Source organism: Xyrauchen texanus, chromosome 4 (assembly GCF_025860055.1).
Source record: "Xyrauchen texanus isolate HMW12.3.18 chromosome 4, RBS_HiC_50CHRs, whole genome shotgun sequence".
Classification (NCBI taxonomy): domain Eukaryota; kingdom Metazoa; phylum Chordata; class Actinopteri; order Cypriniformes; family Catostomidae; genus Xyrauchen; species Xyrauchen texanus.
The window spans coordinates 12,680,662-12,784,915 of NC_068279.1; the positions used below are offsets into that span (position 1 = coordinate 12,680,662).

General features: G+C 40.0%; 1 protein-coding gene and 1 pseudogene across 3 annotated transcripts; one reads left to right on the forward strand and one right to left on the reverse strand.

The window, feature by feature from the left end:
* The first annotated feature begins 845 nt into the window (after positions 1-845).
* On the forward strand, positions 846-1,813 carry LOC127637255 (chemerin-like receptor 1; annotated as a pseudogene).
* A 12,490-nt stretch (positions 1,814-14,303) lies between these two features.
* Positions 14,304-91,802, reverse strand: wscd2 (WSC domain containing 2). 3 transcript variants are annotated; one of them, XM_052119735.1, is made up of 11 exons: positions 91,545-91,802; positions 55,902-55,938; positions 55,664-55,779; positions 50,606-51,469; positions 41,844-41,958; positions 38,665-38,849; positions 32,257-32,378; positions 30,758-30,932; positions 19,620-19,784; positions 19,323-19,523; positions 14,304-16,847 (listed from the first exon to the last, which is right to left on the reverse strand). In XM_052119735.1, the coding sequence occupies exons 4-11, from the start codon at positions 51,006-51,008 to the stop codon at positions 16,495-16,497; spliced, it is 1,719 nt and encodes a 572-aa protein (XP_051975695.1). In that variant the 5' UTR covers positions 51,009-51,469; positions 55,664-55,779; positions 55,902-55,938; positions 91,545-91,802; the 3' UTR covers positions 14,304-16,494. The 3 variants fall into 3 exon arrangements, with proteins under 3 accessions (XP_051975695.1, XP_051975675.1, XP_051975685.1); XM_052119715.1 differs by having other exon boundaries at positions 91,322-91,802; XM_052119725.1 differs by lacking the exon at positions 55,902-55,938 and having other exon boundaries at positions 91,322-91,802.
* Between the last annotated feature and the right edge of the window lie 12,452 nt (positions 91,803-104,254).

The following is a 104,254-nucleotide window of genomic DNA, read 5'->3' on the forward strand; positions in this document are numbered from 1 at the left end:
CTAATAATAATAATTAAAACAAGTTGTTGCTGGGTCACTTGTAATAGTTACACGAGTTACCCAGAGAGGACACCTGCAGTGTTTTTCTTTCAGTTTTAAAAAATAACTTTAAATAAATCTGAAGAAGAGCATGTTATGGATTAAACTGTCAGTGCCCATTTTAAGTGAACATATAACATCTGCAACGACACCTACATTTGCTCCAAGGTAAATTAAAGCTAATAACTGAATGTTAATTCATTTATTTATTGATTCAAGTCAAAGCAAAAGCGATAGTAAATAAACAGTTAACAGCATCAAAATGAGTGTGTTATGAGACATTATAAACAGCTCTGTTCACTTACGCTAATCTTTTCAAGTGACTGTAATAATCATTTGCCTTGATTCTGATTCACAGTCTTCACATTTTTTAATTAAATTACTGTGCAATTTAACAATTCCTTTTAAAAACCTTCAGATAAATATGCTTTACAATGTCACTTTTCATACCAGCACATGTAAAAATATTATCAATTCTGTTATTATCAAAAACCGCATAGTTCACGGCAATCTCCCATTAATTCCAATGGGGAGTTCTGCAAAGCTTGTCAGCGCGAGCAACCGTTACCAAGGTGGGCGAAAATTGCCTATACTGCCTGTGCCAAGATACCACTATTTTTCCATATAATGACATTTCATAGTGACCACATCTGTAAAGCTCCAGAAATGTAGGCTCTAGATACAAGCTTTGATGGAGGGGAAGATTGTGGTCAAGAATGGCTGCACAAGAACTGTTTCTGTTGGAAAACTGCTTAATCTTCATATTGGATGAATAATCTATTTTACTTTGTTTCAGGGTCTACAAGATGTCTGAAAACGACAGTGACTGGAACAATGCAGACTATGAAGATTTAATAAATACATTTCAAGGCAATCAAAATGAGATGAGGATTATGTATCTGGTTACATATTGCATTGATCCTGGGTCTGTCCCTAAACCTTGCCTTCATTCTCATCAGCTGCCAAAAAGGAGTTTTAAGAATGTTGCCATTTGGATTGTGGCGTTGGCTGGAACACATTTAATCTCCCTCGTTTCTGTTGTGTTTCAACTCCTCTACACTTACCAACACTTTGAATGGCAATATGGCACTGTTAGCTGCAAACTGACATCCTATATCACCTATGGCAGAATGTTCTCCACAGCAACCATATTGAGCCTTTGGAGCATTAGTTCTACTCTTTCAAACACTGCATGCACAAAGAAGTGCAAGAATTGTAACATTCTTCTCATTTCATTCTCTTGGACTTTAAGAGCAGTCTTGGCATGCCCTTCGCTGTTTTCCAGAGAGATTAAAAGCGAAAAGTGTATTGATGACTATGACTTTGATAAATCAAAAACAACTACAGATGGCATTGTAAGGCTGAAAGCTGTTGTTATCATTCGGTTTCTCTTTGGGCTTGCATTCCAGATTTTGTAATATTTCTGTGCACCTGTCTGACATCTCAGTCAGTTTATAATGAAGGTAAATGGTGCAAGAAGCAGGTGATGATCATCAGTGCTGTAAAGATCGCCTACTTCATGTGCTGGGGCCCTCACATTTTCTTAACACTGCTTCAAGCCACTGCAAGCAGTGACCTGGACACAAATATATACACTTATGGACTTCCGGCAGCTACTGCACTGGCTACAATTCACTGCTTTACCAATCCACTGATCTACATTTTGGTAGGGCGCAGCAATAAAATGCTTTGGATGGCTCCACACAACCCATATCACAATGATGAAGCAGCAAACCCCAGAGAATCCTTGAATCTAAAAAAGGGAAGCACATAAACACATTTACATAATCAGGATGACTCTACAAATGTGAAACACTTACAGTAAACACATTGCAAGTGAGTCAGGAGGATGTCTAAAAAATCAACAGCATCTATATTGAACTCATCTACAAATCTAGCAGTGCATTGAAACGGAAAATGGGACTTGAGGATTGCTGTTGATTCTTGGCAGGTTTGGTTTAATTAGATGAGAAAAGATCTACAATAGGTTTTACGTTTGCAAACAGTTTGCAAAGCTTATTCAGATAATTGACCAGGCATTGTATAGTGGCTTTCATTTGCAGTGCTGGGTTACTAAAAACAAAGTAACGTCACTTTGTACAGGCCCTGCCCATGACTGATGATGGATACTGCCGTACACCTGTACACCAGTTAGTAAGTGAACATTATGCAACATGTGTTTGTTTGTGTGTGTTGTTTCATTATAGCGTATAGTGAATGTTGTAACATTATTTGTGTGCGTGTGTGTGTGTGTGTGTGTGTGTGTGTGTGTGTGTGTGTGTGTTGCTCATCCATCGTTGCAAAACCACTGAGAAAAACTCTGCAACAAATAAATAAATGTATCAAATATCCATTCGGAAACTTCCTGGTTCATTCTCAAAGTTGTTACTTCTGAAGGAATTCAAACATATAGGGCTGAATACTACTATTTTTGCTGTCAGTCATATTGCTTATGTCTAGTTATTCAAAGAAGAGATGTCAAAACTCTGCCCTATTCTGTATACAGGGCGGGGAGCACCAGCTCATTTGCATTTAATGACACACAAAAACAGCTCGTTTTTATTCCCACCCAAAAATTGGCATTTTCAACATGGTATAATACATTATCTGTAGGGTATTTTGAGCTGAAAATTCACAGACACATTCTGGGGACACCAAAGATTTAAATTGCATCTTGTGAAAAGGGGCATAATTGGTGCCCTTTAAGAATAATTTTTATTATACACCTTACACTTTTCAGTCCTCCTGCGAAGCCCAGGTAATTCCATGAAGATCAGATTTGATGACAATTGCTCTTTTAGTAGTAATTTCTCATAATTTTTTCCAGAGACACTCAAGTCACAGCTTTACATGTCACATACAGATATTGCAATTATTTGACAGACTCAGTTGTAAAATGTACATCATGATCGATTTTTTTATCAGTCATAGGCCTATTAGTTTACATTTCTCTGATACGTACTGTATATATTTTATGTTTTCTCGATATAGTCAACTTTTCAGTTGAAAATGACAATGCGTGGCAAGTGCGAGTTTGATCGTGAAACATGTGTTCTATTAACAAATACTTACGTAATTGATTTTCCTAGCTGGAGAGCAATCCGGCAATCGTTTTCACGTGCACATAAATACAGAGTGCACGCAAAGAGCAGGCGGCCGTGAGATATGTTATATGTTATATCCTTAGTAAGAAAGAATGAGGGAGATTCTTAAATAAGGAATTCTTTAATGAACAGTATCAGTAGCAAACTAGTACAGCACAGATAGTAGTAGGTCGTGCAACGCTTCACTTCCCCTATTCTCACTATTCACATATCCCGAACCTCTACCACCACCTACTGTCCAGTATGCACAGAAGAACACAACATATTCCCCCATCACTTAAAGCAACCTGTCTACAAAGATATTTAAGAACAAAAGAAACTCCATAACAAAGTTACCAAATTACCAAAGCATTCACTTGGTTATGTAACATAATTACTTAACTCAATCAGGCTAAAGAACAAAAATAAGTTTTATTAAAATTCTAAGAATGTAGCATTCATATTAAAATCAACAACAAGATGACTTAATGAATTACTCATCCTTATATAGTCACGCAATGCAAGGTGACTAAGTAACACAGTCTTCCAGCCAACGAGGAGGTCGTCTCACACGTGTAGACACCCTTTGAAGAGTTTCGGGAACTTGAGGCGCCAGAGGAGGATGAAACTGAAATGACAAGTCCACAGCATCCATGTCAGTAGTCTCCGAAACAGGTGCAACAGAACGAGCTAGGTGGGAAGCATGCCAGTTCTTCCCGTCTGATAACAGGTAAGTACACGCACCCAGTTTACGCACAATTTGGTTGGAAAACCTCGGATGCGCTTTCGGAACATGAGTTGGAATGCGCACACGCACCCAATCTCCCACTTTGAAATCAGGAGTGCGAGCTACACGTCTGGAGTCAGTGTATGCTTTCATTTTCTTTTGTTTCAAAGACACTCGCTGCAGAAGCGCAGGCGCATCCTGACGCGTTGTGAGAGGAAGAAGAACATTAAGACGCGTTCGCATCCTTCTGCCATGAAGCAACTCAAATGGGGATAGTCCTGTGGCAGAATGTGGTGTAGCACGATACACTTGGAGAAATTCCGTGACTGCAGGTTTCCACGGCTTCGTTTCCAGAACAGCAGACTGAATACAGCCTTTCAACACGCGATGAAATCGTTCGACAGCTCCATTCGCGGCAGGGTGGTACAAAGAAGTACGTATGTGTTGAATGTTTCTCTCTTTTAGGAACATAGCAAATTCTGCTGACGTAAATTGCGTTCCATTATCAGACACGAGAGTACATGGATTCCCGTATCTACTAAACACAGATGACAAGAAGGTGGTAACATTGCGAGCAGTGATGGAAGCGGTGAAAGCGACTTCAGGCCACTTACTGTGATAATCAGTCAATGTCAGCGCATAACGACAGTCCCATACAGCGGTTTCAAATGGACCAACCACATCTATAGCTACCTTTTCCCACGGTACAGACGGAAAAGGCACTGGCTGCAGCGGCGCAGCAGAGGTGTTGGCAGTCTTGTCAGAGGAGACACATTTGACAGGTCTGTATATGCTCTTTAACCAGACAATCTATGCCTGGCCACCAGTACTGTTCACGAAGGCGTTGTTTTGTGCGCACAATTCCCTGGTGGCCTTCATGAGCTAACCTCACCAATGTGTGCCTCAGCGCGACAGGTACAACCAGACGTGATCCTCTGAACACATAATCGTGCTGCACACTCAGTTCATCACGTAGTTTGAAGTAAGGACGTAGCATATTATCCACAGAAGTTGAAGAGGAAGGTGAGCAATTTGTGTGCGTAATGCACTCAGTTCAGAGCACGTCGCGGAAGCAGAAGCAAACTCAGCAGGTGACAATGTCCGGGACGCAAAAGCGACAATGCGCTCAGTCTTGTTCTCATGAACTTGAGCAAGAACAGCGCCCAGACCATAGTCAGAGGCATCTGTAGATACCACCGTAGGCAAATCTGGGTCGAACAATGAAAGTGCAGGACTGTCAATGAGCAACTTTTTTACAGCATCAAAGCATTGCTGAGCTTCCTCCGACCAGACGAAATCTGAGCCCTGCCTGATGCACGCACGCAGAGGTTCAACTACAGTGGCAAAGTTAGGAATAAACTTATTGTACCACGATAGTAGCCCGATGAAAGAACGGAGTTGAGGAGCATCTTTTGGAGCTGGTGCATGAAGAATGGCAGAAAGGTGATCCTCATCAGGTTGAATTCCTTGCGCGTTCACCATATGACCCAGAAAGCGCAGACTGGTTTTGTTAAACTGACATTTGGATTGATTCAGCTTCAGTCCAGCATCTTGTAAGCGCTGAATAACGGCTTTAAGCGTGTGATCGTGTTCAGTTTGCGTCTGTCCCCAGAGAATAATATCATCAAGGTAATTGGCAACATTTGGAAGTCCCTGCAAAACTGTTGCCAACATTTTCTGAAAAGCAGAAGGTGCAGAAGCAAGTCCGTACGGTACGCGGCAAAATCTGAAAAGTCCTTTGTGAGTAATGAAGGCGGTCAGATCGCGGCTCTCCTCATGTAAGGGCAACTGAAAATAAGCACTCTCCAAATCAATAGTGGAAAATACAGACGCTCCCCTTAACAAAGACAACAATTCATCAATGTGTGGTAGTGGGTAGCTATCCGTAACTACAGCCTTGTTGGGTTCTCGCAGATCCACGCACATTCGAATTGCACCCGACTTTTTCTGTACTACCACAATCGGGGAGACCCACGGTGAAGCGTCCACTCTCTCGATAATGTCAGACTCGAGAAGGTGCTGAATTACCTCACTGACTGCGGCTCTAACAGACAACGGTAAGCGGCGAAGTTTCTGGAGCACAGGAGCAACAGTTGGAGAAGTCTTTACTTTGTGAACAAAGCCTTTTGCACATCCCAAAGCAGAAGGCGTCAACACAGACAATCGAAGCACAGGAGTTGAAGACTGCTCTGGCAAAATTTAATTGCCTTCAAACCGGAGACGAAACCCATTAATAAGATCCATGCCGAGCAGAGCTGTGCCAGATTCCACCACGAAGAATGACGTAGAGCAGGTGATGTCATCCTTAGAGACAGTGACAGGTAAGCAGCCAAGTACAGGAATCGGAGCACGAGAATATGTCACTAGTTTCAATGAAGGTGGCAGCAAAGTGTCTTCCTTGAAGTGTGTGTCATACACAATTTTCGGCAAGATAGAAACAGATGACCCAGAATCCACGATAAGCTCGATAGGCACAGACGTAGTTGCGGTTGCAATAAGAGTAGTGCACCGAATTTTATCCGTTAATGAGTCATGCATATAAAGAAACTGAACTTCAGGCAAGTCAATTTCACGCACTGAGCAAGCTTGTCCCGAACGACACACCCGCGAATAATGTCCCATCTTTTGACAGTTATTACACTGTGCCGATACAGCAGGACAACTACTATCATTTGCAAGGTGTTTCTGAGATCCACAGCGATAGCATTCACGAGAGGACGAAGCAGGTTCGTCAGTAGTTGACGAAGGCTTTGAAGAACGCTTTGTAGACGGTGGCTTAAAAGGTGGTCTACAACGGAAACGTCCAGCTGCAGGTGAAGGCTTTGCATGTATTACTTGCACAGGAACAGAACGAGTATTTGATAATAATTTGGCTTGTTCACCAGCAGCTTCTGTTTGGGTGGCAATAGTAATGGCTTTTTCCAGAGTCAAATCAGATTCCAAAAGCAGTCTCTCACGAATCCGATGACTGGACACATGGTCCACCAACTGGTCACGCAACATTTCGTCCAGAATAGCTGCAAAGTCACAAGTAACTGCTAAGTCCCGTAAAGCAGCTACGTACTGAATTATAGTTTCCCCTGGTGCCTGAACACGTTTCCTGAAAGCGTGGCGCTCAGCCACTATGTTCCCTCGGGGGGTAAAATGCGCTTCCAAGGCCGCAATCGCATCTTCCATCGAATCACCTTGATTTGGCAAGGAATAGAACAATCTTTGTCCTTCAGTCCCCAGACAATGTAGCAGTAGTGCTCGTTTGCACTCGACCGGCCATGCATCTCCAGATGCACCAACAACCAGCAAATAATTCCGGAACATCCGTAGCCACGTGCCGAAAGGAATAGTTGGTTCTCCAGGACATGGCAAAAATGGCGTGGAAATGTAGAAACAGCTGCCATCGTCAAAAAAAAAAGTACCTCGTCGCCAATTTGTTATATCCTTAGTAAGAAAGAATGAAGGAGATTCTTAAATAAGGAATTATTTAATGAACAGTATCAGTAGCAAACTAGTACAGCACAGATAGTAGCTCGTGCAACGCTTCACTTCTCTTATTCCCCTATTCTCAATATTCACATATCCTGAACCTCTACCGCCACCTACTGTCCAGTATGCACAGAAGAACACAACAATATATAAATAAATAAATAAATAAATAATAAAGTGCACACTCTGCCACAGTCATTCTCAGCCAAAATAATCACATAAGGACAAGTATACACTTAAAAACCAACATACAGTAACAAATATACTGAATGCATGATAGTTCTAACTGTAGAGAACACCTTAATATGAAGACCAAGCCTAATCCCGGACATTTTAAGACACTTTTTCAGGCCAAAAAGAGGGAAAATGGGTGTATGGTCACCCTATGTAACCATTAATCAGCAGTGTAAGGATGTTAGTTAAAAATGGGGGTTTTTTTGTCGCTAAAAAATCTTTAATGTCAAGGGTACGAATGAAAATCCCCACATTTAGTAGCTCTTTTACACATCTGCACTGCTTTGACAATTTAGTATAGAACGCAGGACTCAAGATGGTGCCGAGAATGGCTGCTTCATTGCGAGCCCCGTTACAACACTGCGGTTTATTGTTTGTTTTGTTTACAGTTCTTTGTTTTTTTTGTCTCGGATGTTGTCTGCCTTATTGTTTATGACAGCCAAATGCTTTTGGACATTGGTTCTACAATTTCACATCGAAAACCGGACTTCAAATTCCTTAATGCCGACCCGCTGTTTACAAACACGCCGGCGAAGCCCTTTGTCTGGGCTGCCCGGCTGTGGAAACGCAGAAGGAAAAGAGGAAAAAGAGCCGGCGTTCTCATCAGAGTAAGACGTCGTGCAAATCGACCCCCGCTACCCAGTGTACTACTGGCAAATGTTCTGTCTCTGGACAACAAGCTCTGCGAGCTGAGAGCGCGGATCTCTTTCCAACGAGAGACGAGAGATTGCTGTGTTATCTGCCTAACAGAAACATGGCTGGCTGTGGAGATTCCAGACTCGGCCATCGAAATCACGGGCTTCTCCGTGCACCGAGCGGACAGAGCGAAAGTCTTTCTGCTCTCCTGATCTGGAATATCTCATGCTTCTGTGTCGACCATTCTGGCTACCGAGGGAATTCACAGCGGTCATTATCACAGCTGTGTACATCCCCCCACAAGCCGACACAGACCGGGCACTCAGGGAACTGTATGGGAGTATAAGTGAGCAGGAAACCGCGCACCCTGAGGCTGCGTTCATTGTTACCGGGGACTTTAACAAAGCCAACTTCAAAACAAATCGCTCCAAAATACCACCAACACATAAAGTTCAACACATGAGGGGACCGGGTTTTAGATCATTGTTACTCTCCTTTCCGGGATGACTACAAATCCCTCCCCCGCCCCCCATTTGGCAAATCGGACCATTCTTCCGTTCTGCTTTTCCCCGCTTACAAGCAGAAGCTGAAACGGGAAGCACCCACCCTCAGAACGATCCAGTGTTGGTCGGACCAATCAGACTCTGTGCTACAAGACTGTTTTGATCACACGGACTGGGAGATGTTCCGGTCCGCCTCTGATGACGACATCGAGGTTTACGCTGACAGCATAACGTGTTTCATCAGGAAGTGCGTAGAGGATGTTGTTCCAACCAAAACAATACGGATATACCCCAACCAGAAACCATGGGTTAACGGCGAGGCGAATCAACTGGCTGGTGTTTTTACGGACATTTTCAATCTGTCCCTCTCCCTGTCTGTAGTCCCCACATGCTTCAAAACATCAACCATTGTGCCTGTACCGAAGCAAGCCACAATCACTTGCTTAAATGACTGGCTTCCAGTTGCTCTGACCCCCATCATCAGCAAATGCTTTGAAAGGTTAATCAGAGATTACATCTGCTCTGTTCTGACCCCTCTTTGGACCCATTGCAGTTTGCCTACTGCAACAACCGCTCCACTGATGATGCCATTGCATCTACACTACACACTGCTCTCTCCCATCTGGAAAAAAGGAACACATATGTGAGAATGCTGTTTGTAGACTACAGCTCAGCATTCAACACCATAGTGCCCTCCAAGCTTGATATGAAACTCCGGGCCCTGGGCTTAAACAGCTCGCTGTGCAGCTGGATCCTGGATTTCCTCTCAGGCAGACGTCAGGTGGTTAGAATGGGCAGCAACATCTCCTCATCACTGACCCTCAACACTGGAGCCCCGCAGAGCTGTGTTCTCAGCCCACTCCTGTATTCCCTATACACGCATGACTGTGTGGCAACACATAGCTCCAATGCCATCATTAAGTTTGCTGACGATACGACGGTGGTAGGTCTGATCACTGACAATGATGAAAGAGCCTACAGAGAGGAGGTGCACACTCTGACACGCTGGTGTCAGGAGCACAACCTCTCCCTCAACGTCAGTAAAACCAAGGAGCTTGTGGTGGATTTCAGGAGGAAAGATGGAGAACACAGCCCCATCACCATCAATGGAGCACCGGTGGAGAGAGTCAGCAGTTTCAAGTTCCTCGGTGTCCACATCACTGAAGAACTCACATGGTCCATCCACATTGAGGCCGATGTGAAGAAGGCTCACCAGCGCCTCTTCTTCCTGAGACGGCTGAGGAAGTTTGGAATGAACCACCACATCCTCACACGGTTCTACACCAGTACTGTAGAGAGCATCCTGACTGGCTGCATCACTGCCTGGTACGGCAATAGCACCGCTAACAACTGCAAAGCCCTGCAAAGGGTGGTGCGAACTGCCAGAAACATCATTGGAGGTGAGCTTCCCTCCCTCCAGGACATATACACTAGGCGGTGTGTGACAAAAGCTCGGAGGATCATCAGAGACTCCAGCCAGCCGAGTCATGGGCTGTTCTCACTGCTACCATCAGGCAGGCGGTATCGCAGCATCAGGACCCGCACCAGCCAACTACATGACAGCTTCTTTCCCCAAGCAGTCAGACTGTTGAACACTTGATCTATCACGATCAATAATTAGCACTGCAATTTATTCATCTATAATCTCACACTGGACTGTCAACATATTCTCCTCAATATACTACTTCATATATATATATATTTCAAATACACCTTACTTATTGTATTGTATATTGTGTATTGTATATTGTGTGTATTGTTTACTGTACATTGTATATAATTATTGTGTTGTGTAAGTATGTGTACATTTGATTTGTAAATTGTTTTGTGTAAGTATGTTGTTTACTGTAATTGGTATATGTCTCCTCACTGTCATGACTGCTATGTTGCTCGGAACTGCACACAAGAATTTCACCTACTGTTGCACTTGTGTACATGGTAGTGTGACAATAAAGTGATTTGATTTGATTGATTTGAACACCACAAACACAAGCAAAGTGATACAAACAGTAAATTGTCCCAGTGCAGATTGTGTTTAAAGCTGGTTTAAAACATTTGAAATATAATGTATTACACTACTTTTCAACTAAAAAGTAATTTGAATACAGTAACCATAGCCAAAAAAAACGTCCTGGTTACTTTTGAAACCTCTGTTCGCTGATGGAGGGAATGAGACACTGTGTTGATGTAGTGACACTAGGGGTCGCTCTTGGGAGCCCCAAACACTTCTAAACTTTGAGAAAAGGCCAATGTTAATTGTATAAAGGGATATAAAGGGGCAGTGGTGTCTCAGTGGTTGAGGCTCAGGGTTACTGACCAGAAGGTCCAGCACCACCAAGATGCCACTGTTGGGCCCTTGAGCAAGGCACATAACTCCAGGTTGCTCCGGGGGGATTGTCCCTGTAATAAGTGCACTGTAAGTCGCTTTGGATAAAAGCGTCTGCCAAATGCATAAATGTAAATGTAAATGTAAATATAAAGGGTATAAAAGGAGCTGGCTTGCAACCACTCATTCAGGTTTCAACCACTCATTCAGGTTTCAGACAGATGCCTGCAGGTCCCCTACCCTCTTGATGGACATGAGCACAGGAGGGTGGTCTTCAGAGAAACTGCCTTTAGCTCAACTGACTCCAAGTGCTCAAACGGGGCTCCCTGTAGGACCACAGGTCTAGGAGGATTCAGCCTCCTAGCGCCTCTAAGGAACCTGATGATCAGTTTGTTTTTCCCAAGAGACTTACCGTCAACTGCATCATAGTGCACCACTTTAGCAGCAACATATGGAGGGGGACAGCTGCTCCTCCAGCCTCTCCTGTAGGAAGGAATCCACTGACCCAACTGCGCATCTCTGGGGGTCTTTGCATCGGGAAGAACACCACTTAGCGAACAGATGCCACTTCAAAGCATACAGGTGCCTTGTAGAAGGTGCCCTAGCCTGAGTGATCGTGTCTACCACCGCGGGTGGTAGGCCACTTAGGTCTTCCGCATCCCGTCCAAGTGCCAGACATGGAAATTCCAGAGGTCTGGTCATGGATACCAGATGGTGCCCCATCCCTGAGAGAGGAGATCTCTCCTCAGGGGAATCGTGAGGAGGGTTAATTCCGAGAACCAAATCTGTGTGTGCCTGTAGGGTGCTACTAGGACGACCTGCTCCTTGTCTTCCCTGACCTTGCACAAGGTCTGTGCAAGTAGCCTTTCTGGCGGGAACGCATGCTTACATATGTGCCGAGGGGAACCTCAGTTATTGTGTACCAGAGCGGGCAGTGGGTGGATTCCCATGAAGTGAACAGGTCTACTTACACTTGACCAAATCGACTCCACCTAGGGGTGGAGCCTCCACTCTCCCCTGAGCGTGACCTGTCGAGACAGCGCGTCCGCCACGCTTTTGAGGTTGCCCAGGATGTGAGTAACTCGCAGCGACTTGAGTCTTGAGGGTTGATGTACGCTACTGTAGCCTTGTTGTCCGTCTGGAACAACATGTGCTTGCCCTGTATCAATAGCCGGAGCCTCCGCAGGGCGACCGACACTGCCAGCAACTTGAGGCAGTTGATATGACATTGTAGTCGTGGCCCTGTCCAGGAGCCAGAGGCTGCGTGCCTATTGTAAACTGCGCCCCAGCCACGCTTGGAGGTGTCTGTCTTAACCACGATGCGCCTGGATACCTGCACTAAGGGGACCCCTGCCTACTGAAATAAAAGGTCTGTCCAAGGGCTGAACAAGCATGGTGGTGTGATGGCCACGTGATGTGCTCAGTTTGTTATTCAGCCTTGTTTTGATTTTTTGTTTTTTACACTTCCCTTTTTCAATGCTTTACTTGGCATAGTTAATAGGGTTTTTGTTTATTTTTTATTTAATTTTTTTAACTACTTTTGCTTGCATTCAGACAAGTTTAGACTTGGTTTTTTTCTCCTTGTTTTTCTCTCCAGTCTCCCCATCTCCCAGGCTACTGGACAGTGCTTATTCCCCCGGCACCTCAGACCCATGCCCCCCTCCCCCCCACTACCATCTCCCTATGCTTCAAGAGATCACCAAGTTGGCATTTGTCATCACTCTGCTCAACGGCAAGGCTTGTTAATGGGGAACCACTGTGTGGGCAGCCAAGGCTCCATTCTGTACCTCTTTAGAGCTGTTCAAGAAGGAGATGCTGAAGGTATTCGATTGTTCATTGGCTGGTAAGGAGGCCGCTAGCCAGCTCGCCAGGTTGAGACAGGGGGACGACTCTGTGACAGATTACTGCTTCCGCACTCTTGCTGCCTTGACTGGATGGAATGAGGAAGCTTGCTGGTACCACTTCCAGGAGGGCCTTAACGACGACCTCCAGGATGAAATTGCCATTCATGACTTACTATCCTCATTCGACGGCCTGGTGGATTTGGCCCTCAGAGTGGAGACTCCTCTGTAGATATATCGTCAGAGATGCTCTGCCCGCATTCAGTGGAGAGGAACCATGTCTCCACTGGCGGTAATCAGCCATGGTCCTGAGCCTCAGTCGGAGCCCATGCAGGTGGAGCGGATGCGTCTGGCAACAAAGGAGAGACAACGCTGCATTGCCCAGGGACTCTATCTTTACTGCGGCAAACCAGGACATTTTGCAGCCCAGTGCCCATTAAAAGCCAGGGCTCACCAGTAGTTGGGTAAGTTCTGGTGAGCCTTACCCCTTTGTCTTGTTCCCCCTGCTCCCGCACCCTCCTTCCTGCCACAGTCGTTTGGGGCCCCTAGTCGAGTCATTATAGCCTTGATTTTTGCTTCTTCTTTTTTAAGAAAAGGAGGGAAGATTTGAAATACATTTTTTGGTAATCAACATTTGTATTAAACCAGAAACATTCTTTAAGTAAAAAAGTGTTTGTTCTTCATTACTATACACCTCTGCTAATGTAATTATTGTGTACACACTAGCAACACATGGAAAGGACAGTAACCACTGTCTGATATTAAGATTTAAAGATCATTGTCTCTTTTTAACATACCTGGTGACTAATTAACAAAATTTTGCACACCAAGCAGAATTGCAAAAATAGGTACCATTTTCACAAACATTCCATCCCTTACTGCACATGTACGTACATACTTGTCTACTTGATGTGTGTTTTTTTTACATCTGGAAGACATGTTTTTCATGTTTTTTGCTAATCTGCAATACATCTATAAGACCTACGTAAATTAGTACAGTATGTCTCGGATGTCAATAAGACATTCAGCAGATGTCTTTGAAATGTTTATGATTTAGATTGTTTGTAAATCGGATCTTTTTGAGATGTTTAGCAGATGTTCAGTAGATGGTGATGCTCTCCAGATGAAAAGATCTAAAACAGACATCTCTGAGATGTACGTGACCTAGGGACCTAGATCTGGGAATGTTTCTGTTAAACAAACTGGTCATGACCAAACTCATGCCATTGGTTGAGTCAATGTTGCTACTTCGGCCTGCTGAGACATATGTTCATCAAACAAACAAACAAATGCATTAGGGCATCAGAAAATGTGGGTCTTTACAATTTAATGACCAGGACAACCTCAAGCATCCAGACAAGAACAACATCTTGTCATGTTCACACAACTCTCTCGATGCTTCCAAAAACTTACAATTAAGATAAAAAATCTTGTTTCTACCATTTTATTTCCTTTGCACTGTTGACAATTACTTTCTAATGTTTTATTTGATATACATTTCTTACATTTATTCCATACAAAATACATTCAAAAAGACACTTCAGTTTTGTTCCTTTTTTAAACAGAAAGCATGTGATGCTCAAATTTGAAAGCCTTTTCAAAAATAGAGGTGATAGTCTTCTATCTTTTAAAGTCACGTAGTTCTCGTTTTGAGCATTGCAAAAATAGATATGTGTATTTACATGTATTAAATGTTATTTTTTAGGTCTCAAGCTGACAAGCAGGAAGTTACTGGTTGATGTTTAGAATTTCTGAGAGTCTCTTGCACATGTTTGCACATAAAATTCTTCACAATTAAAACTCTAAAAACAAAAATAACAATTGTGAACAATTTCTAGAGAACAGTTTACAATAGCATCCACACCATGATTCACAGTATATACTGATATTTGGGAGGAATAATATGAGGTCAAGGGAAATGGAAAGTACACATTATTTCAGTTGAGCCCTGTAACTGCTGTCATTATCTAAATTGGGACGCAAATTGTTGGAGAAGGGGTTTTTGCCTACACAGGCTCATGGTGAAATCGTAAGGATTCATATGACTTTTCTAAATTTGGCTAAATCTTATGAAATCGTACGACTTTCACTACAGCCAATGACACCGCTGGACATCATTTCCATCTAATACGTGGCAATTACTTGCTTCTGTCACACTCAACAGGTTCCTATCATGTTTACACACTCTACTGATCGGTTAAGTGTAGATAAGTGTTTGGTATGGGCATAATATTAATATGAATGTCCTTAGCGCCTTGCCCTTAAAACTCACTGCTACTTCCGCATTAGATATCCAGGCATTTGCACGTAATAGTATTGTTAAAATTTATATGAACAAACTGTGAAAAAGCCAACTCGTAAAACATGTATGGATTTTCATGAGACTGGGTTGTATTTTGCTTAATAGATAACTACATGTCAAGGAGAAAGTGGTGGAAATCTAAAATGGTCAGTCATTGTGCTATTTCAAGCAATTTACAAGAAGCCCCCATTCTCTTTATAAACACAGGATTTAAAAAAAATATTATTTCCATTGCAAAATGTTCTAAAACCTCTCTGAAATCCACAACAGATTATGTCCACACTGAATGAAGAACAGACCATGAAGGTCTTTTAAAAATAAATTTTCTGAGCAATGGAAAAAGCTATGGGCTGAAACGTCTTCTTACTGGTCAGTTTTTAGCTCACTGCACATTGCACTTTTTCACTAATCAATAAAAATATATAATTTTGATAGACCTTCTTGGTCTGTTCTTCATTCAGTGTGTGGACAGCTTCACTTGAGGATTTTGGATATTACAACTTTTTTTGCTCTATGCACCTGAGGATATATGAGTGCTATTTAGGCGCAACAATTCTCTCAACCTCACAAAACCTTACTGAAAAATCTAAAAGTAAATCATTTCAATGAAGTGTTCTAAACAGATCCAGCAGAAACAGAAGAACAATAAGGATTTTATATTGGCTGCAAATCACTGAAGGCTTGTACCAGACAATATGTCATGTTTATGAGTTGTCCATGCATTTATCTAATACTAGTGGTATAGGTTTTTGTTGTTCTTAGCTATTTCTTTAATCTGTTTCAAGAAGCACCATAACATCTGAAGGCAATGTCCAAATATTTGTGGGGACAGGAAACTGGGGTGCAGGTTTAAAACAGAAGAAATCACAATATAATCCAAATGTGACTAAAGTGCTTAAGGGATCATTGTCTTTAGATGTGGCCGAAAAGGCCGGTGTGATGTGTGTAGGGGAAACACTTGTTTCCATATACTGTAATGTCTAACTAATATTATAGAATATAAACCTTCATAGACAGCATAAATATTCATTGCCTGGGATTAAAACGTAATTTGTGATACTGAGTTAAAGGGATAGTTCCCCCAAAAATGAAAATGTTGTCATCATTTCCTAATCTTAATGTTGTTCCAGACCCTGTGCAATAATGTTGAAATAACATCCTTAGTCACCATTTACTCTCATTTTCTGTGTGCTATTTCTAACACAAACAAGGGGAACAACAATAAACATACAATTTAACATTCTAAAAAGGGGAAAAAATATTTAAAAAATAAATACTCAAAGCTGAAAGTGTGTGTCTGTTGTGAAAGGTAAAAGATGAGTATCATCTCGGCCTGTACTCCTCAGGTACACCAGGCAGTTTTCTCTTTTTGAGTGCTGCGTCTACAGTCTTAATGAGCCCATCAATGGTGGCACGCATTTCAGGTGTGTAAGGGTCATATTCCAGCTTTCTCAGCCCAGAACGTTTGAAGTTCCCGTCTTTTTGTCCTTCCACACACAGTAGACGTTCCTCTGAGACCTCCAGGCCCAAAAAGATAACCATGCCCTTTAACTGAGAGAAAAGGTCCCGCTTTAACTCCTCAAAGTGCACCACGTGAATTTTATTCCCGTGTTTTAGCCAGTCTTGTGTGTGAGATGCCCACCATGGAGCGTAGTTCTTCACAAACTCTGGCCACTCTGATTGAGAGAGAGAAAGACAGAGTTTAAAATTAAGAAGCAAATTCACTAAACAGTTGCGCCTTTTTTGCGCTTGACATTTCACCGCAAAAGCATGCATCTTATTCAGTAATCTAGTTTAAGCAGGCACAATCAGCACTGAAATTAAACTACGTTTATTTAAATTAAGTCATTGTCATTAATTCCGTGCAAACATTCCTCCTTTCTACGTAAATTAGGCTTATTATAGATTGCACTTTTTACAAAATATGCCTGCCACAATTTACTTTGCGCTATTACTGCCGAATGAAAGCAGGCGGTAACATTTTTTCTTAAAATCGTATTTGTAATAATTCCTAAAACAATGATGAAATGGAAAAAACAGCATTATAACTTTATGGGCGTGTTTGTGCCGTTGCCTAATCTGCATAATTCCATGAATCGTGAACTTAAGCAGCTCATATATTAGATGCAAATAACCAGTGTTTTTACTGGGCGCAATTCATTCTTAGTGAATTTCCCGGAAAGTGTTTCATTTCTTAGCCCCTTACATCACCAAACAGAATTGCAAAAAGTAATCACTGTTTTCCAACAGGTTTCACAAATACTCCTTCCAACAGACAATGGGAGGTCAAACAGACCAAACAAACCCCAAACAACATCCAAAATCATGCCATTGGTTAAGCCAGTGTGACTGTGTCAGGCTGGTCAGGATGCTCAAACAAACAGAGAAATGTGTTCAAAGCACCACAGAGCCACAGTGATTTCACTTTTTGTGGTGAAAATACAATTATTTAGAAACATGATGTCGCATGGTGCCAAACTTTATAAACCTTCTAATCACCCATACATGATATAAGCGCATGACAGAACACATCTGTATGAGACTGCTGAGACAACAATTTATAAATGTAACAAACATTGGCAAACACAACTTGATGGTTTTGAAAAGTCAGGAATTGTGAAAATCTTTGAACCATCACTATTAAAAACTGATTCTGCAAAAAATCTATATTTTAATAACTGAAAGCTCTTGAACTTGAAATTAAAATGTAAGTAGGAAAAGTCAAGCAGACTTTCAGCACCACTTCAGTCATGTCTGTAATGCAAGTTCATTTCCCAATCAAAAGTGGAAGAAAACATGTTTAGACTGAATATTTCTGATGTCTGGACTTTATCTGCAGGTGTCTATGATTATTCATTGAAATGGTTTGATATATACTGGTCATGGGTACCTGATATGCAAGGTTAAATTTTATGTTTTCACTAGAAATGTCACGTCTGTAATGCTGGAATTGTCGTATTAGCTCTGTGATTGGCCAAAATTATCAGTTCCACTTCTGAAAGCCTTTACTTTTCTCTATGGAACCTGGAAGCTTGACCTCTGGCCTACTTCTGTAAGATCTGAATTTCTGCATTTTGAATTTTGAATATTGAATTTCCTCTTCAGCTTTAATTTTATAATTTGAATATTTACAGCTAATTTCAGAATCAGAACACAAAATCTGCTGTTCAAAAATACAAATCTATAACTTATGCCACAAAACAATTCAATTTTCTTAAATATCACATATATAGAATTAAGATTTACGAAATTTAAATAAAAATAAATAAAATTCGTCATGGAAAATTCAATTTTGTTAAATGCCACATGCCTAAAATTCAAATTCAAATCTTTTAGTCATTATTCTAGCTCCATAAACAACAAGGAATGTGTTTTCTTAAATAAAAAGCATTGTGTTTAAAGACAGCAGTCATCATTATCCGATAAACCCAATCAAATATGAAATGAAAACAGAAAGATCATAAAGTTGTTATTTAAAAAACTAAAAACAAGACACCAAAAAGTCAAGAGCATCAAACAAAGAAAAATAAAGCAGGAGAACAAAATGCAACATTGCTTAAAACTGGATATCATTGGGGTAAATACAATTTTGCTCATCTATTTACTATAAACAAAAGTATTTTACAAACTTTTGATCAATGAAATGGGACAGAATTTTCCTTTTTGTAAAGTACGATTACATTAAGGCTCATCTGTAAAAAAACTGGCTTTAAACTATTTTAATTTCTTTGCATTATTCTTCTGTAAATGTTTTACACAAAGTTATGAAAGGAAAATATCTCATTCAAGGAAGTCATGGCTTTTTTATGAGACTGATGAGTATATACTCAAGGCTGTGGTACAGCAGCTGTGATCTGTGTGGGAAAATACAATCTGCTTAACACTAATATTCAGCGTCATGCAGAAAATATAAGTGTTTTCCAAGAAAGAGAAACAGCCTTTAAAATCTCTACAGAAGTATTCATGCAGAGTTGTAACAGAAATGTTTGTTCTAAAACACAAACAACAAATAAAAACGTTTACAAGAATATACGTACAAGATTATGATTCTTTCTTCTGTGCTAAAAAGTGAAAGTGCCACTAGATAAATGAAAAGAAAGCAATTTTATTCTGGGGACCTTTCAAGAAGTGGTCCATCTCTTTTCTCTTACCTTTCCCCCTCCAGTGAGCTTGGGAGGCGAATCCAATATGGCCACCGTATTTTCGGTTAAATTCAGCCATGAGGGCTTTGTAAGGGTTCCGCATCATAAGGATGCTGGCGTCAAAGGTCTCAATCTCCTTCCTGCCACTCTCATGAGTCTTGATACATAAAGTTCTACCACTGCGCCAGTGATCTCTCTCCCCTTTAAAACCTGTATATCCAAAGACAAACATAGAAGAAGAAAGAAATTGAGCAACCAAGACAGGAAAAGATGCCCAGAAAATTATTTAGCAGCAGTTAAGTTCACCTTTGCTATACAGTGAGCCATCAAAGTAGTAGCTCCCAGTGTAGTAGCCAGTGGCCAGTTCAATAAGGTGACGGGCCCAGGTATTCCCAGCACCTGGGAAACTTGCCAGTGCTATTAGCTGCTTGGTGCGAGTGGGTAAAAAGCGCCGGTCCATGCAGCGATTATCTGTAGAGATAAAGAAGGACTTGTTTTACATGGGCACACATTGGCACAAGTCTATATAAGACATAAAAGTGAAAAATCCTCAAAATAGACTCATTGAGAAAAAACTAATATTGAAGAATGCATTCTTTGAAAGAGAGGTGAAATGTCTCTTTGCACAAACAAGACACAAATTTAAAAATATTAGGGTGATCACAGAAGCACACATACTGTATTTGCAAATGCTCAAATGCTTCATCGGCCACTAGCAGTTATTTTTTGTTAATAGTCTTGTGAAACCATCTGTTAAAGGGATAGTTCACCCAAAAATGAAAATTCTCTCATCATTTACTCACCCTCACGCCATCCCAGATGTGTATGACTTTCTTTGTTCTGCAGAACACAACGTTTTTTAGAAGAATAACTTAACTTTGTAGGTCCTTACAATGCAAATTAATGGTGACCAGACATTTGAAACTCCAAAAATCACATAAAGGCAGCACAAAAGTAATCTATAAGACTCCAGTGGTTAAATCCATGTCTTCAAAATATGATAAGTGTGGGTGAGAAACATACCAAAATGTAAGTCCTTTTTTGCTATAAATATCCACTTTCACTTTGTAAATGTGAAGGAATGTGAAAGTGAAAGTGGAGATTTATAGTAAGGACTTAAATACTGATCTATTCCCTATCTGTCACTCACTCTAAGTTGTGTCAATGTAGTGACACTAGGGGTCACTCTTGGGAGCCCCAAACGCCACTGATTTTGAGAAATAGCCAATGGGAATTGGCGAGTGGAATTTGCATGCCTCTCTCCCGGACATATGGGTATAAAAGGAGCTGGCTCGCAATGATTCATTCAGATTTTTTCTTCGGAGCTGAGTGGTGTTGAGCAGCGAGTTCCACTACCGTTCCATTCACCTCACTGTGAAGAAGCATATGCTGTTGAATATACGGTGCATTTCAGCGGCTTTCACCCCCTCTGAGCGATTGATGCAGAGTATGTCCCTGAGCGCTAAAAGAGCGTGCACTGATGGACAGCGTCTTTTTAAAGATATCTTTCCATCTATGTATAATTCCTGGATGCAGTCATTATCTCTCCGCCTCTGATGGCCACGATCACTGCCTCACGTGTCTGAGCTGTAGTCACATTGAGGCAGCGTTCATGGATGGTTCGTTTTCTCACATGGCAATGTTGCGGTCACGGCTTTCCTTCATTCGCGGGAAAGAAGGAAACTGCTCCAGCCACTCCCTGCCCTGCACCTTCTACCTACTGGTTCGAGGCAGAGTCGGTTGGTGCTGTAGACAATTTGGAGACTCCAATAGGTGTGGCTCTGCCAGGTAATCCCCACAGACCTCTAATTCCCCAGCACGCTCGTTTGTCCAAGTCGAGCTGTCCCTAAAGCCAAAATAAAGAAAGGGTTCTACAGCCCTTACTTCATCATGCCAAAGAAAGGTGGTGGGTTGCAGCCAATCTTGAGAGGTCTGAATCGGGCCTTGCACAGACTTCCGTTCAAGATGCTGATGCATAAACGCATTTTAGCGTGCATCCAGTATCAAGATTGTTTCGCGGTTTTAGACCTGAAGGACACATACTTCCACATCTCAGTTTTACCTTGGTACAGGCCCGCTCTGCAGCTGGCCTTCGGGGACCAGGTATATCAGTACAGGGTCCTCCAATTCGGCTTGTTCCTTTCACCCCGCATCTTCACGAAAGTCGTGGAGGCAGCCCTTGCCCCGTTAAGGGAAGTGGGCATTCGCATCCTCGACAATTGGCTGATTCTAGCCCACTCTCTAAATTTGTTGTGTGTGCACAGGGACCTAGTGCTCAAGCACCTCAGCCGGTTGGGGCTTCGGATCATCTGAGAAAAGAGCAAGCTCTCCTCGGTTCAGAGAATCTCTATTCTTGGGATATCATGGAGACTGACAGACTCAGTCTCCATGATAGCGCACCTCATGAGCAAGTGTGCACAGTCGGTGCTGAACTGCCTGTCATCCAGGAGGTCCCACTGAAACAGTTTCAGAGGCTCCTGAGACTCATGACGTCCTCTGTGGCAGCCATGCCACTCGGGTTGATGCATAAGAGACTGCCCCAAAGCTGGCTTCAGATTTGAGTCAAGAGATGGACATGGTGCCGCGGCACACATTGCGTGGTCATCACGGCGATTTGCAGCCACACCCTCAGCCCTTGCATTTTTACGGACAGGGCTTCCCTTATAGCAAGCGTCTTGGCACGTTGTGGTTACAACAGACGCATCCAAGCTAGGCTGGGGTGCCATGTGAAAAGGGCACGCAACCACTGGCTTCTAGACAGGACCACGACTACGTTAGCATACCAACTGCCTGGAGATGCTGGTGGTATTGTAGACCCTGTGGAGGCTTTTGCCATTGATCCAGGGCAAGCACGTGTTACATTTACATTTATGCATTTGGCAGACGCTTTTATCCAAAGCGACTTACAGTGCACTTATTACAGGGACAATCCCCCCGGAGCAACCTGGAGTTAAGTGCCTTGCTCAAGGGCCCAACAGTGGCATCTTGGTGGTGCTGGGTCTTGAACCCCTGACCTTCTGGTCATTAACCCTGAGCCTCAACCACTGAGCCTCAACCACTGAGCCACCACTGTCCCCAGTGTTGGTCTAGACGGACAACATGGCGACGGTGGTGCATATAAACCGCAAACGACTGAGGACGGTGGTGCATATAAACCGCAAACGACTGAGGATGCTGCGGGCCACTCACATCCCAGGCAACCTCAACTGTACATCGAATGTGCTGTCGTGGCAGGTAACACTCAGGGGAGAGTGGAGGCTCCGCCCCTAGGTGGTCCAGCTGATTTGGAGTTGATTCGGCGAAGCTTCCCAGGAATCCTCCCACTGCCCGATCAGGTATTCTCCGACGGGGGCTACCCTCGGCACAAACGTACTGGCACACAGTTGCCCAAGGGGGATGTGCAAATATGCGTCCCACCCCCCCTCCCCCCAGTGACCCGGCTTGCACAGACTTTGTGCAAGACGGGAAACAGCAATGTGAGCTTTCATAAAAAACTTTATGTGTTCCATGGAAAGTCATACAGGTTTGGAACGACATGAGATTGAGTAAATGATAACAGCATTTTAGGTGACATATCCATTTAATGTCTTTGAAAAAGACATTGCATGCATTGCTTGCCATCTTTCTTCTGCCAAGTTTTTTTCTTTTCTCACAGTGAGCACCTTTGTAAGTAGGCACTCTTTTTAATAGCTACAGTATATTTGAATAACACCTTTTACATGCACTTCATATCTGTACATAAACAAGTCCTGCTGTGTTAATAAAGCTACCATGGATTTATTAGCACAGGGTAGTGAAGATCCACGCTGTTTTGACAAAGCAGTTTAGGACAATTAACACTAGTTCATGGGTGCTTAAAAAACAAACCCAAACCCTGAACTGGTACTGTGTGTACAGTGGTTGATCTGGGTTTAAGCAACAGGACAGAGGTAAACACTGTTTTGTCATGCAAAAATCACCCCGATGGCTTGTTTTTCTAACTTTGACGAAGTGAGATTTGTTGGTCTTAGAATCTGCTCTTGAAAATATCTGATTCACTCTTGTCAGATGTTTTGTTGCTTAGGTTTCAACTTTGGTTGAAACAGTACACGATGACCATACAGAATTTGAACCACAGAGCAGATGACAACTGTACCAAAATAACAGGATGAAATTAGATGAGTTTGTACACTGATTAGGGAGTGAATAAATGGATGTGATAATAAGAGAAGATGTGATAAATATTCAAATTTGATTAAAGGCATTTACTCACCTTGATGCCATCCCAGATGTGTATGATTTGGTATATTCAACAGAACACAAATGAAGATCTCAGCTCTGTAGGTCTATAAAATGCAAGGGAATGGGTACCAACATTTTGAAGCTCAAAAAAGAACATAAATGTAGCATAAAAGTAACCCATATGACTATGGTTAAATCCATAATTTCTGAAGCGATATGATACTGGAAGTATCAGTGAATGGTAAATGGTCTGCACTTATATAGTGCCTTTTTTAACCTTAGCGGTTACCAAAGCATTTTAGTGTCCCATTCACACACACACACACACACACACACACACACACACACACACACACACACACACACACACACACACACCAATGACAGCAGAGCTGCCATGCAAGGGAGCAACTTTGGTTTCAAGATGTTGGTACCCCTTAACTGACATAACATAGACCTATAGAGCTTACATATTCTTCTAAAAATCGTTTCTGTTCAGCATAAGAAAGAAAGTCATGCACATCTGGGATGGCACGAGAGTGAGTAACTGATGAGAGATTTTTCATTTTTAGTTAAACTATCCCTTTAAATGAAAAAATAACATATTGTAAGAAAGAACTCAGTTTAAGGCCATCCGTGCTGAAAATACCAGCTTCCCATGCTGGTCGAGGCTGGTTTGGTGCTGATCTAGCTGGTGGACCATGCTTTTTACTAGCTGACTGACCAACATGATCTTTATGATGAAGCTGGTTAAGCTAGTTTAAAATCCTTGTTGGGACACCAGATCACCAACATTCCATGCTGGTGGACCAGCACCTAAAACATAACATATGCTGGTGACCAGCAATGCTGGTCTTTTCAGCAGGGAGGGTGCTTAAAAATATATATTCAGTATATATGAAAAACAGCAATTCCTAAGAAGTAAACATGAATATCCCACAACATTTGACCTATGACCTATTACAAAGCATCTGAACCTTTTCCATATACAGTATAGTATAACTTAATTTGCCCATAGACCACACACACAATGCTGACCACTTATAGTACCTGTATGTTAGTTCCAACTCTGCCATTCCTCCTTTACATAATCCCTTTTGTGTATTTATCTACAGTATATTATATTTAATTTAATTCTATATGTTTTACTATTTTGTATTTTACTGTTTGTTTTATTTTTTAAGATATTTTATAATTTCCTGCATAAACCTTGTGTGTAAAGTTTTCTTAGAAAAATAATTAAATAAACATTAAAAAAAAATTCAATTGCTCCTCCCTTAAAGTGAACAGAGTGTTCTTGCTTGGTTTTGTGTATTAGACTGTATGCTTGCATTTCTGGTGAGGGTGTGGCATGCCAAGCAGGCCAGTTGCAGAAAACAAGTGTCACAATGGTGCATTTTTTAATGCATTTTTTAACCTAAAGCAAACTCTAAAGCATTCACAGTGTTTATGCTGATTTTGAAAGCAAACTTTGAGGAAGTATGGAGGAAGAGTGTATCTAGTAGCAGGGGCTCAACCTCTCAAGACAAACATTAACTGATCTGCAGCCACAAATGCTCACTCACAAATGCACGCACACACATGCACACACCCTCATAAAACCCTGAAGAGAGAAACGTCAAAGCTGCACAGAGTGAGGGATTCTTTTGTGCTTCTATGGTGACCTGAACTGTAAATACTAACAGCTATCTCAAAATATTTTTTTTTACTTAAGCTTAATTTGTTGCTATTCTTGCTAGTTATACTGCAAACGCTGTCATTAATAAAAACAAAGTGGTCCTAATAAAAATTTCATGAAATGCCACATTTTGGAATCATACTGTCATACCCTCTGTTCCCTGATGGAGGGAACGAGATGTTGAGCTGATGTAGTGACACTAGGGGTCGCTACTGGGAGCCCCAAAACACCTTAAAATCTTTGAGAAAAGGGAATCTCCATAAGGGAACAGAAGTTACAACAGTAAACGAGACGTTGCCCATCTGTCACTCCCTCAACGTTTTGTTGATGTAGTGACACTAGGAGTCCCTATAGAAAAAGCCACAACAGCTGAACCAGCTGAACTGCCGATGATGCAGGTGCAAGCAAGCTGCTGCGTGTGTAATAGCAGGTGCATCAGACTGCACGTAACCTCCCCTATGCCCCAAAAGACATCATTTAGTTCCCACATCCCTGGGAGTGGGGCAGCATAACTAGCATGGGAGCAGGCCATGCCAGCCACAGCCTTTTCTCTATATGTTTTCTCTCCACAGAGTATTAGATTCGGCTGGGGCCATATAATGCTATTATACGCATTGTGGAAGATGTTCTTTCCTATTATTTCAGGGGGAAAAGATCCCATGGAGACCACATCCTGCCCAAAAGGGGAGGTCAACATGTGGCAATACGACACATGGGCTCACCAGCCGCACATGGAAAAGGAGCACCTATCCCAGTACAGGGCATATTAGTACCCATAGTGGGTCTGGCTGTGAACTCCTCGGCCAAACTCCTCATGAGCCAAAGGGCTAGGGAGGAAGGACATCCAGGTTCTACGACTTTGTGAACTCCACTTAGGGTAAAAACACGTTTTCGCCTCAGTAGAGTGTGCTCGAACACACAAGGGGGTGGGCACAGCCTGGGTCTGGTAGGTCAATGCAATGGTGTCCACGATCCAGTGAGCAAGCCACTGTTTGGAGACAGTGTTCCCTTTACGCTGTCCACCAAAGCAGACAAAGAGCTGCTCAGAGCATCTAAAGTTCTGCGTGCTTTCCACGAAGATGCACAAAGCATGCACCGGACACAGCAACAATAAGGCTGGGTCTGCCTCCTCCTGGGGCAGCGCTTGCAAGCTCAGCACCTGATCCCTAAAAGGGGTTGTGGGAGCCTTGGCCACATAGCCCGGTCGGGGTCTCAGGACCACGTGAGAGTCTTCTGAACTCCATGCATGTTTCGCTGACAGAGAACGCTTGCAGGTCCCCGACCCTATTGATGGAAGTGAGCGTGGTTAGGAGGCCGGTCTTTAATGAGATGGCCTTTAACTCGTCTGACTCCAGGGGCTCGAACGGGGCTCTCTGAAAGCCCAGCGGGGAAAGAGGTGTGGCCTAGGAGGGTTCAGCCTCCTGGCACCTCTCAGGAACCTGATGATTAGGTCGTGCTTACCAAGGGACTTAGCTTCAACTGCATCCTGGTGCACTGCTATAGCAGCTACGTACACCCTCCAGCTACTGCTGCAAGAAGGAAATCACTGACCTGACTGCGCATCTCTGGGGGTCTTCGCTTTGGGAAGAACACCACTTAGTGAACACGAGCCAATTCAGGGAATACAGCTGCCTCGTAGAAGGAGCCCTGGCCTGAGTGATCGTGTTTACCACTGTGGACGGTAGACCCCTTAAGTCTTCCACGTCCTGTCCAGGGACCAGACGTGGAGGTTGCAGAGGTCTGGGCATGGGTGCCAGATGGTGCCCCGTCCCTGAGAGAGAAGGTCCTTCCTCAGGGGAATTTGCCAGGAAGGTGCTGTCACGAGGGCCGTGAGGTCCAAGAACCAAATCTGGGTGGGCTAATACGGCGCCACAAGGGTGACATGTTGGAAATGTTCCTCATCCTCCCTGACCTTGCACAGGGTCTGTTGGGCCAGCTGTGTGCCGGCGTGTCAGTGCTGAGGGGGGATCCCGTCACTGCATAACAGAGCGGCAGTGGGAGGATTCGCGGGAAGCAAACATGGCTACCTCTGCTTCGCCGAATCGACTCCAAATCAGTTGGACAACCTGGGGGTGGAGACTCCACCCTCCACTGAGAGCTGAGACAGCGCATCCACTGTGGCATTGAGCCTGCCCGGGATGTGAGTGGCCTGCAGCAACCTCAGCCACTGCTGACTCCAGAGGAGGAGATGGCAGGCGAGTTGCTACATGCGAGGAGAACATATGCCGCCTTGCAATTTATATACGCTACTGTCGCTGTGTTGTCGGACCAGACCAACATGTGCTTGCCCCGGATCAAGGGCAATAGCCTCTGCAGGGTGAATAGTACAGCCAGCAACTCTAGGCAGATGATGTGCCAACATAGCCGTGGTCCTGTCCAGGAACCAGCGGCTGCGTGCCCATTGCAAACGGCACTCCAGCCCGACTTGGAGGTGTCTGTGGTGACCACAACTTGTCTGGACACTTGCTGTAGGGGAACTCCTGCCCGTAGAAATGCAAGGTCTCTCCAATGGCTGAATAAGTGATGGCAGAGAGGCATAACAGCCACGCGATGTGTACCACGGTGCCATGCCCATCTCGGGACTTGAGTCTGAAGCCAGTGCTGAAGCGCTCTCATATTTATCAACCCGTGCGGCGTAACTGCTGCCGAGGATACCATATGCCAGGAGCCTCTGAAAGTGTTTCAGTGAACCACTGTCATCCACCTGAAAGAGTTCAGGCAGTTCAGCTCTGACTGCGTGCGCTTGCTTGTCATAAATCATCGACACCGAGTCTAACTCCATGCCGAACAGAGAAAAGAGATGCTGTGAACCAGGGAGAGCGTGCTCTTTTCCCAGTTGACCTGAAGCCCTAGACTGCTGAGGTTCGTGAGCACCAGGTCCCTGTGTGCACACAGCAACTCTCGAAAGTGTGCTAGGTTCAGCCAGTTGTTGAGATAGTTGAGTATGTGGATGCCCACTTCCCATTGGCCTTTTCTCAATGGGGCAAGAGCTGCCTCTACGAACTTCGTGAAGATGCGAGGGGACACCCGGCTGTCGAAAGCAAACAGTAGGAAGGGTCTGTATCAAGGTAAAACCGAGACATGAATGTACGCATTCTTCAGCAACCAATCTTGATGCCAGACGCATGCCAAAATGTGTTTCTGCATCAGCATCTTGAACGGGATTCTATGTAAAGCTCGGTTCAGAACTCGCAGGTTGAAGATTGGCTGCAAACCAACGCCTTTCTTTGGTGTAATGAAGTAAGGGCTGTAGAACCCTTTCCCCACCTCGGCTGGAGGGACAGGCTCTATCGCGTCCTTGCGTAGAAGGGTCGCGAACTCCACCCACAGGGTGGAGGCATTCTCGCCCTGCACCGAGGTGAGGTGGGCGCCTGGAGAATTTAATCGAATAGCCAAGTTGGACGGTCCTGGCCAGCCACCGCGATGGATCTTGGACAGCATCAGCCATGCGTCCAAGATCCGGGCGATGAGCACTAAGGGGACAATTGCGTCTGACGTACCTGGGTTGGGCCTAGTTGATGGGGGGGTTGCTTCGACCCGAGGTGGCTGCGCTGAGGGGGACCTCAAACGTACCCTTGTAGGGCGGGTTAATGACATTTACATTTACATTTATGCATTTGGCAGATGCTTTTATCCAAAGCGACTTACAGTGCATTACAGGGATTGCATGGCATGCATTCCCCCTGGAGCAACCTGGAGTTAAGTGCCTTGCTCAAGGACACCATGGTGGTGGCTGTGGGGCTCGAACCAGTATCCTTCTGATCACCAGATTACCAGTTATGTGCTTAGACCACTACACCACCACCACTCCTAATGACTGAGGAGGAAAGGCCAAAGTCCTCAAAGGTGTCGCCGAATAGGCAGATCTGGGAGATAGGCATGTTGAGAAAGCGAACTTTAACGCCTTGGCCTACTTGCAGGAGGGCCATGGCATGCAGGCCGGAGGCAGCCTGTCCAGCAGCACTGTAGGCTTTGGCCGCCAGAGATGACGTAGTCCTACAGGCCCTGGAGGGGAGTGCCGGATGATCCCACCAGGTGGCGGCGCTTTGGTGCACTTATCAACCTGAGGGACCTCCGTGTACCCTTGGGCTGTTGAGGGTAGAGAGAGCAGACGAACATGGAAGTCGTTTCAGGCAGCAAAAGGTGCCCTCCATGACTTCGTCAGATCATCGTGCACTTCCAGGAAGAAAGGGAGGGGGGGGGGGGGGTCGGGACATGGCCGTGAGCAGTGCCATGAACCCAGAAACCAATTATCTAGCTGCGAGCCCTCAGGGGAGGACAGAGGGTTCCAGTCCAATCCGATACACACGGTGGCCCGGGCAAGCATAGCGGTCAGCTCTGCATCGGTCTTAGACTGGGCAGGCAGACCCGAAGGTGGAGAAGACGGAAAGGCATCTTTAAAAAGACGCGTCTTTAAAATCAAACTTCAATGAGTTGCTCTAATAGAGGAAAGTATACTCTTTTCAGAAATATATAGCACTGTCGAAGCACCCGGGGCGTAATCTGCACTGATCAAACAGAAGGAGAGAAAGCCGCTGTTATGCGCCGTATATCCAACAGCAAACACTTCTTTCAGAGGTGAATGGAACAGCAGTAGTATTCAGCTCAAGAAAAAATCTGAATGAGAGTGGGCATTCCTTCTCCTTCTCCATTTGTCCAGGGGAGTGGCATGCAAATTCCACTTGCCAATTCCCATTGGCCTTTTCTCAAAGATTTGAAGGTGTTTTGTGGCTCCCAAAAGCAACCCCTAGTGTCACTACATCAACACAATGACGAGTGAGTGACAGAAGGGAAACTAACATTTCTATGTTCCTTAAATTCTTTAGCCCCAAAATACTTAAAATAAAGACATTTAATGCCAATTCAAGCTGTGGAGAACGCCTGTTTGGAAATTACGAAGACACAAAGAAGTTGTTATTAGCAATTATAGCAGGTTTTGTTTAGTTGTCCTGTAGCTGGTAGTAGTGCTTTAGTAAACTTCAGGGTCTCCAGTCATGTTGAATAAAAGCTATTTCTCTCCATACGAATGTAAATAATTGACAAAAGTACAGCTTTATGTGCACTAAGAAGTGCTCGGCATTCATAGTTTCCCTAAAAATACCAGGTGCTAAAATAGGATTATTTTTTTAAATAATTTTGATCTATTTCAATCAAAAAATATTTTTTAAAACAATGGAAACTTTAATCACAGATCTTTGAGTTTAATGTACTTATAACTAGTTAACCTTACTAAAATGGATAGGTTCACTCTGGATAAGACCATATAAGGTGAATATAGTGACACAAGTACTTACACTGAGAAAGACATGCAACCAACTTAACTTGAGCCAAATAAGTATTTTAACTTATTATTTTTTAAAGGCAATCGTTTTACATTGTTTTTTTTTGTTTTGTTTTTTTAAGTAAGGTCCACCAATGAGATTGTACAGAGTGGCATGTGACATGCTTGTTTAAAATCAAACCACTATGATGATAAGATTTTGCATGCATTCTGCCTATGGGTCAGCTTAAGTAAAATGTTTTAGTCAAAACAAGCTGACATTACCCTGCACTTGTGTCTGGTACACTACAAAGAAGTCACTGTTCCCACAGCTCTCAAAGTCTTCTCCTGCGCATCTCTGCCGACACATTTCCTCGTCCTCATGCTCGTGTAGGGTAAACAGAGGAGTGGGAAATCCACAGTGACATTTTTCCCCAGCCAACACTGCCAGAGAATATTCCTACATCAAACAGAGGAACAGACTATATAGAGTTTGACAGACTCCCCACGAATGGGGTGCAAAATAAGACCTTTTTAATTTTGGAATTTTAAACACATGACTGGGGAAAGGATGTGCTTAAAGGGATAGTTCACCCAAAAATGGAAGTTCTCTCATCATTTACTCACCCTCATGCAATGCCAGATGTGTAAGAATTTCTTTCTGCAGTAGAAAACAATATTTAAGTCCTTTTTACTCTAAATCTCCACTTCAGCATTCATTTTCAGATGTGAAAGTGAAACTAAACAGGCACCACATGTGACTGTCAGATGTAAAAGTGAAAGTGGAGATTCAGAGTAAAAAAAGGATTTAAATTTGTATCCGTTTCTCACGAGTCATATTTGATCACTTCTGAAGATATGGATTTAACCACTGGAACTTTTTGGATTACTTCTATGTTTCCTTTATGTGATCTTTGGAGCTACAAATCACAATTCACTTGAATTCTATGGACTTACAGTGCTTACATTTTTTTTTTTAAATATTTGTTTGTGTTCTGCTGATTAAGGAAAGTCAAACACATCTGGGATGCTCGGAGAATCATCAGAGACTCCAGCCTCCCTAGCATGGGCTGCTCCCACTGCTACCATCAAGCAGGTGGTATCGCAGCATCAGGACCCGCACCAGCCGACTATATGGCATCTTCTTCCCAAAAATGATCAGACATTTGAACTCTTGACCACTCACGATGCATATATATCAGCACTGCACTTTATTAGTCTCAGACTGGACTCTCACATTTTATACTTCTCTAAATAAAACACTGGCAACTGACTATCAACCGACAGCTGAATGTCAACACAACACTTGCATATTTATTTCCAACTGACAACATAGATGAGTCTTATCTTATTTTGTGTATATTGTATGCTGTATATTGTATATTATTAGGTGTATATTGTATATTGTGTTGTATATACAAGATGTGTAAATTGTGTTATGTGTAAATTAGATGTTTATTGTAATAGTCATGTCTGCTATGTTGCTTGGAACTGCACCCAAGACTTTCACCCACCGTTGCACTTGTGTATATGGTTGAGTGACAATAAAGGGATTTGATTTGATTTGAGATGACATGAGGGTGAGTAAATGATGAGAGAAAATTCATTTTTGGGTGAACTATTACCTACTTTAACCTTAAGAATATCATCAAGTTCAAGAAATCAACTAAACTAAGAAATCAGTTTTATTTTCTATTCATAATTTATTAGGTTTGTACATTTGTAAAATTTTAAGCCACTAGCCCCACTAAAGAGAATTGCAAAAGTATACATTGCATACTCACTTTTTCTGTGCACATGTCTACACACTTTTCCACTGACATGTTTTGAATGACGGCACAAACTGGCAGTGCCAGGGTCACATTCTCCGGCCTCTTGAAACATCCCTTAAAGATGGCACTCCCATCTAAAGAGCAAAAATACATACATACATACATCCTTAAAATGTGACAACAACAAATTTATTGAATTTTTGCTTGTTTAAATGTGAGAGGTTTTTGCCTGTGCAAATATACTACATGAGTGTGTGGGGGGTGTGAGTGGGATTATACAGTACAGGTCAAAAGTTTGGAGACATTAAGATTTTTAAATGTTTTTGAAAGAAGTCTCTTAATCTCACCAAGGCTGTATTTTTTTCATTAAAAAAATACAGTAAAAACAGTAATATTGTGAAACAATACACTTTGAAATAGCTGTTTTCTGTTTTAACATCATTTAAAATGTAATTTTATTTCTGTGTGTCAAAGCAGAATTTTCAACATCATTACTCCAGTCTTCAATGGTTTGTTTTTAATTTCGTTTTGGTTTTTCTTTATTTTACTTGTATTGTTTATTTGATAGATTATACTGTATATTCTTTTTTCTATTTGTAGTCTATATATGCTCTATATTGTATACTATGTGTTGGAATGACTATTCATACATTTTTTTTAATTATGGCATAATTAAAAAAAGAAAAACTCCAGTCTTCAATGTCACATGATCCTTCAGAAATCAGAGTAAAATGTTGATTTTGTGCTCAACTATTATCAATTATTATTGGTGCTCAATTATTAAGAATGGTTCTTATTTTTTATCAATGTTGAAAACCATTTTTGCATGCTTAATATTTTTGTGGAAACCATGATACATTTTTGTGTGGATTCTTTGATGAATAGAAAGATAAAAAGAATAGCATTTATTTGAAATAGATATATTTTTAACAATATAAATGTCTTTACTGTCTCTTTTGATCAATTTAATGCATCCTTGCAGAATAAAAGTATATATATATATATATATATATTACTTACCCAAAACCTTTGAATGGTAGTGTATCATGGTTTCCATGAAGAAGAAAAACAACTGTTTTACATTGAATAATATTTCACAATATTACTGTTTTACTGTATTTTTGATCAAATAAATACAGCCTTGGTGAGCAGAAGAGACTTCTTACAGAAACATTAAAAATGTTTTCAAACTTTTTACTATATATATATATATATATATATATATATATATATATATATATATATGTATGTATGTATGTGGAAACTCGTGACTCAATGAATTAAGAATTAAGCTAAAATGATTTTACTTTTGAAATGTAATTACTGTGTAGTATCAAACATCCACTAACACAAATAATGGATCTTTAAAAGCTTAAACTTAAAAAGACTTAATACTGACAAGCCACTATCTGTCTTTAAACCAAAAATACCACACAGAATAACAGACTTGAGTGCAAACAACATCAAGCCCGACTTCCAGAAAAGCAGATACTACTTCTCCAAACAGGAGTAGGAAAACTTCTCGGGTTACTTAAGTGTTAACCTTGTTCCCTGAAAAAAGCGGAACAAGATGCTGCGCTGGAAAAGCACTTTGGGAACAGCTTTAGGTGTGACCAGCTGTGAATATGTGTGCAACACGTCAATGAAAATTGACCGGAATTTATAGCCTCTGCCTGTGTAATCATTGGATGCACCTGCAGCTGGGCTATAAATAGATGTGTCACAGGCGCGTCGTCTGGTATTTTTTCTGAAGAGCAGTCCTGGGGCATCCCAGTGCGGCAATGAAGTGCAGCATCTCGTGAACACTTAAGTAACCCGAGATGTTCGCTTTTCAAAAAGCTACACTTCTGATGCTGCGCTGGAAAAGCGCTTTGGGAACGAGAATACCCACGCCGCCTCACTGTGGCTGTTCGGACCCCCTACGGTTGTGTAGTGTGCTCACAAGCACGTGAGAGGTCTCAGACATGAGCTTGAGATGTCGACTCAAGGACATAAGAGCCCGGAGTGGCATAAAGATCTAAACTATAAAATCTGATGTATGTGGGCGGAGAGGACCAGCCTGCCGCATCACAAACATGACTCTAAACAGGCTGGCAAAACAGACAGAGCCTGTAGGTCCCCAATTCTCTTTAGAGAGGTAATCGCCACAAGAAACCATCTTGAGAGTCAGAAGTCTGCCAGACGCTGACTCTAGAGGTTCGAAGGGGGTCTCAACCAGACCCTCAAGGGCTATTGCTAAGTCCCATGAAGAGGTCCTGTTCTTAGCAGGAGGCCACAGTCGCATGGCTCCACAAATGAAGCGAGCAAGTAGAGGATGCCTCCCAAAGGGCACCCCGTCCATCAAGGCGTGGCGAGCTGAAATGGTGGCCACATAGACCCTGAGAGTAGCGGGGCATATGCCTGCTGACAGTCTTTCCTGCAGAAAGTCCATAACTGAAACAATCTGGCAGTTAACTGGACTCAGAGAGAAGTAGTTGGGACATTGCGCTGTCTGTTAGGAGGTGAAGAGGTCCACTTCTGCTCTTGTAAAATCTCAACCAGATTTGTTCACTACCTCGGGGAGGAGTTTCCACTCCCCCGTCTGTATTTTCTGTCTGGACAGTAAATCTGCTCCCATTCAGGCATCCAGGGATATAAGCTGCTCTGATAAACAGTAGCTTGCCCTGGGCCCAAAGGAGTATCTGCCATGCTAGTCTGTTGAGCTGGCGTGAACGTAGACCTCCTTGTAGAAGCGCTGTCGAAGCGCCCAGGGGCAAAGCTGCACTGTGTGCAGAGAAGGAGAAAGCCACTGATATGCACCGTAGATCGAACTGCATACGATCCAACAGCATAAAAGAAAATTCTGAATGGACAGACGTATTTTCCCTCCCTTTATACAGAGATGCGCGAGGCTCTCAAGAGAGACCCCTAGTGTTGCTTCTTCGACAAAACGTCGAAGTGAGCAACAGACGGGGAACCGTGATCGGGATATGACCCGGGGCGCATTAGAACCTAATCTACACAAAAGTTCTTTATACTGACGTACTACCCTCAACCAGATTCCTATTTTATAAAAAACATTTACATTTGCTAAAACATATCATAAGATCTTCTAAGAATATCTTAGAGAACAATGACAGAATCAAAGACAAATATCTCTGAAATCAAATACTGTATATCATAATAAAACAAACATTTAACGCAAACCTCTGTGACCCCCCAGGAATGCATAACTGAGGGTGTTACCATGACTGTACCTGGATAGCTATTGTTTTTGCTTGAAATGTTTATCCATATGACATATTTCTGTCTGACGCACCCACACATCCTGTCACATGAAAAAAAAGCTTATTCAAGACAAAGGGATTGATTGTCACAAATCCAATATTGAAAACAATCAAACACAAGGAAAAGGGAGAAGGTTATGCCAAAAAAGATCTGTATTGTGTATGCTGTGCACGTAAGCTTGATAATATTACCAGATGCCAGGTTTACAAAATGTAATGCATGTAAACACAAAAAGAAATGAACGAGAATAGGAAATTGCAAACAAAGCACACAGACATTATCTTTCTACAATCAATGAAAGACAAACAAATCTCCCCCCAAGAGCTTAATGGTGGTGAGCCCTTTCCCCTCCATTCTCCTCTCTGTATGCTTGCTCTGATTAAGAAGCATTTTTGAAATAAACTTGATAACAAATTTCCTGTTTGGTGGTAGTCACATATGTCTTTCCATTTCCATAACAACATCAAAATGTTATGCTTGTGTGTATATCTTAGTGTGAGTCCATATGCATGCATGTAAAAGTGTGTGTGTGTGTGTGTGTGTGTGTGTGTGTGTGTGTGAGCGTGTATTTATCACTTTGTGGGGACCAAATGTCCCCATAAGGATAGTAAAACCGAAATTTTGACCTTGTGGGGACATTTTGTCGGTCCCCATGAGGAAAACAGCTTATAAATCATACTAAATTATGTTTTTTGAAAATGTAAAAATGCAGAATATTTTCTGTGAGGGTTAGGTTTAGGGGTAGGGTTAGGATTAGGGGATAGAATATAAAGTTTGTACAGTATAAAAACCATTATGTCTATGGAAAGTCCCCATAAAACATGGAAACACAACATGTGTGTGTGTGTGTGTGTGTAGAATCCTTTATTTTGGTCACACATTATACACACAGTTTTTTTTGCATATATACAGTGAAATTTATTTGTTTTCACATATCCCAGCTAAGCTGGGGTCAGAGTGCAGGGTCAGCCATGATACGGCGCCCCTGGAGCAGATAGGGTTAAGTGCCTTGCTCAAGGGCCCAACAGTGGCATCTTGTTGGTGCTGGGGCTTGAACCCCCGACCTTCTGGTCAGTAACCCTGAGCCTCAACCGCTGAGCCACCACTGCCCCCTGTGTGTGTGTGTGTGTGTGTGTGTGTGTGTGTGTGTGTGTGTGTGTGTGTGTGTGTGTGTGTGTGTGTGTGTGTGTGTGTGTGTGTGTGTGTGTGTGTGTGTGTGTGTGTGTGTGTGTGTGTGTGTGTGTGTGTGTGTGTGTGTGTGTGTGTGTGTGTGTGTGTGTGTGTGTGTGTGTGTGAGCGTGTATTTATCACTTTGTGGGGACCAAATGTCCCCATAAGGATAGTAAAACCCGAAATTTTTGACCTTGTGGGGACATTTTGTCGGTCCCCATGAGGAAAACAGCTTATAAATCATACTAAATTATGTTTTTTGAAAATGTAAAAATGCAGAAAGTTTTCTGTGAGGGTTAGGTTTAGGGGTAGGGTTAGGTTTAGGGGATAGAATATAAAGTTTGTACAGTATAAAAACCATTATGTCTATGGAAAGTCCCCATAAAACATGGAAACACTACTGTGTGTGTGTGTGTGTGTGTGTGTGTGTGTGTGTGTGTGTGTGTGTGTGTGTGTGTGTGTGTGTGTGTGTGGAAGAAGCATGCATACTTATGTGATCATAGAGTTGCCAAAAAGTGTGTATTTGTACTTTTGTACACTTAAGCCACACTTCAATATCACACTTCACATATCAAATCAAGTGACATCGTCAAAGAAGTGATGCAAAACCTTTTTTCAGAACTAACTTCACTTCACATTCTGTCACTCGCTCGATGTTGTATCGAATGTAGTGACACAAGGGGTCTTTCTTGAGAGCCTCGTGTACCTCTGAACTTTAGAAAAGGCCATTGAGAAATTGGCAGACAGAATTTGCATGTCCCACCCCCGGATATACGGGTATAAAGGGAAGCGGCGTGCATCTGCATGCTATGCAGTCCACGCCCATGGGCGCTTCGACAGCGCTTCTCTATAAAAGAGAGTTTGCCTGTTAATCAGAAGGTCGCTGGTTCGATCCCCACAGCCACCACCATTGTGTCCTTGAGCAAGACACTTAACTCCAGGTTGCTCCGGGGGAATTGTCCCTGTAATAGGGGCTCTGTAAGTCGCTTTAGATAAAAGCGTCTGCTAAATGTATAAATGTAAATGTAAATGTATAAATGCCTCCTAAAAGAGTTTACACAAAAGAGCAATATACAGCAGGTGTTGAACGTCCTTTTCAGGACGTGTCTTTTTAAAGATGTCTTTCCGCCTCTGTGTAGTTCCTGGATGCGGCTGTTTTCTCTCCTCTCCTGATTGTCATAAGCGCTGCCTTGCGTGTCTGTGCTGTGGCACTGAGGCAGCATTTATGAATGGTTTATGTTCTCATTGTGAGAACATAGCCATGGCATCGTTTGCGATCGCGGCTTTCCCTTCTGAGGGAAAGCCACTTCAGCCACCCCCCGTGCCGCGCCTTCTTCCTACGAGATTAAGGCTGGCGCAGCCGGCAATGAAGGCGATTTGGGGAGAGCAACGGGCTTGGTTTCGCCGGGTAAATCCCCACGAAACACCCACCCCCCCCCAGCACGCTCGTTTGCTCGTTCCATCTGGGTCCGATGCAAGACCGGCTCTCTTCAAGGCAGTACGTTTTCTCATTCAGACCCCGCAAGCTGGATAATGATTCTCAATGATTGCGCCGCTGCATCGGAGAGTGTCACAGCGGTGTCTGGTGCTAATGACTTGTCTGGGCTGCCACCTTTGTGTCTGCTCGCCCAGACACAAGGGTCTTTCTTGAGAGCCTCGTGTACCTCTGAACTTGAGAAAAGACCAATGAGAAATTGGCAGACAGAATTTGCATGTCCCGCCCCCAGACATACGGGTATAAAGGGAAGTGGGCGTGCGTCTGTCAGTCAGGTTTTTGCACTGAGGAGCCGAGAATGACAGGTGTCGTTTCTATGGACATTTTGGCTTGCTTGAAAAGTGTACTTGAGCTAATTATCTTTAAAGAACCACTTGGTTTGATATTTTGTTATACAATCCAAAGATATTTAAGTAGCTAAAGTGTTTTAAGGATGCTGTATGTCAGTGTAAGCATCCAGATGCATGTGTGTTTATAAGGGTGCTCACATCGGCGAGCAGACTCCTGACTCAGCTCTAGTCTATATATGGAGAGTCGATTAGGTCCTCCACAGAGGTTCATCTTCTCCCCTTTACACTCCATATTGCAGTCACTCTCTGACACATTGGGTGCCTGGATCTTGTGGCCACAATAGCACTCTGCCCCGAACTCCAGACCAGCATAGAGATACCCCCTGGTGACACACAAATGATTTATTATTAAAAATAATTACAACATAAGGGCTGTGGTCTGCTGGTTAGAACATTTGGTCAGATAACACGACAGAGTTAAATCAGACAGAGAACGTGCAGCCCTGAGATTTGGAGGAGGTGAATTCCAAAGTCTAGGGGCAGCCACACTGAAACACATTGAAGCTAGTCTTTGGACAGCCAAAAAACCAGCATCCGAGGACCTCAGAGAACATACTGGGGAATAAACCTGGAGTATCTCAGCTAGATATTGAGGCATGAGATTAGATTATTTAGAGCTTTTTATGAGAGAATGAGGATCATATACTGTATATGCAGAATGATAGGCAGCCAGAGTAGGTGCAGAAGTATAGGAGTAATGTTTGCAGTGTTATAAGACGGGATGCAGAGTTTTGTACATATTGTAAGTGTTTGAGTGTTTTTGTAGGCAAACCAAAGACAAACCAAAGACTTTCTTTCTTTCTTTTTCTTAACACAAAGCGAGAAATTGTGAAAACATTTTGTGCTCTTTGCTGTCATACAATGGCAGTTTATGGTGACCACCTTCAGAAGGACACAAAATTATAATTCAGATGTCTAATATATTATCACATGAGACTCATGATTGTAATGAAAGTATACAATGAGGTTAGGTGAGAAACAAACCAAAATCTAATGTATTATTTAGTGAAACAGTTGACAGACCATTGCTCTCCTCTGTGCGTTCATCAGACTGCATGACAGCTGCAGTCACGAAGCCCCACTGGCGAAATAGGTTGTTCAAGCAAAAAAATCATTTTGTTTATCTAAAAACATGTTCATCACAGTCATAGAAACAACACAACACAGATGCACAAACACAACACAGATGCACAAAAACCAGAGAACCGAACTTACTAAATATGTCTGATGAGAGTATGTAGTCAGAGAATAGATGCATTTCTATGCCCAGCCTGATTTGTTTGAAACAGAGTACTCAATCAAACTGAGAGAGATAGAGGAAGCGGGAATGTTTCGTCTCCATTCTGAAATGGTGAGTATTTGTGACAGACCTCAGACTGAAGAGATCGATACCTCAGCGAAAACATTCGGTAGGTGTAACATTCTCAGCCAAAATCAAGTAGTTTTTAACCGGCTAGCAAGATGCAGGCTTCAAAAAACTATCATGAGAAGTTTTCAGTGTACGGGCCCAAGGGTGCAATTATGAAAGATAGGCGCTGATGTCTTAATGAAGAGGCAGTCATATGCATATGTATTTGGTCCTCGTGATGTCACAGATTCCACAAATGCCAAACGAGACGTTTCTGCAGCTTGATTTAAATGAATGCTATTTTTCATTTCTGAAACTTACAGTTTGTTTTTATAGTACAATGACCTCTTATATGTCAAAAGATCAAGGAAACTTTGATTCCTCATGTCATAACTCCTTTAAGATTTAATGTAAATCAATGCCTGTAAAACAGTCCAAAGAAAAACACCCTTAAATAAGTCATGACATTTACATTTACATTTATTCGTTTGGCAGACGCTTTTATCCAAAGCGAATTACAAAAGAGACATGACATGCCTTTTTATTATTCTAGGGTTACTATAAGAGGTTCACTTATAATATTAGTAGACTCCACTGACCCCACTTCATCTGTCTTTATACCATGAACCACAATCTAGGACAAAATGATCAAACAATCAACATCCATGTTACAGAATCCATCATTTTAGAATGATCTGGGGCCAGTTATGGCGTCAATTTTGCCAATTTTTTTATAGTAGGGCAGGAAATGGCTATTTTTATTCAGCGCCTGGCATAAGCCAATCCTTGAAAGCTGTCTGGCTTCCACTTCTCCTAATCTCCTCAATAGTTTTTTATGACAGGCCTCTTAAACTTCTGGGTGGATGTAGTGCTGAGAACTGACAGAAGGGCCATTTATGTTTAGACACTCAAATCCTGCCTCTGTCCTCAAATCTGTTTCACTCTCTCCACCCTCTACCTCCCTTTCCCTCTTACTATCACTCTTCCAAGACAGATTAATGTGATTGAGTGCATCTGTGTTAATGCGCTGTGTTAAGACACAATAGAAAACAGGCAGGGTTTAGGAACTGAGGCAAAGAGGAAGGAACCTCTATTTTAGAATGACTATTTTTATCATGGTTTTTTTAACATTTTTAAACATAATTGCTGTTGAATGCACTGTAAAACGTTTTTCCTCATTATATTTTAACAACACCATTGTTTTCATTCATTTGACTTATTTTCAGATTTGTACGTTTCTTATTGATTTTCTTTGCCGTAGGTAAATTTAAAGTGGTCAAAAAAGTGCAAACTTAACACTGTAAGTTGACTTTGATTTTACTTAAAAAGGGATAGTTCACCCAAAAAAATATATAAATAAATATATAATAATAATAAATTACTCACCTTCATGTTGTTCCAAAACCCCAATGGCTTATTTCTTCTTCTTTTTTTTTTTTTTTAAATAAAAGTAAATGGTGACTGAGACTGTCATTCTGTCTAACATCTCTTTTTGTGTTCTATGGAAGAAAGACTAGTCATTCGGATATGGAGAACATTAGGGTGAGTAAATGATGACAGATTTTTTTTTTTATATTAAGGTAAACTATCCCTTTAAAACTGAAATACAGTGTTTTAGTTTAAAATTTTTGTGGGTTGATTTAATTTTTTTAAGAGCACATCTAAAACTCGTAGGAGTGATTGTTTAAGCAAAAATCCTTTAAAAATTTTACATAATATCAGAGAAAACAGCAAATCTATATTTCCAGTCTCAGCTAATTAGGGGTCAAAGCAACTAGTATAACACAGGGAATTAGATTACCATAGCAAATGTTAAATTAGACATGTTTAACCGTTTGGGGGCGTTAACTAAGCATGAGAGCAAACACATGTGTGTAGCTCATTGTGAGCATCTGTGCATGATATCATGAGTTTAAGTGGGTATGTTTGTGTGCGTTCATGCACACTGAGATTAAAAGTTTCAACAGACCTTTCAGCGCAGTTGTCCTGGCAACGGAAGACAGTCATTTTTTTGTAGTCAAAGAAGGACACTCCTCTAAGAGCCCTCTTCTGTGTGTCATCAACATAGCAGCCGATGTACTTTGCTAAATAAAGAGACAAATGCAGAGAGACAATGTCATTTCTAGTGCAGGGAATTTAAAAAGATACAAATATCTCATTTGAATCCTGTTAATAATTAAATCCTAATTAAATCACGAGATTTTTTTTTTTTTTTTTTTAATTAAATCACGAAATGTTTCTAAAATAACCATCAGTGTGACGCACTGGCAAGTTTAGTAATTGTAATTTGTAAACACAGCACCTTCTAATGGCCAAAAAGTGAAATCACAGCTGGATCTGCTTGGCTTTGCACAGACTAAGGGGATTTTGAATATACCTACATATCTTAAACATGCAAATTATCAGATTAATCAAGGTATTACATTTATCATAAAGTATTCTTATGACTGAAAGACTTTTACAGACAAAACCAATAATAAGATCACGTAATTATAAAAAGCTTAACAAGTCCTCTGACAGGCATGTTAACGATTCAAAACAAGATATTCTGAAATGGCAGAGTCTAATATGGACTCTTCCCTCATTTTCAAAAAAAAATGGTGTTTTCAGTAGTACACTAACAATGGAAGTCTATGGGACAAGGCAAAGGATTTAAAGGCTTAAATGTGCAGCTCATATTTTGTTAAACAGCTTTTATTGATACTTCCATAAAAAAAAGTATGTTTTTTGAGATGTAAAGTTGTTTTATGGTGGCTATACTTCTGAAACATTATCCCAGAGCAATGATTTGTCCCATAGACTTTCATTTTAAGTGCATTAATTACACAATTTTGATTGTTTTTGCAAACTAAGGGATAAGTCTAAATTTTAAGTCTAAGTTTAAACTGACACGCTGTTGACACAGCTTTAATTGCAATGAACCTGGAACATCCCTTTAAAAATGTACTTAAGTAAATAGAGCAAGTGCTAAGTGCTAAGTGTCAGGGTTTAGTAACTCATATATCATGACTAACATTACTATAGAGAAAAATATTTGCAATTGCAGTTGAGAGACATAAAATAAGAGATTATAAAACCTACAATCTGCATATTCAAATCTGCAATCTTATTCTGGGTCTTATTCTTAATCTTTATCCTCTAAAACTTTTACTGTCTGATGCACCATCATCTGCTCTATCCATCTTATCTTTTGTGACAAAGACAAGCAAACACACAAACTAAAATAACCAAAATGGCCTGTTGTATAACATCTGTAATCTAATATCTCCCCATTAGGATTTAATGTTTTTTCTAATAGTTTAGACGAACAGGGAAAGGGTGAAGGGTGGGGTTAATGTGTCACATACAATACACACACTAAACAGTATTGTAATTGCAATTGACTAAAAAGCAGTAAGCAGGATCGCAAGCTGTGGTCTGATTGTATTGGCAGGCACAGAGGGCAAGCTTAGTAATCTGCTTTATCTACAAGTCAAGCTCAATTCACTCAACACTATTGCATTCTCTGAAACAGCTAAGTGCTAGGATGAAAATCTAACTCACAGCATGACCAGAGATAATGATGCTCTGCTGTACTTACATGGTGAGGTATCTGTGTAAGCAATTTGTGCTGGATTTATGAAAGATAATGAAGAGGTTCACGTGACAGGTTCACATTTGATAAATTGTATTTAAATATATTAAAATGCAATCAGTGACTAATACTGGAGAGCCTGTTCTAAACTCTCCGTTACTGCTTATAAAACCTGGAACTGTAGTGTGTCAAGCTTTAAATCTGTTTTTAATAATAATAATAATAATAATAAAATGAAAGGATAATTTATGTATTTTCTATTGTACTTCTGTTGTTTCCTTAATTTTTTGTTAATTTAACATTTAATTTATTTGTAAAACACTTTGATCCACCAAAGGTACTTTATAAATTGATATTTTTATATTTATATTATTATTATTAATAATACAAATAATAAGACAAATAATATGATGAAAGCATCATTTAGGCATTTTCCTGTTGTTGTGATTCTACAGTTTTTTCATTAATTGTTTGTTTATTCAACTTTTTATTTAATGTAAAACTCTCTGAGCCACCAGTATGAAATATACTTTAATTGTTATTAGTCATAATAGTAACAACAACAACAACAACAATAACAATAATAACATGAAAGCATCTTTTAGGCATTTGTCCGATGTTGTGCTTCTGTTGATTCATTATTTGATTGTTTGTTTACATTTTAATTGTAATTTAATTGTAAACACTTTGAGCTACCAGGTAGTGCTTTATAAATGAAGATTAGTGTTACCATTGTTGTTAATAATAATAATAATAATAATACAAATAATAGTATTATGAAAGCATCCTTTAATCACACTGACAAAAAAGTATCATGGTAGTACCATTATATTATTATGAAAACCCTATATTAAAGTGCCATATATGATATACATATGTACCATGATATTGCTATCTAATACCACCACAGTCATTTTTGTAAAGGCATGACCAGCGTGAGAATGAGAGTGTCCAGAAGGAGGCAGAGTGGAGACATGCAAATTAATAAATAAAGCTGAAGAAAATATGTTGACCTTTCAAACTTTACCCATGTTTTAAAAAGACACCCTAGTAGATTCACACTCTCTCTGTCTTGATCTCTCTTTTTCAGTGTGCAGGATAGTATGTTTGTGTTTCTGCCAGCATTAGAATTCAGAGTATCACAAGGAGACAGAATAATTATTTATCATTTGTCTGAAAGAGTAGTTCACCCCCAAATGAAGATTTTGTTATAATTTACTCTTATGTTGTTTCAAATAGAACACAAAAGTAGATGTTAGAATGACAGCCTCAGTCATCTTTCGCATTCATTGTATGAAGAAAAAAAGGCAATAAAAGTGAATGGAGACTGAGGCTGTCATTCTGCCTAACACCTCCGTGTGTGTTCCACGGAATATAGTCATACAGGTTTGGAATCACATGAAGGGGAGTAGCCTAAATGATAATTGAATTTTCATTTTTGGGTGAACTATCTCTTCAAGCATGATTTTGATGTATAGTGTACAGGGATAGTACAGGATACAGTGATTTGACTCATCTGTCACAGTCTTTCACAATGTATTCTCTCTCCAAAACACCATAAAAGCTATTTTAACTGAGAGAGAGTGCCAGAGTTTTGCATTTCCACCTCTGGAACTTATTTTCATGCTATCTGGTGTTGTCGACCTTGCAGATATTTTAGATTACAGAGAAGGGTGTATCCGGGCTGAGCTTGTCTTTCTGCCCTTGACTTTCTTGAGATTAAATGCATGCCTTTGCAGAAATAGTGAAGATAAAATCTCCACAATTCTTATTCAGCATTTTCAGAGGATTATAGAGAAAGTCATGGCACATATGATTATCATGAAGTGTTTTGCTAGGGGCACATAGTGTTACTGAGGACCATCTGTTTAAAATCCTTTAACCTCACTATGGATAACTGTAATGACCGAAGACTTACACAATCCACTAATTGGCTAACTGACTAATTGGAGGGCATTATTGATGTGTGCATTCTGTATCCAGTCCATCGTACACAAAGTGTACATTTTCAAGAGCTCATATTTCTATCAAGTTGTTTCCAATTGTGTCTTAAAGTTCACTAAGTAATTTGCTCTTTCATTGCTTTGAAATGCAGTCTCTTAAGTTAAAGAATATACTGTAGTGAAGAATAAAAACTATATAATAAATTCTATTCTAAGTTAAGACTTAAAGAAATATTTAAACCAAATATTAAAATGAAGTCATCATTTACTCACCCTCATGTTGTTCAAAACCCGTATGACTTTCTTTTGTGGAACATTAAAATGAGAAATTTTGAATAATGTTAAATGTTGAATAATCGTTCTTTCTGAAGTGTCTTATCTTGTCTTACATAAAAGTGAGTCATTCAGGTCATAAGAAAAAGCCAAACAGATTTGGAACAATATGAGGGTAAATAAATGATGACAGAACATTTTTGGGTGAACTTTGACTTTAAGAGTGTAAAAGCAGCTGGGGCAAATGCACAGACAATGAATTAGTGATGATATTTTCTGCCCTGGACCAGATTGTTCATTCTACGGTCATTCTATTGAGAATGTCTAATATGACAAAATCCAAACCGTTAATAATTCATAAAATATGTGCATTCGCAAATAGATAACAGCATTAAAATGCAAAAATGATGCATACACATATATTAAATACTGCCATAGTTCAGCTTTATCATCTCTCAAGCCACAAGTCCTTCAGAAAACACTCTCAAACACTTTCCTAAAGCTTAAACCATGTCTGTATGTGATGAGTCGACTGACCACTTATAGGCTGAATCTTTCTTTTCTAATGTTGAAGAGCCAGTCAAGCTTGTTCCAATCATGTCTTTCTATATCATAACCAGTGATTCTTTAAACATACTAAGTTAAGACTCTCTGATCTCCAATGAGTGTCAAAAGTTTCTGTCATGAAAAGGAGAACTGCGATTTGTGGTTTGCGTCATGACTGAAGTGAAATATTAATCATGTCTTTTTTTAACACATAAATCCATCCATCACATGTCCTAGAATGTGTAAGGTATTCAGTTAGGTGAGGAAAACCTACTGTGTATACCCTGCCAAAAAGACCAGACCATTGCAAGTCATCAGTATATTTGTGTTTTGATGCTAGTCCCCAGCATTGGATGTTGGTGTCCTGACATTAACCTGTAAAACTTCCTTATCTTCAGAAAGACATGCATGGCTTACCAACCAGTTTAAGTTTTGCTGTAGATTTGTTTCTTTGTAACACAAAAGGAGATGATAGAAGGGGTGGAAATCATAATGAATTTAGTGATTCTAGTTCATGATTTCTGGTTCCGCTTAATGATTCCAGTTCCTTAAAGGTAACTTTTTGCTTGTCATCTTGGACTTACAGTGACACCTAGTGGTGTGGATGTAGCATAATTCAAAATCAATAGTTTTCAGTTTCAGATGCAATTGTAGAAATTCACTATTCACAGTCAACCATGATTCATTTAATCCAAGAGTCAAAGTGTCCAATAACAAGATGGTTACTGAGATTAAGCAAGTAGTATTCAGCTGGTCATGTGATTATAAAATGGCAGCATGAGGGCGCCCCTGCGCCATGTAGAATAAAATAGCTTTTAGAAGTTTACTGATATGTCTAGAGTCCTCATTAGTGATGTCTATTTTGTGAAGGAATCATTCTTCTGAACCGGTTCTTTTTAGTGAAGCAGTTGAACCAGTTTACCAAATTGGACTGAATCGTTTGAAACAGTTTGTGTCTTGAGTCAACACTGATCCACAAGTTCTCTGTCTTAAACTGTTTCTCGGACGTGCATGACACTCCGACTCTAAATGAGCCAATAACCGGGAGTAATATGATCCTATCTCTTCTTTGCAATGAACCACTCAAACTAGTTCACAAATCAGACTGAATGCTCCACTCATAACAGTTCTTAAGTCAACAGTACACTGAACTGAGAATCGCCTCTTTCGGAGGTGTCCAACATACTGAGAAATGATGAGCTGCTGACATTGAGCATGTGTTTGATTAAGGGGCGAAATGTATGTTTCAGGTGTATTTTGCTGAAAAGCAGAAAGTGTAAGAAATAAAACATATTTATGAAATATGTTTATGACATACGTTTTATAGTAGTATGATGATGATCCAGACGCAACAGTTCTCGAGTCAACAGAGCACTCACTGATCCGGGGACAGCACAGCAGCTCTCGAGTCAACAGTACAATGAGTCACTCATAACAGTTCTCAAGTCAACAGTTCACTGAACTGAGAATAGCCTCTTTCAGACATAATACTGAAAACTGATGATCAGTGAGCTCCTGATGAGCACTCGTGAACTGACGACTTGGACGAGGGGGCGAAACGTTTCAATCGAGAGATGTAAATTAATTTTACTATTGAGGATTGTGCATGCAGATTATATTTGAAGTTATTATGAGCTGGTCTGGATCATGGTTTCTGGAAAGAAGGGTGAGTGGATTAAGACTAGTTTAATCACTTTATATGCTTAAGACATGTAGAACATCCAAGTTTGTATATCAGTGTCAGTATTGGGTGCTTTAGGTGCAAACTTTAATGTAGGATTGTAGAGTGGAGGGGGGCGGGGCCGGCGTGGAATAACGCACGCCCGGTCCCTAATCAGCCTGATGGGGCGCGAGGGATAATAGCAGCCAGTGACGACAGTTCGAGAGAGAGAGAATTACGGGCAGCTGCCCTGTATGTGTTTGTGCGTGTCTTTTTATTTAATTAAATATTATTTATATTGTTAAGCCGGTTCTAGCCTCCTCCTTTCCTTTAAACCCCTTACAAGTATATATTGTAAGATCACTGAATGAAACACTGATGTCAATAATCATACTTATTATTATAACTTAATTAAATCAAATGTAATAATCTGCAATATGCTCTTATATATGACTTTAATATATTTAAGAGTGTATTCTATGACGCCGGCATGTAAGTATTATGTACAGTGACGTAATTATGTGATGACGTAAATGAACTGATGAATCTTTTTTTTTTTTTACAAGTTCATTGAAATGAACCATCCAAAAGACCAGGTTCAAGGAAAAGAATCTCACTACTCCTCGTCTCATGTGAGTGGTCATTATTTTATACATATGTTTAAAAAAAAAAATACTAAAATTACTGAGAGCACCTTTAACTTTTTTATTTACAATTCTTACTTTTGTTAATTTTGAACTGGACATGACAGAATTAATAACTTCCAGGTCAGAGTCATTAATTCAGTAACTGCTCCATCTAAAGTGTTTTTGATTCACTAAATAGAACTGGCTTATTAGAGTCCTTCATTCAGGAACTACATTACACTGGTGGCGTTGTGTGTGTCACGTTGTAGATTCCTTCAGCAATCTGAACACTGGTCGTGCTGTGTATATCATGCCATAGATAAAAAGAATGGCTCAGAAGAGTCATTTGTTCTGAATTTGTTACACTGATACCACTCTATGTTTTGCTCTTTAGATTCAAAAGAACCGGCCCATAATAGTAATTCGTTCAGGATTCGGATTACACTGGTCGCACTGTGTGTTTGACACTATCGATTCAAAACAACCGGCTCATAAGAGTCATTCGATCAGGAATCTGACTACACTGATTGTGTTATGTGTTTCACACTGTAGACTTAAAAAAAATGGCTCATAAGATACATTTGTTCACAAACCACATTACACTGGCTGCACTGTATTTCATGCTGTAGATTCAAAAGAACCAGCTCTTAAAAGTCACTTGTTCAGGAATCGTGCTACACTGGTCATGTTGTGTGGTTTACATATAACAAACAGTTTTAAAAGAACCGGCTCCAAAGAGTTATCCATTCAGAAATCTGACATTACTGGCTGTGAGGTGTGTTTCATGCTTGGATTCAAGAGAACCGGCTCATAAGAGACATTCATTTGGGAATCGGATTACACTGGTTGCGCTGTGTGTTTTAACGGTATAGATTCAAACAATCGGCTATTAAAAGTCACTTGTTCAGAAATTGTGCTACACTGGTCACGCTATGTTTAAACACTGACCCTTAACACTTACTTAGTTTAATAATTATAAACCATGACTTGCACTATACACAAGTAATATTTGCATTATATTTATGATGTTAGCCAAAGGGGAACTGGCCCCCACAGTGAGTCTGGTTTCTCCCAAGGTTATTTTTCTCCATTAACCAACATCTATGGAGTTTTGTGGTCCTTGCCACAGTCACTTTCAGCTTGCTCACTGGGGATATAAATACAAGTAGTATTTATTTACTTATTTTTAAACATAATTCACAATCGTATTTTATCGAATTACACAATGATGACTCTTAAGACATTATAGACATTACAGTTTTATCTTCTGTTAATGCCTGAACTTTTATAAAGCTGCTTTGAAACTATGTGTGTTGTGAAAGGCGCAATATACAAATAAAAATTACTTGACTTGACAATGTCATATACCCATTAGACTCAAAATAACCACTCAAAAGAGTTATCTGTTCAGAAATCTGACCCTAATGGCTCCAAGGTTTGTTTTGTGCTATAGATTCAAAAGAACCGGCATTCAGGAATAGGATTTCACTGGTCGCACTGTGTGTTTCACAGTATATATTCAGTAGCGGGGCAGTACTACTGCTGAATAGCTAAGCAGGAAACACTGCATATTTTAGTACAGTGTTCCTTCATCGGCAGAAAAATATAAGTTCAAGAAATGTTAATGGAATTGAAAGTCATGAAAATATGGTTAAAAATGAAGCCAGTTCATGGTTTCCACCACTAGATGCTAGGCAGAATGTTAGCATTACGACCATTTCATAAGATGCAATGAATGTGAATGGTAACTGAGGCTAACATTCTGCAAATCATCTCCTTTTGTGAAGATATTTGCTACTGTATGTTGTTTCAAAAGCTTACCAGCACTAAACCATCACACAATATAATATAATTACCAGCTTGGACCAGCATAGGTTTTATCATGCATGTCTAAGTTGATACCAAAAGTCTGGCCCAACAGGAACTGTAACAGGTTTGCCCAGTAGTCTTGCTCTACATTTTCACCAAGATACTGTTTTGTTGAGCATTGTAACTATCTAAAATTATGGCTATAACTATTACATCAATTTGGTTAGAAATCAAAAAGCTAAACCTGAGCAGACACTCTTAACAGCAGTTGCCTTGGTGCCATGGTGGATAAGTTCCTACCTCTCCCATCGTCTATATCTTTGGTGGTTCTTCCTTTGGCTCCATGGCTCCAGCTGTTGGTATGATCTCCTCCTCTGCCTGCCCACTCCGGTGCATCCTTTGCCCCATTTTCCTTCATCCACGGTGGTCCAAATCTCCGGGGGGCTCTCCGTGTCTCTTTAAACACTCTTCCTATGAGTCCCAAACCTTCAGAGGTAGAGCTTCCACCACCTGTGCTAACCCCACCTTCAGATATAAGTGGGTCACGGCCACTCCCAGAACTGGCAGTGGTGGAGGTATCACTGGACAAGCCAGAGTGGAGGAAAACAAGGCTGCCAGCGGTGAGGTAGAGGAAGATGAAGGAGAAAAAGCGCACCGGTTTACGCCGGAAATAGCGATGGATCTTTAACAGAGGTCTGGCCATGACGGGCTCTTGAGCCACAAGCACTGGCCTTCGATGTTACACAGAAACATATAAAATGAGAGTCAACAACTTCCCAAAAACGTTCCTTGAACCTTGTCAGATTTCCTATCCTGGAAACAGTAGTTAAACAGTTTGATTTAAAGTTGATAGTGAACACCTTAAAATCGATGTCTTGAAGACACTTTTAGAAGCACTCTACAGGAATGCATCCATGTGTCCAGTATCCATTGTCTTGCTACATCCCCAAAGAGGTAGCATTAGAGGAAAACAGTGCCACTGTAGAGGCCATGTTGTGAAAGACGAGTGGCAGTAAGGACTGAAAGATGATATTGCTGTGGCGACACTTTCACTCCTGTTATCGGACTCGTGCTCTCTCTCTCTCTCGAGGCTTTGTTTCCCACTGAGCTGTCTGTCAATCAAACTCCCGCTGATTCACTCCTGACTCAGCCCCTACTCCCAGCCTAAAGAACACAAAATGATAATGAATAAGTACTAAATACTGGTGACTTTTACTTTTACTGACTAAATAATTATTGGTTCTTTAATATCAGGTCTGCTGAAACATGTCACCATAAATGTGAGTTTCTAAAGAACAGTGTCCAACAAATGTCATTACATCAAACGTTGAATTTATTCAAGGTATTGTTTGCATACATTTCTTTCTATCTAACAGCATTCATTCTCAAGTGAGAAAAACATAGCATTTTCAGCTTCACAGTTAGACATAGTCCAAAAAAATATTTTTTTTTTTAAATTGAAACCATTTTGATGGTTGGAAAACTAATTTGCAGAAATATAATGTCAGAAATAATATGTATACACATATTAATTATTATTTTAATATTATTATAAATACATATTAAACATATTATGTTTGCAGTTGTTGTTGTTGTTGTGATGATTTAGTTAATAATGTGTCAAAAAGCAGAAACGCAATAATTAAAAATGAGTTCTGTGTATGGTTTATTGGACACTTACATCAGAACATAAGAATAATCAGTGTTGTGTGAGGATACAATTCAACTACACAATGCCACAGCTTTACTTATGAATACACAAATCATCAAACAAAATGACACTCTATTGAGTGCTCAGAAAGCAGAAATGTGCCAGCAAGGGCCTCTATGCATTTACATAACAGATACACTGAAAAAGAAAGATACTCTTTACTTTGAAATTATCCAAAAGATTCTAGGTTTGAGGACAGTGTTGGTCTACATCTCTGGATGACACTGCTACTATATATTCTGAAGTAGATTTTGACGTTTGCTGAATAAAAAAAAGTGTTGCTTGCCAATGCAAACCTCCCTGCAAGGGCATTCTGTGTGTTTGCCAGGGTATTGCTATGTGGTTGCTAAGGTGTTCTGAATGGTTTTTATTTGTCTGTTGCGATACGGTTGCTAGAGAGGTTGCTTACTGACCCAAGTCAAAATAGTCCATCCCCAAGTCTCTATGATATTCTGATACCTAGATAAGGCTTGAATCCCCCCTTTCAATAAAAGTCAGTACAAGTGATTCAACATTAGTGATTTTTTTTCTCTTGTTTTATCATCTTCCAGGTGAAAAAGACAACTTAAATTGCTTAGAAAAGTAACATTTCACCTCTCATCAATAAGCCACATGATTTGATCTGCTTAACAAAAAAATTTGAAAAGCCACTACAAGTACTGTATCATTAATAGTAGGCTACTAGTAATATTTACCTTGGCATGCACTATTAAAAATAATAGTCAATGATTTCATGAACTTGCATTACATTTAGATCATTAAAAGTTGTTTAAAAATGTATTTGTTCTTTTGTTAATCTCTTCTTTTCATATAATAAAATTAAACATTATATAAATCACAGGTACACTGTCCCAAACACTGAGAAAAATCATTAATTTGCTTTAAAGAAGAAGGAAACGGCCAAAAATAAATTGGCTTTTTTCAGAGGAAACGAAAATGATACTGTGTCACAATCTTACTCCTAGCATCCGCCGTGGTGTTGAGGTCACCCAGGATGTGAGTGACTCGCAGCGATTTGAGGTGCTACTGACTCCAGTGGAGGACACGGCGGGCGATATGTGACAAGCCATGGGAGTGTAACCCGCTTTGGTGATATATGCGACCGTCGCCGTGTTGTCTGTTTGAACAAACACTGCTTGCCCTGGATCAATGTCCATAACCTCTGCAGGGTGAGCAGAATTGCCAGCAACTCGAGGCAGTTGATGTGCAAACGTAGCCGCGTTTGCACATGAGTCCAGAGTCAGTGCTGAAGTGGTCTCATAAGCATCAACCCGAGTGGTGTGGCCACCGCAGAGGATGCCATATGCCCCAGGAGCCTCTGAAATATTTTCAGTGGAACCGCGGTCTTCTGTCTGAATGCCTCCAGAATGCCATCAAGGCTCCAAACCGAGAAAAGAGATGCTCTGAACCAGGAGGAACTTGTTATTTTCCCATTTCCCAAAGCCCTAGCCGGCTGAGGTGCGTAAGTACCAGGTACCTGTGTGCACATAACAAATCCCGAGAATGAGCTAGGATTAGTCAGTTGTTTAGAATCCGGACGCCCACTTCCCTTAACGGGGCAAGGTAAATGTTCTGCACTAATATAGTGCCTTTTTAACCTTAACAGTATTCAAAGAACTTTACAGTGTGACACATTCACCCATTCACACATACACCAATGGTGGAAGAGCTGCCCACTGGGAGCAACTTGGGGTTCAGAGTCTTGCCCAATGTCACTTCGGCATGTGGAGTCAGGGTTCGAACTACCAACCCTGCGATTTGTGGCTGACCCGCTCTACCAACTGAGCCACAGACACAGCCTCTGTGACCTTCATGAAGATGCGAGAGGACAAGGACAGGCCAAAAGGGAGGACTCTGTACTGGTACGCCTGACCCTCGAATGCCACCACAGGAAGGGTCTGTGTCGAGGTAGAATCAAGACATGGAATACGCGTCCTTCTGGTCTACCACCGCGAACCAATCTTGATGCCGGACGATCGTTAGAATGCGTCTTAACATCAACGTCTTGAATGGGAGTCTGTGTAAGGCCCAGTTCAGAACTCGTAAGTCCAAGATTGGCCGCAACCCACCACTTTTTTTGGTACAATGAAGTAGGGGCTGTAGAACCCGCTCTTCATTTCGGAAGGACAGACTCTATCACACACTTCCGTAGTAGGGTGGTGATTTCCGCACGCAAGGCGTTCTCGTCCTTCACCATGGTGAAGTGGACACCGGCAAACCTGGGCTGGCGACTGACAAACCGAATCGAGTAGCCGAGTCAGACTGTCTGGGTCAGCCATTGCAACGGGTTGGAAAGTGTGAGCCACGATAGATCGGGACAGGGTAGTGAAAGGTGCCTCCCTCGAACTCTTCAGCTCCTCGTGCACTTCCGGGAAGAAAGGCACTGGGGGCGGGCGTGGCTGTGAGCGGCGCCGCGAGCCCAGATACCAATTGTTGAGCCACGAGGGTTCAGGGGAAAGCAGAGAGTTCCACTCTAGCCCGACGCTCACGGCTGCCCGGGAAAGCACGTCCATCATTTCCGCGTCAGCGTGTGCCTGGGTGATCTCACCCGAAGGGGAAATCCCGGCCGAGGCTTTCACGTCTGACTGGACGAGCCTGCTCTCCGATGCTATGTTCGAAAACTCATCACCTTCGTGGGTACCGAACAAGAGGTCGAACTCGCCCTGAGATGAGTCGGCGCACTCATCCAGAAGCCTAACCGGAGCAAACGAGCGTGCTGGGGAATGGGAGGTCCCTGGGGATTTAACCGGAGGAGGTGGTAACATTGTGATCCCCAAATCGCCCCCAGAGCTCAAAGCGCTGGCCTCATACCCGTAGGTAGAAGGACCGAGGGAGGGAGCCACGATCACAACGTTGCCATGGTCATGCCCTCGCAGAGAAGTTGCTGTAATGCACCGTAAGGATCCAACAGAGGTGAATGGAAGCCATGGGAATTCAGCTCGCCTATTTCTCAATGACATAGTGACCGCTCAGCTCCGAAGAGAAAATCAGAATGAGCATTATTCACGCCCCCTCCTTTATACCCATATGTCCGGGGGAGGGGCATGGAAATACCACTCGCTAATTCCCATTGGTCTTTTATCAAAGATCAGAGGCGTCTCAGGCTCCCAAGAGTGACCCCTAATGTCACTACATCAACACAACATCGAGAGAGTGACAGATAGGGAACTTAAGCTTATTTTCTGAGCTAATTAAGCAAATTTCCTCATTGCATGTTTTAATGTTAACTCTTAAAACAAGTAAAAATTATTTGCCAATAGGGTAATAAAAATACAATTATTTTAAGATATAATCTCTTTATTATTTTACACAATTTGCTGCTCAAGTAAATTGATCTTGTTTTAACAATGTTTAGATATTTTTACTGAAAAACAATACCAAAATACTGAATCAATACTGTAATGAATGAGTTGTGAGAGGTAATAGAACATGTTTGAAGTTACATGAGGAGAAACTGACTTTTCCCCCTCTCTCAAAGACTCCAGTGTCCACAGTGGGAAAAAACATTTAGGCAGAGAGTCATAATCAGCCTCCTTCAGAAGTTAACGGAATTTTCCGTAACTAACACCTCGCTACAGAGTTTGCATGAGTGTGCATGTGAGACTATGTGTGTGTTTGGGTAAACAACGACACAGTGTCACCGTTACCTGACCCTCCGGTCTTCCACCTGCCACAGTCAGAGGGGAGTCAGCCTGATGTTATCGTGACAACATTGTGCACCGCCAGCACACAGTGTTCATTCAGTGCAGATATAGCTCAGTTCCTATAGAGAGGGGAGGGACGAGAAAAAAGGAGAGGAAAAAAATTATTAAAATTCACATTGTACACCAGGGTGTTAAAAGGATAGTTCACCCAAAAATGAAAATTCTCTCATGATTTACTCACCTTCCTGGTATCCCAGATATGTGTGACATTCTTTCATCTGCAGAACACAAATTAAGATTTGTTTTAAGAATATTTAATCTCTGTAGGTGCCAAAATTTTGAAGCTCCAAAATCTGCATATAGGGAGTATAAAAGTTATCCATAAGACTCCAGCTGTCACGTTCCCCTGTTGTCTGCCCCTGTGTTCTGTGTCTCACCAGTCTATTGTTTAGAACTACATTTCCCACAATCCACCTGCCGTCATCACTGCCATTTTGTGTCATTGTTCACACCTGTTTATCATTTGTAATCATCCTGTCCTTGTGTATTTATACCCTGGTTTTTTGTTCTGTCTTTGTCAATCGTTGAAATGTTGTTAGCCTGGTGTGTTTCCCCTACCTGTGCTTTTCTAGTTTTATGTTTGTTTCCCTATTGAGGGTTTTTCCTTTGTATTTTGCCTGTTTGTTGATTTAATAAAGTAGCCTGCATTTGGATCCGCTCTCCTCGTCTGCCTTCGCTGCCTTCATTTTGTAACAGAACGATTGACCGCCACATGGATCCAGCGGCTTTACGTGCAAGCTGCAAGCTGCTAAGCCTCCAGCAGGGAAACCGTTCGGTGGAGGACTACACCCGCGATTTCCTCTTGATTGCGGGTGCCACTGACTTCCCTGACTCCGGCCTGGTGGCGTTTTTCCGGGCCAACCTGAGTTGTGCGCTCCGGGAACGGTTGCCACCGACGTACGGTTGGAAGCTCCAGGACTTCGTTGAGGAGACTATGCTGGTCTGCGCTTCACCATACACTGTGGATGTCATCGAGGAGAGCCCTGCCACTCCTCCCACAGTGTTGGTACTCCATTCGCCCGTGGTTCGTCCCTTCATGCCTGCCACGGCCAGCGAGCCAGTACGGCCCACTTCGTCTGCCTGGAGGAGGAGGAGGAGGAGGAGGAGAAGACAGGCTTTCGCCTTCCGGCGCACGCCTGTCACGGTGAGCAAGCCAGAGCCCACGCATTTCACTGTGAGCGAGCCAGAGCCCACGCATGTCACTGTGAGGGAGCCAGAGCCCACCCATGTCACGGTGAGCGAGCCTGTCGTCCCAGAGGTCAGTGAGCCAGTGCCTGTCGTCCCAGAGGTCAGTGAGCCAGTGCCTGTCGTCCCGGGGGTCAGTAAGCCAGTGCCTGTCGTCCCAGAGGTCAGTGAGCCAGTGCCTGTCGTCCCAGAGGTCAGTGAGCCAGTGCCTGTCGTCCCAGAGGTCAGAGTGCTAGTAGCCATGACCTTCCAAGAGCCAGTGCCAGTAGCCGTGACCGTCCAAGAGCCAGTGCCAGTATCAGAGCTTCCTAGAGCTCCGCCTTCCGAGCCTCCCGAGCTTTCCAGAGCTCCGCCTCCCGAGCTTTCCAGAGCTCCGCCTCCCGAGCTTTCCAGAGCTCCGCCTCCCGAGCTTCCTAGAGCTCCGCCTTCCGAGCCTCCCGAGCTTTCCAGAGCTCTGCCTTCCAAGCTTCCTAGAGCTCCGCCTTCCGAGCCTCCCGAGCTTTCCAGAGCTCCGCCTAACGAGCTTTCCAGAGCTCCGCCTAACGAGCTTTCCAGAGCTCCGCCATCCGAGCTTCCTAGAGCTCCGCCTTCCGAGCCTCCCGAGCTTTCCAGAGCTCCGCCTTCCAAGCCTCCCAGAGCTTCACCTCTCGAGCCTCCCAGGGCTCCGCCCCGCAAGCCTCTCGAGCCTCCCAGGGCTCCGCCCCGCAAGCCTCTCGAGCCTCCCAGGGCTCCGCCCCTCCAGCCGCTCGAGCCTCCCAGGGCTCCGCCCCTCCAGCCGCTCGAGCCTCCCAGGGCTCCGCCCCTCCAGCCTCTCGAGCCTCCCAGGGCTCCGCCTCTCAAGCCTCTCGAGCCTTCCAGGGTTCCGCCCCTCCAGCCTCGAGCTTTCCAGAGCTCCGCCTTCCAAGCTTCCCAGAGCTTCACCTCTCGAGCCTCCCAGGGCTCCGCCTCGCAAGCCTCTCGAGCCTCCCAGGGCTCCGCCTCGCAAGCCTCTCGAGCCTCCCAGGGCTCCGCCTCGCAAGCCTCTCGAGCCTCCCAGGGCTCCGCCTCGCAAGCCTCTCGAGCCTCCCAGGGCTCCGCCTCTCAAGCCTCTCGAGCCTTCCAGGGCTCCGCCTCTCAAGCCTCCACCTCTCAAGCCTCTCGAGCCTTAAGGGCCCCGCCTCTCAAGTCTCTCGAGCCTCCTACGACTCCTCCTCCGGAGCCTTCCAGGCCTCCGCCTCTAGAGCCTCCTACGGCACCACCTTCCTTGGCTCCACCTCCCGAGCCTCCTACGGCTCTGCCCCCAGAGACTCCAGAGCCTTCCAGGTCTCCGCTCCTAAAGCCTCCTACGGCGTCGCCTACCTCGGCTCCACCTCCTGAGCCTCTCGAGCCTTCAGGGCCCCGCCTCTCAAGTCTCTCGAGCCTCCTACGACTCCTCCTCCGGAGCCTTCCAGGCCTCTGCCTCTAGAGCCTCCTACGGCACCACCTTCCTTGGCTCCACCTCCCGAGCCTCCTACGGCTCTGCCCCCAGAGACTCCAGAGCCTTCCAGGTCTCCGCTCCTAAAGCCTCCTACGGCGTCGCCTACCTCGGCTCCACCTCCTGAGCCTCCCTCAGCTCCGCCTCAGAGGACCTCCTCGGCTCCGCCTCCCGAGCCTCCTACGGCTCCGCCTCCCGAGCCTCCTACGGCTCCGCCTCCCAAGCCTCCTACGGCTCTGCCTCCAGAGCCTTCCAGGTCTCCGCTCCTAAAGCCTCCTACGCCTCCCGCGGCTCCGCCGGCCTCCCCAGTGGCCACTTCTCCTCCCAGGACCCCTGAACCGGCCCTTGCCTTATGGTCAGCCCCTGGGCCACCTAAACCTGTCCCTGCCCGGTCGATACCTCCCAGGCCTCCTGACCCGGCCCCTGTCCTGTGGCCTCCTCCCAGGGCCCCTGACCTCGTCCCTGTCCTGTGGCCTCCTCCCAGGCCTCCTGACCCGGTCCCCGTCCTGTGGCCTCCTCCCAGGCCTCCTGACCCTGTTCCCGTCCTGTGGCCTCCTCCCAGGCCTCCTGACCTGGTCCCTGTCCTGTGGCCTCCTCCCAGGCCTCCTGACCCGGTCCCTGTCCTGTGGCCTCCTCCCAGGCCTCCTGACCCGGTCCCTGTCCTGTGGCCTCCTCCCAGGCCTCCTGACCCGGTCCCTGTCCTGTGGCCTCCTCCCAGGCCTCCTGACCCGGTCCCTGTCCTGTGGCCTCCTCCCAGGCCTCCTGACCCGGTCCCTGTCCTGTGGCCTCCTCCCAGGCCTCCTGACCCTGTTCCCGTCCTGTGGCCTCCTCCCAGGTCCCCCAAACCTATCCTAGTCCTGTGGCCAGCTCCCAGACCTCCGAACCCTTCCTTGCCCTGTGGCCAGCTCCCAGACCACCTGAACCTGTCCTTGCCCTTCGTGCCCCCTTGGACTTCCTGCCTGCCCATTGTGCCCCCTTGGACTCCCTGTCTGCCCCTCGTTGACCCCGGACTGCCTGTCTGCCCCTCATTGCCCCCTGGACTGCCTGTCTGCCCTTCGTTGCCCCCTTGGTCTGTCTGCCCACCACAAGCTCCCCCCTCTCTTCTTGGATGATTTTTTTTTTTGCCTTTTTTCTGGAAGCCGCTCCTTTGAGGGGGGGCTATGTCACGTTCCCCTGTTGTCTGCCCCTGTGTTCTGTGTCTCACCAGTCTATTGTTTAGAACTACATTTCCCAAAATCCACCTGCCGTCATCACTGCCATTTTGTGTCATTGTTCACACCTGTTTATCATTTGTAATCATCCTGTCCTTGTGTATTTATACCCTGGTTTTTTGTTCTGTCTTTGTCAATCGTTGAAATGTTGTTAGCCTGGTGTGTTTCCCCTACCCGTGCTTTTCTAGTTTTATGTTTGTTTCCCTATTGAGGGTTTTTCCTTTGTGTTTTGCCTGTTTGTTGATTTAATAAAGTAGCCTGCATTTGGATCCGCTCTCCTCGTCTGCCTTCGCTGCCTTCATTTTGTAACACCAGCGGTTAAATTCATTCCAATGCTATATGACAGGTGTGGGAGAGAAATAGATTCATTTTTTGTCATAAATATTCCACCCTGCCCAGTAGTTAAATATTTAACTTTTTCTCACCCACACCTATTATATCACTTCAGAAGATATGGATTTAACCACCAGAGTTGTCTGGACTATTTTATGCTGCCATTATGTGGATTTTGGAGCTTCAAAATTTTGGCACCCATTCACTTGAATTGTATGAACCTTCAGAGCTGAGATGTTCTTCTAAAAAATGTTTTAAGTCATACACATTTGGGATGGCACAAGGGCGAGTAAATGATGAGTCACTTTGAATTTTTGGGTGAACTACTGTATCCCTTTAAGGGTTTCACATAGTAGGCTCTTAAAGGTGCATTCAGTAATTTGGGGCTTATTTAAAAACGTTTACACATTATCAGATGAATTGTGTTTTTGTGAAGAGTGTTCTGAATGGTGTACAATCATATGAGATGAAGACTGAACTCATAATAGTTTTCTATTTGCTAGTTGATTTTACGAACGTTCCATGATTGTCAGACGTCACTGGTGGGCGATGGCATTTCCGGTCTAACGTTACGTTAGCTTCATCGATGCCGCCGGTAACTGTCAGGTAAGACTAGGACCAGATAAACATGGCTTTCTACACCAGATCCCTTCAACATCTGCCAAGGATAACGATAAACGACGTACACCAAATAATTCAAGCGTCATCATCGGCTCCCAAGAGCAAGAGGGAAAAGGATTTCAAGATATACGTCTCTTCATTCATTGACAATTATGAAGGTAAGTTATGCTATGTCTTTAGCTAGCTGTAGCCCTAACGTTAGCGATGATGCTAGGTGACGTTAGGCTAGAAAGTAAACTTTACAAAATACTTATTAAACGATTAATTTTAGTTGTTGGTCACATGTGGTTTATTATATGTTCATTTTACTCCATGGAGGGGGGGTTCATTTCACCCCCTCCATGGAGATTACAGCTCACACATGCATATACGCCAAACCACACTTGCCACTTTGGCCACTGGGGGCAGTGTTTTGAATTTCAATGACCACAGACCGAATTTAGCTAAAGAAAAGTCAGCCCACTGTACTGTTTCTGATTTCAATATGAGATCAGTCTGCAATGAAGGATTTATGGACATTAGGACATTAGGAATGTGCACATTGACTAATTTCACTGACGCTTTAACAGAATAGCCTAAAGGCAGACAGACACAAACACTTTACAATATGTTTCCATTTATTAACATTAGTTAATGTGTTCGGTATCATGAACTAACAATGAACAATACTGCATTTCTCAACAGCATTTATTAATGTTGGTAAATCTTTATTGGTTAATGTAATTAGTTTATGTTAGTTCATATTGCATTAACTATAGTGAACATATACAACTTGTTAAATGTTCAAATTAACATCAACCAAGATTAACAAATACTGTAAAAGTATTGTTCATTGTTATTGTAGTTAACTAAAGTTAACAAATGGAACCTTCTTGTAAAGTGTTACTGAAATATTTACAGGTGTTCCAATGTGAATACATCCAGCAATGGTTAATTTAGTACAGTTAGATTAAACAATGGTTAATACTGTTATCTGCAATCCTTGAAAACAATTAGGAAGAAAAAACATTTTTGTCCAAAAATGGTGGACAAAGAAAGAAATTAGTAATGTTCAAGATATACTTCAATTGCACATGGCTGGCATTATATAATGGCTATTTTTTTTTAGCATTTGAACCAAGTACACATAATAAATATTCAGCAAAAGGGAGAATTATGGGCAAACCATGTCAAGATTAATCTTGACTGCTTCAGCTAAGGGCCATAACCTCAGGTTATGGTCCATAGGCCTTTCCATAAATACACACTTCATTAATGCTAGAGGAGGCAAGCCACTGAGCATCAGCACATAGAGCTGCACAGTGCCATTTTAGAGCTTTCCTGCATTTCCCTCACTGTAAATAAAAAATACCACTGGTCCTGTGGGACCACCCACACTATCATTGTCGCATACAGACTGTAAACACTCATCTGTAACTCTGGTCACAAAATAAGTGTAACACTGCATTGTTTTCCAGATATTTGTTGGCCAGATTGGTGGTGATTCCAAAACCATTCTTACTTTATAAGAGTTTCACTTTAACGTCAAACTTATCATACACGTTAAGACAAGTGAGACAAGAGAGCAGTGTAAATTTCTTCACTTTCTCGATACAAGCACTGGCAACAAATCTAGTCTCAGAAATCCCTTGTTTCCCCTTTTGAGTGATTGAGCAATAGGAGCAATAGAGATCAAGTAAGGGAAAAACATAGATCTTTTCACTGTCAACTCCTCCCAGACGGTTCACAAAATGAGGAGATTTGATTTCAAATGCTAAACTGTCAGAATATGTCTGAAGAAAATAAGCTTGCTTATGTAATGTAAGTAATGTATAGTCCATTCCTTATATAAATGCATACCAAAAAACAAAACAAATATGTACATAAATTTAAAAAGAAAAGGATAATTTGTGAATATACAGTAGCAACAATAATCTGGCCATTTAAGGAAAACAAATTATTCCCATCATAAAGTATGTAAGTAATACTCTCCACATGTGATCGTGGTTTGGCCGCTGCAATGGTCATGTAAAGCATTCAAAAGGCCTTCCACATGTTGCCAAAAGAGATGTTGCTCTCCCATTTGTTATGTAGTCAGTTTAATAGCCTCTTCCAGTGCCTTACTTTTGTTTATTTATTTGAATGTAATCGAAACCTCGACTATTTATTTCAACAAACTTCCATGGCGACATCGTCAGGATTTGTATGACTTTTCTTAATTTGGCTAATCCATATGATGTTGTGCGACTGCACTCATTTGAATTTCTACGAATTTCACTACAGCCAATGAAGTCGCTGGAAATCGGTTCCATCTAATACAGGACAATTACTTTCTTCTGTCCCACATAACAGCTTCCTATCAAGTTTACACACTATACTGATTGGTTAAGTTTAGATAAGGGGTTTTGGGCATAATATTGGGCATAGCATGTCCTTAACGCCTCATGCGTGGAACCCACGCTTACGTCCCTTCGCTAATATACCTTAAAAATCCCATCAGTAAGACTTCATCAAGTACCCCTTCATCCAGACCAAACCAGATATGTATGTATATATATATATATATATATGTATATGTATATGTATAATGATTTGACCAATGGTGTGAGTTTGGGGGCGCGACTATTTGTTTTATTCATTCCTTTAAAAGCAAAAGAATGTGTTAATTTAAAAAATAAAAATAAATAAATAAATAAATTTTATGAAAGCCTTAATATTTTTATTTTAGAGTCTTAATTTCTATTTTATAGGTTTATCAATGTCACATGGAAATCTTTCCCCCAGGAACATTATATTTTATCATAAACTGCACTTAAAATTATTTATCTTGAATGATCAGTTTTCCATGAATATTGGCCACTTTTGCACAAAGTCTAACTCACCATATTGCTTTCATGCTAGCTATTTTAATTAGAGAGATGTTTAATCTCATATCATGTGTATGCTACTGGCTCTATGCCCAACTTCAGTTAATCACTGGTGTGCCTACTCAGTCGATCTGGCTGGCAGATAATAATTTCTCCCTGAGAGTCCGCAGGGATTTCCTCTCCTCCATTTGATCCTACTGCTGGGGTTTGCATGCCACTTAAGGCCATTTTCATGGGTAAAGCAGGTGAGAGAAGTGGTATATCTGATTTGTGAGGACAACTTCTGTGAAATCGTTGCGTCTCTGATTCCAGATACTTACGTAAACATAAAATCTTTCCTCAAAACTGTATAAGGGCACAGCGGAGAATGAAAGGGTCCTAAGGTAGGTAGGTAACTGTCAACTTCAATAAAACAACGCTCAAACTCTGTGTGTCTGTTCTGGTTTCACATGTACCACATTCCATTAGTGTTTTATGATTTGCCTAATACATTATTTCAGTTACTTGGCTGAGCTGCTGTTAAGAGTTCAAATCCTTAAAGGTGACATTTTTATTTCTGAGCCACTAGTAAGAATAATTAAAATGATAACTGTTTCCAAACAGGTTTCCCAAACACTCCCCCTATCTGCTAATGGTCAGACAAAACAGATAGTCAGACCCCAAACTCACACCACTGGTTTGGCCAATCTTGCTGTGTCAGGCTGGTAAGCATGCTTAAACAAACAATGATTTGCACCCAAGTATTTACACCTTTTTGGGGAAATAAATCTACAAAATAAATAAATACACACTCCAGCTTTAAACAGTAAAACTTATTTTGTTGGTTTGAGTTCAGATTTGTGAAAGCAACAATTTTACTACTTTTTCTGTTCCATTATGTAACTAAGTTTCTAAGTGGATTGATTGCATAATGCTACTTTCCTAAGTTTTTTTATTTATATTTTTCCATTGAATTACCAAAGTTGCACTCTGCAAATTCCTGAACTAAAATTATAAGAAACTGATGAAATACACATGATCATCAAAACTAAATAAAATCCATGGCAGGAAATTAGATTTAGCTGATCAGCCCTAAAAATAAGGATCTAGGAAGACATTAGACATACTGCATAGACAGAAATAAATAAATTAAAAAAGATTCCTTCCTCTGGCCCAACATTTAAAATCCTAAGAAAATACCTGCTTTGTGCCGAATTGTTCCTTTGTTCTCCATAGGCGCCATGCATCTATTTCATACAACTGTTTAACATCGGCTAATAGTGTCTGTTGGTTCTATGAACAGAACAATAAAAGCAATGGGTTTTATAGTGAAGCTAAAACCGAGGGATTGGAGAGGAGTACCTCATTGTAATCTTTATAATAATATATAGTCCATTACCCTCAATCCTCATGTTTTTATTCATCTGAGGAAATAGAGGGTGGTATGGAGATAGAAAGAGAGTGTGTGTGAGACAGAGACATTACAGTACAATAATCCCTCAAATATATGGTGAAGAATAGCCCAGATTTTGTGCATGATATTCTATTTGTACTCTTATATGCTTGTCCTCTGTTGCTCTCAGTGGATTTTGAGTGAATTCCTGCATCTTACATTTAAAAACAAATCATGGCAAACTATCAAGGCCTTTAATATTTTTAAAATATTTTATGAGGAATAGGTGGACTCTACAGTGGCTTTTACACATATGAAATCCTAACCATGCTGATTATCAAAAGAGAAGCATTCCTGCTATACTCTTTGTTGCACAATCAATTTAGTCAAAATCTGTCACTGAATCTGTCTTGGACCATGATTTGTCCTGTGACAGACAGGTTGGCTTAACTAACCTCAGATTCAGAGAAAATTCATTTTTTATTTGCTTCATTTGCACATTTGCTTTTATGACACAATTGGTTAGCTTTAGGTTTAAGGTTTAGGTAAGGGAGGTACGTAGGTTTTGTTTATTTTATATCTTTCCAAAACATAGCAGCAACTCGTGAGAGCTGAGAGCTTTGCCATTCTATCATAAAAAAATAAATAAAAAAAACAGACACAAAAACATATTTCAATTGTGAAATGTGCTTGGTAAATTAAGCTAGCTATTGTTGGCGGATAAAAGAAAATAAGTTTAACATCACTCAGTAGCGAGGTGATAGCTTTGCTAGTTTTTAAATCAAGTAGCTTTTCAGTGATTAGCGTGCATTCAGTGTATCTGGTGTTTACAGTTTTTAATCAGAACTAAAGATGTCAGATTCACAAATGAATCACTCCTTTGAGTCGGTTCTTTATAAATTAATTGGTCACATGTGATAGCAAAGGAGTCTCACAGCGCCTTACCCCTCTTCCAAGGTGAACCTGTGCACTTTTACCCCCAGGTGAGTCCACAAAATCATCGACACAACGTCGAGTGAGTGACAGAAGGGAAACGTCTAGGTTACTGTCGTAACCCCCGTTCCCTGATGGAGGGAACGAGATTTTGTGTCCCTCTTGCCACAACACCGTACCAACCACTGTAACAGCCGAACCTTATTCTCGGCCCCTCAGTGCAAAACCTGACTAAACAGATGCACGATTCCCTCCTTTTATACCCGTATGTCCGGGGGAGGGACATGCAAATTCTGTTCGCCAATTCTCACTGGCCTTTTCTCAAAGCTCAGTGGCATCTGATGCTCTCAAGAGAGACCCCTAGTGTCACATCATCCACACAACGTCTCGTTCCCTCCATCAGGGAACGGGGATTACGACAGTAACTAGAAGTTTTCTGTAGCTTTTAATTGTTATCTGTATGGATTTAGTAATATTTTTTGGCCATTCTCTGTTTTAACAACCTATCGACATGGGCTCTTTCTCTGGCTTCCAAAATGTACAGCCATTATTGTTAATTTTTATATTCTTATTTTGTCTGTCTAAACGTAGACCTACTGTGAAATATTATTATATGCTAAATTAAATGTAGAAAACGTTTTGTGTTGGTCTTGTCTTTTACTGATATCTCAGTCGACCAGCTCCCCTCCCCATACGCTCCACACTTGTTTGTTTTTTAATATCAGTTGACACAATATATGTTCATTTAAATTATTTTATCAAAACTACTGATGAAAATGTTTGTTGATACTATTTTGATTTTGTACTCACGAAAATGATGAGACCAAAAAATCATGATAAATTATGTAGATTAAATGATAATGCTATAATTAAAATGTACTGTGGAAGAAAATACGATAAGAAAAATAACGGCAGATATTACTCAAGGCTCGACATTACTGGTTGTCCGGTACAAGTTAATTTTTACAGGGGCAAGTCAAAGAGAATTTGACTTGCCCGAACAGAGCATAGGCATTTGTCAATTATTAAAAATAGTTCATATTCCGCTGTTAAAAAAAGTCTACAGTTCCTGACATTTTGCATGGGATTCTAAGTACTATGTACAGTTGTAATCTAGCAGCCAATCTCATTCGCCCTTCCTCTTCGCCGGCAGGGGCGATGTTATTCTTCGTGGAGAATAAAGATGGCTCGCTTAGACCCTGTATAGATTATTGGGGTGAATTATCATGGTGAAGAATCGCTATCCTTTACTGTTGATGTCCTCAGCCTTCGAACTCTTGCAGGGACCATCTGACTTTACGAAGTTGGATTTATGCAACACTTATCATCTTGTCCAGATTAGGAAGTGGGATGAGTGGAAGATGACTTTTAACATCTTTAGGGGGCACTTTGAATATTTGTTTATGCCTTTCGGATTGGTCAACGGCCCCGCCGTCATCCAGGGGCTCGTGAATGGCTTGCTTAGAGACATGGTTGATTGTTTTGTGTTTGTCTATCTTAATGATATTCTGATCTTCTCCCAGAGTATCCGGGACCATGTGCAGCACGTCAGGCAGGTGCTTCAGCGACTGTTAGAGAATTATTAATAATTAAGTTAGCGTAAATTAAAACAATCAATTAAATAAACCTTAGTAAATGAATACATTTATGCTGGATCAACATAATAAAATTAATTAAATAAACCTTAGTAAATTAATAAAATTACATTAGACCAACATAAAAAAAATTATAAATCTTGGTAAATTAATCAAATTAAGATGGATCAACACAATTACAATGGACTAACATACAAAATAAGTTTGATTAACCACATAAAGTTGCGTTAAACCTACTAAAGTAAATTGATGAACTAAATTAAGTTGGTTTAATAAAACTTAATTAATTCTAAGTAACTTAATTAAATTCATTGTAAATCATTTCTTAAATTAAATTAAGTAAAGGTAATGAATTTGTTTTCTGAGTGTAGTTTAGTTTTTAAGTAGCTTGCCCATCACTGCGTGTGACCTTATGGCCCATGAGTGACATAGTAGGCATCATCAGGCAGAGAAGACTAGACTTCAATGTTTACCTTATGCTTCTTTACAGTTTCTATATTGCTCATCTGAACACTACACCAAGCAATAGCTGGAACTAAAAAAAAATACTTACCTCTGTCCTGCACATTATCTTGATTGGAATAGCATGAGAGTTATTGCTCAGGTTAGAGCCATTGAACTGATTAGATCACGTCAGTATGATTTGGCCTTAAACATTTTATAATGATTGCTTTTTAGGGCTGATATTTTTTTCCATACTGATTACTGGTATTCATATCTAGGCAGTCTATTAGTTGTGCAATGCATTTTGCTCCTTGAACACACATTTTAATTTCAGAGATTGATACAACCTTAATCTATGTGCTAAATATGGACATCAAGAGATGAGCTAAACAAATCAACCCGAGCATTTACAGGCTTCTCCATCTCTGTTTCCACATTGAGTACATCTTGCTACTGCACTGTTTCCTGTGTCACTTTCGGTCAACAGAGTCATTAATTAACTTAGCGGAACAGTATGTTTTTCCACACTAAGTTCAAGCTGTAAAAATGCTTCACTGATCCTCCTGTGAAGAGTGTGACTCTCCCTTCCTGTCTGCAGTTCCCAAAATCCAGTGATTTCTCTTTCTTTACATCCCAATTCTTCATATAGTCATATGAAGTCCTCATACACTATAAAAAAAATTGTGATTGTTAAAGAAATATTATACATTCTCATTTTAGTTCAATAATTTACTCACCTTCATGTCTATCAAAACCTGTTCTTTATTTCATTTATGGAATGCAAAATAAGTTATTTCTAGCAGAATATCCAAACTGTTTTTTTTTCATACAATGAAAGGTGAATGATGACCACAGCTGTCAAGCTAGATTTTCATTGAATAATTACTTTATTGTGCTCCTCACACAAAGCTATTATATGGCTTCAAAAGAGTTGTCATATGGACAACTTTAATGAGCTTTTATGGTGCTTTTTTGTCAATTTTTGGATCTAGACAGCCCCTGGTCACAATCCATTTTCATTGAAGACAGCGGCTCAGATATTAGGGCGGTTAGGGCTGCACAATTAATCCTATTTTAATCGTGATCATGGTTTCTGCCTCTCACTGTTAATTATGGATAACCGTCTGCTATATTAGTGAGCCAGCAAGCAGAAATCACATCCAGGTGAAGTTGAAAATGGTTGTTCATTTACATTATAGGCTGTGTCTACCGATGACAGTAGAGCTGGGTATAGACAACAAAGTGAAGATATGATACGCATCACAATACAAAGATCAATTTATAATATGTATCATGATGCATTTTAATTTTGTAATGCATTTCTCCAGAGCATATGTCAGTAATAAAACAGTTGATTAATGTGAACTATCATTTTGAAACACAATAAGGTTCATAAAGTTAAGAAGAGCTTAATAAATAATTTTGTCACCAAAAAGCAATTACTGTTATTGGTCTTTTCTTCTTTCTGCTCTTAAGTATTTTGTGCTACCCTTCGCTTGCTATAGGTTAAAATATTCTGGTTTAAAAAACAAATCCTGTTTTTAAAGTGTGCAGCCGATATGGAACAGCCTCTAGAAATAAGAAAAAGTCAAACACAACTCACTTCTAAACACTGATCTTGTATTCCAATGACGAGTTGTATAATATAATAATAACATTAAATAACCAGGAAGAGTCACAGATTATAGTCAGTGCAAAATATGCTGTTGTAGCTGGTGTAATTCATTCACTAATTATTGTGACTGTATTTGTATTATTTCCAAATATATAGTCGGAGTTTATGTTTAATATCATTTATGTCTTATTATTAGGAAACGTATTGAACTTCACGAAATTTTGTTCCTGTTATAGTTCATATGTTAAAAGAAAATGATGTTATTGTGGCAAAACTTTATTTCGGGTGTTCGTATGGAGTGGGAGTGTCATCGGTGGGATACCTACAGAGTTTCTTGGGTGCGACATGTCATAGCCTCAGTCTACTTATGTGCGAGGTTGATGAACATGTGCGTGCACTGTAACTTTTCTCTGTGAATCTCTGGTAAGATAATGGTTATTGTCTAAATATATACTGATTGCTCAAATGATTTAAGTATGCAGCATTTGATCGTGTTATTGGTGATATGTGTTCAATTGTAATTCAATTTTTACGGAATTCGTCAGAGTACTAACTATTAGCGTCTTATGCTCAGTATGTTAAAGAGAGAGAAAAGCTGTTGCCCTGTTGATCCACTGATGATCTTTCACATTTGCAGATTAAACAGAAGCACTAGATCTCATCAAGTGGTTGTGTGGTCTTTGTGTGAGAAGGTGTCCGATCCAGACATGCTACACTGTGCTAGACCAAGTGAAAAGTCATATTAAACTGCAATTGCAATTTTAATAATAGATAGTCTAACTCACGCTCACATGTGATAACAATGTCTTTACTGCAGATCTTTGATATTTGTAATGCCTCCGTTGAAAGCAGGGTATGAAGCTAACTTTTTTTGTGCTCCACTCTGATCTGTAGTGTCCACGAATTTCATCTTGTGCTCTGATTATGTGTTAAACACTAAACAGCTCTGTTCAATTCATTTCATGTATGTCCCTAGCATGCGCTGACCGTGTCATATGTAAAGCTCTTTAGATTTACTTCAGTTGCACATTTGCATAATTCCAATTGTTTAGCCATTACAATTTTAAAGACAAATCTGAAGTAACTCCATGGCACCAGACATGTGGACAGAGGAGGAGATGAGAGCATTTCACCATGTATGGAAGGAGAAGCACAAAGCTGTAAAACTAAACACAGAAACAACAACAACACACGTTATAAAATTTTCCGCCAAAATAAAGGCTTGAGACCAAATCGCAACGCTGCTTGCCAAATTATTGTATATTGCAATAATAATTATAAAAAATATTTTAAAGAGGACTCAAGTGTGAACTGCCTACAGAGTAACTCTTATATTGGAAGTAATGTAATGTATCGGGGAAAACATTCCTTAAATTTAGTCAAAAAGAATAATTTAGTCTAACTAGTTTGTAGTTTTAACACCTTGTTCAACAAGAAAGGTGCTGTTTATTGTGCTTTAAATTTTCTTTCTTTCAGAATCGATATCTAATCAGTGGCAATAGAATTGTTTTTTGGGTTTTCTTGGTAGATAATTTTCGCAAATAGCAATAGACGCTATATGCACTAAGTATCAATAGCAACCAAGAGCATCTTCTTTGTACTAAGTGCAAATAGTTTTAGATGCTATCTGCACCCTGTACAGCAGTAGTGTGGATATGGCCTTAAATACTTCGTTTTTTCGTGTTATGGATCGGATCGCATCCGGTTCAAGGTGTGGCCATTAAAATTATACTCTTTACAAGTTCAGTGCAAATGCAATACAAACATGTTCAATGCATGCGCACTATGACTGCATTGTGAAACTCTTTTAGAGAGTTTTGTGTCATGGCTACTATGCATGTTCCAATCAGCAACACAGACAACTGGAGTACAGTATACTTTGGCCGTACGTCTGTCTTGCTGAATGATTACTGAGGTGTAATATCAGCAAGAGCACGAGTAGAAGTCTAGAATCGTCAGTCTCATAAGAGTATCATCTGGACAGCACATTTTGACTCCTAATGCTGTTTCAGGAGAGTACTGTGTCTCACAATGCAGTGAAAAAACTACTGAGCCTTTACAGTGATATAAGAGAAGAGAGAGACAGACAGAGAGAGAGAGAGAGAGAGAGAGAAATTAAGAAACAAATAAATTGTGATTATTGAATCTCCCAATTACAGTTATTGGTGTATAAGCCAAGAGTGCTAATATTTCTGATATTTCATCCAACTTCACTGCATGTTTATTTAATGCTTCTTGTCCATTTTTGCTGACAGCTGTGTAATCCATGGCAACACCCCTGGTTTAGCTTCTTTTGAAACTGTTTTTGCTGGTGGAGCACAACAAATAAACAAAACAACTGGCCATATAGTGCCTAAATTGTGACTCAATATGAATGTTTTTGCTTATAAAATCCACATGAAATCAATATGACACTTGCAATAGTGCTCTTGATTGAGTGACATTGCCTAAACGCATTTAAAAAAGAGGCATGAAACTCACAGAAAGACCACCAAAGTGTGTGTGTGTGTGTTTGTGAAGTGCAAATGTCCTTGTTGGTGAGCTCTGTAAGCAGCTCTGAAGTCTCCATCCCTCCTTTCAGAAACCATTCTGGATATGAATAAATAATGAGTTGTGAGAGCAAGAGAGAAAGAGGGCGTGAACATAACAAGGAGCTGGTGAGTCTTGAGAGAGTGGGAGGAAGAGAGATCGAAGAAGTAGGATAAACTATGAGAAGAATGGAATACACACACATATGGGAGGGGGACTAAGGAGAAAGGATCTGCATGAGAAAGAAATGATTGCAGGTCCCTCTGAGAGACTTGAGGCTTGTTGTTGCTAAGATGCTATATTTAGTTAAAGAGATAGTTCACAAAAAGAAATCTTCTCATCATCAAATTCTCACATCATTTACTCACGCTCATGCCATCTAAGATGTGTATGACTTACTTTCTTCTGCAGAACACAAATATCTCAGCTCTGTCCATTCAATACAAGTGAATGGTGGCCAGAACTTTGAAGGTCCATAAGCAGATCAAGTCAGCATAAACATAATCCATAAAACTCCAGTGGTTTAATTTAAAGATGCAAAACTCAGATGTCTAATTAAATTCACACATCCCATCCATCACCACATCATACCTGAAGCATTTTAAAAGGACAGTTCACCCAAAAATGATAATTCAACCTCATGTTGTTCCAATGACTTACTTTGTTCAGTGGTGGAGGAGATGTTAAGATGAATGTTAGCCTTAGTCACCATTCACATTCATAGACCTTATTCACGCTCACGCCTTCTTTGATTTTTAACGGGAATGACAACGAGGCTGTGAGGGATAGACTTACCGTCTCTTCAATGTGCTGTCCTGCAGTTTAAAGTGTTTTTGGTTCATTCTGCAGACAAAACATTGATAAAATATCTGTCCAAGAACATTCAGTATACAAACAACTCCATACAACATGAGTTTTTAATCAGATGTAATCTAGGAGCTTTATGCAGCTTTATACCGTTCGTGCCAATGAAGAGATGGTAAGCATATCCCTCAAAACCTTGTTGTCATTCCCATTAAAAATCAAAGATTCAAATGAGGATGGATGATCCAAGCTAGATTTCACCTTTTTAATTTTGTAGTATGAAGATCTTATTAAAACTGAATTGGAAACTTTTACCAGGCCTTCATCTTTTATTTAGATAAAATATGAAGATTCATAAAATATAAAATATAAAAACATTAATCTTTTAAAATTATTTTTATGTATGTACAGATTTTACTGTTTTAGCCTTGTCCCAGACTTATTAAACAATGAAAATCCTTATAATATAAAAGATACTTCATGTGTAAAACTATGACAATCCAAACAAATAGTCAAATCAACATGAATCATTTCAGTATCTATTGTGTAAATGTTCATATACGTTAGGTCAGTGTGTTGGATGTAGGAGAAATTGGCATGAGTAAAGGCCTGAGTGTCTTTGACAAGGGCCAAATTGTTACTTTATTTTACATAAAGCGGCCATGTACGTGTGAGGCACCTGGGGAATTGGTGGCATCAGGATGCACTGTGGGAAGACGACAAGCAAGTGGAGGGAGTGTGATGCTCTGTGCAATGTTCTGCTGCGAAACCCTGTGGCTGATCCTAGTGTACCGGAACTCTCGGAAACAACATGCCGATTTCACGTGTGATTGTTTTGGACTTTCACAAAAACTGACATCAATCTCCAGTGATGCATGTACATACATTGTTTGACACTCTCAGTAGACACATTTCCAAAAAACGGTGAGAGTGTGAAAAATGTTTTACAGAGACTTTGTACTTGAATCTGACTGATCTAAGAGATTCATTGACAGGCCTAAGGATCTAAACCAGATAAGAACAGAATTCTCACATACACAGGTGCACTCTTACAACAGAATGAACTGTAAGGTAATACCCAAGTCTGCTTAAAGGAGATTATTTAATTTGATCGCTACCCAGTAGAAGTCTAGTTCTCAAATCAGATCTGTACAACACTAGTAGAGAAAGCCATTTTTACCTATTATATGTTGTGTTTATTAAGCATGTTTATTCAAAGATGGCGAAATTGCAAAATTCCACTGTTGACTTAAAAATCGCAATTGTTCGTTCTTATTACATCACTAAAAACCAGACCTCCCACCTGACATTCAGGAATAGCTGATGACATTCCAAATGTGCCTAACGACATTGTTTAAACTCTCCTCTTTGGTGGGAGCAATGCGCTTGATGATTTGTCCAAAGTAAACACACTCTACAGAGATTAAATGCCTCATAGCAGTGTAAGGTAAGACAGACTCATTAAACTGCAAACACACCACTGCCACCAGAGAGGTTTACATTTTTTGGTAGTCTACAAGGAGTAAATCTAAAGTGCTTTATATACAATGCAGTGTGTGATGAGGAGGAGTGCGTGGCCGGGCCATGATGGAGCATGGCTGGCACTGAATCAGCTTGTTGGGCCTCATGTATTTAGATATAAGACAAAGGCAGGCCTAACACAGTCGTAAATCCTGACTGAGGCCTACATACACAGTCATAAATCTTATTGATAAAAAGAGCACCAAAATCAAACAAAGGGAGTCAAAAACAGACTACAAATCACATGAAGCCTTGCTCACTTTATACCTATGTGTGAAATTCCAAAGGATCTCACACACACACATACCTTCCTTGCATGTGTTACAGGCTTATTTTGGTTATCATATCTAATAATGTCACTGTTTAGTTTGTAGTTGTAAGTTGGACTTTATTGACTGCATTGTATTGAGTATTAATTGATATTACTGCATCAATACATTTTGTTATGTTTCAAAGAGAAGTGTTTTGGTTTGTTTGCATACACCTGTGTCAAAGGCTGGCAGGGGATTTCAGTGCCCAGATTCAAGCCTTCATTGTTTCCTTTTGAATAATGATGTTCTCCGGACGTCAATTTTCGTAAGAGAACAAACTAATATTGAGACAGTTATACTCTCTGGTTATTAGTCCCTGATTCCAGGGCGGTGCCCCGGCAATAATAATCCTTCTTAATATTCTATTGATTTTGATGATTGATAATTATCTTTGATGATTGTTGAATCTGAATGATCAGTAATTTAGTGTTAGTTCTAATCAATGTTCCATTTTTTTTTTTATAATTAATGATCATCTTTAATAATTAATATTCTATTGAATTTGATGTTTATCTTTGATGATTGTTAATTTAAAGGATTAGAAGCTAACATTGATTCTAATCAATGTTCAATTGATTTTAATAATTGATAATTATCTTTGATAATTATTCATTATTGCTAATAACCAAACTCGCTATTGAACGTAGCGCAGTACAAGCTGATCAGCGGGAGAGTGAGATAAGGGGCAGACGGAGATGCCAGCTCCATAGAGAGAGACGTACGCAGACCCTTATCTCGCTCTCCCACTGGTCAGCTGATTCAGCGCAGGCCGTGCTCCATAATGACCCGGCCATGCCCTCCTCCTCATCGATGTGAATAGCACTATAGGAATGCATTGATACCATTCAAAAACTCGTACGGACCAAACAATTGCATTGAAAAAATTTAAACGTGTTAACATGCCTTTATTTGCATAACTTGGGGATGAAACAGACCACGACTGCAGCATGTGTAGCAATGATGTGTGTTTTACATTTACTTTTACTAATGTAGCTGACAATAACACATAAGGACAGTTGACAGTGTTTCAAAACAAAGTAAATCCATACCTAAGCAGAATTTGTTTTAAGTCAGCACAACAGTCTGATATATCTTGCTTATGTGTGCAAATTAAGGGTAGCATTTGTATGTGCAAAAATGCACACAGGGACATTGTGAAAAGTTCGTACCTAAGAAGTAAATGTTTTCACTCAGAGGAAGTTCTTTCAAAATGAATATATAAATAACATAATATATATATACATACTAGTGTTGTCAAAAGTACCGGTATTTTGGTACCAAGTCGATACTAAAATAAAAAAAGATGTAAGGATACCAGTGTTTCTGCAGTACCTGTAATACCGAGCACTGATTCAATCCGGTACCAGCGTGCAGTTTAACTGACACATGACTGTCTTAAAATGCTCATTTTAAACGCATGCTCTTGTTACTCCTTACACTGAAATGCTAACCCTAATTTATCGAATTAAAGTCATGTCCTAGTGTGATTTATTAAAGTCTGCAATCTTAGTGTGGAAGAGCTGGGTACTTCGAATTAATGTATAAATCTGACCACAAAAACATATTGAGAATCATTCACGACATGTTGTGTCAGATGACAGAGCCGAACAATTATCTATCGTGAACCACACGCTGCCCAGACACACGAGACAGCACCTGTGGCCGGCAGGAGCGGAGAGCACTCTACCGCATCCAGGAACTACACAGGGGCGGCAGAGCATCTTACATTTACATTTACATTTATGCATTTGGCAGATGCTTTTATCCAAAGCGACTTACAGTCCACTTATTACAGGGACAATCCCCCTGGAGCAACCTGGAGTTATGTACCTTGCTCAAGGACACAAAGGTGGAGGCTGTGGGGATCGAACCAGTGACCTTCTGAACAGTTCTGATTAACAGTTACGTACTTTAGCCCACTAAGCCACCACCACTCCTTTATAAAGATGCAGAGAAGGGGAAAGCCGCTGATGTGCACCGTAGATCCAACAGCAATCGCTCAGAGATGGGAGGAACAGTGTGTGACTCGCAGCTTGCTGCATACACAACCGGTCGGCTCCGAAGAAAATTTCTGAATGAAATCGATGCATTTACCTCCCTTTATACCCGTATGTCCAGGGGCGGAACATGCAATCTCTGTCTGCCAATTTCTCATTGGCCTTTTCTCATAGATCAGAGATGCAAAAGGCTCTCAAGAGAGACCCCTAGTGTCGCTTCTTCGACACAACGACAAAGTCAGCGACAGACGTAGAACTCTTTTTTTTTTTGTTCCTTCCAAAGATCACATAAATACATAATGACACGAAATAACTAGTATATTGAGTCAAATTGTACTACTTTTAAAATCTGTTTTTAATCGTGATTAACTATGAAAAATTATGAGATTAATCATGATTCAAATTTGTAATCTACTGACAGCCCTAATATAAATATTATTTTCTTCCTTTTTTATTTTATATATTTATTTTCTTAAAGGCAACTTTGTCTCAGCTGTTTGTCATAAAATTGTTGACATACTGTACAGTTAGTGTACAGATATATACAATTATTGTGGATTGCATTGCTAATTTGATGAGATAGGATAAACGTTAAGGTTATCTTAAGATATCTGACTTTTGATAGCAGACTTTGCTATATCTGCAAATCTGACAACAGTTTTGAGACACTGTTGACATCATTTCTGAAACTCTAGAGGAGACACATTTTATATGAGATTACTTTTTTCTCAGAAAAAAAAAAATCAGCAAAAGGCTACTATTTGAATTACATTATTACATATTGCATATTACTGTCTAGTAGATCTCATTTGTGATTTTTCTTTCCTATGGGATTGTTTGTCTTGATTCATGTTTCATAGTGTCCTCATTTAGAATTCATTTACAAAACATAATGCTGATTCATTCATTTCCTTTATTTCAATCTCTTCTACTTCACTACATTGACATGTATTCTATTTCCCTCCATTGCATTCTATTGTTACTCGTAATGCATTCTGAACTATTCGGTTTCATTCCATCATGCACAGTGCCATTCCTAGCCATCAGCTTCCATTCAGTTTCATTCTGTTCTATTCCATTCCATTGGTGAAAGTGGATCTCACATTGCCGCCATTGTGGCCGGTAACTGCATCCAACATCCTGATTGGAGTGGAAGTGGGAGTATAAATTGGCAGAAGTTCAGACTCTAGTGGCCCTGTTTATGGCCACCCTCTCAGGTTCACACCCACCTACAAAGCCTGTCCTTTGAACCAACGGAAGAGTTCACCATCGAACAAGCACAGGTCTGCTGTTCCCAGAGGGTAATTATTGTTTGCTGCAAGCCCAGCAACCAGCTGAATGTTATCTCAAGACCACTTTTAAGTCCTATTATTCTGTCATTCAGGAGCCTCTATCTCATGGTCCTCTGTCTCTCACTAACACAATCAGTTTTCATTATGCCACTTCACATTCAATCTGCCCTTCAGTAAAGAAACTGCAAATGCAGGTGAGATGGCCACCCCACTTCTGTGAAGGTTATCTGTTGAGGAGATAAACAAGGCAAAGTAACTAAGGCTTTGTTCACACTGAACACAATTCCAATCTGATTTTCAAATCCATTCTTTAATACTGACTTCTGTTATTCTGCAAATAATTAAATGTTATTCATTTGCTCACACAGTGTAGTAAATATCCAATGTATATCTACAGTATATCGTTTGCTATAATGATGACATAGGCCTAAACATTAGCATGATGCCAAGAGTCTCTCATACAACAACCGGGTAGCTGTCACAGTGGAAAGAGAGGATGGAGAACTGGAAATTTTGCCTCCGCTCATGTCCACTGCAGCAATGCTAAACTCACAAGGCGCATGAGAGAACACATGAAATAGAGGCATTTTATGCATTAATGCATGCCATATACGTAAACTCGTTCACTCATTCCCTATTCACTACATAATGAAAGTCACATAGTATGCTATGGGATGAAAGAGTAAGCGTAAATGAGTGCATTACAGACACAGCTCAAGCACATTACATATGCATCCTGTTCTGAAAGAGAAAAATCTTCCATTTTAAATTTGTATAGGAATATGTCAGGGATCATACAAGTTAAGCTTAATTGACAGCATTTGTGGAACATTTTTGATTATGACAAAAATAATTTTTGACTCATAATTACTTAAAAAAAAAAAAAAATAAAAGCAAGAATCGAGGTTACAGTGAGGCACTTTTGAATGAGATTTGAATGAGGCCAATTTTTTGAGGGTTTAAAAAGTAACAAACGAAACTACAGAAAAGCAATTACATTGATTCTTCAGTTAAAACTTGTGTATTATTTGTAAAGTTGTTTGAATCATGTTTTTACGGTCGTTTTAAGGTTTTAGGGTTTACTGTGTTACTTTGTCATGCATGAAGTTATAAAATAGGATATAATTTTACAGAAAAAAGGTTGGTACTCTAAAATCATGTTAACACAAATATAGTTTATGCCCTTTGGCTATACTTATGAAACAGTGAGTATTTTAACGTTTACAGGTTTTTTTTAATTTAAAGGAGTGTCAAGTTGAAATGTATTTTTGTGGTAATCAACATTATACTACAAATGATGCTGACTGACCTTTTTTTAGCCCAGAATATTCCTTTGACACATCCACGCTAATACATTTTCATTTAAATATACACTGATATTGCTATGTTTATATTTCTTGTCCACCCTGGAAACCCATTTTTCAGCAAAAACTGAGAAATGAGAATGTATCAATGTGGACATGGCCTAAATCTGGCTGTTCAGACTGAGAAACATTCCAAAAAATCTGAATTTAATCAGATTTCAAACCACATTTGGATGTAGTTTGAATCAGGGTTTACGTGGGTTCTTGTTGATCTTGCTGTTCAGACTACAATAAACTAGGCGGATTTGATGAAATCTGATTTTTGCTTCCTCTCTGAAAAAGGGATAACTAACAGATGAACTGGCTACATAATATAGTGAATCTCTAATAATGCGTCATTGCAAATTCATAAATGCAGATTGATCTTTTCTGCCATTCAAAAGCATTCTTAAAGGTAATTTCAAGGACTCTCTTGGCTAAATGAAGAGAGACTCATGTCAAAGGTCATGAGGCTTTACATGAGTTATGAGTTAGACCTTTAAGAAGAGCCCATTAATTACTTCCAGTTTCTTTTCCATTGAGGCTTTTATCTGAGACAATAACTTGTTTCTTACACAGTAATTTGTGCTGAAAAAAACAAAAATGTTTCCATATCTTTTTATGTTGCCACAAAAAGACAACTCCATTCTCATGTCTCTTTGAACAAGTACTCTATTGCCGTCTTCTTTAGCATTCCTTTGTTGGAAAATGACACTTTCTCCTCCATTTGCTACACTTCACAAGCTAAGGATCAAGGGTGAAATCTCACCTTGTGTTCAAGACCTTGAGTAATGTCCATTAAATTCTTCTGCTATATTATAACTGTCAGCACCCCGCTTTTTTATCTTGGTTATGTTGTGTGATAAAGGCCTATAACTGGCCTGGCCAGTGTCCCATCCAGTGCACTTTGAACTTTTTTGACCACTTAACATACCTTGTTAGTGGTGCTTGCTAAGGCAAGCATCGATCCTGTTTCTTATACTTTACATTTTACACATACTTTTTCAACAATCCAGACCTGAAGTATTACATTTAGGCATGTAACTGTTTGCACTACTGATATGAAAGATATATATGCCTGGGCCATCCTATGGACACTACCCTGCCCTTTCACAGAGCCCTGTTTCACCGCGATGATGCCAGATTCAACCTTTCTTATGAACATTATTCCCCCTTGGACTCTAGGAGGCTTGACGCCACACCCACGGTGTCTGTCTCTTGCACACCATGCCACACAGGGCCATTAATCAAACTGACTTCAGGTTCATCATCCACGAAAATAGTCAGTAATGGCTTAGAGTTGAAAAGTTTACTGATGCGAGACACCGAAGCATCTGGAAGGCAGCTTTCAAACACCCCCTGCTCACACCTTCACAAGAACAAACACACAAAACAAATCTCTCCAGACTGTAAACTGTAGTTAATTACAGGGGCACAAGGAAGTGAGTCAATCACTGGGGATTTAAAATATCTGAGTTTTTATTTCAAAATTTCAGATTTGAGACATAAGTGAATTGTACCGATTGATTCATAAAAACACTTATTCAAGAAGTATGTGTAAATTATTTATGTGTTATGAAAATATGTTTTTGGTATCACATTACATTAAGGTAATTGTTCATGTATTATTTATAAACATTAATTAATACATTATGTGTCATGAACTAACAAGAATGAACAATATTTTTTACAGCATATATTAATCTTAGGTGTTAATTTATCAAAATACTATTGTTCATTGTTTGTTCATGTTAGTCATAGTTCATTAACTGAACTTAACATATGCAATGTTAATGTTAAAAAAAAGTATTAGTATATGTACAAATTGACATAACCAAGATGAAATGTAAAAGTATTGTTCAGTGTTAGTTCCATTTGTTAACAATAGTTAGCATAATCCTTATTGTAAAGAGTTACCATTTTTTATTCTTATTATTTTACATAACTAATTAAATGTAGTAACTTTAACAACCTCAACCTCACCAAACAATGCTAACAAATAATTGCATTGAAAGAATGTTTTTTTTCTTTTCATCATGCCACTCCAAAAAACAAAAAAATAAATATAACATTGCTTTGTTCTATCATGGCCAACCACCTGTCCAAAGAGTGATTACTTGAGTATTATTTACTGAAAAAGCCCAGTGTTGCTGGTAATCCAGTACTAAACTGACAATCTGTCTGAGATGTATACGGCTGTTCTGAAGTTAACCCATTGTTCAGGCAAAAAAAAAAACTCAACAGCTTTTCTTTCCTCCATGGCAAGAAAGAAAGATGAACAAAGATCTTGAGGCCTAATTATTTGTTGATATAAGAGATGCTATAGGAGGAAGGAAGGGGTTTATACAAATGTAATGCTGTCAGGACATGGCCAAGTGAAATGTGACTTGCCCTGTGTCTCAATCAGCTCCCTAGCTTCCTATGTCGATAATCAGTATATTGTGAATATGAATTTGGGCACTGGACCATAGGACTTTACAATAAAAACTGCCATAGAAATAGGATTTTGTAAAGAAAACCTTGCCATAGAAATATATATAAAAAAAAAAATTGCCAAAAAGTTCTTAGCTGTTAAAGTTCAAATAAGCTTAAAATATTGATGTTGAGTTTACGGTTACAATTTTAATTCAGATTCTTGATCACATTAATTCAGACTCGACTCGGAGTCGGCCTATTATGGATTCATTCTTGAGTCCGACTCGGCCCCTTTTGGACTCTGACTTGACTCAGACTCGATTGTTTAAAGACATGGACTTGATTCGGACTCGACTAAGGTGGAAAAAAGAGAGCATATTATAATAAGCCTTTCAGACTGAACACACTCTTGCGTTAAAAAAAGCTAAACGCAGTGCAACGAATGGAACAAAATACAGGGGTCTCGCGACATGCTTTTAAAAGTTTAAGTTGTTGTAACTTGAAATGCTGTCTTAAAAAGTGCCACTTTAAACTATGAGAAGCAGCAACATAATGGTTGAAGATGACCGTCTAGCACATCTTTATGTAGAGAAACAATAAAAAACAGCTTTAGTGTATTGGTGCGGTTTGCAGATGCACGTCAGTGTTCAGAAAATGGCTTACACGCCAACTAAACAAGCCAAACTCTGACATCAAACAGACTCAGGTTTGCACCAAACGTTCTAGTGTGCAAAGCCCCCTTACACAAGTTTTTTCATCTACTTTTTCACAGTGAACCATCTCCAGGACATAAATCTGCAACAGCCATGCAATCAACTTCAGCTCTGCCAAGGTCATGAACAGAGTTCAGAGACAGACAGAAACACGCAGTACACTCAGTACACTGATAAGAGACAATTAAAAGCATAATCATAAATATAGTGCAATGAAAAGGTAAATCAAGGATAAAATATCACAGAGCCAATGGATTGTTAAAACACACACAGAGACATACACACACACACACACACACACACACACATTGGCCTGTCTTTCTAATGAATGTTGTAGAAACAGCCTGATCTCATATTCCTCTATCAAGTTTAAAATCAACAAAGCCTACCACCCTGCCATAAACTCTAAACTTAAATGTAGCCAATAAAAAGCAAATGTGTGTGAAAAACATGATGTTTTATAGTCAATACTCTATCAATTTTTAAATAAACAAAACTGACATCCCTAGTACCTAAACCTTGAACTCAGACCTAACCGATAATGTCATAAAAGCACATATGAGTTGTATAATGCAAATGCTGAAGCTCTTTCAACTTGATTAAACTTCAATGAGCTTGAAAATGTTGTTGGATATGTAATGCAAGTAAGTCAGGCACTATAGTAAAAGTGTTTAAATGCAATCAGATAGCATGAGGAACAGGATGAGTAAAGTAAGTGTTTATGAACTCATAATCAGCCAATTTACATGATTTCTGTGAAAGAGATGTCATTGTTGTACTAGTGCCTCTAGTGTTTATTTCACTAGGAAACTGGCACAATACGTAGGCCAAACCACCAAAAAGTCACTTCGCAAAAATGTGGTTATAGTTACATGATTCTAGGAGACCAGGTTGTGAAGAAATTGATTTTCTGATATTTTCCAGAGACTTGCTGTTGGATAGGAAACTCAGTACTGACAGACTTGGTCCAGCAAAAGAAGAAACAGCCAAACTCTCTTTGTAAGAGGCAATTTGGGCATTCAAGTTTGTACGTAAAGGCTATCCTATCCTTATCCATTGATAGATATATGACTGAAATTCTCGTTAGACAAAACCAATTTAAAAACCCATGATATGTCTATGTGGAGCGGAGGGGGGCGGGGCTGGGCTGGAATGTCGCACGTGCGGTCCCCAATCGGCCTGATGGGGCACGCTAGGGATAAAGGCGGCCGGTGACGGCGGTTCGAGAGAGAGAGAATTACTGGCATGTCCGTCATGTGTGTGTTTATGTTTGTGCTTTTTGTTTTTTGTTTTGAGTTTAATTAAACATTATTTATATTGACAAGCCGGTTCTCGCCTCCTCCTTGCCCATCTGAATCCCCTTACAGTCTACAAACAGAACATACCACAAATTATCATTTAAAATATTTAGAAAGAAAAATGGACCAGAAATTCCATTTGTCCCCAATCTTGCTGAAACAAGATTGTAGCCCATGGATTGTACACATGGATAATTTTCAATATGAAACCGGACAATTGAGCTCCCGTTCAGATCCTTACCTTACCTTTCAATTGCAGAGATTTGACACTTTCAGACCAGTAGTTGATTGCAAATTAAAAGAGTGTTGTGTCATATACACAATGAGCATTATACAGTATATGTGTAAATATATACACATAAGAGATTACTGTATTAAAATGCAGTTATGAGTCATGGTTGTAAATACAGTATGCAGCTAGTATGGTGTTATACTGAAATGTACTACAGCAAAAAAAAAAATAATAATAATAAATTCCTGGTGAATTTGCTACCAGTAACATACTGAACATCACTGCTGCCAGAACTACTGAAAAACAGTAGCTGCATGTATTTGATGAATACAGTAAAAAAAACTGCATTTGAGCTTTACATAAAGTGTGCTGTTTATTTGCAGTAAATTGCTGGTAAAATTGCTGGTAATATTTTACTGTAAATCTAAGAGGACATTTTTTTACTGTGTAGGTTTACCAGCCCAACGTTTTTATGACAAAATTTGTAAAAGCTGGATATAACTTTACACATATAAGCCACTTGATGAGCCATAAATGAATGATGTTTACACCTTGTAGTTATACTAGGAAACAGTGTTTATTTTAATGTTTATAGACCCCATTCACTTCCATTGAACAGTAAGTGCCTTACTTTAAAGGAATATTCTGGGTTCGATTCAAGTTAAGCTCATTCGACAGCATTTGTGACATAATATTGAGTACCCCAAAAATGTATTCTGACTTGCCCTTCCTTTTCTTTAAAAAATAAAAATAAAAAATATAGATATAGATATATATCTTGGTTAGAGTGAGGCACTTACAATGGAAGTGAATGGGGGCATATTTTTCAACGTCAGAATACTCACTTTTTCCAAAGTATAGCCACAACATAAACAATATGTGCATAAACATGATTTTAGTGTGATAAAACCACTTACTAACCTTTTCTGTGTAAAAGTATAGCCAATTTTACAACTTTGTTTGCCAAGACAATGACAACAACCCCTAAAATAACTGTAAAGATTTACATTTAAACAACTTTAAAGCTCAAATAATGCACAGGTGCTTTTATAAAATTATAAGCTTAAAATGTCTGCCTTTAAACCCTCCAACAATTGTCCCCATTCACTTCCATTGTTAGTGACTCACTATAACCTCGATTTTTGCTTTTACTAAAGTGGGGGCATCACTCCAAAAAATGGATGAGGTAAAGGAGGCGGAATGGGGTCCCGGGTCACTAAAGACTCAAGGTATGCATTTAAAGGTTAAGACATGAAAGATTGCATGGCAATATATAATTGTTTTGAAAACAGTTTGAACACAGACCTAACAAAGTGTAAAATTTATATTTTATGGACAATGGACATCTTTAGGTGAAGAATTTAAAATAAAAAGTTCAAAATAAAATTAAATCCTGATAAAAAAAAAAAAAAACAAATAAAAAAGTACACAAGCTATACAGTTTATGGAAGGAACCTAAGTTAAAAATGTGTGCTCTAGTTTAAAACCCATCATAGATCACCCAGATTGTGACAGTATAGGTCTTAGAGTACATCAATGATCTTGACAAGGAAATGACATCAAACAAGCTCTAAAGATTCTGATAAATCTGGCGCCTTGTGTCTGACAGCGAGTCACACGAAACACAGCATCAGTTTAGAGGATTTTTGTAACCCCCAGATACAAAGACTACTTAATCTCACCCCACTGATCAGATAAAAAAAAAAAACAAGTCTAGTGCACTCAGAATCTGTCACGAACAACACAGATTAACACACTGCTGCCTTGCAGCTGGTCAGTTATGTAAAGTGGCAATATACTAAATTATAAATCTACTAATCTAAAATGTAAAGTAGGGCTGCACAATTAATAGAAAAACTAATTGCGATTACATTTACGGCTGCCACGATTATGTAATTGTGAAAACTGATGATTACAGCATTCAATTTAATTCTGCTCCTGTTGCATCAATTGTTCAATTTACAACGTGTTTTTGCAGAGATTGAGTATTCTAACCAATCACAGATATGTCCGTTGAGCAATAAAATGGCAATGGCCAATCAGAGCCACTTAGATTAGTCCTCCATCCTATGTATAATGACAACAGATCCTAATGCGCAAGTTTTAAACCATCTGAATGCCCAGATGCTTGCTTTATGTTTCACTTCTGTTTGCGGTGGCACACGAATATTAATACAGAAGAAACATCACCTGACACACAAAAAGAAGCTGTAGAACAAAAGCGAAAAGCACTTTGGAATTACTTTGGATTCAGTGCGTATTGCGCAGCTCGCTTTGAACGTAGATGGTAAATACATTGCAAACGAGCAACACGACAAAACTAAAATGCTCCCGTTCTAATCAAGGCATAGTCAAGGAATAGACGCAGGTAAATAATTGATTTATTATGCTGATGTTTTTAATGAGAGCATTTGTGAGAGTATATAACTTTGTGTGGAGCGTCATGAGCTTGCGACAAAATGCAGGTCTCCAACAGTGTAAACCTGCAGTGAGTGACAGCAGTCATTGTAATGGGAGAGTTTGTCGCGGTGCTCGATTTCTTAACAGTAAATAAGTAGGCCAGTGTGAATTAGATTTTTTACAAAATAGCAATAAAGTAATTCAGCTTAACTGTTCTAAGTTTCTGGAGGTGTAACCAACATAATGAATATGGCATGAATAGCATATTTCACAAATCAACATCATTATCACCTCTGCTCTAATAAGACCCATTTGCCACACAGCTGCTGGGACTTTTTAAACCCTCACACTTTTATTTTGACATTCTAAACTCCTGTATGTGTCTGTTTGTAGGCAAGTTCACAGTAGTTTAATTCACTTCTTATTCAAATTCTGGTAAAATGCACCTCCGGTGCCATTCTAAATTCATATTATAAGTGAACTGAACTATTGAGCATCTATATCTGAGATGTTGTTCATGAGTACTGCTCAAGTATTGCACACACGCGTGCGGGCTAAAAATAGCCACGAGTGCACCAGGTTGCACATGCTTGTTGTGTGTCAACAGCAGTGTTGCCAACTTAGCAATTTTGTTGCTAGATTTAGCAACTTTTCAGACTACCCTAGCAACTTTTTTTTCAAAAAGCACCTAGCAACAAATTTAGCAATTTTTTAAAAAGATTTGGCAACATTTAGCAACTTTTGGAAAGTGACTCTAATCCAAACAACACACGGCAAGGGCGTGGTGAGCTGGTACCTGCTTACGTCAGGGCAAGGGCACCACAACTTCCAATAGGAAAATTAAACTGCAGTAGCCACCGTTCAACCTGAACACGGCAGCACTCAGACGTTTTTACACCATATATTGTAGAATTAAAACACTTTATACCCAAATGTCAAAACATTTATGTCAACAAAATTACTTGAATAAATGAACAGCATTAATAAATCCCCAGTCTTACAGATCATTAACTAAAAAAGTTGTTTTAGGTTAGTTACCCTTTAAGATCGCTGTGGAAATGTGAAAACAGGAAGACAAAAGACAACGAGCGCAGGGGCGGGCTACATAAGGTCTATATAGCCAGGACACAGAGGCTGCGCAGGCAGGCAGCTTGCACAAATTTATGACATCAAAAAACATTGTGCTACAGCAAAGCATATAAATCAAAACCATATAACCCCGCAAAGCAGTCTACATTACCGCAGCTAGTTAAGAAAGTGGATAACTCCAAAAGTGCAGAAGCTACTATGGCAATGTTCATTGCAGAACACTGTTCACTGCTAGCATGCGACCATTTGTCGCATGCTATGGTATTGGCTTGCAAAGCTGCCTTTTCAGGCACAGAAATGTACAAACTTCCAAATGTACCGCACCAAGTGCACAGAAATGATTAAGGGAGTATTGGCTCCTTATTTTCTGAAAAGAATAACATCAGATGTGGGGGATGAGAGGTTCAGTCTCCTTTTGGATGAGTCCACTGATGTCAGTGTCTCAAAATACCTGGGTGTGGTGATTCGGTATTTTAGTGCTAAAAAAAGAACAATTGTGTCCACATTTCTTGGGCTGGTTGAATTGGAGGCGGGCGATGCCAGATCAATAGCAAAGGCAATAGTTGAGTTTCTTGAAAAGTGTAGCCTTAAAAAGGAAAATCTTCAGGGTACTGGCACTGATAATGCGTCTGTGATGACTGGGGTGCACAATGGCATACACAAGATTTTAAAGGAAGAATGTGCTTTGCCCAATTTGGTACTCATCCGCTGTGTGTACCATTCTTTACAATTGGCTGTCAGTGCAGCATCCAAAGAAACCATCCCTAGATGTGTTGAATACTTAATCAGGGAAACCTACAACTGGTTTTCTATTTCCCCAGAACGGCGAGAGGCATACAAAGCAGTGTATGCCACCATTAATTGAAAAAGTGTTGTTTGAATTACTTTTACAAATGCTGTGTGTGTGTATTTCAAATAATATCTACGTATTACATAATGGCGTAGTTTTGCGTTGGGATTACGTAATGAGGTCATAGCGCAATGGCGTCACAACGTCATTTAGCAACTTTTAGCAACAAATCGACCTGCCTTTAGCAACTTCCGCTGAAAATTAGTTGGCAACACTGGACAGAGCACTGTCATTCACTAACACGCTGCTGCTGCACGTGCATACTATATTTACTTATTAAACACAGACTTTTGTGATTCACAGAGCAATGGCACATCTTCAAGTGGCTTTGAATAAAATGCATGAGTCATATGACCTGCTTTAATGGTGTTTTTATGGTTCTTTTATGTAATTTTTGGAGCTTGACAGTAATGAACAGGTATCGGACCGGTGCATCACTACTTGCCACAACCTAAAAACACAATGGAAGTTGCAAGTCACAGGTCTTAACATGTTCTAGTTTTAATCTGAGGGTGATAACACTCTACTTTTGTTATAGATAATTTTCTAAGACAATGTCAAGTACATTTTCTAAAAAGGTAATTTAAAAAATTACATTCATTACAAAATTCCAGATATCCATATTCATTCAATTTCTATATATACACGCATTCACTTTTTGTCTTAAGCCTGATATGCTTAAAACTGCTCCGTTAATGTTTTCACATTCACAATTATTAATGACATCCTAATCAAGTACTGTACATGACATATTTTCAATTCAAAATGGTGAATTTAACAAAACGGAAAATAGTTTGCACCCTTGGAAATTACTTTCGGTTGGTATAACATTTTAATCATAAATCAGTAGTAAAATTTTTAATATTATTAAGATACTTACATCTTACATGACACTAACACTCAACCTAAACTGCTTGCTAATGCGTGGCGCTGGAATAATCCACTAGGTTCCTGCTTAGTGTCTTAAACTTGAGTCGCATCTTCATCGATATGATTGGCTATTTTAAATTACATTGACGAGCAGTGTTAGACTAATGAGCACACTCAAAATGCAACTTTTTTTAAACCTTTATGTCATTCCTGCAACAACTTAATAACAATTATACAGCAGCACATAATGATTGCAGCAGAACAGCAACAAGGATTTCAATTATTGGGGTGGACAATTTGGCCATATTTGATTATTGGGGGGGACTTATCCCCCTCAATGTTTATTGCGATTACAGCCCTGTCTAACAATGATCTTACATGAACAAGATGACCATGAAAGATCTAATGGGAGGAATGGTCCCCTGTCTCGCCACCACAGGGCTTACTGAACGCAGTGAGTAACTTCCTCAATTTAAAACAGCTGTTAATATGTTTGAATATTGAATATGTCATTTTATTTACTGTACGTTGACTAATAATTTGCGCAACAATTTAGCAATAATTAAATGTATTCTATACCATAGTTATCAATTTAAACATACTTTTATTAGGCCTAACATTATCAAACATTGTTATAATATCTAATGCTTAAAAGTTGCTTAAAAGAAATTGGAGCGCAGCTCATATCCACTATATAAACCTCTGAAGAACTGCACGGTTACCTACTTTGTGACGTCATGGTAATTTAATATTTTAATCTACATTATTAATCGTGATTACAATATTAAGGACAATAATCGACTTTTGCCATAATCGTTCAGCCCTAATATAAAGTCTAAAATTCCAGTGGAGCATTAGTAATGAAAGGATAGGAAATAAAAGCAATTATCCGCAAGCGCCAATGTGTTTGTTCACTAATGCAAACTAAAATGCCCCCAGTTGTTTAAATGTTCATGTCGCCATTCATTACCTCTCTGTGTACTGGTTTAGATTGGCACTTCTTTTCAACATGAGAAAGATCTTCTAAAACAACAACAGACTGGATAGAAAATGTATTCTGTAGATAGCGTAAACAGAGAGTGTTCCATTACATTACAGATGTATTTCAGCACTTAGGAGGTTTCTAGAGGAGGTTGAGGGTGGACAGAGAGTTTAAGAAAGAAGAAAGGCTTTGGAGAACCGTTTTACATTTCAAATGTATAAAACAAATCAATGGACAAGCAGATACCTTGGAATATGCAGGTGGTTGTATGAAACTCAATAGCATCATTTCAGCATTGGAGAATGCACAGAATCATGAAACTAATTTTGCAGAGAAGCATTTTAAACAGTAGCTAGTTATTAAAACTTATTGTTACATGTCAAGCTCAACACAACTGCTCTCAAATTAGTTGCATACAGAAGCTTGCCATTCAAACTTGTCACTGTGAAATGGCCCACTTTCTTTTGTAGTTGAGTCATTTCTGTTATGTGAACAGTCTAGAAGTTTTGATGTGCTAAAGTGCCTCTTGTGGATTTTTAATATCAATATTGAGTCTAATTCTCCTCCTGAACATTACACAGCTTGAGGAATTCAGTCCCTGATGATAAAGGCTCTTCAACCAGCACCAGATCATGCACAGCAGCACTTCTTTCAAAACACTGATCGTGTTACATGAACACAGACTAATGGTCTGTTATGTATCAACATGTATATTCCAACAATGGTGCATGTTTTAGTTACAGGCAGAGTGTCAGACAGTTCAAAGACTCACAAAAACTATTTTACTTCTTTTTAACATAAGGTCATCTTTAGATAATGTATGTCCAGGTTAGACAGGTGCTGATAGTAGCTCATATTGGTATAATAATTCACCCAATCCAACCCATGTGGCAGGAGTACAAAAATCTAACATGCTAGAATATAACAACTCTTAGTAGTTTACATTGGCATGCATGAACGGCAGTGTCCTGCAATGTGACATCAAAAACTATTTCAAGCGAAAAATGTCTAAATATTGTCAAATATATAAATAAATATACTTCTTTAAAAAAGCAAAGTGATTAAAAAAGGTTAAAAACTGAAATGTTGATATGCGCAACATCTAAAAAAAATGCTACTTGTTCCATTTGTTTGCTTAAAAAGACGCTATTTGTCATGCTACTTCTTAAAAACTGCAGTTAATGGTGCATGTCTCACCAAACATCCCCGTGTATGCAACAATGCTGACACGGGAACTCTGTAGACGCTGACTGAAATTCAATTTGCCCCAAAACGTCATTCTCAAAATCAGTTGCTTGCATGCTTGACGTCTGATAAGACTAGTTAACTTGTATGTTGACTGCTTACCTGGTGTCTATCCGGCAGATTTGAAACTGACCACCGACAGAATATGCAGAATCACAGGCACTGAACCCAAGGAGTCTTGATTTGCATTGAAATGTTCTATGCTTGCCTTCCCATCCACTGTGATAGTTCGATCAATAAATAGGACGCATGAAGGCACACACATTGGATACGACAGCAAATTATTGTCTAGTTGATGATTTGCTCAATAATCAGCGTGCTTTACCATGTCTCGCTGAGTTTCACAATCCCCGTTATTCCGCGTTCACAGTTGCCGCAGAATCTGCACGCGCTGCCTTTACAGCGTCGCGCACTAAGATCCGCACGCACGCACCCACAAGGCGGGCACATAGTACCCGCTATTCGCCTCCTTTTCCTCACAGGCAGTGAATCAGGTCGGAGAGGAGGTGTCCTGTTTTTGTTATGTTGGCAAAAGACCGTCTGTCTGTTCTCTCCTCCTTGCGTGCATGTCTGACATCCCTGCCTTTCACAGCAACAGCGCCGCGCGTCAAGTCGCGCTCCACACATCCCGATAGCACTGCCTACAGTTCTGCTCTGTGCTACAGCCACGGCACACCACGACACACGGTATTAAATAAATAAAACTAAGTGATGATAGCCATAAAGTGCGACCGCTAGAACAGCACTTTCTGTGCATAATAATAAAAAAATAAAAACTTTGACTCATTAGATTCACAGGACGTGCAAAGGAGTCAGGGATGCAATCAGTTGTATTGTCCATTGTAAAAAATAAATAACTAGTTTAATTTAACTTTATGGAGGCGGTTATTACGTCAGACTATCAAACGGTCGACAAAATCCCAATAGATAGACTTATTCACAGCAGCGCTTTGAAATTATCTTTCCAAGAACATTCAGTTAGCAAAACACTCCACACAACATGCGTTGTGGAAAATCAGATGGGATCTAGGAGCTTTATACAGCTTTTTACAATGAATAGAGGGTAGGTAGGCTATTTCCCTCATAGCCTCGTTTTCAGTCCCATTAAAAATCAAAGATGGCGCTACTGTGAATAGGCCTAAGGTCTATCTATGGGATTCTTTCGATCGTTTGATAGACCACCTGGTTATTGCTCTGACATGATTTTGCGGGACAGTGCGAGACACGTGGGAGTGAGGGAACATACTATTATGAGACTATTTAAATATTGATTTTTTTATTATTATTATTATTATTATTATTATTATTAGACGGAACACCTATTTGCAGTGACGTTGGACGATAACATGCTTTAAATCGCCAATTGGCTTTATGAAATGCTAATTTTAAGGCAGTGCTCTGACCAGCACTCAGTTTGCCCAGGCTCAAGTGATATAATCTCATTTTAACAGCGTTGGACCTTCAATATATAATGAGCTGAATTTAAAAGGCATTAAGTAAGAAAGTAACACTAAAGTTGTTTTTTTCGAGGGAAATCATTCCATGCATCTGCCATCTTTGAAATCTCCCGGGCAGAATGGTTTTCTATGTAAACAATCTGCATGAAAGTGCAGCTCCTATCTACTTGAATGGGGAAAGACCAAAATCTCCAAAACGGTTGGTCAAGATCACGACAAAAGAATATATTTCAATAATTGTTGTTCTTTTGCTCAGATCACACACAAACATTGTTGAGTTGACTGACAGGCAATCTCTCTATCTAAAAGCTGATTGGCTCTTTTACCTGTGAGGCAGGACTTCCTATTCAACATCCGTTGGGGCGTTCAACTTTCTCCCATTCATTTTAAAATAGAAATGCTCCATCTCAGCTAAATAGTCTCTGGTAACACCCTAAAGGCCTCGATGTACTTCCGGAGAAGTTCTAAACAGCTGACCAACGGTATACTGTTTCCGAACATTCAGACACCCGCCACACCGCTGTGGGACAGCGTTTAGAAGAAATTTAAATATGAGAATGCTCAAGACTACATGTAAAACATCAACAAAAGTTACATTAAAATGTGTTTTCAATGACTAAATGCCTCATTCTATGAGTAGAATTCATATGAGGCCAGTAAAAGTAGTTGTTTTAACCACTCACCTCTCATGTTATTGAGAATTGTTATGACACTTATACAATTGCAAAGATGAGTGTATAAAAGTATTAATGTGCAGAATAAAGACAATAGAATCATGATAAAGGCATATAGTTGGGCAGATGTGTGAATGGCTTTCAGCTGCAGATGGCACATGAGTAAATGGGCACTTGAGAGATTATGAGTAGATTTGATTCATTTTGTGGACTAATTAAACAAACCAAAAACTCGCATGACATGGTCTTGGAAAATGTCTCTAAGCGAACGATTGTACAGATGTAGTTACATTTCCACCAGCTCTCATGACTCTTCACACCGATGTGTTCATGTTGACTAATTTTGTCTGACTGAAAATGTAAATAAAATTAGCTGTCGGCCTCAAGGTATGTGAAGCTCACCTACCAATGACATGGACCAATGGCAATAATGCCCCAGCAAGCTGTTATGAACCATCAAAACAATCTCAAATACACCTTCTTATTGTTCTTAATGATGTCACACCCATTCATTCTTCGATTTTGTAGGAAGTAAATAGATGCTTTAATAACATGCCTAATAACCACCCAGAACACCCTAGCAACCACCTAGTCACATGTCCAGTGTTGCTTGAGAATACTCAATTTCCAAATCAAGGTTGATGCATGCAGTTGTAACATGTAACTAACTTTAATAATCACACTAGAAAATTGATAATTTGGTCTGTTCATTCAACAACCAACTTTTTGCTTGGCTTTGCTTCAGCCATCCATCCATCTATCGATCCTTCTATCCATCCTCTTGTCTATTTATCAGGGTCTAATTGAGGCTTCATCATTTGTTATGTTGATTATTTCACATGATAACTTTTCCCCTGCCAGCTCATTGAAATGTATGAAACTTTATCCTCTGATCTGAGGCTGATCTCATCCTTCTGAATCTCTCGCCCACAGACCCCCGACTCAAAGGGGAATACAGAGAGCTCATGCAATACTTCATGTAAGCTCTTTTCATGCCCCCGCACTGAATAAAGCTTCTGTCTAGTTCAGTGGTTCCCAAACTTTTAACAGGCATGTACCCCCTGAGACATTATAGAGTACCCCCAACACCACCAATTGTTAACAACAAGGGTTTTTTTTTATTTAATAATATTTATTTTTATCAATTTTGTCGAGAATAGTGAATAGAATCATAAAAATATGATACAAATCTCATCAAAAGTCAACATATGATACAAATGTGCTGAATATAATGATTTTAAACAGATATGAACCCAATCTCCACTCTCGAATATTTTGTTAAAAGAAAAAGTGCGATCATGTCAGATCAGAACGCCAATAAAAGGTTTACCCGGCAAAGCTTTAAAGCACGAGCAAATAATTAACTTTTGTGATTGCGAATAAGTGCAGTGTCATGTGAGTGTAACTCTACCGCTGCATTAACATGTGAAGTGAACGTAGGCTACGTCGAGTTTTATAGTATTGGGACTGAGGACCCAGAACTGTAGCTGATAGAATGTGCGCTGTAGCACGATACTACCATATTTTAGTTTCCATTATTATTGTGTTTCCACAACAATGTTAGTGAGCAAATCTACTGAAATTGCCACCATAACAGTGGAGTGTGATGTGTTAGATGTAGGGCTACCACATTTTTAAATTACTATTAGTAGAAGTTAATATAATAAAATACGTAGACCTACGCCAAAAAACTAGTTGAGGATAAATTCTTTAAAATTGGGCAATTCCAGCGTTATGGACGTGACATTTGCAGTCAAAACTTGAAATATAAATTCTCAGAAAATGCATTTAATACTGAAACGTCTGTTTATATATCCATATCCATATCCATTAATAAAGCTCCAGACATTAGAAAAATATCAGTCTACACATGCTTTTTATATTTAGGCTAATATGAGGGAAATACACATGTGACTTGACACAAAAAATCTTTAACATTTAGACCTGTGGCAAAATATGTTTTAGTAATTCTATGAACTACACAGCGCAAAACAAAAGTAATACTACCCACCGGATGAGGGTCGGCCTCCACAGAACGTAAAATATTATTTTTATTTAATTTTTTGTTTTCGCATTTATAAGGGAAAAAACAATGTTACGGACGTGACAGTTCTCCGTTACGGACATGACCGCTCTGAAAGTGACTTTAAAACTTTCTTTAAAAGTGAATTTCGTTTTTTATTAATTGTATCTTAATTTTAATCAATGTTTCATCAACCAATTGCCTAGATTTAATAAATAAGAAGTAAATATAGTAGAAAATATATCATCATGACACGGAGGCGCGGTGCGTGAACTGGACTCTCGTCTAATAAATGAACCGAAACACAGCGTATAAGGTACTTGCCTCACAGGCCAGAGAAATATATAGAAAACTTGGAATGTCTACTTTTTAACAGAACAATTCAAAACGAAAGAAATCAGAATCTCTGCTTATGTAATCCGTATGAAATGTGCATTTCTCTCTGGCGCGTTCACTACTGAAGATCGCGAGTCAACATCGCCAACTTCATCTTTGCAGCCGACACTGACAAACACTTGTTTATTAATAAACAATTAAAATGTCTCCTTGCTATATTTGACATATTCATAATCATTCATTTTGCCGGTTCTTTGTGGCAGCTTTTAGATACTTTATTGGCAGCGCCACCCTTGCATGTTACATGAACGCGTCACCACTGCATCAGCACCGAAAACATGATTTTTTTTCAAATCTAAAATCAAAAATCTTGATACGAACCGAATTGCAGGTTTGGTCTATCGTTACAGCCCTAGTAAGATGAGAAAGCAGGAGTTTAGTCGTTTGGTTGTAAAAAAAACAATGGCTATCTGAACATCTTTGCCAAGCGCAAACCAGTACAGAAGTAGTAATCAATAAATTATTGGGGAGGGTCATGCCTTTTTTCACAATCATTTTGGAGGGATATAGAAAAAATTATTGCTGGCGAAGGGAGGGTCAAGTCTTTTTTGACTATACAGATCTCAAAACTCCTCCAGTAGCCCCTTAAATAAAAAAACGAACAGTCCCTTAGATATTTTTTCGCGTACCCCCTGAAATCAGTCCACGTACCCCTGGGGGTACGCGTACCCCAGTTTGACAACCGTGGGTCTAGTTCATCCATTTATCTGTTGTGCTGTATGTCTCATTTTGGTGAGTGTCTTCTGGTCACCACTTCTGGCAACAATCATACAGTAATGGATTTTATGTGACCGCAAACACGGCTAATAACTAGCCTCAATTTACTTTCAACAGTTACTGTCACATTCAAATTAAAATGTAACATGAAATTCTTCACAAACACATATAGTCTAGTGAAATCAGATGTGTAAATTTGGCATAATACCATTTCAAACAGTCTCTATTCCAGTTCCCCAAAAAATAGTTCACACACCAAAAAGTGAAATTTCTGTTTTTATTTATTCACCCTCATGTCTTTTCAAACCCAGAAGAAAAAGATAATTTTGAAGAATGTTTACATAGCTCTTTCCCTGCAATGACTATTTGCAATGACCCCATCTGTCAAGTTTCAAAAAGGACAAAGAAGCACGATTCAAGTATCATACATTCAGTCCAAACGGCTCATGCACTATCTCTGAAGTCTTCTGAACGCATACTGTATATAGCTTTGTTTGAGGGACTGCCTGAAATGTAAGTTATTTTTCACTGAAAATGTCAACCTGGTCTATCATGTCAATCATGTTACCTACATTTTTGAAGATGATCTGTACATAGTTTGTTTATATTATGTGCATATAACAGCAGTTTCCTTGTCAAATGAACCCTAGAGGCACTACAACAACAATGACTTCTATTTGCTTTCACAAGAATCACGAGCAAAACATCAGATTATCTATTAATAAATGCTTGCATTTCTCTCTGTTCTTCAAATAATGGCATCTTATCAAAACACATTTACTATAGTGCATGACTTTTAACATTTGCATTACATATCCAACCACATTTAAAACTTGTTCAAGCTATCAAGCGCAATAGCTTATCTGATAGAGCATTGCATTACAGGGCAGGAGTAGGCAAGGACAATAGGAAACCTTGAAGAGCTACGAGTCTACACATGAGCTGAAACTGTCAAAGAAGTACTACAAAATGACTAATTTGCTTCAGCAGATACGTTTTTCATGTCAAATTAGCTTTTTATGACACTATCGGTTAGGTTTACTGTAGGTTTAAGGTTGAGCATAAGGGTTATATTTTGATTTAAAACAACAGATCATTAAACATCAAATCTGTTTGTGGGAAATTTTTAGCCACTTTTAGTGGACATTTTACAATCAAACTGCCACAATATGTTGAAGGAACCACATCACATCATTTTGCAAAAATGTCACCACAGTCACATAATTTTGATGAGATCTGGCTTGAACATCTTCCCCTGCACTGAACAAGTGTCTCGCCATCACATCCAGAAATATCATAGCCAGCATAAAGGTTTAGAACAACATGAGGGGTATGATATTTCATATCTTAGGTAACTATTCCTTTCATTTTAGAAGTAAAAGCTCCTGTTTTTAAATGTATCACCTACTGACCGCAGAACAGCGATTTATTATTGTAATGGGATGATTCATGCTGATCAGACACTTTTACTAAAAGCATCTTGTTGGCAACTAACCCTCTGAACTGCTGGAGGGCAGTAAAATGCTATGAGAGCATATAGGGCTGGTTTGGGGGTTGAAGAATTCCACTGATAAGAGTAGAAGCACTACTCTGCTTCAATCGCAATATTAATGCTGGGCCAGACAGAGACCTTTCACTGCCCTCAAACCAGACTGAATAGAGCTGTACTAGGGAGCCACTGTCCTGCTGGTCAGACATATGAAAATGTATTATATTTGAACATGTTCTGAATGGCTTAATAGGAAACATTCTGTATCTGGATTTGCAGCATCAGGTCTAATTGTTTATGTAATGTAAAAGAGTGGACCACCCAGCTGGATGAAGAGATAAAGGGATAAAGAGATAAACCCTAAAGGTGAAAATGCAATAATTTTCAGAATAAACAACTCTTTCACTAAGTTATATAGCTCATGACATATGAACTGTATGATGTTCCAGCCTGATCTCATTATTTGTATTATTTGTATTATTATTATTAATATTTATTTTTACTATTTTATAGATATTTGAGATCCCCTAAACAAACCCTAAACCTAATCACTAACCACTCAATGATAGATCAATGTAATCATTTCAATTTTATAAATTCAATCACTTTTATATAGAATTTTTGGAGACCCAACCCATAAACCTAACCTTATTAAAAACAATAAAAAAAAAAGGTTTTAATGAATAATAATAATTTATATAATACATGTATTATAACAATTTATAATGTAAAAATATATAATTTATATTGAAAACATATACAATATTATTTATTGTAAAAACTGTCAAAAAGCAGTACAAAAGTAGTCCAAAAGATGACGTGCATGTATTCAAATTGCTTTGACGGCATACAATATTTTTTTGTGTGGTTTGAATTAAAGTGTATCAGTACAGTTTATTACTTAAATGATCATTTAATTACACTTTTGTGGTGTATTTTAATGTAAATGTGTAACCGGCCCTGCTTGCTCCGACCAGGACTCGAACCGGAGACTCTGGCGTAGGAGGCGGGTGAGCTAACAAGAAGGCTAAAGAATACACATGTTACCCCATTACGTATGTTTGCAGCAGTCAGTTCAGAAAAAATTAATGATTAAGTAATAGATCAATTATGGCATAATATTTCTTAATTTTACCATTTTGAAATTTAGTCGTGGATAAAGTGAAGTCTTTGAAAACACTTATTATGGCACTAGAGATCAAATAGAACCGAATTAAACCGTAATAATCTCAAATTTGTTAAATGCATCAACTGAGTTACATAAATGTGAATGCATTGAACATTTAATTACTGTAATCTCATTGATTATATATACAAAAAATGGAATGTTTAATTGCATTAATTCAATGGAAGGATTCGTAAAAGTTTTGTACAGTATACATCTCTAAAGTTGATCAGTCATAAAATGTTTTAGATGCCATTAAACATCAATGTTATGTGTTTTAGTGTCTATGCCAATGTGAACAAATGTACACACTTTACCACACTTTAATAGGAATGCCTATGAATAGGCCTACTCATGAAATCATGTTGGATGTTCAATTTGTCTTTGCAAAATGACAAATCCCTGCAGATAACCTCCAAAGCAGTGAAAGAAAGGTCTCTTTAAAACATTAGTCCACAAACACATCATTGTCACAGCATTCAGTATGTCTGTTCTTCGGAGCATGTTTTTGAGCATAAGGCCTCATTTAATGTTACACATGAGATCATATTTAAAGCTGAGGTACAGTTGCATGGAAACTACACTGTGGCCTATGGCCAGTAACAACAATGATCTTATACAAGCCAAATGTCAGAAATATGAACACTAGTGTCTTTTTCTTTAACAGCATCTACATAACAACATTTTAAGGTTTAAACTCAACTTTCAACACAGTTTCATTAAACACAACAGATTCTTTTTACACTATGAATGTTCCTTTTGAAAAAGTAAGAAGAAGGATTCTAAAAACATTAAATAACCGCATATACGGGAAAAACCAGGACATTTTGGACATTATTAAAATAGCAACCAACATTTATAACAGACAGCAAAGTCTATTGAAATGAATTATTCATCTTGGCACTCGCAGACCACTACAGAACAAAAAGGATGTGAATGGTTGAAGGCATGTGCAGAATTACTTAGCAGTCAGATGAATAAATAATGAGATTATCTTAAACTATCGCCTGTAATCCACAAGTTTTTTGTATTAAAAAATTATATTTTATTCAAAACTTGTTCAAGATTCTTCTCTCTCTTTAGATATCACTAAAATCCAATGTGTTTAAAGACCTCTCATGATTTTATTTGCTGAGATTTCTCACAGTTAAGTTAATTAACTGGAATAATGTGTTGTGATGACATACAAGGACACCTCATGTTTGGTCAGTTATTTAAAAAACAATTTGGGTGAGCTGTAATTATTAAAACTAATTTAATCAGGGGTTTAATTTTTCCACATGCCTCTAAATGTACATCTATATTCTCTAGGTTCAATAAAATGAATGGCCTCTGCAATTATTATTATTGATTTACTACAAGGTATTAGGGTGACTTAATTATAGCAGTTAGACTAATCCCGGCCATAACTCTCGACAAAAAGCACCAGCTCCTTAAAATGAGGTTTATTATCGAAGAACAAAGACCAATAGATTGGTTCAAAGGAGAAAAGATGATTATTTTCATAGGAGACATCCTACCTCACTAAACTGTTATTTTTCCACTTAGTTGTGCATTGCAAGCAGTGCATCAGTAGTGAGATTGAGTTAGAGAGAAAGAGATTTCTTTGTAAGGAAAAATGCAGCTTGGACATTCTGCAGGTTTGCTCCTTTTGTGTTCAATACAAGAAAGAAAGTCATATGGGTTTGACTACATGAGGGTGAGCAAATGATAATGAAATGTTTATCTTTGAACAATCCCTCCCTGTAATGGATTGTCTGGTGAAGAGACAGATGTTTTGCTGTTTAGACCCACACATAAAATTATACCATGTTGCAAATCATGGGAGCATTAACAGGGGCCAGTGACAGCTCAAATATTTACTGCACAGACACTCCATATCACAGCTAATGTTCATGAAAATAAAAAAACTATTTAAATCGAGGCTGACAAATGCAAAACTATGCACTGATTTGTAGACATGCAATCATGCATAAAATATGGTGTCTGACATTTTCATGTGAGCTCAGGGCCTAACTTACAAACATCTTATTTGCTATTTAACTCTGTTCTGTATGACATCCATGGGAATCTAAAAGGGAACATAAGAAATTCCCTCTGAAATAACATTCATACTTTCTTTCACAAGCTTCGATTTCATCTCTTTAAATGTAATCTGTTTTCCTGATGACTTTATCTGAAAAGAACTGAACCAAAACAGACTGTACTTTAATTTGTACTATTGTTTGATTTAAATAAATACAAAGGTTTCATTTAATTTTAGATGATTTGACTTGATAGCACTTGATTAAACTAATTACTGCTGCTCATTACTAATTAAAAGCTACAAACAAATGTACTTGCTTTAGAAAGACATTCAAACCTCTGTGATGCTCCTGTTCTACCAGCTCCGTATGGGACTCGAACTGGCATCTCTGGCATGGGAAGCGGGTGCGCTTACAAGGAGGCTAAAGGCTACAGCCTCTAGCATCAGTCACTAGTGCACCTCTTGAGGTCAGGAGAGTGGGGTTTATACACATTGCACAGCTAACTATCAGCTGGCCACTGTTACACTCAACCCCCTAAACCTCACTCCCATCTGGGTCAATGCACCATTGTGACGCTCCTGTTCTGCCCACTCCATACGGGACTCAATCCGGCGTCTCCGGCACTTCATCAACTTCATCAACCAGCTTCACCAACTAGTTTTGGTGGTAAAAAGCACTGGGCCTTCAGCTAGACCAGCATTAAACCTGCATTAACAATGATGGTTTAAACATGCCTAGAACAACATGAAAATTAAAAATGGTATAAACTAGTCTTTTCAGCAGAGGTCACAAACAGCTGTTTTAATACTGTGCTTAAACATAAACTCCTAATATGGGTACTGTAGATAAAAAGGCTAATAAAGGAACATAAACCCCTATTTTTAAACGCCTCCTCCACAGCAGACAGCCACATGTGTGCCTTGTTTAAAGGGAGTAGAAACTCAATACTGTACATGCAAGTTGAGTTATCTCATTTTCTCCCACATATTGGTATTCTGTGGCTCCTTTACTTTCCTGTTCTACAAACACATCACATTTCACTTGGACCCTGATATTGGATCTGAGCGAGACCGGTGAACCGTAAACGCCTGGATACTTAATCTGGGACAAATTATATGAGACAAGCTCCTGGAGCTTTATATTGAGGAATGAGAAAGAGAGATGAGAGAGTATTTAACTTCAAAAATGTGCAAAAATCCCATTGACTTACATTGAAGGAGGGACTCTAGCCATATCTAGGGGCCAGAATATCATGGTAAGCAACCACCAAGAACACCCTACAGTAGCAATGACCTAGCAATCCCCTAGAACATCTTATCAACCACATACAAGGCATCATTTAAGGGTGGGACAGGTGGGACATGTCCATACAACTTTTTGCCTTTGCCAATATTGTCCCCACCACTTTTAAAAATACACTTTCATCAGGTAAGTGTCTAATGCAGAAGAAATAGCTTCAGATCTTGAGCAGGAGTTTCAATTTGGTTTGTGTGTTATGTAATAAGTGGAGATCCAGAACTGGAGTTTGTTATTCTTAATATTATAAAGAGTGTTCGTTGCAGATGTTATCATTGGCGTTGAGTGACAGTAGGCGGCAATATTCTCTTTTGCATCCAGACACGTGCTCTACTCGCTCCGCACCTTGCACTCCTTTCCAGTTCAATTTCAATGCAAAATGCAAACAAATGCGTCCCCGCTCTTGATATATCCACTAATGTACAGATGCAATTTACATTTAATAAAAGAAAAGGTTACGTGTGAGCCAATTAGAACCAGGATCTCTTTTCATTAGTTGCAAAATCTTTACCATGAGACCAACTGTCACTAATACCCCCCCACCCCCCAAACTTTCCCCAACACGAATCAAGCTGCATCCGAATATGCATACCTCCCTACTATATGGTATGCCAAACAATATGCCAAAGGATTAGTATGTCCGAATCCTATTTCCGGCAAGATTCTGAAGTATGAATCCCATAATGCCTCTTGAGCTGGGAAGACATCATGTTCAAACGCACATTCAAATGCTTGGGCAGCTCTTCTCACCTGTAAGTGCTACGTATATATATACCAAGAAAAATGTTCCTTAATGGTGCTTGTTTAACAAAACCAGAATAGATTATTTTTGTAGGAACCATTGGTCTCCATTATGCACACAAGCAAAACATTTAACCAGGACCTGAACACTGTCCAAAAATTTATTATATTACTGGTGTCTAATCTGACTGTTATACATAAGTTTCAACCAAGTAATTTAGATTGGGATTATGTCATGTAGTTGAGCAATTTGTTGATTTTATTTCGTCATGTATTCGGGTCACAGAACAATTTCCACATTCCCTGATGAAGTATGTCTGGAATCGGTTCATATTACTCACATGCATATCTAAATAATGCACTCTTTTACCATCTGAGAAGTGCATCCTTCATCAAAAACAGTACATACAGTACTGTACTCTGACAGTACTCGATTTCAGACACAGCTTCAGTCTTTTTAACAAGTCAGTTGAATAAATGAATGAATGATTCAGTGACTCACTCATTACACATAAAATAAACTAATTTGTTGCTTCCTACTGACGTAAAGAAAAACTGTGTTGACACATCGCTAACAAATTTTTGAGTCTAATGAAAATATGCAATATTATAAATGTAGATGTGCAAGTCTCTTTAAGGTGAGAGGTAATGGCACAGATGGAGATGAAGCAGCAGTGGCTGTGCTGGACTGTATGATTGACTCAATGCTCATGGGGAAGATGAGGCCTGTGTGTTAACTACATCACAGAAATCTAATTCACATCGCTATGGGATGCCCATGAAGCAGGAGACAGGAAACAAATCCTCATAGGAAAGAGATTAAACTGAATTTGGAATGTTGATTAATGCAACAAAAAAAAAAGAAAAAAAGGACTAGGATTTCCATCACTGTTTCCTCTCTCTACAGGCCCCTGTTGTTTTATTCAACCAAGTCTGACAAGGCACCGGAAGAGAGGGATTACGTTTACATTCTTAGCAGGTACTTTCTTATGGTTGCTGCTTTGAGTAGATTGCAAAATACACATAGGCAAAGTGAAATAATTGACCTGT

Excerpts from the sequence above, each read along its gene's own strand:
- wscd2 (XM_052119735.1), bottom strand. The coding sequence starts at position 51,008 with ATGGCCAGACCTCTGTTAAAGATCCATCGCTATTTCCGGCGTAAACCG. Across the intron at positions 32,379-38,664 it reads TCAGGAGTCTGCTCGCCGAT|ATGGGAGTGCCATCTTTAAG; the intron begins GTGAGCACCCTT and ends TTTGCTCTTTAG. Across the intron at positions 19,785-30,757 it reads GTACCAGACACAAGTGCAGG|ATAATCGCTGCATGGACCGG; the intron begins GTAATGTCAGCT and ends TTATCTCTACAG.